This window comes from Pristis pectinata, chromosome 13 (assembly GCF_009764475.1).
Source record: "Pristis pectinata isolate sPriPec2 chromosome 13, sPriPec2.1.pri, whole genome shotgun sequence".
NCBI lineage: Eukaryota > Metazoa > Chordata > Chondrichthyes > Rhinopristiformes > Pristidae > Pristis > Pristis pectinata.
In genome coordinates, this window is record NC_067417.1 from 38755312 (window position 1) to 38899490 (window position 144179).

Here is a 144179-nt window from a genome sequence, read left to right on the forward strand (position 1 = left end):
TACATGTTTTACAGGCACTTTCCTGAGAAAAAAAATTCAGCTTCTGTTCAAAGTTATTCGTAATAATCACAGCACGACAAGAATGCAAAGAAAAAGTCAGGCAGACCATTGATTTTTATTTGAAGTTCACAATAGGATAGATATCTTGTTAGTTATTGGCAAGTGTCTGATCGATCCAGCTACGAAGTTCGGACACACGGGCATAAACGCCGGGTATGCTTGGGGAGCAACGGCTACTGCCCCAGGAGACAATTCCTGTCAGGTACCAGGCTCCTCCCTCCTGGCAGATGAGGGGTCCTCCTGAGTCACCCTGGAAACAAAGAAATCAGATTTAATTGGTGTGCCAGGTGAAGTTGAAGGAAGCTTTCCTAAAGGGGATTTTGTTGACCTACCATGCAGGAGGAAGCACCAGAAGCTCCAGCACAAATCATCACATCAGAGATCATGTTGCCCCAGTATTGCTCACATTGACGGTTGCTCAGGAGAGGGAGAGATGTCTGCTGCAGGATGCAAGGTGTTCCAAAAGCTGGGTGGTGAAAGGAGATAAAATGTACTGTTAGATTTTCCTCACCCAATAAAGTATTATTTGTGTTTATTACAGATTTATTCTTGGGAAGTATGGGGCCTTTGCTGGAAATTTGTACACAAACGTAAATGCCCTATTCTTGCCTAGATTACATGCATCTCAAATTATTGAGGTGCCTCATTACACAGAAATGACATGGCTAATGCCCCTCCACCACTGGTTTCTTCACTTGTTCCACGTTCCTATATTTAAAACAAGTTTGCAATATATTCCACATTGGAGTAAGCCATTTAACCAACTTAATTCATTTCTTTCAGGGAAAACCTGCAATGCCTCTTTACTACATTTATTCACTTTTTAGAACTCCCATAGTTGTGGCCTCCACTGGACAGTTCTCTGGGACCTATGACCATATATTTTTAATCGGCAGATTGAAATGCAGTCACATGCACTGCCTTTGTGCGCCTTTTACCTGTCTTCTACTGGTCCCTTTTGCAACTTGCACAGATGTAGGCAATCAGTTACTCTGCAGCAAGACATTAAATTGAAGCACAGAGAGAGAATTGTTGGGAGCATTGAACAATACAGCATTCTCTCAACTAGAGAAACAAAGGACTGCAGATGCTGGAATCTCGATGAAAAACACTATGTTGCTGGAGGAACTCAGCAGGCCAGACAGCACCTGAAGAAGGGTCCTGACCCGAAACGTTGACCGCCTGCTTTTTTCCACGGATGCTGCCTGGCCTGCTGAGTTCCTCCAGCATCATCGTGTTTTTCATTCTCTCAACTAGATTTGTGCCATTTGAAAGTTGCTCTTCAATTTCGGGGAGAATTATCTATGAAATTATTTTACACTATCCTCTGTAGAGTTTTTTAATCGATAGCTCAATAAGTAGTCAAGGACTTTTTTCTTTCTCTAGGTGGAGATCCAGCTCCACCTGTCCACGTCACTATTGGTCTCTCCAAAGCAGTGGAGCCACCGTACCGTTGGGGCGAGTCAGTCCCCATCCTGTAGTGACACACAGCTTGCCAGGACTGAATGATTCATATGCTGAAGCAAGACAGACAGGAGAGATGTAAGAGTTGAACGATACAGGTGATGACAGCTTGACAAGAGTGATGTCATTATTAATGGTCTTCGGGTTCCATCTGGGATGAGTAATAGCCTGTAAGACACAAGGTCACGATTAGTTCTTTCTTCACACTGCTCTAACATTTCCAAATTATCTCTTCTATTTCTGCTCCTTGCTGCTGTTTCTAATTCAAATGGTGCTTTGTATTCTGGGCCTCAGCCAATGGTCTCCTGTATTGTGAACTTTTACCTTCCCTTGTTGATGTTCTGCCTTGTGCTCCTTCTCCTGACCACGCTCCACACTACTGGCTTTGATCATTCCCTGATGATATCTTGCTGTATGGCCTCTGTAGGGACTTGTTGTTCATGACTCTATTTACCAGATGATGTCCTGTGTTTTGGGCCTCACCCTTTCCCCACGTCCCATATAATGGAAATTATATAGCCTTTCCCCAGTGATGTTCAAAGTCCTGACACATGGTCTTTGTCTTTTGATGTTCTAAGTCATGATTCATTTTCCTTTCCCTGGCAAATGTCTGCACACATAACCTTGACTGTTCTCCAATAACATTCTGCCTTATAGGTCTCGGCCCTTCATTGTCGATAATGGGCATACATTTGAGATTCTGAATGAAGTGTTGTCACACATTTAGTTCGGGGAGTGAAATCAATGGGCTGATAGCACTGATGGTTGGCTGGTGGTTCCATGGGGAAACCTGCCTGCCAACACTGCGTGTGGAGCCTGGTGCACTGAGTGTAAACCTTGTGCACTCTGCACATTGCCCGATAGCATTACATCAGCCATGGGTGGGCAGTTCAGGCAGCTCCCATCAATCTTAATTAAAATAGTAAGTAGAAGTTTCTTTTACTAAGCTTTATCTTAGTTAACAGTAATTAGAAAGTGGAAAGTGGTTTTAGATGATGTTTGACACATTATTTCCTGTTTCTAAGTGTCAGAGGCGGCAGCTGTCAGAAGATGGGTTCCAGCCGCCCCTGTCCATGCACTGAATGCAGACTCAGGTGACCACCCCAGGCAACTGCACCCAGTTATGCAGGCTGGAGCAGGAGCTTACTTTCATGGAAGGAGATGATATAACACCAGTGCAGGATCATGCAGAAAAAATGATCAAATGCTGCCGGGAGCATTTTTCTAGTGTTAGAAACCTATTGGTGATCCATTTTCTAAATTCTTCTCTCTAAACCATCAATAAAGATCAGAGGATTCTTACCTTAGCGACTGGGATAAATTGAGCTTTGGCATCCTGTGAGCATTTGTTGTATTCTCCAACAACCACAAGATGTCTTGTGCTGCAGAAGGAAAATCACATTCAGTGAGCGTTGTACCTCCCTGTGTTGTAAGCATAGTCTTTGAAGATATTAACGCTATTACCTTACCTCACACTGCAGTGGGCAGCAGTAACAACCCAGTTTTCGTTGATCAGGGAGCCACCACAGAAATGAAAGCCATTTGTTTGCTGGTGTAGAAAGTGAAACAATTATTAAGTCCAGCAGAAAGCACAATGTTCAAAACATTATTATTGATATTATAACAGAAAATTATCATAGCAACATGAGGCAGGTCAGGCAGTGTTGGTGGAAAAAGAAAAAGAGTTCATGTTTCAAGTAAAACCCCTTACTCAGACTGCGAAAGAGAGAAAATACATTATTTTAATTTGAAGAGAGGAGAGGGTTGAGATGGATAGGACAAAGGGGATATCTCTGATAGGTTGAGGCTAAAGTTACAGGAGGATAAGTTTAAACAAGACCATCTGGTTAATGGTTTGATGGAAGCTTTTAGACAGGGGGATCCTGAGCAAAGGAATGTAAAAACTGTGAAATGAGGGTGGTCAGAGAGTGGGAGTACCAGTAATGGAAAGTAAAAGCTGTGAAAAGCAGGTCAGGCTGTGCTAACACAGAGAAAGAAGAACTCAGCCAATATTACAGACGGATGGCTTACAACAGAAATGGCCAGTTCCGTTACAGAGAGAGAAAGTGAGATATCTGTAGAATTCAAGATTGAGTTTGGAAGGCTGCAACAAGCTCAGGTGGAAGGTGAGGTGCTGTTCCTCATTGGAGCAGTGTCTGACCTGCTGCGTGTTTCAGCATTTTATGTTTTTTATTTTGCTTTTCCACCATTTGCAGATTTTTGATTTTCATTACTAAGATTATATTGCATAGAAGCATTTATCACCACATACCAGCTTTGTACAGAGAGGGGAATAATTATGAGACAACAGCAGGTTGTCTCATACATGGCAATATAGGATGTAGGAACAGGTGAATGCCCTTTGAGCCCAGTTTGTCATTCAATAATGTCATGGCTGATCTTTTACCTCAACTCCATTTTCCTGCCCAAACCCTAGAACCCCTGAGTCCAGAAATTTATTGCTCAGCCTTGAATACACTCAGCTGAATGTCCTCAGTCCTCTGGGACAGAGAATTCCACAAGGGTTCACAACCCAATGAATTTCTCCTCACGAGAACATGAGAAACAAGAGCCTGCTCGTCCACTTGTCAAGATCATGGCTGCTCTTCTGCCTTGGCGTGATTTTCCTGCACTATCCCCATACCCCTTGATACCCTTAATATTGAAAGATCTATTGATACCTGTTTTAAGCAAATGCAAAGATTGACCCTCCACAGTCTTCCAGGGTAGAGAATCCCAAGGATTCCCCTTCACAGAATTTTCACCTCCTCCCAGTCCCAGATGTTCTGCCCCTTATTCCAAGACGGTGGCAGAGGAAATATCCTCCCTGAATCAGTCAGGGGACATATCCCCACTGCATCCAACTCCTGTGCTCTGTAATAATTTTGTATGTTCCAACATTCCTATAAACTCTAGAGAATACAGGCCTATTCTACTCATTCTCCTTATATGGCAAACCCACCATGCCTCGAAGCAGTGTAGTGAATCTTTGCTGCATCCACTCGATGGTATTTATATTCTTTTTTAGGTAAGGTTGCCAAAACATGCACAATGTTCCAGTTAATTCTCACCAATATAACTGCAGTAAAAGTTCTTTAATCCTGTGCTCCATTCCTCTTGTAATAAAAGTTAACATCCCGTTTTAAGACCAAAAGACCATAAGACATAGGAGCAGAATTAGGCCACTCGGCCCATCGATTCTGCTCTGCCATTCAATTCATGGCTGATTTATTTTTCCCTCTCAACCTCATTCTCCTGCCTTCTCCCCCTAACCTATGACACCCTGACTAATAAAGAACCTATCAACCTCCGCTTTAAATACACCCAAATGACTTGGCCTCCGCAGTCGTCTGTGGCAACGAATTCCACAGATTCACCACCCCCTGGCTAAAGAAATTCCTCCTCACCTCTGTTCTAAAGAGACACCCTTCTATTCTGAGGCTGTGCCTTCTGGTCCTAGACTCTCCCACGATTGGAAACATCCTCTCCATGTCCACTCTATCTAGGCCTTTCAATGTTTGGTAGGTGCCTTTGGAGACTTTTCCTTCCTAATCATGTGCTGCACCTGAATGTTATTGTTCAATGATGCCTACAAGGGGCACCTGTCCCGGCTAAACATCAAAATCACACAAACTCTCTCCATTTAAAAATACTCTTCTGTTTTTGTGCACCAAAGTGAATAATTCACATTTCCCCACATGATGTTGCATCTGCCATGTTCTTACCTTTCACTCTGTATGTGTTCTTTGAAATTTCTTCACATCCTCCTCTCTTCTCAAAATCTCATCTAATTTTGGAAGCAAGAGGCTACAGATGCTGGAGATGATGAAAATGTTGTTCTTCTTCGAGGTCCCTATTTTCACGCTCCCCTTTCTCTTGAATAGTGGCACTACCTTTGCTACCATAAATTTCCCAATGGACATGTTTAATCTTTGGTTCAGAGGTGTGATTTTTCAATGAACACCAACTTTGATCAGATCAGAGTTGATTTTTAAGTCTCTAGATTAGGTCACATTATTGTTTTTCCATCCTTGAAACAAAATTTCTCTGTCTCCTGGCTGCAAATTTCTGATCATGATCTATCTTTAGCAATATTTTGTTTTATCACACCAAATGCAAAATAATTTACTTTACCAGTATATATTCTTCAGCCTTCAGCTGCACTAAATTAGCCTAATACCCCCAGTGAAAATTGACCTAGAATGTTGGATATTTGTGGGAATGACCGTCTCTATAAACAGACTGATATATATCAGTAACACTAGGAATTACCAAGACACGGAGCCTTTGCTTCAACCTACCTGCATGGAGACCTGCCAGGGCCATGACCCAGCAACGGCATCTTCACCGTTCACAATTCTTGCGTAGCCTGTGATAACAGGGCTGATTGCCGGGATGCCACACCCTGGGATGGAAGTCAAGAAACAAAGGAGTCTCACTCAGTTAAAATATTCAAAGCTTGAAATATTTGATTCTTATTATGATTTACCCTGTCCATAGGCTGTGCCGAGGAAGGCAAGGCAGGAGAGAACCCAAAAGAAAGCCATGGCTCTTGTAGGTGAATGAGGTACTGGAGCCTTTATATAGTCAAGCTGGGACACTAGATATCTCACAGATAAAAGTCTGAAATTTTAACTAATCTACATGTGGCAGGATTTCTTTCCAAAATAAACTAATCAATTACAATGTGCTTAAACTGATCAGTGTACATAGCTTTAGATAAAACAACTGTGGGCATTTTCATGCAGTATCAAGCATGGAATATAGATGATTGGTTAAAATTCAAAGGTAGCTATCCAAATGGGTACATAATGCCATGGCCTTGGAAACTTTCCATGCTAATGACCAAAAAATAAATTCAACTGAAGAACTTGTTTATTTCAAATGAGCATTTTGAATATAAATTGAGAAGCAAATATTTCAACTCAGAGAAATTTTTAATTTGTTAAGTGAACAATTATTTTTCAGATTTTATGTGGTAGAAAAATAAGCAAGGCAAGTCTGAAAGGATATTATTTCAAGAAAAGATTTTAAAAGAATTTGACACAGATTGTTGATAGAAGTTAAAGACCTTACATTTATAAGATACTGTGGTGACTCACCGTTTAGTCGGGCGAACCGGCTCGGCAGTCGGGTCGCGCGGCGTCAGAGCGACGAGGCCCAAGATGGCGGCGGGCCTCGTCTTTCCGAGCGACGGGGAGAACCCGCGCGCGGGAAAGTCCTGATGACGTAGGATTTACGTCATTGCCGTTTTCATTGGGTGGGAACAGTCTCCCTTAAAGGAGCCCGCGCAAGGCGGGAAAATAAACCAGTTCTTGTTCGGCAATCCTCCGACTAGCGTCTTGTTTTATTCGCGTAGCAACCGCTACAATACCTTCCATTTCTTCAGGGTTTTCAACCAGATAATGAAAAAAATGTCTAAAAACATAAGAAAAAAAGGTGCCACTTGGCTCTTTGACTCTGCTTCACATTCAATTATTTTATGCTAAACAAGCAAAATAAATTGCAAACAGGAATCCATCAACGGTAATGAGAGAAATCACCAGTTCAGATCTATTTTTATTGTGGTTAAAGGGATAGATCCTCAACTCCTACAAATAACTCCAGAGTTTTTTTTTAACCTCCATCTGAACAGCCAAGAAATTGCATCTCCAGTTATGGTGAAGCCCCCGAAAATTGCATTGAAGTATGCTCAGTCATTAACACCCAACTTTTTGACTCATGGATTAGTCCCACACTGAAGCAAACTGCTGCTAAGAAGGTATTAAAAGAATGGTTTGAAGGCTGTCATTTGTTTGATTGTGTCTAAGAAGTTTACATTTTAGGAGGCCTGAGTGCGTCTTCTAAGTGTTTTCTCTGTCCTCCTTGAAATCTCTTGCTGTGACAAAGTTAAGAGTGCAGTGTTTGTTTCAAGAGTCTGGTGTCAGGCATGCAAACAATGTGGTTTGCCAACCAGAGCTGGTTGAGTGTGAACAGAACCTTGGTGCTGTGATGTTGACTTGGGAGAGGATTCTGATATTGGTACATTAGTGAATTTGGTGGTACATCTCCGATGCTTTGAGGTACCTGCTTAAGTTGTCCATACCTCCAATGCATACAGTAAGACAGGGATATCTACTGTTGACAGACAATGAGCTTAGTACCTCAAGTTTCAGGTTGTAGTCTTCAAATACTCCAAAGCCTACACTTGCCCACTGGTGACAATGATTGATTTTATCATCAATGATTGTCTTTGTCATAAAGATATGGGAAACAATCCACATCTTTCAGAGTTTCGTCATGAATCTTGATTGCCAGAGGGTGATGTTCTGCACTGGGAACAGGTTGCTGAAGGACTTCTATCTACTCTAAGTCCCTTCCTCTCATACACCACACTGAAGAAAATTAGAAACATTTATGTAGCCTGCAGAAGAGAGTGTTTGAAGGCCTAGCCTCAAAGCCAGCAACAAGCTCATGGCCACACAACAGTGATTCCATTCTACTGTATACTTTGGAGACATGAAACACTATATTAAGCACCTCAAGACACTGGAGTCATCATCTCTCAGCTTATTACATCTTCTCCCCCTCCCCCACCCACCTACCTTCCCCCTCTCACCTGGACTCACCTATCCCCTGCCTGTGTGTGCTCCTCTCCCTCCCCCCACCTTCTTATTCTGGCATCTGCCCTCTTCCTTTCTAGTCCTGACGAAGGGTCTCAGCCCGAAATGCTGACTGTTTATTCCCCTCCATAGATGCTGCCTGACCTGCTGAGTTCCTCCAGCACTTTTTAAGTACTGTAGCATGATGGTTGTATTTTGTGGCTTGACAACCAAATAGTAACTGACACATTGTAGAGTATATACTTTTCTGGTTTCTTATTTTCAATGCTACATATAACTGTAAAGCAGTCCTTCACTATGCCTTGGGAATTTATACCAAGCACTATTTCTCATGTGAACAGAAAGGAAGGACTGATATTTTAAGACCATTTGTTCCAAGTCTACCTTATTAAAGACCACATTTTACCGACTGAGAGAAAGTTCTGCTCAAGATCTTGCTGTATTTCAGGGCATATAATGAGAAGTAAACCAATGGTTCTCTGCTGATATGTATTCTTATATTATGGAACAGTAGATTATACAGATTTATGTATAGGAAACAAAACAATAAATTACTGTGATGGCCAAATGTATCAATATTATTTCAGCTGCCAATTTTCACATACTAATTGGTAAAACTTATGAGTGACATATGGGGTTTGAAGGTAAACTCCCAAAGGAATTTTGGATTGACTATTGCATCTGTATGAAGAAACTTTATTTTTAACATTTACCTTTTTAGGGGGAAGGTTTGGCGATGTTAGAACCATAGGACCATAGAACCATACAGCACAATACAGGCCCTGTGACCTTCTGAAGAAGCCTACCATGTGGAACCTTGTCAAACGCCTTACTAAAATCCATGTAGACCACATCTACTGCACTACCTTCATCAATCTTCCTGGTCACCTCCTCAAAGAACCCTATCAGGCTTGTGAGACATGATCTTCCCTTCACAAAGCCATGCTGGCTGTCCCTAATCAGTCCATAATTCTCTAAATGCTCATAGGTCCTATCTCTTAGAATCCTTTCCAACAGCTTGCCCACCACAGACATAAGGCTCACTGGTCTGTAATCCCCTGGACTATCCCTACTACCTTTTTTGAAGAAGGGGACAACATTTGCCACCCTCCAATCCTCCGGTACTATTCCCATGGACAACGAGGACTCAAAGATCCTAGCCAATGGTTCAGCAATCTCCTCCCTTGCCTCGCGGAGCACCCTGGGGAATATTCTGTCAGGCCCCGGGGACTTATCTGTCCTAATATTTTCTAACAGCTTCAACACATCCCCTCTCTTGATATCCACATGCTCTAAAACATTAACCTTACCAACACTGTCCTCGGCATCATCAAGGCCCCTCTCCTTGGTGAATACTGAAGAGAAATATTCATTGAGGACCTCACCCACTTCCACAGTTTCCAGGCACATCTTCCCACCTTTGTCTCTAATCGGACCTACTTTACTCTCGTCATCCTTCTGCTCTTCACGTATGTGAAAAAAGCCTTGGGATTCTCCTTACCCCAACTTGCCAAAGCCTTTTCATGTCCCCTTCTTGCTCTCCTCAGCCCCTTCTTGAGTTCCTTCCTTGCTACTCTATATTCCTCATGAGCCCTATCTGATCTTTGCTGCTTACACCTTATGTATGCTGCCTGTTTCTTCCTAACTAGTTGTTCCACCTCTCTCGTCACCCATGGTTCCTTCACCCTGCCATTCCTTCTCTGCCTCACCGGGACAAATTTATCCCTGACATCCTGCAAGAGATCCCTGAACAACGATCACATCTCCATAGTACATTTCCCTTCAAAAATGTCATCCCAGTTTACACTCTCAAGTTCTAGCCTTAGAGCCTCATAATGTGCCCTTCCCCAATTAAATATCTTGCTGTCCTCTCTGCTCCTATCCTTGTCCATGACAATGCTAAAGGTTAGGGAGCGGTGGTCACTGTCCCCCAAATGCTCACCCACCAAGGGATCTGTCACCTGACCCGGTTCATTACCTAATACTAGATCTAATATGGCATTCCCTCTAGTCGGCCTGTCCACATACTATGACAGGAATCCATCCTGGACACACTTAACAAACTCTGCCCCATCTAAACCTTTGGTACTAAGCAGGTGCTAATCAATATTTGGGAAGTTGAAGTCTCCCATGATAACCACCCTGTTATTCTTGCACTTTTCCAAAATCTGCCTCCCAATCTGCTCCTCAGTATCCCTGCTGCTACCAGGGGGCCTATAGAATACTCCCAGTAGAGTAACTGCTCCTTTCTTGTTCCTAACTTCCATCCATACTGACTCTAGAGAGGATCCTGCTACATTATCCACCCTTTCTGCAGCTGTAATAGTATCCCTGACCAGTAACGCCTCTCCTCCTCCTCTTCTCCTCCCCCTCCCCACCATCCCTTTTAAAACACTGAAATCCAGGAATATTCAATATCCATTCCTGCCTTGGTGACAGCCAAGTCTCTGCAAGAGCCACAATATCATAGTTCCATGTATTTGTCCAAGCTCTCAGTTCATCACCCTTACTCCTGATACTACTTGCATTTAAGTAAATGCACTTTAGCCCATCCACCTTTCTACTTTTATACCCTGTACGCTGCTTCTCCTTCCTTAAAGCCTCTCTACATGTTAGATCTGACTTTTCCACATCCACTTCTTCCTCTGACCTACCCCTGTTTCCCATCCCCCTTGCAAACTAGTTTAAACCCTCCCGAACAACCCTAGCGAACCTGCCTGCAAGGATATTGGCCCCCCCCACCCCTCAGGTTCAGGTGTAACCCGTCCTCTCCGTACAGGTCCCACCTTCCCCAGGAGAGATCCCAATGATCCAAAAATCTAAAACCTTGCCCCCTGCACCAACTCCTCAGCCACGCATTCATCTGCCATCTCCTCCTATTCCTACCTTCACTATCACGTGGCACTGGCAGCAATCCTGAGATTGCTACCCTTGAGGTCCTGTTCTTCAGCCTTCTGCCAAGCTACCTAAACTCACTTTTCAGGACCTCATCCTTCTTCCTGCCTATGTCGTTGGTACCAACATGTACCACGACTTCTGGCTGTTCTCCCTCCCTCTCAAGAATACTGTGGACCCGATCAGAGACATCCGGACCCTGGCAGCTGGGAGGCAACATACCATCCGGGATTCTCACTCACTGCCACAGAACCTCCTATCTGTTTCCCTGACTATCGAGTCCCCTATCACTACTGCCTTCCTCTTCTCCTCCCTTCCCTTCTGAGCAGCAGGACTGGTCCCAGTGCCAGAGACCTGGCTATGGCTGCTTGATCCCTGCAGGTCATCCCCCTCAACAGCTTCCAAAGCAGAAAACCTGTTATTGAGGGGAACAGCCTCCAGGACCCTCTGTACTGTCTGCCTGTTCTCTTTCTTTTTCTTTCTCTTGTTCTTTTTCTTTTTCTCTCCCCTGACAGTCACCCTTCTATCTACTTCCTGGACCCTAGAAGTACCTGCTCTAAGGGGGGGGGGGGGGAATGACTGACTCCCGATGCACAGCATCCACATAACTCTCTCCCTCCCCGATGCTTCGCAGTGTCTGAAGCTGTGACTCCAGCTCATCAATTCTGAGCTGAAGTTCCTCCAGGCTCCAGCACTTACTGCAGATGTGGCCACCGTGCACCCCAGCAGGGTCCACGAGCTCCCACATCAAGCAGCTGCAGCACATCACCATCTTCTCCATCTGAACTAATTCTTTCCCTACCTAGGTTTATCCTACTTAAAATTTATAACAATAACAGGTAACAGGTAAACCTTACCTTTACCTACCAGCTGCTCACCCGCCTCGCCCCTTTATGCCTAAGGCCGTTGACCCAAAGCCCAATCACTCTGCTCCCTCTAACTCCGCTGCCTGCTCCGAACGCTGCCGGCTGGATATGGCTGTCTTCTATTTAAACTGTTCGTGCACTACCGACTGACATCACACACCCGCGCAGTTACTCCCCGCTATCCCCGAACCATTAGGGAAAAAAAACTTATCTGTTCAGAACTCCTTGGCTAATTCCGCTCGCTCGCCTCTCGCTCCCGATGTTGAGGTAATATTGTCCACCTGAGCTCGAGCTAAGATTGTCTAGAGTACTTCAATGAGTATTACTGGGGAACATTAGAAGCTCCTCACATCTCTCCGACATTGTGTTAGTCTTTTCTGATCTGGGCACTAGTTCCATTTTTGCCCTTTCACTGTTTATCACTTGGTATCCATACCTAACAACATTCTATCTATGTCAGTTCTGAACTCTCTGATAATATTAGTACCCATAGCCTTTTGGAATGATAGAAAAAAAGGGGGTCATGTGGGAGGGAAGAGTTAGATAGATCTCAGAGCAGGATGAAATGTCGGCACAACATTGTGGGCTGAAGGGCCTGTACTGTGCAGTAGTGTTCTATGTTATATGTAATTCAAGGAATGTACCACCTTTTATGTGAAAAGGTGCAACTTCCTGAATGGCTGGGCTGTCATTATAAGATCATGCTCCTGAAGTATATATAAATGTATGTAAAGAAGTGTGGAACATTGTTGTCCCAGCCACTGCAGTTAGTTGACTGCCTTCATTGAAGGATTATTTGTTTCTTGCTCTATCTTGTTACTCATCTTAGTGAACACCAGCACCAAAGAGCTTATGGACACCCTGTTGTTGACAAGTTTGGGACGTTGCTGCTCGAGGGATTAGTGTAATCAAGTGTGAGGTTAGCAGAGAATATGGTCCTTAAGTAAAGCAGTAGTGACGGCAGGGAGTGGATGTGATGGGTATGTCTACGGAATTGAGAAATACAAGAGGTCTCAGCCATTTACACTTCACCTAGAGTGAGTTGAAGTTGAAGTGTTCCCGAGAATGAACAATATCGTTTTGGACCCAGGAGTGGATACAGAATAGAGTCAAGGAGTCATGTGAGAAAAAGGAGGTGACGTTTCTGCTGGCAGTAGCACTGGAGAAGGGTGTAATGTGGGGGAGATCATTAGGGCCCACAAAGCATGAACTAGGTATTTTGTGAGGGCAGTTTAACCCAGGACCTGGGGAGATTTTCACATTTGGCTCACGCAGCCAGGGAATGGAAGGAGATTGGCGAAAACATCATCAGAATGAGTCAGGCAAAGGGGTGCAATTTTAGACGTTTTTAGATTTGCAGAATTGTTTGGTGAGTGGGATAGTTGATGAGACAATTCAGGTGAAGCTGTCTGACACAGAGGACAATGCTTAGGGGTAATTCGAGATGGATTCTACCCTGGAGATGATGTTCATGAACCCAAGGCATCTTGGTGTGTAATTCCGGAGTGAAGTGTTGCAACAGAGAGCAGTCCTGGTGGATCCTCCTCCTTTGTTCAGAGTGTCACAGCACAGGGTCACAGAATGTAACTTCAGTGGGAAATCCTTGAGTTTAAGGACCCGAGAGACAGGGAAACGGATCTGGCGAAGGTGGAAGGCATGGGGTGTTGCTCCACAGCCTGGGCTGCTGAAAACAAGCCAGGTAGCCCCAAAAATTAATTCTTATCTGCAGCCATAAAGACAAACCTACAGTGTAGGGTCATCGTTAAAATAGATGGCTGCTTGATGAGGATGTTGATTGACATAGGGGTGCGTTTGAGCAGTTGTTCAATGCAGGTCCATTATCTATTTGTGGTTCCTTTGTGTGGGTGTACTCTGGAGAGGTCTCACAGGTTCTCAGGGAGATGTTATGTCCTGTCAAGTCCAAGTATGTTGTGAGGAAACCACAAATAATTGTAACCAATTACATGAGGTTGCTGAAGCTCCAAGGGCTGCATTTCAACTTGGTGGAAATCCACCATGTTGGCATGGCACCATGAAGTGTGAGCACCTTTTCGCAGACTCATTCAACGGTACAAGAAGAAATGGATTCTGATAATGGCCCACAATATAGGTTGGCACAGTTTGTCACATTACTCTGCCCGACATACTCTCACATCTCAATACGTCAAATGGAAAGGCTGGACTATCTGTGGACATAGAACATAGAACAGTGCAGCACAGGAACAGGCCCTTCAGCCCACAATGTCTATGCTGAGCATGATGCCAAATTAAACATACCTTCTGTCTGCACATGATCTACATCCTTCCATTCCCTGCACATACATGTGTCTATCTAAAAGCTTCTTGAACGCCACTGTTGCATCTGCTTCCACTACCACCCCTGGCAGCACGTTCCAGGCACCCACCACTCTCTGTGTAAAACAGACTTGCCCCGCACATCCCCTTTAAACTTTCCCTCTCTCACCCTAAACCTATGCCCTCTAGTATTCAACATTTCTACCCTGGGAACAAGATTCTGGCTGTCTACCCTATCTATGCCTCTCATAATTTTATAAAGTTCTGTCAGATCTCCTCTGAGCCTCCGATGCACAGGAGAAAACAATCCAAGTTTGTCCAACCTCTCCTTATAGCTAATGGCCTCTAATCCAGGTAGCATCCTGGTAAACCTCTTCTGAAAAGCCTCCACATCTTCCTTTAATGTTGTAGGTGCTCTGAGGTGTGTGACATTCCCATGAAGAGCCATGCTACAACTTCCCAAAGCAACCAGATATATAACGTATGTACTGCATGTACTCAGTGGACATTTCCAAATACACTGATGGAACAAGTTCACCTTTGATGTGAAGATATCAATGAAGTCAATGGCACTGAGGCAAATGATGAAATGTGTGAGAACCACCCTGAGACAAACAGTTGGACACAGGGTCACCTTACATTTTGTTAAGTGAAATATTAGCCAATTTATCTATAATGAGGGAAAAAGTCATTTGACTCGTGATTTATTAAATTATTAATGTGTGAAAGGAAATTATATTTCTCAGGGATTCTTTTTTTCTGTTACTACAACATGTTACTGAGAGTGTCTGCACAGGTCTGACTTTGAGTGTAGCACAATGCTACTCTAACAATCTAACTGGTCCGGGTTACTTAAGCACTGACTGGTTGTGTAGCCAATATCAATACTCCCAGCAAATAAATACAAACAAATCAAATGTTTGTTTCTTGTAAGATTATTAAGATTGTTTTAGCCAAATTATTTTTAGTTGGGTCCCCCTCAACTCATCTCACACTTAAATGCTCCCACCCAAAGGAACACACATAAAGTGCTGGAGGAACTCAGCAGGTCAGGCAGTAAACAGTCGACATTTCGGGTTGAGACCCTTCATCAGTCCAGTCCTGATGAAGGGTCTCAACCCGTAACCTCGACTGTTTATTTCCCTCCATAGATGCTGCCTGACCTGCTGAGTTCTTCCAGCGTTTTGTGTGTTGTTCCAGATTTCCAGCATCTGCAGAGTATCTTGTGTCCCCGCCCAGAGGAGATGTTTCTGCTGACACCAGGGCTGAATTCAAACTGAGATCTCAAAGAAACATAGAAGTTACATTGTTAGAGCACCTTTCATAGCCTCTGGCCACCTTAAATGAGTTTGCAGCTCATGAAGTGTGTCCACTGTGGTAATTAATGCAGGCAGCCTGAATTGTGCGCAGTGAGATAAATGGCCACTTACGTTGTTTATATGGCATTGGTTGAGGGCTGAATGTCTCTCAACACACTGGGGATTGTAGGGGGCTGTGGTAGAATGACTTCCTCAGTTAATTGCACTGTACAGGCACTGCCACAGTGGCCACTTCTGAACTAAGAGACAAAGGAACTGAATTTCAGGTGTATGGTACAACACCAGCTGCTACAATATTGGGTATTGGGCTCAATAAAGTAGCAGCTGCTTAATTCTCTGCCTATGGAGCCTATGACATATGCAATGGGATCCATTTTATTCACCATTATATCCATCTCTTCTGAAAAGCTGCTCCCCCAACAATTAAGCCTTCGCTCAGTACTTCAGTGGGCTAAGGTTCTGTATGAATCCTTGCGAGAGTCTTCAAGGTGAGCCAAGGCTGATAGATGTGAAAGATCTCTGTGTTTGCCCACTCCCCTACTGGTACAAGCATTTCCTTACCTCCCGTTGTAATAAATGCCCCAAAGATAAATCATGGGAGGCTTTAAACATCATACTTGAATTAATTATTTGGTAGAAAAATTGACAAAACTATATGTTAAAGTTTCCATTGCTCCCAATAATGTTTTTTATCCCCCTCCTTATCTCTTCCCGAGGACATCTTGTTCTGCTGAGCCAAGATCTCCGTACTGTCCTAATGTCATCCTGTGCTCTCATTCCAAGCCCCAGCCTTTCCATTCTGGCAAACTGTCCAAAATGTCATGACCCCTGAACGATTCAGTCTCCAGCCATATTTAATGCACTTACCTCTCTGTAGAGCATTCAACTCAAACCCTTTTATCTCCACATGCCACTAATTCATCTATTTTGCTATGAATTCTTCATGCATTCAAATAGAGGCTTTAATTCTAGTCTATTACTATTTTCCCTCCTTTGTCACAGTTTGCTGCTGCACTGTTATCATTATGTGTCCCTTCCTGTCATGCTCATGTCGCCATACTGTACATAACGTTTACCTTTCTCCTAGCGTTTCTAAATTACTTTTTCACTTGGATCTCCCAACCCCATCAGCCCCGAACCTGCGATCTCTACCACCCAGAAGGAGAAGGGCAACAGGGGTGTGGGAATGCCACGATCTACAGAAACTCCTCCCAGACACACCCTGTGCTGACTTGGAAATACGTCCACCTGTGCTTCATCATCGGGCTAGAATTCAGGAAAACCCAGGAAAGCCTTTATGATAGAGACCGCAGCAGATATAGAGAGTGACTCACCACTGCCTTCTCAAGATCATTAAAGATGGCCAATAAATACTGGCCTTGCCAATTCTCACTTCCTATAAAGGGTTCCATACCTGAAAGAGTAACTCATTTTCTCTTTCCACAGATGATGCTTGGCCCACTGAGTTTTTCCAGCATTTTCTTTTATTTAGAAAAACGTTCCTGTTGGATATTTTGCTGTGTGATCCAGTGAGCTATTAAATCCAATCACTGTGCTTACACCTTTTCCATCTGCAAACTCTGTATACGGGTCTCTGTCACAGAGGGCAAATTGAAAGATAGAACTTCTCTTAACTGTATTGCAAATATTATACAAGTACCCAACATATTTTGTGTTTTTCATCTCTCACTGGAGCTGGAACCCAATAGTAAACACCTTATGATAAGCAGGAAAGTGAGGAGGAAGAGGAGCCTGGTTAGTATGTTTTTGCATCACATAAATAGAGCAGATATCTATTTATTTATTAAATTATTTATGTGAACAAAGCAGTAATTCACTTGCAGCTCTTCCAATACAGTGTACACTTGGTGTTCAGTCTGGTCTCCTCTACATTGGAGAAACCAAACATGGACTGGGTGACTGCTTTGCAGAACAGTCTGCAGGGTGACCCTGCCACTTTACTTCTCCACCCCACCTCCACTCTGACCTGTCGATCTGTGGCCTCTTGCACTGTTACAATGAGGCCCAACACAAGCATGAGGAACAGGCACCATAGTGTAGCAGTTAGCGCAACGCTTTACGGCGCCAGTGACCCGTGTTCAATTCCGGTTGCTGTCTGTAAGGAGTTTGTACGTTCTCCCCCTGTCTGCATGGGTTTCCTCCGAATGGTCCGGTTTCCTCCCACATTCCAAAGACGTACGGGTTAGGAAGTTGTGGGCATGCTATGTTGGCGCCAGAAGCGTGGTGACACTTGCGGGCTGCCCCCAGAACACTCTACACAAAAGATGCATTTCACTGTGTGTTTCGATGTACATGTTACAGCCTTCTGGACTCAATATTGAATTCTACAACTTAAGGTAACTTGTTTTCTCAGTCTGTATCAGTTGTGTATCTGTGGTCAGCTTGTTTGATCTTTTTTCCTCGTTTTCTTTCTTCCCCTCTGGAAGTGGAGAACATGCCCAGCCTGACCTGCCGGGCATGTCTTCCTGCTCCGCATTTTACAGCTCCTACGTTCTGTTGCCTATGTTCTCACCCTCTAACTGCTCCCATTCATTCATTGACCAGATAACCCTGTCCCCATGATCACCCCAGTTTTACCCCATCAGAGACATCCCCTCCCCCATCCTCCCTGCAGCTTAACAAACTTCTTTTCTCTCCTTCCCAATTCTGATGAAGGGTCTCTGACCTGACGTTAACTCTGTTTCTCTTCCCACAGACTCAGGTGACCTGCTGAGTATTTCCAGCATTTTCTGTTTCTATTTTATTTTCCACTCACTAAGTCCTCCAAGACGCTTTGTTGTCTTTACCTCTCATTGTCTTGGTGTAGCAGTCAGCATAATCAAAGACCCCACCCACCTGGGACATTCTCTCGTCTCTCTTCTTCCATCGGGTAGAAGATACAGGAGCCTGAGGGCACGTACCACCAGACTTAAGGACAGCTTCTACCCCACTGTGATAAGACTATTGAACAGTTCCCTTATACAATGAGATGGACTATGACCTATGACCTCATGACCTCACGATCTACCTTGTTGTGACCTTGCACCTTATTGCACTGCACTTTCTCTGTAGCTGTGACACTTTACTCTATACTGTTATTGTTTTTACCTGTACTACATCAATGCACTCTGTACTAACTTGATGTAACTGCACTGTGCAATGAATTGACCTGTAAGATCGGTTTGTAAGACAAGTTTTTCACTGTACCTCAGTACAAGTGACAATAATAAACCAATACCAATACCTTTGCTTTAGACCACTGAGGCAAAGCCCTGTGGTTCTGCAAATTGTTTACTTTCCTGGTATATTCCAGCCAGTACATGGGAGTATTGTCATCCTCTGGTTCTCTTCCAGGCCACTTGACTTCTTGACCTGGAAACATTGCATTTCTTTCATCCTTGCTGGGTCAAATCTTGAAATCATATCCTCATCGACACTGTAGAACCTGCAATGTACAAACTGCAGCATTTCAGGAAGGCACCATGGCTCAACTGCTAGAGCCGTCGCCTCACAGTGCCAGAGACCCAGGTTTAATCCTGACTTCATGGAGTTTGTATGTTGTCCCTGTGACTGCACAGGTTTCCTCTGGGTGCTCAGGTTTTCTCCCATGTCCCAAAAATGTGTGGGTAGGAGGTTAATTGGCCGCTGTAAATTGCCCCGGTGTCACAGAGTCCTCTTGGCCCAAATTGCCCATGCCAACCAAGATGCATATCTACATTATTCCCATTTTCCTGCATTTGGCCCACATCCCTCTATTCCTTTCCCATCCATGGACCTGTCCAAATGCTTTTAAAACAGTGTGATTGTACTCACCTCCATCACCTCCCTTTGCAACTCGTTCCCTATACCCACCACCTTCCCCTCAGATCTCCTTTAAATATTTCCCCCCTCACCTTAAATCTATGTCCTCTAGTTTTAGACTCCCCTCCCCTTGGAAAGAGACTGTGACCATCTGCCCTGTCTATACCCCTCACTATTTTATAAACCTCTACAAGGTCAGCCCTCAGCCTCCTGTGCTTCAGTGAGAACAATCCCAGCCTATCCAACCTCTCCTTGTAACTAAAGCCCTCCATTCCAGGCAACATTGTCGTGAATCTTTTCTGCACTCTTTCTAGTGCTACCACATCCTTTCTATAGCGTGGTGACCAGAACCACACACAATATTCCAAGAGTGGTCCAGCCAATGTCTTGTATAGCTGTGTGTCCTCACCTAGGTGGAGGTGAATGGGGGGGAGAGTTGATGGGAATTTTGGAAAATAAAATGGATTATGATAGGATTAGTGTGGAAAAAAATGAGTGCTAGGTGGTCAGCACAGACCTGATGGGCTGAAGGGCCTGTTTCTGTGCTCAATCTCTCTATGACTTTATGGCAGTTCACCGCCTGGGCAATGAGGAGCGTAAGCAAACTGCTGGACTTATCAAAGGCCCCATATTCTGAAAGCAAGCACTTTTTCGTAAAGATCTGTAACTGATTGTACTTTATATTTCCAGACAGGGCCTTAAAGGACAACACAGGTTTAAAATGCATGTTGAATAAATTCATTTATTTTCGTTTGTATTTCAAATTTTGTTTTGCATTTAGTTGGCAGCAATGGTCTCATCAATCCAGCTTCTGAGTTCAGTCACACGGGCATAGACACCAGGTCTATTGATGGAGCAAGTGCCACTGCCCCAGGAAACGATACCAACCAGGTTCCAGACATTGTTCTTCTGACAGACAAGAGGGCCACCAGAGTCACCCTGTAAACAAATTACAGCCCCAGACTTAGTTTCACTTTTATTTTCACAACCGAGGAAAGGTTCAAGTACTTTCGAACAGCTTCATACCATGCAAGAAGAGGCACCATCTGCACCAGCACAGATCATGATGTCAGTGATCTTGTTACCCCAGAACTCCATGCAACTTGCTTTGGAAAGCAGAGGAAGTGCTGCTTGCTGCAGTTTGTCAGGTCGCTCAGCAGCTGCAGAAACATTAGATCATATCTGGATCAGTAGCCTTGCTACAATTTTTTAAGGGTCACATTCCAATGAAAATAAAAGAAGGTATTTTTTCGTCAGCCATTATCTTGCCTGAACAAGATATTATGCTTTCCCCACCCCCTCCATCTCTTAAAAAAAAACACAGGATTTGCTCATCAGAATATCTCCTCATTATAACTGATTTAATATGGTTAAAAGTCTCCCATGATGCAATAAGATTATATTAAATCAGAAAAAGAAACTGGTAAACTAACTCAAAATGTTTACCCCAAACCAGTGGAGACAATGTTTTCCAATGTCAAATTGACTTATTACAATATTTCTCGAAGTTAATTTAAGTGTGCTTGTGCTGATGTTCAAATAGAGCACCTGAAAAGTGACGACTGGTTTAATTGTGAATACCTTGCTGCTGTTGTGGAGTTACAAGATTTGAATCTTGCCTCCTGGCAAATGGATTCCGGAGCAGAGCGGACTGATTGCATCAGGCTTGCCGGTGAACTGTTCCCTCTCACTGGATTGGTTGTCGAAGCCCACAGTATCTCTGACGTATAGGATTATCCACCTCCTTGACCCGGGCAACAATTGTTACAGCCATGAAAAGATTACTCACACCATAACCTTTCAGATTGTCAATCAGCCTGGGAATCTTTCCACTACTCCCCTCCGTTCCCCATCACGAGAAGAGTATGAAGACATGAAGCTCATGACCACAACACATAAAAAAACAACTCTGTAATTTCTAAAGTTTTGAACTGACGTACGGTGAGCACGAGTCCTTCCCCATCCTGTTGTGACACACATCATCCCAGCTGGGTAGTAATCGGATGCAGCAGCCAGACAGACAGGGGACACTTTACTGTTGAAATGAGCAGGGGATGCAAGCTTGACCACAGAAACATCATAATTAACGGTGAATCTGTCCCACTTGGGATGCGTAATGACCTGTAATAAAAAGAGCACGGATGGTGGCTGTGCCTGGTACTCATGTTTTAGGGCGGGCACTTCCTTGAGATAAATAACTTCAGACTTTGCCAGATTTTATGTCAACATAGTAGCACTCGTGGATGGGGAATTGCTTGTTGAAAATACAAGTTAATGTAGCAGTGCTCCGGTTTCCTCCCACATTCCAAAGATGTATGGGTTAGGAGGTTGTGGGCATGCTATGTTGGTGCTGGAAGTGTGGTGACACTTGCGGGCTCCCCCCAGAACACTCTACGCAGAAGATGCATTTCACTGTGTGTTTCAATGTCTATGTGACTAATAAAGATATCTTATTTAAAACAAAACCTTCATTGGATAAAGAATAAGCAGTCAACAAATTAGAGGAAAATAAAAAGACTTACAAACTAAAAATGGAAACAGATTGATGCATTCCATGGTTCACCATTGCACTAGTGCTGCAATCTTGCATAAAACACCTTCAGTTTTTTTCTTTCTGAATTTGATAAGCTTTATAATGTTTTGAGATAATTAATAGGCCCATTATTATATTCTCTGTTAATTTGATCTAAAATGGCTATTGATGCCAAGTTTTAATGACTCAGTCAATTCTCACTTGATATAAGTGAGATAGGAATAAAATTGTAGTTTATTTTGTTGATTCTCAGCTGTAAGTATTTAATAGTCTTGAGATTGACCTCATTTTGTTCTGGCTGTGAGCCTCGATCCTAATGATTTATCAGCATTGACATTTCTGGAGACGTCATACATTTGAATGTGAAAGGTTCAATTCTGTTTGGTTCATGTTTATACTTATCATTGAATTTGTCTTTTCATTCACTGCAATGCAAGTGATACTTATTGCTGGAAGGCCTGTGTGCCAGGGTATGGGGCTAACAGAGAAAAATCAGTCTGGACTGAATTAAAACCAGGGCCCCAATGACTGAGGGATGTGACATGTTAATAATCTCTGCCTCTTCTTTCCTTTATCATTTCAGTCAGCACCTGAAAGAATTTTTGTTTCTGCTTATCAATATCTGTGATATTGAAAAATGATATCAACATCTAGTGATTCTGCTATTGACGTTATGATGTTTTAATGCTTATCATGGTGAAGCATATTAGTATTGGAGATTGGAACACCTTTCACTTTTGGATACCCTCTACCAGGATCCTGCGTTCTGTCTGTGTGGGACCCAACTCTGCACATTATTTTGGATCCTAACAGCACCGTAGTTTAAATTTGAGCTGAATTTTAAAGATTAAGATTAAGATTTTTATTAGTCACACCCACATCGAAACACACAGTGAAATGCTTCTTTTGCGTAGAGTGTTCTGGGGGCAGCCCGCAAGTGTCGCCACGCTTCTGGCGCCAACATAGCATGCCCACAACTTCCTAACCCGTACGTCTTTGGAATGTGGGAGGAATCCGGAGCACCCGGAGGAAACCCACGCAGACACGGGGAGAACGTACAAACTCCTTACAGACAGCAGCCGAAAGTGAACACAGGTTGCTGGCGCTGTAATAGCATTACGCTAACCGCTACACTACTGTGCCTCCCCTTGAATTTGAACAGATTCCTAGTTTTACAGGGGATACGTACCTTGGCAATGGACATGGATATCTGGCCCACTTCTGTTTTTATGCTTTTGTTATGGGCACCAACAATAACAAAGTCTTCAGTACTGTATGTGGCAAAAGAGAAACAAAAAGTGAAAGTGAGTTTGTTTGTTGCAAGATGTTGGCAACTCCAATCTTCACTTTATCAATGGGGGGCGTGAAAACTGTACTTTCTAGTCACTGTCACTTTCCAGTCAACAATTTCCCAAACTTGATTCATGCGAAGATCCTGTCTTCATTAGGTCAATGTTCTTCTCCACAAGTGCAATTTTTCTTTGCCTCAGATATCACTTTGCACAAAAATATCAGTCAAAGCTGCATCATCCCTCAGGAATGAAGCAATGATCCACCAATGCATTTCTTTCTCTTTTTGCGGGTGTTAAGACTTACCTCACACCACAATGTGCAGCAGTGACAACCCAGTTTTCATTGATCAAAGAACCTCCGCAGAAATGCCAACCAGTGCCACTCTGTTACACAAAGAAAAAAGTTGCTTAGTATTACCATAGAAACTTCTAAAGTTTTTTCCCCATACCGAAGTAGTTTTTTTGGAAGTTGATGGAAGTAGTGACTCCATATTGCAAATTGGGTAAAAGGGAACAGGACTCAATTAATGCAGCAAGGAAGTTAGCAAACAAGTCATTAGATCATCAGATAAAGGATGGAAAATGAACGTATTGCTATGAATTCAAAGGAATGCTTTGAAGCATGAAGTTCTAAAGGTGCAATGAATAATTAAAACCAAGCTGAAATCTTAAAGGAAGCATATGATAAAAATAGGGCGAATAATACCAAGGACAGTTAAGCAGGATTTATAAAATGATCTGGAAAACTATACAGAGAGACAAGAATTGCTGAAAGGGAGTTTGAAAAATGAATAACAGATCATCTAAGAAAAGATCAGCTTTTATAGAGATATAAAGATGTTTTTTGAAGAATATTTAAAGAGAGCCTTAAACCAGTTAGAGACAAGGGACGGAGTTGAATTGTGTAAGATGAAATAGTAGCAAGATATGAAGCACTGAATTATACTATGCAAATGATAATGGGAATGGACATATGGGTGTTATATAGGGGGATATGGAACAAACGTTATAAGTAATTGCAGGAAGGGATTGGTTCTAAAAATGAGAGGAAATCAATAAGCCCTAGGCAGTTGATATAAGTTGTATAAGAGATAGTATACTTTCCTTAATCTTCTTTGGTTGTTCAAATTGTGATTTAGCACGGGAGATTTACAAATGTAACTTCTTCATTCAAAGGATAAGGAAAGATAAGTCAAGTAATCATAGACCAGCTGGTGTGAGGTCATTTATGGATCAACTCTGAGAACCTACAATTTCCCACAATTAGTAAGAATTCAAAAGTATATTAATTAAGAATAACCAGATTGGATTTGTTAAAGGTAAGTAATGATTTTGAAGAGGATTGTAGAAAGTATGGTACATCAAGGTTTTAAGAAAGTGTTTGATAAGGTCTTTCACAAGAAGTTTGTTGAAAAAAGTCAGTCAAATGTAAATAAGGACAGATAGAAAACTGATTGACGGACAGACTGGAGGCTGGGGTAAGTGGATGTAGAGTTGGAGGCAGTGTACCCCAGACATCAGTGCCGAGCTCATGTTCTGACAACATGAAGATCACTTCAGGAACACCCCTGCAAATTAAGAAAATGGAATGATTTTCCAATGGAATCGTGGTGACTAAAAGCAAAACAAGATTATTTAAAGAAATGCCATTGAAATGCAAACATGTTTACTTTTTGATCTGGTTGAACTGGAATGGGCTGAGGCAGATCTTCCTCCAACTCAATCTTGTGATCAAAGAGCAGCAAATATTTCCCATTACTGCATCTATGAGATCTTAACCAACAGGATACAAGACAGATACAGAAGAACTTGGCCTTTTGTAGCAATCTCAACAGTTCGTTTACTTTTTATATTCAGCTCCATAACATTGTCTGACCTGCAAGGAAACCTGCCAGGGCCAGGATCCTGGAATAGCCTCTTCACCGTCGACAATGCGAGTATAGCCTGTGACAACAGGGGTGATTGCTGGAGACCCACAACCTGTGCCTAGGTAGAAAGAAGCAGTTGCTCTCATTAAATATTACCAACAATGTCTGGTTGTCCAACACAGCATTCTCCATTCCAATGATTAAAAGTAGAACTTTGATCTCAAGCAGTATTACCGTAAGTGACTCCGATGAAAGTGAAGCAGGAGAGAAACCAGAGGAACGCCATGGTTAAATTACAACATGTTTGAAGAGACTGGTGATTGGTTTTATATCCTTCGGTTGCCATGAACCTTACACTTGCAAAGTCATAAATAGATAAAAATGCTTTGTATATAAAAAGTTAAAAATCACCATTGAAGCAGATTAATGAGTGCATTTGCTGCTATTCCTTTCCAAAGTAAACAAATATAATACAAGGTTATGAAAAATCTGAAAAAAAATTGGCAAATATGCTGAACACTTGAATTTACCCAAGCGCAGATGACACACATTTGGTCTTTTGTGCATAATTTCTCAGCACTCAAGATTCTGGCACTTTGTCACAACAGGTGGCCCATGAACATTTGTCCAGGCTGATGCAGGTCAATGGTTGCTTCCTGAGCATCAATGTCTTCACGTTCAGTTGATCCAATGCACCCCCATTTGTTGATCCAATAAGGAAAATACAAAGTTCATTTCTGGGAGACCAAATCAGCCGTCTTCAGCCCTGGGAAGTGCCAAACTCTCAGAAGTAATGTATAGTTACTGAGTGCAAATGTAATGAGATCCATGTGTCTGTGGGAGTCAGCATCAAACATACCATTGAGGTTCAAGGGCCTAAAACGATTGGAGTCAATAATCTCACTAACGTTTCATATTAGCTTATTGATGGCACCCTCTTTTCTGTACCATCAACATTCTTTCCCAAACCTTCAATGAACCTCACTCATGGCCCTCTGGGTTCTACCTTTCTACCAGTTAAAAAATTGAGCTGGGAACTTACTCTGATCTCCACTTGCAGTGTGAAGCAGGAGAGAACAAGAGGAATGACCTGGGTTAAATTACAATACATTTTCAGAGACTGTTAATGGGTGTTATATGTTTCCAGTGACATGAATCTTGGGTTCCTTACAGTAGAAGTGTCATAAATAACAATGAAATAACAATAAAATAAATAAATAACAACTTAAAAAGAATAGCATATTTCTTGTATTCCATTGCATAAAATTCATTTTGACCCCTTGAGATATTTATCATACCTTTTCTCATCCAGGAACTATGAGAAAAGTTCCTCACAGTTTTGTTTTTCCTTTAAGTCCCATGTTAATAGGTGTTCAAACTTACCTGACGTAGTCCCAAAAAAACAGATACACATATATTAATTATGAGCACTAGTAGGCCAGTCAGCCCTTCGAGCGTGCTCTACTGTTCAATATGATCATGGCTGATCTAATTGAGCCTTAACCCCAAATTCTTGCCCATCCATAGTGACCTTTATCCCTCTTGCTTATCAACATTATATCTAACACAGCCTTAAAAATATTCAAAGACTCTGTTTCCACTGGTGTTTGAGGGAGAGAGTCCTGAAGACTCACGACCTTCTGAGAGAAAAAAATCTCACCTCATCTCTTTGTCACAAGAGCAATGCGTATTTTTAAACAGTGATCCCTAGTACAAGATTCTCTCATGGGGAAGCGTCCTCTCCACATCCACCCTCTAAAATCCCCCTCAGGATCATATATGTTTCAGTCAAGTCAAAACTTCATTCTTTCATTCTTCAAAACTCCAGTGGATACAAGCCTAATCTGTCCAACCTTTCCTCCTAAGACAACCTGGCCATTCTGGGTGTCAGTCTGGTGAAATTTCTGAACTGTTTCCAATGCATTTACCTCCTTCTTTAGGTTACCATGCACAATACTCCAGATGTTGTCTCACTAATGACCCACATAACTGAAGCATTGCTGTATTCAATTCCCCAAGAATAAATGATAACATTTTGTTAGCTTTCCTAATAACTTGGTGCACCTGCATTCTAGTCATTTGCAGAGGTGCACTAGTGCACACTCTGCAATCTCTTACCATTTAGAGACTTTTATATCCTTCCACCCAAAAAGGACAATTTCATATTTTCCCTCATTACACTCCACTTGCCAGAATGTTGACCACCAACTTAATCTGCCTTTATTCCTCCTTCTGTCCTCTTCACAATGTGTTTTCACTGTAAAAAAAGAATTAAAATTGTAAGGAAACAGTCATAGAAAGAACACTACAGCACAGTGCAGGCCCTTCGGCCCACAATGTTGTGCCCATGTTTTATCCTGCTCTAACCCTTCCCTCCCACATAGCCCCCCATTTCTCTATCATTCATATGTCTATCTAAGGGTCTCTTAAATGTCCCTAATGTATCTGCCCCCACAATCTTTGCTGGCAGTGCGTTCCACGCACCCACCACTCTCTGTGTAAAGAACTACCGTGTCATCCCAATGGCAGTCAATAGCAGAGGAAACTTGGGGAAGGTGTGCTATAGGAGGGCTAATCCAGGCTGGCCCATGTTATGTTCCCGCCTACACTCCTAGAACGTCCAGTCTTTGGAAATTCTGTCTTGCTCAGTATTTCCCCTCTTCTTACAATTTGAAAATTGCTTAGAGAAAATCTTGGAATCATCCAGACATATTTTGCCTTCTCTGACCTATTCTTTCTAGCCTTAATATTGTCCTCCTCTTTAATCAAGAATGAAAAAATAAATATGAATTAGATAATGTTTTACTGATTTTAATTGCTGGTTAGAGAATCAATCACATTTTTTATTTTTGAGAAAGGGTTTATATGTGATACTTATCACTTATTTAATTACACAGTGATAAATCTGTGTAGTAATCCGTATATATAACACTGAATAGATGATAACTGTTCTTCACCAAGCCAGCAGGTGTCACGGTGTTTTTGGGGCTTATCTTGTGATCTTTGATCTTTGTCAGATGCCGTTTAGGTTGATGTCTGTAACAGCTGTGTTTGCAGACGTGTGCACTCAGCAGGCTTGAAGAAAATAGAAGAATGAAGAACAAAATTCAGCAGCCACCCTTTTTATTTGATAAGGTAACAATATTCCACACAAATGGCACATTCTCAGGTAGCTTTACAAAGAATCACGACTGTTCCTTTGATTGGAAACTTCATAAATAGAGCATTGGGGTAAAGCTTTTATTTATTTATATTATCACTGCAATCTGCTCTGAATCTGCTAAACCATCCCAGAAAATCGGGGGGTGTTAAGTGTACGTGGTTTATACCCAACAATACTTGCAACGTGTTTCCTGCAGTGTTTTACATTGGTTCAAGATTCAGCTAGCCTGCCTCATGCCCCGCCCACAAAGGGCAATCCTCCCAGCCTGAAGATGTGAGAACCCACCAATGATATTGAATTCATGCTTCTAGGTGCTAAGGTACTGAAAGGGGGAGGGCAACGAAGGGAGGGGAGGGAAGGGTTGAGGGGGAGGGAGGGAGGGAGTGGGAGAGAGGAAACATTTCAATAGGTTTTTGCGTATTAAAATTACTTTATTTTCTAATCTGACAGGTACACACTACTGGGTGTACTGATGTCATTAAAAGGCTCATTATTTAAAATCACTTTCTGTATTGAAGGACTGGTCATACTTATTTTTTGGTTCAAACCCCATTTTTAGCTGGCATTAATAAAACTATGTCAGGTTACCACTCTTAAAACGCATCCAAGAATACATTCAACTATTTTGATCTAATTTGATTTTTTTTTACAGTGAAAACACATTGTGAAGAGGACAGAAGGAGGAATAAAGGCAGATTAAGTTGGTGGTCAACATTCTGGCATGTGGAGTATATGAGGGAAAATATGAAGTTTGTCCTTTTTGGGTGGAAGAATATAAAGTCTCTAAATGGTAAGAGATTGTGGACCTCTTATGAACCTCTGCAAATGACTAGAATGCGGATGCACCAAGTTATTAGGAAAGCTAACAGAATGTTATCATTTATTCTTGGGGAATTGAATACAGCAATGCTTCAGTTATGTGGGTCATTAGTGAGACAACATCTGGAGTACTGTGCATGTAACTTCAAGAAGGAGGTAAATGCGTTGGAAGCAGTTCAGAAATTAAAGGGAAGAAACAATTATATTCAGTTACAATGCTCAATTAGTGGGTTCACAGAGGGATTAAAGTTTATGATGATGCAAATAAGTTTAAACAGAATCATTAACAAAATCAAAATAACAAAATTTAAATGCATTTTTGAATTTCTTTTTTTGCAAACGTTTATAAACATTCTTTTTGATTAATTACCTGAAGGAAAGCAATCTTTTGGAACATTATTTTAAATGTTTATTGCATTCAGCATCTACCTCTGGAGACACCGGGGCAAATGGGGATGTATCTCTGCCAAGTACAATCCTGGGAGGAACTGGAATGACACCTTAAGACTGATTTGATAAGGTGTCACAAGGAAGGCTTGTTAATAAAACTGAAATGCATAGTACATGAGGGAGCATGAAGAATGGGTAAAAAATTAGCTAAAGGGCAGAAAACAAGGATGTTGATTTCTGGGTATAAACGGTGGCACCTTCCACCTTTGCTCTCTCTTTCTCTGAACCTAAGCATGTCCTTTACACCAGCATGCATTCTGTCAAAAATCATTAGACAGAAACTCTGGTTGCTCTCTTTATATGCGAACGGTTTACCACTGTCCCAAGTGAAATTCAGCAACTCAACAAAGCATTTATACCTTCACCAATTTTGTTGTGGACATATAACCCAGAAATTCTGTAGAACTTCCTCAGGAAACTGGCAGAACCAGTCCCCAGGAATTCTGCCAGATTCCCACAGGAAAACCCACAGAAAAACCCACAGGAGAACCTCACACACAATCTGTATCAACTATTGTAAATAGTGGAAGTGCAAGAATAATGTTTCATTATTTGTCTTTAACTAGCCAAAATATATAAGAAAATGAGCTAGATTAGCAGCAGGGTAGAATCTTGCTGCTTGGAAAGGAATGATACTCTTTGCTTCATTAACAATACGAGAGGTTTGGTGCCATAGTTTATCATCAGCTGCAGAAATAAACCTTTCAACAGCCAGTTTGAAGGCAAATTGACACACGTGGCCTTGTCTTTCTGTAAATGACATTTTTTGCACAAAATTTTAGCAAATTTTAGGAAACTCTATCTATCTACTGTAGAAGAGCCCAGCTCCAGAATTTCCTCTAATTATTAGAAGTTTTATACAGATCTGTACACAGTTAATTTACGTCATGGAGTCATCTCTGCCCCAAAGAAGGATTTGAATAAAGACAGAACATGTTGGAAACTTAGCAAGTCAAGCAGCATCTGTGGAAAGAGGAACAGTTTCTCTCTCCACGGATGCTGCCTGAGCTGCCGGGTGTTTCCAACATTTTCTGATTTTATTTCAGCTTTCCAGCATCTGCAGTTTTTGATCTTCATCAAGGATTTGAAGATGTGCCCATTTAAATTTCACTTTATGTGCTGGCCATTAAACTACCAACGAGTGGGGTTGGAAATGTTACATATTGCCATTTAATAAATTAGGATTACATGTTCTAATCCAGTAGAACACCTGCTCTGTCAACACCAGATGGGAAACTTGCGTACCACGGGTCCGGAGTTCTGCTGCCCTCCTCAGGTTCCCACACCGCAGTTCAGATGTGTCCCAGGAGCATAAGAAGTAAGGGAAAGAGCAAGGCAGAGACTTTGTGCCTATTGTGCTCTCATTTGCATCAGCCTCAGGATTTCTGATGGGGGTCCACTCATTACACTCTGCACTTAGCAGCTTTGCTGCGTTGGATCCCAGGAATTCTGAAGCTCTGTTGCTATTACTATGTACTGTAAGCGTGAGAATAAAGTACACTTTTGATCATTAAGTTGTCACTTCACTGTTCAGAATTGAAACATTGCTTCCATCCGTTGAAGATAGAAATAGGCATGGGTAGTGTGGGCATCTCCTCATGTTTTCAGAGAAGCAGTGGAGGGAGGGAGGGGTATTACAGCCAGGAGCAGAAGTGTTTGGGATTTTCCAGTGCTACTTCCAATGCCTCTCTTCTTGCTGAATTCAACAGGCCACCCGGGATGGGTTCCGGCAGGCTGTGCCTCCTTCAGTTTGTCAAAGCTTCCTTCTTCTCCAACATGCAGTGATGGATAAACAGAAATGTCCTCTAGTTCAGTCCTGGTAATAGTGAAACATTGCCTTTCATCCCCAAACCATTGACTGCAGGAGACTGCTCCAGTCTGGCAGGTCTCCCGATGTTACACCCAGGCTGACTGTTTCACGGCACCGTGTGGACGGAACAAAGCAGAGTCCATCCATTTGCAGAAACAGGAAATGAGAGTGGAGTCATGTGGGAGCTCTGACTAAACTGCAGAGGAGAACCTGCTCCTTCATCACGTATCACAGTCTCTGTGCTCCCTTCACAAAAATCATAGTGATGGTGCATTTGTGTCAATGGGAGGGCAAAAAAAAATCCAAGAGAAATGCCTTAGTGTGTCAGGTGTAGGGGTCCAATTAATAAAATACCACGAATGGAAAGAAGCATAGGAACTTACAGCACAGGCAGAGGCTAATGTGCCCACACCAGACCAAAATGGACTTTAAGTGAATCCACAGCCCTGCGGGTTTTGGCTCTTTAAGTGCTCATCCAGGTAGTTTTTTAAACATGATGGGGCTTCAGGTAATGAGTTCCAGACACCCACCTCTCATTTGGTTAGGTAACTCCCCTCTAATCTGAACTCTTGTTAAGGAAAATGAGTCCTCACAGTTTATTCTGTCTGGGCCTCTCATGATTTTATGCATGTCAGTTAAGTCTCCCCTTGAGTTAAATCATCATAACTATAATATCCCAGGCCTGGAAATATCCTTGTTAATCTCCTCCAAATACATTGAGTGCTATCACACCATTTCTGTAGCGTGGTGACCAGAACTGCTCACAGTACTCTTGCTGCAGTTTTATACGGTTCTTGCATGACCTCCCTGCTCTTGTTTTTATGTCTCAGCAAATAAAGGCAAGCATCCAATATGCCTTTTTTAACCACCTTATCTACTTGTCTGGTTACATCCAGGGATTTGTGGACATACACGGCAAGATCCCATTGTTCTACATTCTTAGCATCCAACCATTTATGGTGCACAGTCTTGTTGCCATCTCCAAATGCATTACCTCGCATCTCTCCTAACTACATTCTATTTGTGCCATTGATCATTTCCTGGAGCCCGGAACTTTCTCCCTCAATATCAACCACATTGCTAATTTTGGTATAAACAGCAAACTTAACTGTGGCCCCGACATTTAAGTCCAAATTATTTTACATACACCAAAAGCAATTGCCGGTCCCTGCAGAACCCTTCTGCATGCACCCATTTTCTTTTTGCTTTTCCATAACTATGCTATACCGTCTTGTTCACTTCCCCAGATCTGTTCCCTAAAACTGAGCCCACTACACCCCAACCAGAGATGTACTGATTAACAATGTTCTCTTGAATACATTTGAAGAATTCCTCTATACCCAGTTAATGATATTTTCCTGTTTCTCAGAAATTTACCTAAATATTTGCTCTCCCCCTCTGATAGTCAAAGGGTCTGTACATCACTGCCGTCATTGTGTTGCCTTTTTCTTGTTTTTCATATGGCCTCGTTTGCTAGTTTTCCTGCTGAGTGGCCTACTCCTGTCCCTACTTCACATGGTTTCAGTGATGGTCACCATGTGATACCCCCATGTCCATCTCTGCCCTTCATTCCCTATACTCCCTGAATTAATTATCAACAATTAAACCCTGCCAAAAAACTTGCTTTCTTTTTTCCCCAGTCTTTATTTCTTCAGCCTTCCAACTCACGCTCTGCCTCCCAGGCTTCTATATACTGTATCAAAAGGATGGCAATAAACAGTATTGATGTCTCCGAAAGTTGGCAAAGTTAAAGCTAATTATATTTTGATTGATCTGGAGTGATGGACGTGGAACAAGTTATACTAAAAGGTACAAAGGACTGCAGATGCGGGAATCTAGATGAAAATCACTATGAAACACCCCCGGAACTTTCCACTGCCCCCGCCACAGGTGCAACACCTGCCCGTACACCACCTCCATCACCTCCATCCAGGGACCCAAACAGTCCTTTCAGGCGACACAGAGATTCACCTGCACCTCCCTTAATATCACCTACTGTATTTGGCGCTCCAAGTGCGGCCTCCTCTACATTGGTGAGACCAAACGCAAGACCAGGTGACCGTTTCGCAGAACACCTGCGCTCTGTCCGTAACCGCGACCTGCGTCTCCCCGTTGCCAGTCACTTCAACTCCCCCTCCCACACTATCACAGATACGTCAGTCCTCGGCCTCCTCCACTGCCAGGAGAATTCCAAGCGTAAACTGGAGGAACAGCACCTCATTTTCCACCTTGGAACCTTGCAGCCTAATGGCATGAATATTGAATTCTCCCACTTTAGGTAATCCCCACCTCCCCTCCCCACATCACCCCCCCAACCACGCTTCTTTTCTTTCCTTTTCCAGCCCATCTCTCCTTTTTCTACCCTTTGTTTTCCTTTCCCTCCTTACCTTTGACCCACCCCCCCAGTGGATCTGCTCTCCCCTCCTCCCCCGCACCTGCCCATCACTATCTCTTACCTGCATCTACCTATCACCACCTTGTGCCCACCCCGCCTCCCCTCTTTTGTCCACCTATCACTGCTCTGCTTTTCCGTCCTATATATTGGGCTTCCCCTTTTCCTATCTTCAGTCCTGAAGAAGGGTCCTGACCCGAAACGTTGACCGCCTGCTTTTCTCCATGGATGCTGCCTGACCTGCTGAGTTCTTCCAGCATCGTAGTGTTTTCCAACAAGTTATAGTAAAAACGTTTCAATGCACCACCTGCTGGAAGTTTTAACTAACTATCACAGCCGAGAAATTCCACTGCAAAGTACAATGGTTCTTAGTGTCATGCAATTAAATTTCACCAAAACAACTTGCATTCTCCTGCAAATTTGTTTTTGGTCCTCAGTGCATTTGACACACAAACACACCGTAGCTTACAGTCAGGCATGCAATGACGAAATCAGTTGCACAAGTTCTTATGCATGATTGGGACTGGTTGTTAAGCCCCAGAGTTGGGTTTAATTGGTGGTCTAAACTGACTTTAGTCTTTGTTAAAGTTGGGCTGAGTCAGACAATACCATCGTCTTCCTTTAAGTAGCTTCCTCGGCATTCGTTCCCTCTCTCCACACGCCACCTCCAATTACTTCAGTACCTCAGATCGTTGGCTAAAATTCATTCACATAGCTGCAAAAGGTAGAGTGCTATGTTGTTGAAAATCAGCTTAATCCAGAGGCAGCAATTTTGTGCTCATTTCTAGGATCTTTAGTTCCTGTTGGAGACTTTTGATCTCCCTAACACTTTTTTTTCCTGGTGTAAATTGATGTAAACAGTTGCGCATTATAAAAATTTGTCTGCAGTGAGATTTTCATTCTCACTGGTTTGCAAAACTGCAATTGTTATTTAGTCACTGGAGAATATTCAAACTGCATTCTTTGCCCTGACTGGAATCTCTGATCATCTTCAACCCCAGGTACAGCTTCATAGATTTGCCCTGACTGCTTTGCCCATGGAGGTTACAGTCAGGGCCATCCTAACTCAGGGTCATTCCAGTCTACTGCTGCTAACCTCTGCAACATCTCACAGTGCTGCTCTCTGCTTCAGTAGAGAGGTCACCCAAATTCTATACTCAAGAAAAAGAGACTTCATCTATTTTTCCTTCAGCTCCCCCGAGCAGGAAGAGCGGACGCAGGCATTTTCTGCACTGCTAGCTTCCCCACGCTACATGCGTTCAAAGGCAGCGACCCTGTCCTTACAAACCAGCTCCACCCCCCCACCCTTCCTGGAAGCCTCCTGCCAGGAGCGTCTGCCTGTCACCCTGGGAGTACTCAATGGCCTCCTTTGCGCAAGAAGACAACCCTTGCGAGCACCGTCCTTCAGCAGCTTCTCCATCTCTCCTCACCCCCCTTTCCCACTCCCTCCCCCACTCACACATTCCTTCCCTTTTCTCTTTCCTCTCATTCTCTTACCCTGCCCCTTCACTCCATAGCCCTCCCTCCTCCATCACCTCCACAGCCCTTCCTTCCCTCTCACTCAACCTCCCTTCCTATTTTCTTTCTCTGTCACCCCTCCCTTTGGCTCCTCCAATTCCCTCCCTCCCTTTCCTTTCCCCTCTTCCTCTGTCCCCTTCCCTCCCTTTCGAACTTCCTTCCTGCTCGTCATTTCATTCCTCCCTCCTTCTCTTCTTGCTCTCCCTCCCTTTCCCTCCCTCCTTCCCCATTTTCCCTCTCTCCCTCTCCCCTTTGTTATTTCCTTTGCTTTTCTCCATTTCCCCTGACCTCCCTTCATCTCCTCCCCCCCCAATGAGTCACATCAATTTGAAGCTTCAGTGAATTTTATGCTGGTTAATGTCAGAGATGTTTGGTGTTAAAACACTTTCTAATTCTTAGCAACCGCAGTGATCTAGCATTCAGATCAAGTAGCAAACACCTCCATCTTAATTGGACAATCTGGCTTCACAACTCAGGTCCATAGTATTGACTGCCATATTGTTAATGTGCTCAGTTGGAAGTATGAGGAGGAGGTATGTCATGAAGTCGGTCAAAACGCAGTGCTGACCTGACCCCAGCACTCCCAATTATTGCTGGCACAGTTGAACATATTTTAAACAGTCTGAAGAAAGCCCTCCCCATGACAATGGAAGGAATTAAGTACTTGCAGATTGCTTGTTTTTCCTTTCGCTGCAATCTTGTAACTGGTGTTTTCTGGGGTTGCTTCAGGTGAAACAGCCTACAGAGAATAGTGTGCAAGTTCTGAAGTTGCTTGCAGACATGCGAGCATTAAAAAGCATCACCAAGAGAATGAAGAGAGGTGAGAGTGGGACGAGCTGGCTGAAGAGAGGGAAGGAAGGGGAATGGGGACAAGATGGGACACTCAGCAGGAGGACAAGGCATTCAGTGAGTGCTTCCTCTAGCTGAAACTCAAAGAACTGCAAGACATCTGCAGTTTAGTAAGGATGTGGAAACCTGCCTCTTGCAGGATTCCATGTGAGAGAGAATAGATTACAGGGAAATAATTGGGGAATTAGACTGATGGGAACGCTGTGAGTGCTGCAATAGACTTGATGGGCCAAATGGCCTCCAATACCGTAAAGAGATACGAAAACAAAGTTTCAAACTTTTGATGACTTGTGAAGGCTTCAGAAGTTAAATTACGAATGCCACCACATTCCACAACACAATTGTAACTTTAGAAGTCATGGAGGAGTTATCTTGAACATAAACAATGAGATGTTTAGTTAAGGGAAATCTGGTGATGCTGAACCCATGAGATGATCAATCACAGGTCCTAAATTTGTAACAGGCTGAGATTCAACCAGCATCTTCAGCAAAAGTGTAATTCAACAATATGAGTACTCTCTAAGCCATTGCTTTCAATTAAGGTTGAACAATATTAAAAATTTTAATTGGTAAGAAATTGCAGAGTTGAAATTACAATTCTTTCTTCTGTTAGTCTGTTTAAGAACATGTGGATTAAAGTCTATGTTCAAAGTGCAAAGAAAGACATTTTCTATGTATTATACATTTGTATTCTACAACATATCAAAGCCTAAGACATATGGTAGCAAATTTAAGGAATTTTGTAACTGCCCTTAACCATATGTTAAAAATTGAGCTTTAAACTTGCCAAATAAATGACCAAATTCTCTATTGTCATTTCAACTTTCAGGGCATCCTGTGACATCCTGGGCCATACTCCACTGAAAGTTTGTCTTTCTTATCTAAGTGATAAGTTTATTTCAACTGCAAAATTACAAGTTGCACACTGAAAGCAATACAACATGAACCTGTGTACATACTTCTTAAACAGATATACGATCAGCAGATAGTACAGAACTAGTTCTTGCCCTGGTGACAGTCACTACCAATTTTCCTGCAGTAACAAATAGCATTAAAAAACCTGCAGTAACAAATGGCACATGGATCACAACAAGGCAGAGTATGACCAAAGCAGGACTCCAAGTGTCGCACACATCTCCTGGGTGAACGCTCTGATCTGTCCAGCTTGACTGCATTGGACACTAGCTGCAAGAGAAAACATTAAAGAATGTGAAATGCCACATGCCATTTTTTAATTGCTCCAATTCTGCAATATGAATAATTAGCCACATTTAATGTTTAAGCACGTACTACAGTCTATATACACTATGATCCAAATGGCCTCCTCATCCAACAAGGAGATAGAATACTGTAAACCTGGTACTATGTAAACCAGCATGGCCTCTTCCATGTGTAGATTTGGAGGTGGCTAAACCAACCTGGGCTAGCCCGGGTAGGGAAGGTGTCCTGACATTCAGCAGGACTAAGCCTGTCAATAGGCAGATGAACCTGAAGAGGAGATGGATGCCTCCAGGTTAGTCTGCCTGAAGAAACACAAGGCAACATAACAGACCCCATAACAGATTAGTTGAGGCTGAGATTGACAACAGCGCAGGCCTTGTAGGTGACGGAGTGGACAAGGCCAGCCAAACACAATGTAACAGAGCACGGTTGTTGAAACATCTCAGGTACCTCAATGGCACAGTGACATTGGGACTGACATGACTACTAATAATTGTCTGAAAATATTGAGTCATTCATAATTTTGTTTTATTTTAACTAAGAAACAGTTTTAAGACAAAATACAATTTATATTAAAGAAATTTAAATATTAAACAGCACAAGAATGTGTTCTAATGCTGAGGCAGAATAGAGGATAACGAAATTTCATTGAATCACTGTAATGCTTTATCTTTAAATTCTGTAAAGCTATTTTGTATAAAATTTTAAAACATTTGCTATGAAAAGTCAAATTTTAGATGTAATTAAAACTTAAGCAGTTTACTGAGCAGCTTAAGCATCAGTCATCCTGTTTTTGGCATAATGATGTATGAAAATTGAATTTACCTCAGGATTGGGCATCATCTTCTCTGACATATGATCTTCCTTTACCAAGTCTATTGCTCCATCCAATCTGGGTTCAGTCAATGGACCTGAATTCAGCAAGTTAATATAATTCATAAAATCTCCTTCCTGTTGTTCATAAATCTCAAAGCATGAAACTGTGACTTGGTCGACTGCAATAATATTGACCAAAAATAAGGACTACCTCACAAACCATTCTCCTTCTTCTACCTGAACACCTTGTTCCATCTTAAAATAATGAGAGCCACTTAAAGGAATTGTGTTCTACAACATCAGCACCCTCCAGGAGAAGATTGGTGGAAAAAAAAAGAACCAAAAGAATTGAGTGAGAAGCAACAACAAACAAAACTGACAAAGTAAACTAGAACAGAAAAATAAGAGATAATAGAAAGACACTCCATCCCAGCTGCCAGCCGTACAGGAGATGCACTCAATGGTAAAGTGAAGTTTAAGGGTAACTCTGCAGTTGTTATTTCTGAAGCTGAAATAGCACAAAAGAGTACGTTCTGGATGTAATGTTAGGGATATCCAATGTAAGTTATGGACAGGTATATGTTGCTACTTAAAACAAACTCTAACAAGCTGCCTACATACATTGGATGAGAGTATTTGATTAACTATAAACACAGAGCCAACTACTCATTTGTCTTCTGTTTGAAATACATTTTTATAAGTCTTCTCTGTGGAATCCGTACCATGCTCTCCTCCCGCCCTCCCATTGGAGCCCTCAACCCATTCAATATTCGGGTTCCCGCAGTGGATAAAATGCAACGGTCAATTGAGGTTTAGCGGTAGATAATTACTCACATTGAGAACCTCAGATCAGGATTAATGCAGAGAGTGTTGAGTTAAATAGAGATGGTTAATACACACCTGCAGCAGAAAATAGGGTTTTGCCCCTGCTGAGAAATGGAAGGTCGGTGTATGTGGTCACATCCCTAACGGCGTTGGAATCCAGTTCAGTTCTGTTGGTACTAGAGCTGAAAACAACCTGTAGAGCGCAGCAGTACAGCAGCACGGCATTAAGCATGATACCTGTAGGATAAAGGCACAACATTCAGCTAGAAGCAACAACCCAGCATGAAAAAAATAACCTGTTTCTACTAAGGCACCGCACAACAACCATACTTCATCTATCATCAGCATAAAATGCATCTGCTAAAGTTGGATTTAAGAAGCCACTTTGATTAAATAATCTCCATTTACCAAAAAAAAGAACGGCTCATGAAATGGAAGCAAACTTTTTTCCCCAGTCAGTGGTTGCTGAGAGCTGCTACCTATTTTTGAGCTCCTGCGTTCACAATCCCTGGTTTATATCGACTGGATGGATTAACTTCAACGTCACACTGACGCCATCGCTGAAGTGGGATTTGGATCCACCTCTAGCAATGTTTCTTTAAAGTCAATTAATTTAGATTCTTGTTAGTCTTGACTAAGTGGATTGCATTCTCAGCCAGAAGGCTGTACATTCAGGTCCTACTCCAGAAGGCTGAGCACAAAATCCGGTATACCACTTCAGTCCGTCGCTGAAGAGTGCTCAACTATTGGAAGTGTTGTCTTTCCACAAAGCATGAATTGAAATTCCACCTGCCCTTTCGGGTCCCACGGCATTATTTGACGAGCTCTTCCTAGGGTCCCATCAATTATTTATCCCCCAGTCATCACTGCTTAAAAAAAGTCAGATAGAAATTTGTCCTCAGCTGATAGTGGAACGTAGCAGCAGATCTGAGGACAAAGTTCAGCACCAATATGATCTGGTTATTGATTTTAATAAAATTTCCATATAGATAAATTGCTTTTGGTATAAGAAGTATGCATCCTGAACCTTACTTTGACCAAAAATTCACCATTCAATTTCTTTGATTGACGCTAAACACCAACATGTCTTTTCAACTTTACCCCCTGCCACAATTCAGGGAGTACAGATTACTTCCTTCTTTCTTTTTATTGAATGTATGTAATAAACTGACTTCATTTTGTTTAATAATAGTTTGTGTTTTGTCTAATTCTTGCAGTCTCCATGTTAGTTATTTGATGGTTAATTGATGATTTAGGAATTATCAAACAATGTGATACCTTCCTGCTGGCTGGATGGGTGAATCTCCTTTTAACACTCAAGAAACTTGGTACCATCCAGGACAAAATAGTCCCCTTATCAGCTGCCCTTCCATCAAAGTAAATATGTCCCTACTACCACCTGTGCCATCCACTGTGCTTTCCTTGACAGCTCCCTATATAACTGTATTCTCCGCCAACTTGAATGATAAGAGCATTAGGTGCATGGGACTACCCCATTTCCAAATCACACACTATTCTGAATAAGACATTCTGATAAATAGGGGCATTTTTGTAGAACAGCGAGACCCAGGAGTACAAGCACTTGGCTCCCTGAAAGTGGCGTCACAGATATCAGAATCAGAACTAAAATCAGAATCAGATTTATTATCATTGACTTAAATGATGTGAAATTTGTTGTTTTGCGGCAGCAGTACAGTGCAAAGACATACAATTACTATAAATTACAAAAATAAATAAACAGTGCAAAAGAGAAATAATGAGGTAGTGTTCGTGGACTGGTGAGAAATCTGACGGCGGAGGGGAAGAAGCTGTTTCTGAATCGTTGAGTGTGGATCACTGAATGAAGCAGAGCCGCTGGCGTGCCTTTTTCGTAATTGCATCAATGTGTTGGGCCCAGGATAGATCCTCTGAGATGTTGATGCCCAGGAACTTGAAGCTGCTCACCCTTTCTACCACTGACCCCTCAATGAGAACAGGTGCGTGTTCTCCCGACTTCCCCTGCCTGAAGTCTGCAATCAATTCCTTGGTCTTGCTGACGTTGAGTGCGAGGTTGTTGTCGCGACACCACTCAACCAGCTGATCTACCTCATTCCTGTACGCCTCCTCGTCATTATCCGAGATTCTGCCAACAACAGTGGTGTCATTGCTGAATTTATAGGTGGCGTTTGAGTTGTGCCTAGCCCACACGGTCATGAGTGTAGATAGAGTACAGCAGTGGGCTAAGCACGCATCCTTGATGTGCGCCTGTGTTGATTGTCAGCAAGGAGGAGATGTTATTACCTATCCACGCTGACTGTGGTCTCCCGATGAGGAAGTTGAGGATCCAGTTGCAGAGGGAGGTACAGAGGCCCAGGTTTTGAAGCTTGGTGATTAGTACTAAGGGGATAATAGTGTTAAATGCCAAGCTGTAATCGATAAACAGCAGCCTGACCTATGTTTTGCAGTAGACAGGGTGGTGAAGAAGGCTTTTGGCAAGCTCGCCTTCTTTAGTCAGGGCATTGAACATAGAAGCTGGGATGTTATATTGCAGTTGTACAAGACATTGGTGAGGCCGCATTTGGAATATTGTGTTCACTTTTGGTCACCCTGCTATAGGAAAGATGTCATTAAGCTGGGAAGAGGTCAGAGGAGATTTATGAGGATATTGCTGGGACTCAAGGGACTGAGTTAGTGAGAGGCTGAGCAGGTTGAGACTTTATTCAATGCAGCATAGGAGAATGACGAGTGATCTTATGTATAAAATCATGAGGGGCATAGATAGGGTCAATGTGCATGGTCTTTTTCCCAGGGTTGGGGAATCAAGAACTAGAGGACATAGGTTTAGGGAGAGAGGGGAGAGACTTAATAGAAACCTGAGGGGCAACTTTTTCACCCAGAGGGTGGTCAGTATATGGAATGAGCTGCCAGAGGAAGTGGTTGAGGCAGGTACATTAACAACATTTAAAAGGTACTTGGACAGGTACATGGATAGGAAAGGTTTTGAGGCACATGGGCCAAACACAGACAAATGGGACCAGCTTAGATGGGAATCTTGGTCAGCAAGGACTAGTTGGGCCGAAGGACCTGTTTCCATGCTGTATGAATCTATGACTCTATTATAGCCAATTACGAAAAGGGCATAATGAGCCAGGAAAGATTTATTGCTTGTCCCCAGCTGCTTTTGTCAAGCTGATGGGGAGAAGGCGAATTGCATTCCATATGGTGAAGGGAATCTGTAATGTTAGGTAAGAAGTTCCAGGACTGGTAATCTAAATAGTAACAGAAAATGCTGGTGACCAGGAAACTGGTGGATGATCATAAGAACTCATCTTGGTCATTAATATGCTTTAGGCAAGCAAATCTGGTTGAAGGTGACACAAATTTTATAAAAGCCATAAAAGTAGGGGACATGATCCAGACAATTTTAAAGGTTGGAATAGTTTGAGCGGCCTGCATGAAAGCTTAAAGACGCGTAAGGCCCTTTCAAAATAAAGGTGTGAAAGCAGCACTCTCAGAACAAAAAATGGTATGGTCTGAAGTCAGCATGGATTTCTGAAAAGGAAAGTGATTTGACAAAGTAGATGACACTTTACTCTGTACCCTGTTATTATTTTTACCCTGTACTACCTCAATGCACTGTGCAATGAATTGATCTGTACGAACAGTATGCAAGACAAGTTTTTCACTGTACCTCAGTACAAGTGACAATAATAAACAAATACCAATACCAATACACCTCATTTATCCATGTTATACTGCTGGAGTAACCAATGGTATAGATAAGAAAGAATTCCTGGATGTAGTATAGTTGGATTTTCAGAAGGCCTTGATAAAGTCACACTTAAGGGCAGCACTTGGGGTGGCACCACAGTGCAGCAGATGATGCTGCCCCACAGCCCCAGTGACCTGGGTTCAACCCTGAACTTGGGTGCTGTCTGCGTGAAATTTGTACATTCTTCCTGTGACTTCATGGGTTTCTTCTGGGTACAACAGTTTAGAACATAGAACAGTACAGCACAGGAACAGGCCCTTCGGCCCACCATGTCTGTGCCAACCACGATGTCAATCTAACTAATCCTATCTCCCTGCACATGGTCTGTATCCCACCATTCTCTGCCTGTTCACATGTCTGTCTAAATGCCTCTTAAACATTGCTATCATATCTGCTTCTGTCACCTCCCCTGGCAGTATGTTCCAGGCACCTACCACTCTCTGCGTGTAAAACACTTGCCTTGCACACCTCCTTTAAACTTTCCCCCCTCACCTTAAACTTAAGCCCTGTAGTATTTGGCATTTCCACCCTGTCGGCTCACATCCCAAAGATACGCTGGTTGGTAGGTTACGTACAACATAGAACATAGAACACTACAGCACAGTACAGGCCCTTCGGCACACAATGTTGTGCTGACATTTTATCCTGCTCTAAGATCTATCTAACCCTTCCCTCCCACATAACCCCCCATTTTCCTATCATTCAAGTGTCTACCTAAGAGTCTCTTAAATGTCCCTAATGTATCTGCCCCCACAACCTCTGCCAGCAGTGCGTTCCATGCACCCACCACTCTCTGTGTAAAAAACTTACCCCTGACATCCCCCTTATACCTTCCTCCAATCACCTTAAAATTATGTCCCCTCGTGTTAGCCATTGTCGCACTGGGAAAAAGTCTCTGACTGTCCACTCGACCTACGCCTCTTATCATCTTGTACACTTCTATCAAGTCACCTCTCATCATCCTGATGCTGCTGCAAGTAAGTTTTTCATTGCACCTGTGCACACATGGACTTGTGCATCTGACAATAAACTCAACTTTGACTGAAAACAATAACACATCATTAAATGCATCAAAATGTTTAAATACATAAAAGAAAACTATATTAGTTAACTAACTACTTGCATTAAAACTTATCATCCATGATCCCCACCATCGGGGCTGTGCCATCTTCTCGCAGCTCCCATTGGGCAGGAGGTACAGAAGCCTGAAATCCCACATCACCAGGTTCAGGAACAGCTACTTCTGTTCAACCATTCGGTTCTCGGACCAACCGGCACAGCCCTAATCACTACCTCAGTACAGCAACGCTGGGACCGCTTTGCACTACAATGGACTTTGTTTTTTGTTCTAATTGTGTTCTTTCTTGTAAAAATTGTGTATAATTTATGGTTTACTTGTGAATATTGTGTCTCTGATGCTCTGTGTCTGTGATGCTGCTGCAAGTAAGATTTTCATTGCACCTGTGCATACATGGACTCGTGCAGTGTCTCCAATCCCCGTGACTCACCACTTGTGACACTTGCCAACCAGAAAGGGGCCCAGTTCCTATCCAGTGTTTGCCAACAACCTGCCAATGGTCTAACCGGTCCTTGCCAACACCACCCCCTGCCCACGGAGCCGTCCTTGTCCTCCAGGACCTGTGTGTGGGCAGCTAATGGAAGGGGGGGGGGGGGTTGTTGGTGTCCGTGAACTCACCAGACTGTGCCCGCTGATGACCAGCGTGCACTCCCCTGGCACCACTTTCACCATGGAGGTGAGGTTCGGAGAGGACAGCTTCTCTGAGGAGCTGTACCCGTTGATGGACCAAAAGGAGTCACTCATCCACTCTCAGGCTTGCCGCAGCTCCTCATGGACTTCGTGAACGGTGTGTTTATTGGCTACTGTAAATTACCTCGGTGTAGGTAGGTGGCAGGGGAGTAGAAGTGGAGTTGATGGGTGTGTGAGAGACAATAGGTTACAACGGAGAAATGGATTGATGAGATTATTGAGAGCCAGCATACACATAATGGCTGAATGGTCTCCTCATTCTATGCTGTAAGGAAATATAAAAATATGAGAAACTGTGCAGAAATAAAGCATGTGGGATTAGGAAACAGAGAGTAAGAAAAAATGGGTCTTGGGGTGGTAGGCAGTGACTGGTGAGGTATTGCAGGGATCATTGCTTGGGCCCCAGCTATTCCCAATACACATCAATCATTTGGATGAGGGAACTAGATGAAATTTTCCTGAATTTACTAACGACACAAAACTGGGTGGAATTGAAAGTTGTGAGGAGGATGCAAAGAGGCATCAAGGTGATTTTGATACGCAGAGTGAGAGGGCAAATACATGGCAGATGCAGTACAACAGGGGTAACTGTGAAGTTATCCACTTTGGTGGGAAAAACAGAAAAGCAGTATTACTTAACTAGAGATATATTGGGAAATGTCGATGTACAAATGGACCTGGGTGCCCTTTTGCACCAGGCACTGAAAGTAAACACGAAGGTGCTACAAGCAGTTAAGAAAACAAATGGGATGTTGGCATTCATTGCAAGAAGTTTTGAGTAGAGGACCAAGGATGTCTTACTACAATTATGCAGAGGCTCATTGAGACCACAGCTGGAGTATCATGTGCAGTTTTGATCTCCTTGCAGAAGAGAAGGTATATTTCCCATAAAGGGAGTGCAATGGATGTTCGTTACACCGATTCTTGGGATGCTGAGAGTGTACAGGTATACTCACACAATGCATTGTGTACCAATGCTGGTGGTGTGCAGGCCCTGTAGGACAGGCAGTAAAATAATCTTTTACAGCACCAAGGGACCAGCTTGGAACTGCAACACAGCCTGAAGCTTGGGGCACTCAGAAAGAAATGGGCTTGGGCTGAGGCAAGACGTATGTCAGATTCTGTGCCCTCTTATTTTTTGTGGACATGCGACGGGATTAACTGGATAACAACCCAGGAGATTATTCTACAGGTATCTTGAATTCTCCTTATTAACCTTCAGGGATACTCAAAGGGGATGCCCTTACTCGCTTCAAAGAGAAGTTCTACTACGACGTTTGCTTTTATTCCCTGGGGTAGCAACTTACCAGCTGTCGACTTAAAAGAGCACTCTCTGACTGCCAGAGAAGGGTCTAGGGTAATTCCCTATGGTTGCTAGACATAGGTCGGACTCGTTCTAAGTCTCCCTTCACTTATACTTATTATTCCTATTCCTTATCCCATAAGAAAGTCCGTATTACGAGAACGTCTTTTAATATATTTTTATCACGAGTTAAAAAGTATGATATTCAAGCAGATAAAACGGTACACAAGATAAGAAATAGGTTCTCCAGTATTATCTTAAGCGACTACATATGAAATAAGTAATTAATGCTTACAGAGCCAAACGAGCAAAGCTGTTTGCTGAAGGGTTGTTCAGTGTCCTTAAGTCAGGATGGTCGAACGAACCTCTCAACAACTCACACAGGGGGTTTATATACGATTTTACTCAGGAAGTATTGCTAACAGTATTGCGTCTTGCTGGTTGCTGCTTCTGTGGTTTCCATCAAGATACTGTACTCTTATCCCGTCATCTCTACTGCTGACTTTTTGACAGAACATTGAAATATTGCAAGTCAGGTTACACCCTTAGGTCTAGACGGCGAGCAATTCACCTTGACATTTACAATCTAAACGCAATGTTCCATATTTTATCCAAAGTACATGGACTATTACATACATTGAATCATCAGCACCTGTTGCATACCGTCACAGACAGGACTTTCCAAGGCAAGTTTTCATGTTGACAGTTGGATGCCAGTGTTGTGTCTGCACCTGAACAGCTTGGTTAGAGATGTAGCTAATTGTGGCCAGCACTTCAGTCTGTATGTTGTCAGAACCTAGAGCCTTTGCTCTATCCAGTACACTCACATATCTTTTGATGTCACATAGAGTGAATCAAATTGGCTGAAGATTAACCTCACTGTTGGTGGAGACCTCAGGAGGCAACCAAGAAGGATCATTCACTCAGCTCTGCACTCTGAAGGTGGTTGAAAATACTTCAGTACTGACTGTTGCACTCATTAGATTGGTCCCACTCTTACTGAGAACAGAGACTTGTGCCTCTTGTGAGTAGCTGTGTTGTCACCAGCACAATACCTGCTTATTTCCCAAATATAATTTATTTATTTGGCATGTAGATTAACCTATCAATGGAGAACTTATGTTCCAAGATTCAAAAGATCCACTTTTAACTACTTGACTACACATTTAAGTCCAAACCATCCAATTGGATGATCAGGGTTTTACATGTCGACGGAGCGGTGTGGGGGGAGCTTCGCCCTGTGTCTGGCCCCAGGGGTGTGTGGTGGGGCAATGTTGAGGGGGCTTCACCCTGTGCCTGACCCTGTGTGAGTTTCAAGGTGAAGAGTCAAAGATTGAGAGGGGATCTGAGGAGGAGCCCTGAGGGGGCTGGTGGAGGCATTTTTTCAGGTAGAGGGTGATGGGTGCATGGAACGAACTGCCAGAGCAAGTGGTTGAGGTAGGTACATTAACAACATCGGATAGGTATATGGACTAGAAACGTTTAGAGGGATATGGGCCAAACGCGGGCAAGTGGGACTGGCGTAGATGATGCATCTTGGCCGGCATGGACCAGTTGGGCCGAAGGGCCTGTTTCTGTGCTGTGTGACTCTACGACACATGTCACAGGTTTGGAAAGTGCTCTTAAAAAAACCTTCATGAGTTGCTGCAGTGCATTTTGTAGATAACACTCAATGGGGCGAACATGGAGTTTAATGAATAAAAACTGCTCTGATTCATGTTATTCTAGTCAACATGGGTCATAATTTCCTTCACCACTGCCGCATAATTTTCAGTGTAAATGGTCATTTATTATAGAGACAACGATGCCTTGAGCAGACTAATGGCAAAGTAAGTGCACTTTATTAATTCAGGCAAGTATATCTATAAAAAGTTAGTTGAATGAAAGGTGGAAGAGACCTTTGCTTTTTAAGTTTTGAATTCAACAAGGCTAAAACATTTAAATTGAAATAATCAGAAATCCATTTGGAACTAAAAAAGGAGCTTGTTTTCTCCGGCACGTGACTGAGGTAATTATTTTTCCTGCAGGATATGGATTTGTAAATGAGTGTTTAATGAGAAAGAATCTTGAAAGTACTTATAGCTACCATACCATGAATTTTGAAACCATTAAAGGAAATGTTTTGTGTCTGATTACCTTTTCAAATATCATGCCTTATTCATACGTGGGAAGCGACCACCACTAGCAAAGACAAAATGTATTGCTTATTCCTGATTGCTTTTGGGAAGATAGTGGTGAGTTGTTTTCTTGAGCCTGTAATCTGTATGGAAGGGAAGTATCCGCAGTTACCTGGTTGTCAGTTCCAGGATTTTGACCCATTACCAATAAAGGAAAAGCAATATATTTCGATGTCAGTATGGTGTGTACTTTGGAGGGGAACTTGCAGGTTATGATGCTCCTGTAAACCTGATGCCATGGTCCAACTAAGTGTCAGAGATCACAGATTTGGTGGGGGAGCTGTCAAAGAAACTTTCACAAGCTGCTGCAATGCATCTTGCAGGAAGGATTTACAGTAATTTTTAGGGTGCTGGATGGGTGAAAATAAAGCAGGCTCTTTTGCATTGGCTTCAAGCTTCTTGAGTGCTGTTGGAGCTGCACTCACTCAGGCAAGTTTATACTCCTGGTTTGTGACTTGCAGGCAATGGAAATGCTTTGCATTAGGAAGAAGTCACTCACAACAGGACACCCAGATTCTAATGTGCTCTGGTAGTCACAGTTCTTATATGGTTGGCCTCATTATGTATCTGGTTCATGGTTTCCACTGAGAATAAGGATGGCGAAGGATTTGAAGATGGCAATGCCATTGAATATCACGGCCGCACACCCCGCTTACACTCTGGACCCTTGACTCACATTCCAGATTAATGAGCAAGTCAGGTGTCAGACCATCTGAATTTCCAAATAATGGGATGCTGGATGATCAGAGTTGTATTGCACTTGGAAACAAACCCACCACGGCCATAATCTGAAGAAGTCCCCGTGTAACACTAGCCTACCCCACACACTCCATAACTTACTGCAACATCTGCCTCCCCAAACAGGAGCTCCACACACACAATTCTCCACTCCTGGTGCACACTAATGAGCCTTGTTACATTTGCCTTATGTTTATCCTCCACAAACTATATCTCTTGATTCACTATGAAGTCAATAGATCAAAAGATTGATTATAATAAAGGTCTCAGGATTGATCTGCTGATAAGGGCGTTACGGTAGCACAGCAGTTAATGCTGTTGCCTCACAGGTCCAGGGACCTGGATTTGATCCTGACCTTGGGTGCAATCTGTGCAGAGTTTGCATATTCTCACTGTTACCACGTGGGTTTCCTCTGGCTGATCCAGTCCCTACCCATATCTCAAAGCAGTGACGGTACGTTAACTGGCCATTGGAAATTGCCTCTTTGTATAGGTTAATAGCAAAAAAAAATCAAAAGGGGGTTGATGGGTGGGTGTGAGAGAATCTGAAGGGTTTAGGGGCACCCCTGGGAGCTGGCATGGACCTGATAGGCTGAATGGCCTCCTTCTGTGTCATTTCAGTGTAAATTAAGGATAATTACCATTGATTATTAATCCCAGTGTCCTACTACTGATGCAAATCTATTATCTAATTGCTGAGTTTTTCCTTTCCCACCACAGTAATCTGCAGGTCTCATACATGGGGTACTGTATTCAAGATCCACGGAACCATGAATCACGTTGACAGACTAGCTATATTTAAACAACTTCGTTGCATTTTACTGAATTCATGCAGATAATCTTATTGGTAACAGACCAAGATGTTCTTTGTGCATCTTTGCATCACAGACGGCTGGTATATCAACAATAATGCCATAATCCCAGAACATAGCTAATCATTATAGATGGTTGGCATGTCAACAGTAAATCAATAGTTCATTCAATATTTGCTGACATTTTATATAATAAAGTGCTAATGCACAGTGAACACTGAGTCCTCAGCGCAATTAATTATCTTGGACCTTTTACCAAACTGGCTGTAGATGGAAGACCTTAATTTGTAAATGTAACAGGAAAAAACCTCAAACAATGATTGGTGATTTTGTGCTTTTATTTATTGCAAAAAGCTAAAATGTTGCTAAATTAGGGTGTGTTTTAGTTTTTAACTTACACAAGAACTGAAAGTAATCCACCAGTGTGTTGATCTTAAATGTCAGCCGAGGCACAATTGGTAGCACTCGGCTGCGATGAACACAGTGGATGATCATCGAAGTCTAGTTTAGCCATATATCCATGATTTTCATAAAGCATCTGCTGAAGTTACAGAAGCTGGTCAAGATAAGGAACATCAGCCAAACTTGATACTTAACATCAGTCTTACTTGATATAGTTGACCGGGAGAGAGTTCAATGATGCAATAAATTAATCCACATGATAAAATGACAAGGTATATTTGGATTATATTTCTTTTATGTGAGGCAGCTATTGAAAAAAGATAGAAGTGTACTTTTTGACAATGCTCCTGGAGTGAATTTTCGAAAGATAAGGAATGAGTTGTTTGAGATGAGGTGGAAAAGTAAGTTGTTACACCAGATGGTAAATCAACAACGAGATTGCTTTACCAACTAGATGGCAAAGAAGTGCATACCATTAAAAATAGAAACTTCAAATCTTTAAAAACTATAAGAAATAGAATGCTGTAGAATAATTCTTCACCCTAAAAGTCTGATTTCCTCAACTATTCCAGCAAACTGGAAGATAGCATGTACAACACCACCATTTATGAATGGAGAGAGAGAAGTTATTATCTATGAGCTAGTATTATCTAGTATTAACTGTGAGCATCAAACAATGTGCTGGTGGAATTCAGCGAGTCATGCAGCATCTGTGGGAGGAAAGAAATTATAAGGATAAGATATCTTTTATTAGTCACATGGACATCGAAACACACAGTTAAATGCACCTTTTGCGTAGGGTGTTCTGGGGGCAGCCCGCAAGTGTCGCCACGCTTCTGGCGCCAACATTGCGTGCCCACAACTTCCTAACCCGTACGTCTTTGGAATGTGGAAGGAGACTGGAGCACCCGGAGGAAACCCACGCAGACACAGGGAGAACGTACAAACTCCTTACAGATAGCGGCTGGAATTGAACCCGGGTCGCTGAGGCTGTAATAGCGTTACGCTAACGAGTACAGCTGCAGTAATGCCGGTTACCGGTCTCGGGAGGTCTGCCTAATGAGGAACAAATCCTCAGGTGAGATTCCGTTGTGGGTTTTAAAGGACGATCCGGACTCCCTTGCTTCATTGTCCCTTCTTGCTCTGGCATCTCTTTATTTCCCCCCTCCAAGGCTGCAGCTGCTGCCTCACGGTGCCAGGGACTGGGGCTCAACCCCGACCTCCGCACTCCGTGTGCATGGAGCTCACGCGTTCTCCCTGCAGCCGTGTGAGTTTCCTCCCACGCCCCAACGGCGTGCGGGTGGGTTGATTTGCACACGAGTGCGATGCATAAAGTGACTGGTAGAATCTGGGGGGGGAATTCTAAAATAAAATGGGATTGATGTCGGGTCAGTGGATCAGGAATAGACTCAACCTGCTCTACCTGTGGGTAAAAGGGGTGATTGGGACCAAGGTGTTGAGGGTAGACAGAGGGGGACATTAACAGGTGGTTAATGGTCAGCACAGACCCGGCGGGCCGAAGGGCCTGTTTCTGCGCCGTATCTCTCTGTGACTGTGACTAACCGCTGCACTACCGTGCAATGTTTTGGATCGAAACCTTACATCAGGACTTGAAACGTCGACGATTCCTTTCCTCCCACAGATGCTGCTCGACCCGCTGAGTTCCTCCAGCAGATCATTTGTTGCTCCAGGTTCCAGCTTTTGCAGTCTCCTGTGTCTCCATTAACTATAAGCAAATTAATTTCATACCAATTGTCAGAAAAATGGTCGATTCAGGAACAAGGTAACAGGAAATGGAACCTCATAATGTGATTAGTCAGAATTTATGTGGCTTTATAAGAGCAAATTATGTTTGACAAATCTAATGGAGTTTATTGCAGATACACTGAAAGGGAGGGAGTTCTAGGATTTAGACCCAGCGATGACGAAGAAGTCATTCTAAATCCCTTCAGTTCCTTGATCTCACCTCAACCTTGGTTCTCTAATATGTCTGGTAGGTGTTTAGGCCCTCTTCCAAGAAGATATTCATAAAGGATTTGTTTAATGTACCTGTCAGCTTCTCCGAGACGTTCAGTGCCATCCAGGAAAGAACATCCCACTTGATTGGCACCCCATCAACCACCCTAAACATTCATTCCCTCCACCACCAGGTACAGAAGTGTGTATCAAACGGATCATTCTTTGAATTACAATGCACTTTATTTTTTTTGTCCTAATTGTGTTCTTTCTTGTATAATTTATGTTGTTAATTTATGTTTCTCTTGTGAATGTTGTGTATCTATGTGCTTTTGATGCTGCTGCAAGTAAGCTTTTCATTGCACCTGTGCAGACATGTACTTATGCACATGACAATAAATTTGACTTTGACTTTGAGCGGCAATATATTTCTAAATCAGGATGGTTTCAACTTTAAAGTGGTGGTGTTCCATGTTGAGCCTCTTTCTCGGTGGTAGAGGTCGTGAGTATGGTACGTGCTTTCAGAGTATTCTAGGTGAATACCTGCAGTGTGTTTTGTTGATAGTACACACTAAAGGTTCTGTGCCTGGTGGCGGAGGGAATGAATGTTTAGGGCGGTTGATGGGCGCCAGCTAAATGGTGCGTTCCTTCCTCGATGGCACCGAGCTTCCTGGGAGAAGCTGGCAGATATATTAAACAAATACTTTATGTCTATCTTCTTGGAAGAAAACCCAAGAACTCACCAAATATGGCATGGTAGCATAGCGGTTAGCGCGACACTATTACAGCGCCAGCGATCGGGGTTCGATTCCCGTCACCATCTGTAAGGAGTTTGTACGTTCTCCCGTGTCTGCGTGGGTTTCCTCCGGGTGCTCCGGTTTCCTCCCACATTCCAAAAACGTACGGGTAGGTTAATTTGGGTTTAAAATGGGCGGTGCGGACTCGTTGGGCTGGAAGGGCCTGTTACCACGCTGCAAAATAAAGGTTAAAAAATTAAAAAAAAAATGTTAGAGAACCAAGGTTGAAGTGAGACCGGGGAACTGAAGGAAATTAGAATGAGTAAAAACATGGAACTTAACCATCTAAGATACAAAACCAATAAATCCCAAGAACCCAATGATTTACATCCCAGGATTTTGCAAGAGTTGGCAATAGAGATAATGGATGCATTGTCATCACCTTTCAAAATTCTACAGATTCTGGAACGGAGGGTAGCGAGTGTGACCTCACTATTTAAGAAAACAGGGAGAGAGCAAACAGGGAATATAACCTGTAGCCTAACACCAGTGGGAGAGTAAATACTGGAACCTTGGATGAAGGATGCAATGACAAAATAATAATAGGACTGAGTAGAGTCAGCATGGATTTATCAAAGGAAAATCATAATTAATCTGGTGAAGCTCTTGGAGGATGTGACTTGTAGAATGGATAAAGGGGAATCAGTCGATATGGTGTATTTGGATTTTCAGAAAGTGTTCGATAAGGTCCCACAAAGGAGGTTGGACAACAATGTCAGAGCACATGGAATTGACGGTAAATGTGCTGGCATGATTGAGATATGGTTTAGAAGAAAGAAGAATGGGAAAAACAGATCATTCTGCCACTGTTGTAATTAGTGAGGGAGCACGGCTGTAATTAGTGGGGGTGCACGGCTGTAATTAGTGAGGGAGCATGGGGAACAGTGCTTAGGCCCTAGCTATTCACAATCTACATCAATGTCCTACCTTTATTAGTCCACCTACAATGTGTCACCTCACACTTATCAGGATTGGTCTAATGTTGGGAGTAGTGGGTGGCACAAGGATCTGGGGCCCTCTTCTTCACAATCAATGCCTTAGGCATAAGGAAATCCAGATACCCTGGAACATCAACATTTCACAATCTATGTCAATGATTTGGATGGGAGGATCAGGCATAACATAGTCAAGTTTGTTGACACAAAACTGTGTGGCTGTATGGGCAGTGAAGAGGATGCAGAGAGATTTCAGGGCTACATGGACAGACTGACAAAATGGTCAAGGGCATGGCAGATGGAATACAATGTGGAAAATGTGAGGCCATCTGCTATTATTATTGTATCAAAAGGATGTAACCTTTTTTTTTAAAATGGCTAGAGAATGGTATTCAGAGGGCCCTGCTTTAATTTTTTAATGTTATGAATGAAAAGGGAAGTTTAATGTTTCTTTTTCATCCAAAAAGTGGACATTACTATGTGATTTCATGCACCTGGGGTGGTGGAGGGAATGAATGTTTAGAGTGGTTGATGGGGTGCCAATCAAGTGGGGTGTTCCTTCCTCGATGGCACTGAGCTTCTAGGGGGAAGAGTGGAAAGAAAGGGTGGCAAAGGCAGAAACCCCAACAAGTTTTAAAAATGTACCTGTAAAATCCCTTAGGAAGTCCAACACTTACCAGCTGAGAGTTGCGTTGTGAGAAAAGCCCGACATTTTTGGACAGCGAATCATGGGTCAACAGTAATTGAAGCAAAATGTTGTAGTTGTTGGAAATCTGAAGTGCTGAAGATATTTAGCATGTCAGGCAGCAGCTGTGGAGAAAAAAAGAGCTATGATGAGAAGTCATTGATATGATACTGTAAATCTTTCTCTCTTTACAGATGTTGTCTAACCTGAGAAATATTTCAGTACTTTACGATTCAATACTGTGGTTCAAATTCTCCTGTGTGCTATGGTAAATGGTGTTCATATGCATTAATTCCCTGTCTTGTGGAAGAATTCCAATAGGTTGAGAGCTTCAAGTTCCTAGGAGTGAACATCACCAAAAGCCTACCCTGTTCCAACCACGTAGACGCCATGGCCAAGAAAGCGCACCAGCACCTCTACTTCCTCAGGGGGCTAAAGAAAGTCAGCATGTTCCTGTTGACCCTCACCAATTTTTATAGATGCACCACAGAAAGCATCCCATCATGGTGCATCACAGCTTGGAATAGCAATTGCTCTGCCCGAGACTGCAAGAAACTGCCAAAAGTTGTGGACACAGCTCAGCACATTACAAAAATCAACCTCCTCTCCATGGACTCTGTCTACACTTATCGCTGCCTTGGTAAAGCAGCCAACATAATCAAAGGCCCTACCTACCCCGGACAGTCTCTCTTCTCCCCCCTCCTACCGGGCAGAAGATATCAAAGCCTTAAAGTACTTACCACCAGACCCAAGGACAGCTTCTCTCACGCTGTTATAAGACTATTGAGCGGACAAACCTCTTGTACGATAAGGTGGACTCTTGACCTCAGAATCTACCTTGTTATGGCTGTGCACCTTATTGATCTGCCTGTACTGCATGGTCTCTGTAGCTGTAACACCATATTCTGCACCCTGTTCTTGCTTTTCCCGTGCACTACCTCAATGTACTAATGTGATGAAATTATCTGTACCGATGGCATGCAGAGCAAAGTTTTTCACTGTATCTGGGTACATGTGACAATAATAAAGCCAAGTTACCAATCTAAGGCAACAGTTTGCGATCATAGAACAATCATCTCCAAACACAAATTAAATGAACACTTGTTGCAAAACCAGACCAATCTCCATGGACATAAACGCAGCCGCCGCTGTCACAGAATGAGGGAACACCTCGCTCAAGACGACCTGAGCAGCCGGAGCGGAGCGGCGCGGCGCATGCTCAGTGTACACTGGTCGGACCAGGCTGTAGTACCACAGCGCATGCTCAGTGTATGCTGGCAGGACCAGGCTAGACAGCGCATGCTCAGTGTATGCCGGCCGGACCGGGCGATAGGTCCACAGCGCATGTTCGGTGCGGTGTGGATCAGCTGACTGATCAGGTGGTGTTGGGGAGATTGTGTCACTGATTCCTGGCGCGGCAGCTTGGGGCCAGCGACATGGGCTCTTTCAACGAACTCTACTTCAATGTGGATGACGGTTACCTGGAGGGCTTGGTGAGGGGTTTCAAGGCTGGCATCTTGTCGCAGGGCGATTACCTGAACCTGGTGCAGTGTGAGACCTTGGAAGGTGAGGCGGTCAGTCCTGCCTTCAGGGCCTGTCACTCTGTTGGGGAACGGGGGCTGCCTGCGCGCCGCCTCTGTGGCGCTCCGGCAAGAACGGTTGCAGCCACGTCCCTTTCCTCTGTCCCGCTCGCGTAAATCGCTGCGTATTGTTTCCCCATGTGGCATAGGTTACGTGTTGGACTGTACCTCGTTCCTGGGCCTCTCCGTGAGGCCTGGCTATCTGTCTGTCAAGCGCAGGAACGGGGAATGCTGTTTGTAGTCTGATGATAATGGACGTATCATTTCCAGTTTGACGTTTGGCTGTGTTAGAACTGAAAATGCAGTCATCTAGAGCCTATTTTGTTCTTAAAGTTTTCATTTTGATGGTATTTTCAGTGGTAGAATTGCTTTACGTTCAGTTGCTTATGGTTCCTAGTATGTGCAGTGACTCTGAAGAACAATGTTAATTTTCAAATAGTACAGCTTTGGGAAAGGATAATCTGAGGAAAATGAAGAGGTAAAGAAAGAAGTTGAATCAACAATTAGAAATGCAGGAGACGTTACTTTGGAAGTGGCAATATATTTTGCTGATATAATAAGGATTTGGTTTTAAAAAGAATTCACAATTAGAAAATCAAAATGACACGAATAGCTGCTGTCGTAGCATTTACTAGTGATGATAATGAGGTGCAAGAAGAGATCAAAAAAGAAGAGATCTGAACCTGGTGCAGATTGTGACCTTGGAAGGTGAGATGGTCAGTCCTGCCTTCAGGGCCTCTCTCCTCTGTTGGGAAACGGGTTGGGGGGGGGGGGAGTAACATTCTTTTCCTAAATCCTTCTGCCCCATAATATGCTGATTTAATGGTACTGGTTATTAAAGGTGAAGTAGCCAACCCTTTTTAGGACTGTGTAATTTGAATGTAAATTCCTGATCATTAATACGATAATGTTTTTTGTCCCACTTTATGGAAAATGAGGCTCAGAATTAAGAGAGAAGTGTCAACTTTAGCAAAGTGACTAATTCTGGAATTGACGATGGGTCAATGGAATTTTATCCATGAACAGATGTTAAAATCTTTTGTTGTCTGAAACTATAAAAGTATTTGCCTTTTGTGAAATAGTTACAGATTCAAAGTATAACTTGTATTTGAATGCTATCTACCCTTTTCCGTGTGAAACTTACTCTCGCTTCCTGTTCTGAAATTGGCAACTGATGTTGTAATTGAAAATTGTCAACTGTACAGCAATTGTAAGCTGTGTCTGATTAAGTACATATTACTATGTTTCAACATAACTAATTTTATTTAAAGGGTTTTATTAATTTGATTCATCTGGTTAGTTTTGATGAATTGGTCATTGATCTGAAATGTTGACTGATGGGGTTTCAAGGGAAATCTATGGATGCAATCATTGCTACAGTCATGTAGATTAGATTATATGGTTCCTTTGTGAATGATGGGAAAATAAACTATTTTGCCATTTCTTGCTATCCACTTTTCACTAGCTACAGCACCCTGCCACAAGATTGGGATTAGTTAGGGCATGATTCGATGCGGTTGTGGGAGGCGGTGAGATTGGTAAAGGCAGAGCATGCCTAATCTCAGTGGAACCTAGAATTGGATAGAATCTCCTGAATTACTGTGAATATGAAGTTTATAAATTGAAGGCAGATTGTACTGCAGTGGAGGTTGGGTGGCTCCATATTGGGTTTTCTACAGTGCATGCATGAACCATAGAACCATACAGCACAAAACAGGCCCTTCGGCCCACCATGTTGTGCCGTCCATCAAACCACCTTCACACTATCTAACCCTTTCCTCCCGCATATCCCTCTATCTCACATTCCTTCATATGCCTATCCAACAAACTCTTGAACCTGTCCAATGTATCTGCCTCCACCACCACCCCAGGCAGTGCATTCCATGCACCAACCACTCTCTGGGTGAAAAACCTCCCCCTGACATCTCCCCTGAACCTCCCACCCATAATCTTAAAGCCATGCCCTCTCGTCTTGAGCATTGGTGCTCTGGGAAGGAGGCGCTGGCTGTCTGCTCTATCTATTCCTGTCAATATTTTGTATATCATGTCTCCTCTCATCCTCCTCCTTTCCAGTGAATAAAGCCCCAGCACCTTAAGCCTTTCCTCGTATTCAATGTTTTCCCATGACATTAGGATTGAAAGGACTTTTTAAAAAATTTTACTGAACAGCGTAGCCTGTGGTATATCATTATCCAATATCACCTGAATATTTAACTTCAGGAGTGCAGTAAATCCTCTTTATTGCTTGAACATTTGCATTGTCTAAAGATTTCCATTTTCAGAAGTTATCAGTTTGGAAAACAATTAAAGTTTGACACTGAATTTATAAACCTTTGGAAAAAGAATGTGGTGAATTACAATTAATTTATTCTGCATTTTGTCTGGCAAGTTATTGATTTTGACTGTTCTTAGACTGTTGAGAATTTTGTCTTGAATCTGGTGTGAAGGAGTTGCTGATTAATTCAGTATTAGGAGATTGTGTTTAAAAACCATCAGCTGAAATGCAAGTGCTGCTGGTTAACTATTATTATTTAACTGATTGCTTTTCTTAAGCCATAAACCATTTGAAAATTGCTCAAATGTGAGTAAGTAACTCAGACTTGAGAGCTGACCATTAATTAAAATTGAGTAGAATAAGTAAAAATGTAAGGTTTGATAAGGAGTTAATTCTTATGTGCTTTAACTTTTGGCTTTAAGTATTTGGGAGAGCATTAAATATTTGATTTTGTTCTCTCTGGGCAACTTCTAAATGGCCTAAAAATAAAACTAACATATTATGTGCTTCAATTCGATTTTTTTTTGAAGAATGAATTAATTTTTAAATTCTTCACCCTAATGCAGAACTTTTGAGCATTTGATGAAGGTTTCAGTGCAGTATTTTTTTTTGCATAGCATAAATGATATTGGGAGTGAAGAATACAAAGCAGTTTTTTTAAATGTACAATGGGTGTACTTGTTTTAAAAAGATCATCCTTTTTGATGGAAGGAAGAGCCAGGAACGAGATGGAACTAAAAAATGGTGAATACATTGATGTCCGTAGACAATGTCTGGTAATGAAACTTGTCCTGCAATGTATTGGTATCCATTGTATTTATGAGTGGTTGGGATCCCAAAAGAGCAAATTTTACAGTGATCTGGGGAAATATTTATTTTTGTTTTGCCAGTTACATGACAGACACCAGTTAAGATACTTAACAACTGAAAATGTTAAGAACGCTATATAAATCCCATTGTAATTAGAAGCAATGAGGGTCCATTTTATAAATAATATTTCAAACATTGCAATGAAAAGTGTTTTCAATGTGCAACTGAAATTGTGCAGAGAGGGTATACTGACTTAATTAAAATGCTACAATCTCTGGTTGATTGCTAGTATTTGAATCTAGCAGAAGTTGTGAATGAAAGTATGTCCGCAACAGGCTTGATTGAATAGTTTTTTTAATGTGAGCTTCTAATATATAATGACACTGCCAAACATGCAATTAGTTGTAGATGCCATGAGATTTTTGTTAAGTAATTGACATTGTCTGTCATTGTACAACTACGTGGAACAGATTCTTGAGAAACGGCAATTGTAACTGTCATATGAACACCAATTCAGCAATCTGTTGCAGGTCATCTGAAAAGGGACTTGAGGTTTAGCTATTATTTATCAGATGACTTGTTTGTAAGTGTGATTCAGACCTACCTACAGGAATGCAAGACTGACAAGGTATGTAGCAACATGAAATTAAATAAGCAAACAAAAATACAAAAGAATGCAGATTCATCTGAATGCAAGAGGTGCAAGTAATAGCAATATTGGAAAAAGGTGAGAACTGCAGTAGCACTTGCAATTACATTAAGTTCAAGTTAAGAGCAATGAAAGCCCATTAAAGCTGATGTCAGTAATATTCTAATGACAGACATTGCATGACAAGCATCCAATGACACCAATGTTACGGACAGACACTTGGTCAATAAGTGGCCAAGTTAATGATAATGAAGATAGTTGTACTAAAGAGTGACAAATCTACAAGATAAACTAGATTTCACCTGAGTTTTAAAGAGAGTAATTGAGTACATTGCCCTAACTGTGATCACTTGATTTGGAAACTAGGAAATGGCTTGACATCATTGTCAGAAATTTTCCAGTGTCTTTAGTTAATGATGATGCAATTGAACACCATTTTCAGCTGATCAGAGGGAGCTAACATCATTTTGGAAAGGTTAGAACATGCTTAACAGTCCTGATTAAATATATTGAAGAGATGATTAAAATGGTTGCTGGGTGAATACTTGTGGATGTTTTGAAAAGCAAAGAACTGCTTTGTTGCATCCTGTAAGGACTCGTTCCATTTTCCCACTATCTTCAGCTCCATTGTATCTGTTCTGATGATGACACTTTCCACAACAGTATTTCTGAAGTGTCCTTTTTTGACTGTAGTTTTCCCCTCCACCACAGTTGATAGAGTTCTCAAGTCCATTCCATTTCTCAAATTTCTGCTCTCAACCACTTTCCTCCCATCTAGGCAAGGATAGGGTTGCCCTTGTGCCTGCCCTTCATGCTGCCAGCTTTCACAGTCAACAGATTTTCCATAATTTCCACCATTTTCAATGTCAGACTCTCACTAGATTATCTTCCATTCCCCTTCACTTTCTCTTTATCCTTATTCCTCTCCCTCTGTTTGCATCTCCTCCCCACAGATCAGCTGTGATTAATAAGCCTTTACCACTCTCTTGGCTGGCACCATTTGCATCATTTATCTTTTGGCCTGTACTATCACAGACATTCGCTTTGTACTGTTAATGACTTCCCTCTGTCAGGGTGACCCTGATAGACTGAAGATGTGTTCTGCAAAGCATCTAGTAGTCGGAATTTGGTGTCTCCAATGTAGAGGAGCTTATGCTGTGACCTCAGAATGCAGTTCAGTAAATTGGAAGTGCAGGTGAATAGTTTCTTTACCTGGAAGCAGTGTTTGGGTCCCTGGATGATGGGAAAGGAAAAGTTAATAGAATAGGTGGAGACACAAAAGACTGCAGATGCTGCTTGACCCACTGAGTTCCTCCAGCAGATTTTGTTGCTGTTAATAGAAGAGGTGATGCATCTCTGGTGGTTGCATGGGAAGGTGCTGTGAGAAGGAGAGTCAGTATTGGTGGAGATTGAAGAATAATCGAGGTAGTTGCAGAGGGAGTGTTGCTTTGGAATGCTGACAAGGAAGGTGGAGATGCCTGGAAGTGTGATCTTGTTTAAGATGGTGGAAATTGTGGAGGATGATCCATTGAGTGTGGAGGCCAGTGGGATGGAAGGTGAGGACGAGGGGAATCCCATCCTTTGGGAGATGTAACGTAGAATAGAAACGGTTGAGAGCTCTGCCAACTACGGTTGAGGGGAAACTATGATTAAGGAAACGAAATCATCAGCACAGATATGATAGCTGGCAAAACTGTGCAAACGGAATGAGGTCTTTGCAGGAAGCTGTGGGAGTCAGTGAGCACAAAATGGATATTGGTCACTAACTCCTCCCTTGATGGAGGTAGAGAAATCAAAGGGTAGGGAATGGTGACTGGCCATGTGGGAGTGAGAACAGGCTGGAAAGGTGAAGAAACTTTAAAGTTCATTAGAGAGTAGGGTGAAGTGCCAATGCAGTCATTGATGCACAGCCATTCCTAGATTTATGAAAGGGATGCTTTCCTGGAAACATTTCATTAAGTGAAATTTTGTAAATCAAAAAGGCTGCGTGAAATGATTCAGTACTTTGGTACAGTATATTCCCTATGGGTGGAGAGTGCTGCACTGTTCATTCAAATGAAAAGTTGTTCTCTGTAAATTGAAGACCTGAGCCCACAAAGAATGACATTACAATGAAAACTTGTAAACCAAATGTTCATAAATTGAAGAATGCCTGTAGAGCAAGTGGTGGTGGGGGGGGGGAGGGGGGGCAGTGGATGCTAAAAAAAAACTTTCATGTTTCTTGCAAAAATACAGGCATTGCTTGCATCGATGTGCATTCCCAGAGCTAAAACTTTCATTTGGGGAAAATAAATAAAACTATTCATTGTGAGAATGAGATCAGCCGGATGCAGGAGGAGCTGGTTGAGCCTCTGTTTGAGGAAGAATCAAAGGCCATTGGATCATCATGGTCTGGGATGAGGAGTAGAAGAATTAGATGTGTGTGATTAAAATGGGATCAGGGAATTGGAAGCTGTCAGCGTGGCGGATGGCATCAGAGGTGTGATCGAAGTATGTGGGAAGAGACTGGAGAAAAAGAATAGAATCAAAATAGGAAGAAATAAGTTCTCTGGGATTAGAACAGACTGAAAAAGTGGATTTACCAGGATGGTTCTGCTTGTGGCTGTTGCAGACTAGGTAGAACTGGGTGGTGCATAGTTAGACTAGGTCTGGAGGGAAAATCTCCAGAGGAAATGAGGTCAGTGACTGATTGGGAGGTGATGGCTTGATGTTCAGTGGTGGGATCATGAGGGAGATGATGAAGAGGTGTTCAGACGTTGGCATTCATCCTTTGTGAGATAGAGGATACTTTATTGAATAACAGCATCACTGTCAACATGTTTGAGGACAATGTTTGGAATTGGTCCTTAGTGAGTAGAGAATTGCAAATTCTGAGGGTGGGCAGCATCAGTAGGGGCAGTGGAAAATTGATACACTCAATGTCACTTCAACGGATAGCAGTGAATAGATCTGGAGAGGGTGAGAGGCCATAGGGAAGTGAATCAGAATTCTGAAGATGGAGTAAAGGGTCTGAAGAAATGGGCATGAAATTAAAGGTGGCAGAAGAGGAATTCAGTAGCATGCTGGGCTCAGATTTCATTGAGATGTGGGTGAAGGTGGGGAGTGTGAGGGTGGTCGTGAAGCTGAATCTTCTGCTAAGGGCAGATCATTTGGGATTGGTGGGGGGGGGGTGGAGAATCAGAAGGGATTGTGAGTAGGAGAGACGACTGCAGATGCTGGAATCTGGAGCAAGAAACAAAATGCTGGAGGATCTCAACAGGTCAAGCAGCATCTGTGCAGGCAAAAGGATAGTCAATATTTCTGGTCAAGACCCTGCATCAGGTCTGGGATAGTGAAGATGTGGTAAGGGCATGCAGAGGTGGCTGATGGGGAGAATTGGGGCAGCAGTTAGTAGTGCTGCCTCACAGCTCCAGTGACCCAAGTTCGATCCTAGCCATGGGTGCTGTCTATGTGAAGTTTGCATGTTCGCTCTTTGACTGTGTGGGTTTCCCCGGATGCTCTTGTTTCGTCTTACATCCCAAATGTGCTGGTAGGTTAATTGACCACAGTAAATTACCCCATAGTGTGGGTAAAAGAATTGAAGGGAAGTTGATGGGCATATGAGAGAGAATGTGAGAGTGAAATCAGAAGGGGAAGGATAGTGGGATTGTTCTGCTGAGAGCCTGCATGAACTTGATGGGTCAAATGGGGGCTCTGTTGTAAATAGCAAGAAAAATGGGGCCGGGAAAGTGAAGGGAAACTGCAAGAGTGCTTGAATTGCAGAGCTGTTGACGTTTGCCATCTTTGACAACTGAAAAGAAGGAAGCACTGAATGCAGCAAAGGATCGAGTGGAACAGCAGTCTGGGACAGCTTTGAGATGCGAGTCAGTGCTTTTAGGGAGAGAGCAAGAGAATGCATGTACTGACATATGGCATTAAGTTTTGCCTTTCAACAGATTTATTAATTCTCTACAAGTGCCGCTGTCTTATACTAAAGATTGCATCCAAAGCATGCTATTCTTTTCACTTCACACACTCTGAACATTATAAATTATAAACCAATCATGAAGTTTAGTAATCCTGTAATCTTGTCTAAAGGTATTTGAGCCTGCTTACAGGGTTAACTCTAGTTAATGCCAGAATAGACTCCAAGCACACTGATTCATTTCAGTGTTTATAAATACCTGCTCCCATCAAGTTGTGAATGCTGAATATGATTACAGCAGACTAAGATGAGATGCTCAAATTTTAAAATCTCTGTTCTAGGTCTGCCTAACATTGTAACATCAGTATTTTCAATTACATAAAAATAATTGTGAATAATTTTACTGTTGTATGAAGGCTGATATTTTAAGACTTCCTGATAAAATTTCAAGATGACATCAGGACTGTGCTTTATAGGTCAGATCTCCTATTGCATTTTCCACAGAAGGCAAAGACAAATCGAATATCCCTCTCTGAAGCTGGAAGATTTATGGAGCATAATGAAGTTCCTTGTAGTAGTGGATGGGAACCTGTGCAGAAATGCTTGTAACAGAATAGTGATGCCAAACTCTGCAGGCAATGTTAATAAAACACCATAAAGGCTGGTGGAAAAGAAATTCTTGGCTTACCATAATGCTCTGCCAAATCGATTGAGAGGGTGTTGTCGAATTCAGTCGGAGAGAAGACTCAAAAGACCACTGTTCTCGTTCAATCTCTTTATTACTTGATCTGAGGAGAGAGCACCAAGCCAGGCACCTACATCCCGGACCGGGTGGTCTCTGAGACACATTGATTTACATACATTCTTATACTTTTTCAGAGGTGCAAACAATTACCATTACAAGGAATGATCATGCATTAGTCAGGCAGCATGGCACTTATTTTCTACACCGTGATTGGTTTCAGACAAAGGAATTTACTTAAAAAAAAGTTACTAGAGCTATAGTTCCTTAATCTTTTCAGACCGTCTTGTTCCAGCGGTTAGCTTTGTATACATAAGGTTTCTCATGGTGGGCTCAGGGTCAGTTTAGTTGAGCAAGAGTCAATTGTGCATACTTGCTGAGACAGGAACTGATTGTACTTGGTATTATCCTACCTAAAGGCTGAAGAAAACTAGCTGAAGAAAGCAAAATCTCTGAAGCAAGGCACTGCAAAATCTCTGAAGCAAGGCACTGCAAAGCAAAGCACAGCTATTTCAAGCAGTCTATTACAGCCATAGTGATGTACCCTTTAATTCACATCTCAGGGCTCTCAATCTTTTATTCTCCTAACCTAGTCTTATATCTTGTACACATTCTCAGTGTAAACAAATATCAGTCTGACACCCTCAGCACGGAGGCACTCATCATGCTCAACCATTTCTGGCCCAAAAAAGCGCACTCTGAGGTTCATTGCAGCAAGAGCCTTTCCAGGAGGGCAGATAAAATGGTCTCCTTGAAGGTAATCCTCCAATCAAAATGAAGATGGAGCATCCAGAAAGGCCATGAGCATCTCATGTATTTGTGAAGGAAGCATTTGGAAGTGCACTGCTTCTCAAATTGCCCACCTGCTCTGCGTGGAACTCTTGGAATCCATAAAGTAAATAGAAATAAGGCAGCATAAAGAGGAGGAAGTGTGCAGCGCAAATACAATAGCAAAGCACGTTGGAAGTTCTGGACTGACTGCAGGCATAAATGAACTTGTATTTTTTTCCTGATCTCCCATGTTGTTATAATCTGTGTTTGGCTTGTGATTTGCCAAGTAGGAAGGAAGAAGTTTAGAAATGACTTGAAGTGGAACAGCTAAGTGTGCATTTGACAGTTACTCTCATTAATCTTTCAAAGACCTGATACGATTTTGCAAACTTAAAGGAGAAATGTGATTCATATTGTACTGGGTGTTTAGTTGCTGAAAGTAAGATGCATTGCAGTCCCTGTGCTGTTCTGAGATTTTTCTTTCTATAATTAGATAGATCAAATTTGCAAAGTTTAAAATTCATTTTGTAATATAATTTAAAATTTGGTCAGAATACCATCTGTGTAAAGTTCTGAAGCAGTGTACTGAAAATTGACTTTTATTTTATTCCCAGTGACCTTAACAGCTCCCTTTACAGTTTAAAGTTGAATGACAGGAGCCTTAGTCAGGAAGAAAAAAATGTCTGATTCAACCTTGAGTCTCAAAAAATGTAGGAAAGCTGTAATACTGGTTGTTCTCCATTGTGCCTGTTAAGGATGCATTTAGGATTTTCTAACCTTTAGTTGAAAAAGATTCTGTTCACTGTTTTAGCATGCTTTTGACCAAATGCTTTCACTGGGATTTGATTAACATTTTACATATTTGATGATTAACAACTGTTCAGCTCTGCATTTTAAACTGGTCTCGGTGTAACTGCATATTTCAAGCAAATTATGTGAGGGAAATTTTTAAAAAGTTACTTTGCTATAAATTCTGTGAAGTTCTAGGCTTGGGTTCAAATATGGTGTGTGTAACTCTTGTGCATTAATTAATGCTATCCATGTGAAAATATAGCTCAGTAAAACTCAAACAGAAGTTTTGGTTCATTATGAGCAACAGAACTTTTACATTGTGATTACTTGTGCATTCAAGTGGATGCACCAGTTCACATGACAAGTTTCAGAGACCAGAAATTTCAGTATTTCTAATTTGGTTGACATTCTTCATTTACTCAAGTCAGTTCAGGTACATATAGCTGTGTGTCTAGGAGAAGACGTGTTTTAGAAATACATTTGGATACAAAATGTAGAGCAAGAGAAATAGGGTGTTTATTTTTGGTGTATTGAAAGTTGTTAAGAACTTTGAACTGTCTTAATGAATGAAATGGCTGTGCAGTAGATCACTTTGGCATTTTCTTATTTCAAAGAAATGCATCCTGCTACTGGAAATCCAGAGATCCAGTGTAAATTGCAAATACACTATCCTTCCTCCAGAGGTCAGGAGTACTGCAGCTGAGTGCAAAAGTTGACTAGCAATGGGTTCTAAGCTATAACTGCTTTGTGCACTATAGTTGCTGGTATGTCATGCAGTAAAAGGTGATTAGTATTTCTTTATAAAAGAACTTTTTTTTTCATTAATACTAATTGAACTAGTCTCAGCTGTATGACGTTGGTAGCAGTCTTATCTCTGCATTTTGAATTTAGTCCCCATTCTGAAAACTTGAGCACAAAATGGAGACTGACACCCCCTATGCAGTATTGAGGGACTGTTGCAATGTTGAACATACTGCCTCTGGAATGAAATATTTAACCAGATTGATGTTTATAAGATCCATTAGAATTCAAAGAACGGAGGGGTTCTTTCTGGTGTCCCTACTCTTATTTATCCCCCACGTTATCAAATTTATTTGTGGGACCTTGTAAACTTCTGCTTTGCATTGTAACAGTGACTGCATTTCAAAAATGCATCGTTATTTTAGAATTAGTTTAGGATGCTATGAACAGTTCTACATAATCACGATCTTTTTGTTTCCTGCCTTTTTTTGTCTTAAATCCTAAAAAGTGGATGATTTGAACCGTATGATTTCTCCAACTCTGAAGAAAATAAGTGGCAGAGCAACAATACTGGAGCTATATAGTAGGTTGTGCAGCAACTGTGGAGAGAAAATACATTAATGTTCAGGTCAGTAACCCTTCATCAAAACTGGGAAAAGTTTAAGGGGTAAACTAATTATGAGGGGAAGGCTGGAAGGAGGAGTGAGCAAAATGGCATGTCTATGAAAGGTTAGATTATAGGCTCAGCAGGCAGATTTCCTAACCTGAGAGCTGGTAAAATTACAGAAGCTTGCAATGGCCCATAGTATTCCATGATTCTGCCTTGTTTGCCAAAAGTCAGAAGATGTCACTGCTTAAACACCTGCCAGAACTGGACAGGGACAAGTCCAATGGAAGCACAGAGACACGGGTGCAAAGTCTGCCCCATTGTTTTGTTCCATCATCACCAAATATTGTAATTTCTGTTGACATTTCATCTCTCCTATAATATACCTTTAAGTTACCTTTCCTTCTGTTGTCCTTTTCCCAATTTTACTTCCTCTTAAAACTTGTTTATCCCTAGCTCTTCCCAATTGTGACTTCAGTTGATTTTCTCTGCAGGTGCTGCTTGGCCCAGTATTTATTTATTTACTGTTTTTATTGCCAATTTCAGCATCTGTTATATTTTGCTTTTGTAAATGTGTCAGTCATTTGCCTTTATTCTGTTAGATGTGCCATGATGCAGGATTCCTCCTTTACCCCATGTTCAAGTTGACAGTTTTACATTTTATAAAATGTGACTTGCCAAATTTTAAATGACAAAGCAGTAATCCAGTCTATTGTACATGCACTAGTTGTCGTTGCATCACTCACAGTTGGACTAATGTGATAGAGCAATGAGTCATTTTTATTGTATATTGTTGGCTAGAATGCCTGATGTTTGGAACTTTGTCCTGTTGGGGCATTGTATTTTGAGGATGGCACGGTTGGATTCCTGATGGTCAATTTTTATTTTACTTGCTCTTGGTGTAGATAGTTGACAGGTGATTGTTGAACTGAAGTGTTAACTCCACTCCCTCTCTGCAGGTGCTTCCTGACCTGCCACTCCCTCTCTGCAGGTGCTTCCTGACCTGCTGAGTATTCTAACTTTTATTTTGAGCATTAGCAGCAAGAAACCTGATATAAATCAACCCTGATTAACTCTCACCACATGCCTTTCTAGATGGCATTACCATTTCTTGGTGAGTGGGTCAGTTTGAAGGCTATAAGCTGTTAATTGCTTGGTTGACAAATCTACATATGGCAGTGTTGTGACAAATAATTCAGAGCAGAATATTTAGCATATTTCTCCCTTCACCTCTCTCTCCATCTCCCTTCCCTATCCCCAGCCTTGTCCTGATCTCCCAAAAATTGATTTCTGAATGTTAATAAGCTTTCAACCAAGACATTGTTTTGAAGTTGTAGCTTACAGATGGATGTACTTTGTATTTATTGTAAATTCATTGTGGGTCATCATCCAGAACTGGTATGTATTGTTAGACATTAAGTTCAGCTAGAGGGAATTTTTCCAAATTTGCTCTGTTTAATCCCACAGAACCTTATGATATTGAATTACCTGTTTCTGTTTTGTTCCATTTTTAGTTATCTAATGTCCGGTACATCAGTAATAGATTAATTACTACATTAATTTGTTATCCATGGTCTAAGTGAAGCACAATAGCAAATTGCCACAATGGATTTCTAAATTCCAGATTTTAGTAGTATCATTCACTGCAAAAAAGAAAGTTGGAATTGGTGTGTTTGATTCATTTCTCATATTACAATTTGACAGATTGTGTTAATAGTATGTTGCTTGTAATTGTTTAAGTGAATTAAAGCCAAATTGTGTATTTGCTTACCTGATGTTATTAAATAGAGAATGTGGTTTTATTTCTGGAGTTTGAAAAAACAGAATTTTGCTGGTTATCATTTACAAGTTCTATAAACTGAATCTTTACAGAAGTGACAATCAAGTTCAAGAAGCAATGTACTGACATAGGAAGAACACTCTGTTCTCAGTATTTAATGTTCTCGTTTCCACAGAATGATGGAAATTAAGTTGCAAGTCTCTGAAGATGGATATGCATTTCCAGTAGAAATGCTATCCAGATGTTCTGAAACTTCCCTTTCCTGAAGTGTTTTTTTTAAATTCATATGCCTTGAAGCTTGTAGAATCTGAGTTAATTGTAATATAAAGTGAGAATAATGGAAAGTTCACATTTAACTTGTGTAAAAAAATTTTACACTGTTAACAGCTTGTGGGAATGTAGACTAATCTACTAGAACACTCTGCATTTTGTTAATTATTTTCCAGCACAGTGGGATTCAAGTAGTAGAAATTAAGGTTAAGGAATAGTGAGAGTTATAAGTGGCCTGGTGAGGGATTGCTGAAGTACGAGGTTTGGGACTTCAATTTTGTAAAAATCTAAAATTGTATTGATTCCAGGAAAAAAACACACTTTAAAGAAAGCTTTCGTTGGCACATTACCATGTTTTTTTATTTCTTCAATTGGGGAAGATAGTTTCCACAATTTTGCTGGTAATTAGAAGATGTATATGATAGCATGGATTTATAAACAAAAAATGAAGCAACAACTTGCATGTGTGTAATAGCCTTATAATACATCCTGAGTATTTCACTGAGGTAAAATTGGACAAAAATGGACCCGGAGCCAAATAAGCTAACAAAGTAGCAAACAGGAACTTGGTCAAAGAGAGAACTTCAGGAGTAAGGGGAGGAAACTGAAGATCATGAGGGCTTGGTAAATCTTTGAGACATTTGCCAGGGTTCTTTGAGGATAAGAAACTGTGTATTTTGTTTGGAAGAAGGCATTTGACAGGATGCCACAAAAGGTTGGTGCGCAGATAACAGCACATGGGGATGTGTATTAGCATGGATTGTAGATTGATAATCTCAAAAAAAAAACATTTGGAATAAACGGGTCTGTTTCAGGCTGTCCCAAGATCAGCTCTTATCTTGTGCGCCAACCTTTGGCACCCTGTTAAAAGCCACCTTATAAACAAAATACACAACATCTACCACTATCAATTCTGTTTATTACATCCTCAAAGAACCCTGGCAAATTTGTCAAAGATTTACCTTAGACCTCATGATTTCCTTTATTAATGATGGTAAAGGAGGTGTATGGTGTGCTCGTCTTCATCAGCCAAGGCATTGAATAGAAGAGTTGGGTGTCAGGTGACGATTGTACCAAACGTTGGTGCAGTTGTGGATAGTGAGGAAGGTTGTCAAAATGATTCCGCAGAATCTAGACCAGTTGGAAATGTGGGCAGAGAAATGGCAGATGGAATTTAATCCAGACAAGTGTGAGGTGTTGCACTTTGGGAGGTTAAATGTAAGAAGAAAGTATACAGTTAATGGCAGGACCCTTAGAAGCACTGATCTATAGAGAGATCTGGCGGCACAAATCCATTGCTCCCTAAAAGTGGCCACAGGAGTAGATAGGGTGCTGAAGAAGGCATACGGCAGGCTTGCCTTCATCAGTCAGGGTGTTGTGTATAAAAGTTGGGAAGTCGCATTGTAGCTGTATAAAACTTTGGTTAGGCCATATTTGGAGTATTGTGTGCAGTCTGGTTGCTGATTACAGGAAGGATGTGGAGGCTTTGGAGAGGGTGCAGACAAAGTTCACCAGGATGGTTGCCTGGATTAGAGAGTATTAGATATAAGGAGAGGTTGGACAAACTTGGATTGTTTTCTCTGGAGTGTCATAGGCTGAGGGGTGACCTGATGGAAAAGTATAAAATTTGAGTGGCGTAGATAGGAAAGGTAGCCAGAGTCTGTTTCCCATGGTTGGGGTGCCTAAAACGAGATGGCATAGGTTTAAGGTGAGGGGGAAGGATGTTTAAAGGGGATCTGAGGGGTACATTTTGCACGCAGTAATTAGTACTTGGAATGACTACCAGAGGAGGTGATGGGAGGCACGAACAGTAACAAGAATTGAGAGGCATCTGGACAGGTACTTGACAGTACAGGTTCTGTCAGAATTGTAATACTGTATTCAGAATTATCTGAAACAGATGCTAGTTACTCTACTAAATGTAGTGGATATAAACTGCTGCCAGGTAGCATTGTTTATCTAACTGCAATAAATATCTCCAGCTTCTTTCTCCCCTTTGTACATTGCATAAAAATTGAGCAATTTTGTTCTACATAGCTAAAGATCCTGACCCACAGAGTATCCCTAGGCACTCTGCAGTAAAGTGAAGTACACTTGAAGGCTGATCACTACTAATGTAGGAAGTGCAGGAGCTGAACTTCATGCAGCAAACTTCATAATGTAAAAATAATCTTGTCATCTGTTTGTGACATTGGTTTGAGGGAACATATTGACCAGGAGACTGGAAACACCCCTCCTCTTTTTTTAAATTAATGCTAAATGATTGTTAATGTTGATTGAGGCTACAGGGACCTCAGTTTGTCTCGTTTGATTGATCGCACCTCCAACAGTGTGTAGTACTCTGTGGAATATTGGAGTGTTGGCCTAGATTCTGTGGTCAATTTCCTGTTTAAACTTGAAGCTTTTATAATCCATGTTGGATTGATTAAATTTGTTAAATAGAATTCTGTCACTCCACTACCATTATTGATTGAAAATGACCCAGACTGACCTGTGAGAATGTTGCACAGACTTTTAAGATTCCAAACATACACATTAAATAAACTGACTTTTATGCCTGAACTTGTAAATCTGCATCTGTGGAAGTGAGACAGTATATCATCTCAACAAATAAACTAGGAAATGTATTCTGGCTAAACTCAGCCTGAACTTTTTGGTTTGACATGTTAAATCCACTAGTTAGGCCAAGTTCATGTGAATTGATCTTGTGATTTGTCTTGAGTGTTAAGCACAAATACACCTTATCTGATCTTAAGTATGCTGCTGGGGTGAGAGAGCCAGATGTGCTGGCATAAGTGCAAAGTTGTTGGCTTACAGGCCCTGCTTTCCTGGAATCTCCCTGAAAGTAATTATTACTTACTAGTAGTTTGGAGATTTTCTGATGTTCCTGTATGTTTCATAGTACAGATTGTAGTAGATATCAGCAATGAACATATAAAATAGAGGAGAGAAGCAAGAGGCTGGGGAGAGAAGGGGTTTTGAAATTTCCAGCCCCACAGCAACAGTCATGGCTGGTGTCACAAACCAGCAACAAAAGAAACACACTGAGCATGATTCAGTGTTAAAAACTATTTTATTAATCACTACTTATGATATACGTAAAATAAAAGTAAAAAAAAAATGTTAGTATGTTAGAATTCAAGAATGTTAAACCTCGAACGTTAACCCCAAAACTAAACTCTTCGTGTGTGTGTGTGTGTGACAAAGTCCAAAACTCCCAGTTCCTGAATTGTTCTTAAAGTTCAGTTCCGCAAGCCATAAGGTGAAACATGAGCAAGGGCTTCTTCAACAACCACCGTTGTCTGAAGATAAGATGTAGATGTAGAAAAACATAGAGAGAGTACATACGAAATCCAAATGTTCCACGATGGAACCCAAACGACACTTCAGTGTTTACTCGGTAGTGACTTCCTCACCCCGAAAAGCATCCGAACCGTGGTCGTCCACACACAAATACCTGTTTCCTTCTACAGGTCAGCAACAAAGTGAACTCCACCGGATTACTTCCAACTTCCATACATGGATTTCAGTGGCAAGCACAGTTATTGTTTCTCATCCATCGATAGAGAAAACAAGCAGGCTGGTGTCTCTCTCCCTTCTCTCTCTCTCTTTCTTCTTCTTCTTCTTCTCCAACAACGTCATTACGTCCTTTATCTTCTATTGACGTAAGCACGCCCCACACACACATACACACACACTCTCTATCTTAAAGGGACTTCACTGAGTCCGTAACAGCTGGATTGATCTTTGTACATGAAAACTCAGTGCAATGGTGAATGAAACTAGCACTAAATGATATTTCCCAGTCAGTGCAGCAATTTCCTCTCTTACATGATTTGCAGTAATGTACCAAAATTGCTACATCCATACAAAAATAGCTTTAGTAGTATGAATAAGGATGAGGTGATGCCAACCAGTACACACTATCAGATGGGAGCAATTTAGAATCTTGTGCAGCCACCGTGGTCAAAATTGCACAAGCGTGGTCGTGCTGTTCAGAATCTAGTTCCAGTAAGAAAGCAAAAGGACAAAAACTAAATCATTTTCTGATCCTAGAAGTTTGTGTGGGGTAGCTATCATTTTGAAACTATGTAATTGTAAATATTTAATTTCTGCAACTTTTGCCTGTAATGATACTCGTGTTGAAATTTAATGAATGTGGAACTATGGAGCGAAGAAGCAGGTAGAAAAAGGCAGGAAAAAAACCAATGGAAGCACAGGTAAGTGAACTCCATGATCAGGATCACTGGAAAATCAACAGTTTTTGAGGAATCTCCAGTATCACTGCCTTGTAAAATTCCCTCTTTGTATACTTTAACGGTGTCAGCAATTACTAGCCTGGTAATATACTCAGATATTAAGATATAAGATATTTTATTAGTCACACATACATTGAAACAGTGAAATACGTCTTTTTGCGCTATTGAGAATGTGCTGGGGGCAGCCCGCAAGTGTCACCACTCTTCCTGCACCAACATAGCATGCCCACAGCTCCTAACCTGTACGTCTTTGGAATGTGGGAGGAGACTGGAGCACCGGAGGAAACCCACGCAGACACAGGGAGAACATACAAACTCCTTACAGACAGTGGCCAGAATTGAACCTGGGTCACTGGCGCTGTGATAGTGTTACGCTAACCGCTACACTACTCATCTTCCCTGAACTACACTGAATGTGTAGTTCAACTGAAGTATTCCAAATTTCCATATTGATTCTATCCGTTACACTTATTTTTTACCTATCTATGCCAAAAAGACTTTTTAGAGAGCTAAAAAACTTGACAATTCAACCACTGCACACTTGACGCAGAGTGGTCTTGCAAATATCGGACAGTATAAATGGCAACTTGTACTTCTGGTACTTTGAGAATATTTCATATGCTAGATGGAGTTTGTTAGTAGGGTAGGAGTTTAGCCTGGAAATTAAGTATTTGGAGCATGTGCTTTACGTGTTACACAATTGAACAGTAGTGCAAAATCAACTGCTAAAAGCATTGGCATTTTCCTGTGCAAACAGTGCACAATGCGATATTCAGATGTTTTCATCTGTGTGTGTGGAGTGCCTGTGCTTGGAAGCTGGCATGCAGTACATGTTTGATATTGGTGCAACACTGGAACGTGTTGAAGCAACATTTTGGGCCTGGATACGCAAAAAGCGAGCTTTAATGAATGAAGGCCTGTTGAGGATGGGTTAAATGGACAGGTCCTTGAGATATCTGCCTGAATTTGGGGTAGCTTTGTTATTGCCAAATTCTTAATTACTATAAACTTAGATCATCACTCAGAAATATTTTCAGGACCAAACTTCTTTATTTCTCTGCAGAGATAGAGAACTCCATTGTTACCCCAACTCACTGTTGGCTACAGCTGGTCAGCTGGATGATGGGATGTCATTTCTGGTTTAAAAAGTTGCACAAAGTATGAAAGGTTGCTATGGCAAGTACAAAGTACATTGCAGGGACTTGCTGAGGGTTTTTCAACTGTACTTCGCTAACTTAACACTGGAACCAGGAGTAAGCAGGGGCACCTTGTGAAAGGTACTGTCTCTACTTAGTTTTAGGTTGTATCCCACCAGTGCTTCAGCTTAGAGTCAGAATCCTGGAACTCCCTTCCTAACAGCACTCTCTGGACCATTTACACTGCGCTGTTTGCAGTAATTCAAAACAAGTGGCTTACACGCACGCACCACCTCTAGAGCAGTAAATGCTTGCACTGCTGGATATACCAACTGAGTGAATAAATAACAGCAATTCTAACCTGAAGCCAGAGTTTGAACCAACAGGAAAATTACCCCTAAGTGGTACATATTGTAATCTTTGAGAGTTGTGGAGAACACAAGTTGGGTTTTGCGAATAGTATGTGCTGAAGTTTGATTTGAGATGGTTGCTGGAGCTGAGTAAAAATATCTTGTAATATTTATCTGGGAATACCTGCTGATGCAAACGTGCTCTGTTGAATTGCAGGTGGGTAGGGTGGTGAGAGAGCATGTTGAAGTGTGCTCTAACTTATTAAATGTATTGTTTTGTGACTCTTTTAAAGGTAGAAAAGCTTGCCTTGTACAGTTCATTATGTTTGCATCTGAAATTGTATCTTGCAGATCTGAAGCTCCATCTCCAGAGCACAGACTATGGCAATTTCCTGGCAAATGAGGCCTCCCCACTCACTGTGTCGGTGATTGATGACAAGTTGAAGGAGAAGATGGTGTTGAATTCAGGCACATGAGGAACCATGCTTACGAACCACTGGCCAGCTTTCTCGACTTTATCACGTGAGTCACTAATTGTAAGGGGGGGAAACTGGGGAACAATCTATTTGTTTTACAAAATAGTATTTATACCATATTTAGATCTGACCAGCACCTCTTTTAACCATCACCAAAAATGCATCAACTGCAGCACATTTGCTACCGAGGTCCTGCAGGGATAGCCGTTGCTACTGATAATAGTGAACTTTACACATTCAGTTACTTAGATGTTTTGGGGCCATGCTGGAGAAATGTTCGGTTGTTCTGTAAATGTCAAATCTTTTATGGTACATCAGAGTGCAAAAGATCCTTTAACAATATTTTGAGATGCAGTCCTGGCAGGAGTAGTATGAACATGCACCCATTTCTCTATGTATATATACATATGTTCTTTTCAATCCAAGTTTCCTATTTTGCTGGTATTCCAACTCTGAATTTGCAAACACATGTTGTAAATTATGGAAATACCAGTTCAGCTAAAATGTTTTTGTTGTAATACAAGTAAAAAATACAGAAAATGCTGGAAATACTCGGCCATTCAAGCAGCAGCTCCGGAGAGAAAAACAGTTAATGTTTCAGGTCAGTGATCTTTCATCAGAACTGATGAAGAGTTGTTGATGTGAATTGATGAATGCCCTTTTGTCAGTTCTGATGCATAGTCATTGGCCTGAAATGGTAAGTTTTTCTCTCTCCACAGATGCTGCCAGATCTGAGCATCTTCACTGTTTTGTCTGTTTTTTTTAATTTTAGATTTCCAATGCCTTTTGTTTGCATATAAGTAAAAATGCATTTTAAATGCAGGTAGTGTAGTGTGTCAATAAGATGGCATTTGCTACAAGAGCTCCTGCAATTGTTGAAGCTACCAATAGCTTTTTAAGTCAGAGCATTTTTAGTTGAAGGCTAGTAGTATTTCTATTACAACATTGTGTTTCTTTCAGGGTATGCTCTTTAAAAACAGCTAATGGGCAAGAAGCAACTTGGCAGTGGGGGAAACTGGACCAAACTGATAAACTGAAATGGAGGAAGCTGCTGTCAACAATTGCTACAGTCTTGAACACTGTAGACACTTGTGTTTATTAACATAGTTCTAGCAAAATAAGCTGTAGATGCTAAAAATGTGAAATATGAACAGGGAATGCTGGAAATACCCAGCAGGTCAGTGAGCATCCATGAAGATTGAAAAACAATTTGCATTTTAGTTCAATGATCCTCAGAACCTTGGAAATATTTAGAAAATGGGCATGTTTTAACTTGAAGAAAAGTGGGGGGGGGGGGGGGCGGGGAGGGGAAGGATGGACAGAGCAAAGGAAATGCCTGTGATGGAGTGGAAACAGAGAAACATAGAAAACCTACAGCACAATTCAGGCCCTTCGGCCCACAAAGCTGTGCTGAACATGTCCCTACCTTAGAAATTATTAGGCTTACCCATAGCCCTCTATTTTTCTCAGCTCCATGTACCTATCCAAAAGTCTCTTGAAAGACCCTATTGTATCTGCCTCCACCACTGTTGCTGGCAGCCCATTCCTCGCACTCACCACTCTCTGAGTAAAAAAAAAACTTACCCCTGACATCCCCTCTATACCTACTCTCCAGCACCTTAAACCTATGTCCTCTTGTGGCAACCATTTCAGCCCTGGGGGAAAGCCTCTGACTATCTACCCGATCATGCCCCTCGTCATCTTGTACACCTCTCAGGTCCCCCCTCATCCTCCGTCGCTCCAAGGAGAAAAGGCCGAGTTCCCTCAACCTGCTTTCATAAGGCATGCTCCGTGTTCCAGGCAGCATCCTTGTAAATCTCCTCTGCACCCTTTCTATGGCTTCCACATCCTTCCTGTAGTGAGGTGACCAGAACTGAGCACAGTACTCCAAGTGGGGTCTGACCGGGGTCCTATATAGCTGGAACAATACCTCCCGGCTCCTAAATTCAATTCCATGATTGATGAAGGACAATACACCATATGCCGCCTTAACCACAGAGTCAACCTGTGCAGCCGCTTTGAGCGTCCTATGGACTCGGTCCCCAAGATACCTCTGATCCTCCACACTGCCAAGAGTCCTACCATTAATACTATATTCTGCCATCATATTTGACCTACCAAAATGAACCACTTCACACTTATCTGGGTTGAACTGCATCTGCCCCTTCTCAGCCCAACTTTGCATCCTATCTATGTCCTGCTGTAACCTCTGACAGCCCTCTATACTATCCGCAACACCTCCAACCTTAGTGCCATCTGCAAACTTACTAACCCATCCTTCCACTTCTTCATCCAGGTCATTTATAAAAAAATCACAAAGAGTAAGGGTCCCAGAACAGATCCCTGAGGTACACCACTGGTCACCGACCTCCATGCAGAGTACGAACCTTCAACGACCACTCTTTGCCTTCTGTGGGCCAGCCAGTTCTGGATCCACATTGCAATGTCCCCTTGGATCCCATGCCGCCTTACTTTCTCAATAAGCCTTGCGTGGGGTACCTTATCAAATGCCTTGCTGAAATCCATATACACTACATCTACTGCTCTCCCTTCATCGATGTGTTTAGTCACATCCTCGAAAAATTCAATCAGGCTCGTAAGGCAGGACCTGCCCTTGACCAAGCCATGCTGACTATTCCTAGTCATTATGCCTCTCCAAATGTTCATAAATCCTGCTTCAGGATCTTTTGCATCAGAGTACCAACCACTGAGGTAAGACTCACTGGTCTATAATTTCCTGGGCTATCTCTACTCCCTTTCATGAATAAGGGAACAAGTGGAGGTGAAGAGAAGTTGGATGATACAGATTGGTATTGATGAGAGGGTGCTGAAGACTTGTTAGCGGTAGCTAATCTGTCAGGAGGAGGTGTGAAGAGGAGAGAAATAATACTGGTGGAACTGAGGTACAGAAATTGCTGGAAAGGTTGAAGTAAAGGAGAATGCTAGGAAAGTCCAGCAGGTCAGGCAGCATCTGTGCAGTGAGTTACACAAGAACTGATCAGGGATTGAAATCTGAAACAAAAGCTGAAAATGCTGGAAACACTCAGCAGACCAGGCAACATCCACAGAGAAAGAAACATATCTAATAACCCAAGATGCCAATCTGCTGCCTGGCCCCTGAGCAATCCCAGCACTCCCTGATCTTGCACGAGAGCTATTCACCAAATCTATTTTAGGGCCAGGATTGAACCCAGGCCTCTAGTGCTGTGAGGCAGCGACGCTGCCAGCTGCAACACTGCGCTGCCTCTCTGTTCCCTCTTCTCGCATTACACAACTCTAGGCAGAATGGCTGCCATTACTAGTATTCTGCACACTTTCCCAGTCAGTGCCAATTTGCATCATCTTTTGGTCTCCACCCTGTCACAGACCATTCCCTTTTGTTCTCTCCATTTCTCCTTCTTGTCTGCAAGTTTTCTAATAGTTTTCTGGTTCTGAAGGAAGGTCATTGACCAGAAATACTAACTTTTTTTCTCTCTCCAGATGCTGCCCAATCTGTTAGTATTTCCAGTATTTTCTGTTCTTATGCCTTGATATTTTGCTGTCAAAGGTGCTTTCTAAGTGCAAGATGCTGCATTCAGATTTTACAGCAACATAATGGTATGCTCTTGTATGTGATTGATATAAGGCTGATCACTAACTTTTAACATTTTAATATGCACTTTCATTTTGTATAGCTACAGCTACATGATTGACAACGTAATTCTCCTGATTACTGGAACGTTACACCAGCGATCCATTTCTGAACTAGTTCCAAAGTGTCATCCCTTAGGCAGCTTTGAACAAATGGAGGCTGTAAATATTGCTCAGACACCAGCAGAACTTTATAATGCCATCTTGGTTGACCACTCCTTTAGGTAAGGTACACGTCAGTGAGCATCAAAGAGTTTAATTCCTCATAAAAGATGTTTTGCATTTGTAACATGATTCATCCAAGCATCTTTTGTTGGTGAGGTTTTGCTCATGATTCAGACTTTTTCCACTAAGATAAAGATTTAAATTCTTCCTAGACTAGACCACACAACAAGATTTTGTTTGCTGCATACAATTTCTAGTCAATTTTAAGCAACTGGGGCTAGGAAAGAACTGATGATCACAGACCAGAATAGGATGATTGCTCATAATAAAAGTACTGCATTTTTTTAAGCCATCTCGAATCAGGAATAACTGGAGAGCATGTTTGTTGGGTTTTGTGTAGTCTTCTGTTTTATACAGCTTCTTTGAAAAGGAAGAGTGAGCCTTTATTTAATATTATTGTTGTATTTCCCAAATGTTTAATAAACTTTACTGGAATTAGAATCTTGATTTTTGTACAGTTGAGAAGCAATCTTCAATGTAATTTCATATGATAACAAGCTCGCCTTTCCTGTTCAAATAAACTGCATTAAATAGAAGACAACACAAAGACCGGCAACTATTCTCTCCAGTTTATTCCTCTTTAGTCTCGCAAAAAACTAGATGGCTGTGTACCTTGGGATGTTAATGGGCTGTATTTTCAAATTCTTCTAAATATAAATTTTAAAAGAATAACAATGCTGGAAATATTCAGCAGGTCAGGCAGTACTTTGGAGAGAAACATGGTTAAGTTTGGTATTGTTTTATTATTGTCACTTGTACCGAGGTAGGTGTGAAAAACTTGTCTTGCATACTGTTCGTACAGATCAATTCATTACACACTGTATTGAGGTACTGCTGGGTAAAAATAATAACAATACAGAGTGAAGTGTCACAGCTACAGGGAAGTGCATTGCAGGTAGACAATAAGGTGCAAGGTCAAACAGATTGTGAGGTCAAGAGTCCATCTCATCGTATAAGGGAACCATTCAATAGTCTTATCACCGTGGGATAGAAGCTGTCCTTGAACCTGGTGGTATGTGCAGTCAGGTTCCTGTATCTTCTGCCTGATGGGAGTGGAGAGAAGAGAGAATGACCCAGGTGGGTGGGGTCTTTGATTATGCTGGCTACTTCGCCAAGGCAGCGAGAGGTATAGACAGAAGCCATGGAGGGAAGCTGGTTTCTGTGATGGACTGGGCTGTGTCCACAACTCCCTGCAGTTTCTTGTGGTCCTGGGCAGAGCAATTGCCATACCAAGCCATGATGCATCCAGATAGGATGCTTTCTGTGGTGCATCATAAAAGTGGTGAGTGTCAAAGGGGACATGCCAAATTTCTTTAGCCTCTTGAAGTAGAGGCACTGGTGAGCTTTCTTGGCCGTGGCATCTATGTGGTTGGACCAGGACATGCTATTGGTGATGTTCACTCCTAGGAACTTGAAGCTGTCAACCCTCTCGACCTCAGCACCATTGATGTAGACAGGTGCACGTACACTGCCCCCTTTCCTGAAGTCAATGACCAGCTCTTTTGTATGCTGACATTGAGGGAAAGGTTGTTGTCATGACACCATGTCACTAAGCTCTCTATCTCCTTTTTGTATCTCAAATAATGAGTGAGTACGGCCTACTATGATGGTATCATCTGCAAACTTGTAGATGGAGTTAGAGCAGAATCTGGCCACGCAGTCATGGGTATATAGGCAGTAGAGTAGGGGGCTGAGGACACAGCCTTGTGGGCCACCAGTATTGAGAATAATTGCGGTCTGTTGGTCAAAGTCAAAGATTCAGTTGCAGAAGGTGGTGGTCAGTCCCAGGTCTTGGAGTTTGCTTGGAATTATAGTATTGAAGGTGGAGCTGTAGTCAATAAGCAATAATCTAACGTAGGTGTTTTTACTGTCCAGATGGCACAGTAGCGTAGCGGTTAGTGCGACGCTATTACAGCGCCAGCGATCGGGGTTCGATTGTACGTTCTCCCGTGTCTGCGTGGGTTTCTTCCGGGTGCTCGGGTTTCCTCCCACATTCCAAAGACGTACGGGTAGGTTAATTTGGGTATAAAATGGGCGGCGCGGACTCGTTGGACCGGAAGGGCCTGTTACCACGCTGTAAATAAAATTTATTTTAATTTTAAAAATAAGAGTGTAGGACCAGGGAAATGGCATCCACTGTAGACCTGTTTCGGCGGTAGGCAAATTGCAGTGGGTTGAGGTTGTCTGGGAAGCTGGGGTTAATGCGTGCCATGACCAGCCTCTCAAAAGCACTTCACGATGGTGGATGTCAGAGCCACTGGTCGGTAGTCGTTTAAGGCGTGTTACCTTGTTTTTCTTAGATACTGGGATGATAGTGGTCTTCTTAAAACAGGTGGGAACCTCAGATTGAAGCATTTTCTATTGCTGACACCATTAATTTTAATAACCAGGTATATAGGTGGCCAGTGCAGATTGGAAATTAGATTATTTTTGAATTAAAATTGTTTACTTTTGGCTTGCAATATGTCAGTAAGTTGACTTCACAAAAAAATGAAATTGGGGATCTAGAGTGCTGTACAAAGGAATTGTACAAGTTCTAGTGTTCTCTGAAACTGGAGTATAGCTAGTCTTTGTCCCTCAAGAATGAAACTGAGATTAAGGTTTAGGTGATCAAAATTAGATATTTAAGAACAAAAGGATAAATCCTACAAGAAAATAAAAGCTATGTTTCATTAAAATATGCTTAGAAACCATTGAACACTAACTAATGACAAAGTGAGAGTACTTAAGGATCCGACTCGTGTGAATTAGAATATATTAAAATAGTGCTGCACAAGATCTTTGCTGGGTCCTTGACCTCGATGATCCTTTTAATTAATTAAATCTTCATGTTGACATGCTGACAGTCCAGAAGATATGTAACCTTATTGAAGAAGATTTGATTTTTCCAATCTGTGCTGCTATAACATGAAGCACCTCTGTTTCGTCTTGGCAAATTGCCAGGAGCTTTGTGAGGACTGCTCAGTTATTGCTGTTGAGGGTGCATGTTACTGCAAACTTTGATTTCCATTCTAATGCCAAAGTGGCATAAATCCAGAGTAGATGATAGATTGCTCATAATACATTTTTTTTAAATAGCCTTTAGTTCCTCAATACTTAGAAACTTAATTTACCTTTAACCTGTGCATTAAGATATCTGTTAATCTCCTGTTTTGAAACAGATCTGCAGTTACCTCCATCCAGAGCTCTTTTCTAAATGAATGTTTCAGCTAGGCAAGGGACAGGAACATAAACAGGATGCATATAATATACTTTTAAATTCCATTTTCTTGCTGCAGGATTGTAAGGATGTTACCACAGAGTTAAAATGGATATGTTTCCAAATGCATAGAACCAATATAGCTGTGTGATGGTCCTTAAGAATTTTGTTTTAAAGTAAATGCATTTGGTTGAGAACTTCCAGCTTGGAATGCAAAATGATGAGTTGCAATAATGTCTTTGTCTTCGTTTCAGCTGCATTTTTCCAGGATTGTATATCTGAACAGGATCTTGATGAAATGAACATTGAAATTATTCGTAATACACTATACAAGGTAACTATAAAGTAACTTCTATTTCTTAATTTTTAAAACAAACTTCTATGCACAACAGTAAAATATGTTAGTGCTAGGAAATGGCACATGTTCTCATCCTGGACAGCCAATGTTAGCATGCCTAGGTGGCTGTAACAAAGCAGTAAAATCCCCCTCAGTGTGCATTGTTCAAGAACTCCAAAAACCACTAACAATATTCTATAAATACCAAACCAAGGTTCTGCACCAGCAATTTGGTGCCAATCATATTAAATCTTGGGTTGGTTTAGTGTATGACTGAATGCCAACTGAAAAGATTGCTGCTGGTCAGACTCATTTTGATGTGAGACTGCATTTCACTGGAATGTTATCTGATATAATGTTATTGTTAGACAGTCTTGTAGGCTGTTATAATTTAGAGAGAGTGAAATTCGTTAAGCTATTTCTTTACTAACTTTAGTTGCTTGTTGCTGTGTAATTGACTTGGTTGCTTTTCTTGCCCCTCTGCCACCAAATCCTTAAGGCATATCTTGAATCATTTTACAAGTTCTGCAAGACATTGGGAGGTACAACTGCTGATGCAATGTGTCCTATTTTGGAGGTGAGAATTCCGAATTCATTGCTCAACATTCTGAAACATTTTCTTAGCTTCAGTGTGAACTTAACGCATCCAGTTTCTAAACAAAAAAAATATTTTGGTGTCTCCTTTCCCAAAAGTGTTTTTTTTCCAGTCAATAAAACTTCAACATATTGCCTTGCTTTAGAGGTCTGTTTAAATTATGTAATATTGTAACTTTCTATTTATGTGGTTGAAATTTCTGATTAATAAGAACTTTATTTCTCCTGCCTTCATCCTACTGTTTGCTTAAACTGACTTATCACTTGCTAACTTGTGTATTTTTTTGCACCTCAGCTCGTTTTCTAACCTAGCTTTCTATCAGCGGCAAGCTTGCATATATTAGACTCCTTTTATCTCTGTCATTAATATATATTGACTAGCTGAGGACCCAATACTGATCCCTAACTGCACCCACAGTGGCAATTTTTGAGGTTGTCAGACTGAGTAAGAACCATTTATTCCTGCTTTGGATTTTCTGGCCTTAGCTGATCATTAGTCCTTGCTAATATGTTTACCCCAACCTGATGCACCCACATAATTTTTATTAAAAATATTAAAACATCCATTAAATACTTCAATAAAATTGTTTGAGTTTTGAAATGCCTGAGTAATCACATTTGCAGGACTCGATCAATTTCCCAATGCTGGGACCCTATTAATCTAACTGTATTAATGTGGGTTACATGCATTACAAAAAATGTGCAGAATTTTAAAAAGACACTTTGTAGAATGGTGGATTAATTTCTTTTCTGTAACATCTAGTTTGAAGCAGACAGGCGTGCTTTCATCATCACCATAAACTCTTTTGGGACAGAACTGTCTAAAGAAGATCGAGCTAAAACTGTTCCCTCACTGTGGAAAACTATATCCTGAAGGACTTGCTCAATTAGCTCGAGCTGATGACTATGAGCAGGTGAAGACTGTGGCAGATTATTACCCAGTGAGTATTTTGGGCAAGTTCTGCTGTGCAGAATTCTAGAATAATTCATGTGAAAATTGCCTAATTGCAAATAACTTTCTAATACATATCTTGGTACCAGTTTTAATATAATTTTGATTTATTAAATTCTTTAATACAATTAATTTCATGCTTGATATCGTCTTAAAGCATGTGTGCTTAGTTTTGAAACACCTAATACATTTGGGTTGCTCTTTAAATTTTCCTTTAACGTATTACAAACTAAGTATAAATCAAGACTTCCAATTTGTGTAGATTGGCTTGGATATAGAATAAAATGATTATTCAGCAAATACTATTGGTACACTTTTTATAAACAATTGTAGTAACAAATTCTTTTGGCTGTACTTCTGGAGACAAATATCTGATTCTTATTGCACTGTTGTTGTCTCTTCCTCAGGAATAACAAGCTACTTTTGAAGGAGCTGGCAGCAATCCTGGAGACAAAACACTTGAGGATAGATTTTTTGAACACGAGGTACTTTATTTTAATCAGTGCTAGGGTCAGAAGTGGAAGACTACATGAGGGTGCTCCCTCGTGTTCTTCCCCCAGAGTGTGGACATTGGCAAGGACACCAAAGTTTATTTTGCACGTTTGTTTTCAGAGTGTTGATATATGAATCAGTGCGTGTAGTTAGTACTCATTAAGTGAAGTATCACTGATGAAATTAGATGAAATATCTACATTTTTTATTAATAGGTAGATTGACAACCATTTGATAAATTCAATTTTGTATAAAAGCCCTAAAGAGTTTTCATTACATGAGTTTTTTTTAAAAAAAATAGCCATGGAAGATGTTACTGGGGGAATGAGTAATATTCTTGGAATTTATTCGGTTGTTCATACCTGCAAGTTGGTGCCTTTGAGAGGCTCTAAAGAAAAAAAGTTTTCATTAGCATTGAGAAAATGTTAAGTACACTTGAAGTGAATGTAGATGGTGGAATGTGCTGCTGTCTGTAACACGGCCCTCAGGCTCTGGGTTGTCTTCACTTGTATTGACGACGTGAATCTAGTTGTATTGTCTTCACTTTGGAAGATGTGCACGAAGCACTTTAAATGTTTGGCAGATACTGTGTGGTGTCACTGTCAATGAAATCTCTTAGGAAAAAATTAAGTGGTGTTTTCCACTGCTGTTCTGGTTTATACACGGCTCTTGTATCTGCTCTGGGAAAGCACATGAGTTTGAAAAGCTACATGAAGAGGGTAGTCCTGGACCCCCTCTTTCGCCCCCCCCCCCCCCCCCCCCCCCCCCCCCCCCACCAGATCCATCCATACTGTCAGGTGCTGCTGGCTGTATAAAATGTTCAACAATGGAAAATGTGGCATTCATCGTCAGGCTCCTCCTGTGATCCACAACAAGCTGCACATTGAGGAAGTGGAAACCTTAATAACCGGCAAGGATGCTGAGCCCAAAGGGCAGGTTTCTGTGCTGAATGGCTCCGACTGAAATTCAAAAAACTATGCCAGTTGCATCATCCTGCATATGCTTTGTAACCTTGCGTTTGACATCAAAATTGTATACGAGAGTGACTCCTGTAGAATCTTTGAGTTTTCAAAGAAATGTCGGGGCACTTGCAGCCTGAGTTAGTGAAGATGAGGAAAAGGGCTTCCTCTACGTTACGGGTATTCAGAATTTGGAATGTAGAAAACGATACAGATATTTCCAATTTAAATTCAAAACCTAAGCCTGTATATTAAACACCCTTTTGCTCCCTTTGGTATTGCTCTTAATGTTATCGCTGTCATTTCTGCCATTTTCAATTTCTGAAAATCTGTGCTGCTTTTCTATGTTAGAGGTGTTACTTAAATGCAGGTTGTTGTTGCCAATAACTTCAATTTAATCTTGCCAGATTAGCGAACAGCCACTGAAAATGATCTTGTAATCAGCTTCAACAAATCAGCAACCTTGCACTGGGATTTTCTACAGGCACACAAGACTGCATCAGTCACCAGTGACTTGCAGACCTACAGGTGACTGCTTGCAACTCGGTACAGTGGATGGTCTTAGAGGCAACCCGTTGTTTTCAGCAGGTTTACCTTGAAGTTATTAGTAACAACAATCACAAAATGTGTGATTTGTGATTGAGAGTTTAATAAGTGAAAATTCCTGTGCAGTTATTAAAATTTTGTGAAGTATCAAACTCGAACTACTTTATATATGAGCTTATTGAAGAGGGATGTTGGAAAAGGATAAAGCAGTTGCCTTGTGCAGTCCACCTATAGTTCGGCAAAAATTCTTGAGAAAAGGGATTGTTATCTCTGTTACCTCTTACATTTTGTAAATATTTGGAATCAACAAAACTTAAGAATTCTAACCCTTGTGCAAGACTGATGTTTAACTTTTGGCATGTGTTTCAGGTTAAACTGAACAAGTTGGCATTCCTGAACCAATTCCACTTTGGGGTCTTCTATGCATACGTGAAACTTAAAGAACAGGAATGCAGGAATATTGTATGGATTGCAGAGTGTATCGCACAGAGGCACAGGGCCAAGATTGATAATTATATTCCTATCTTCTGAAATCCTGATCTGCTGCTGATACATGATGTACTAATTACATTCATCTCCCTGCACTGTTTCTAGTTAAGAATGTTTTTCATTTGTAAAGCATAAATTGAGTTTCCTGGATGTATTCCACATATTTCAGTTTTATTTAAAAAGCATTGCTGATAATCTAACATGTAATCTCCTTCTCCTTGAAATAACATTAAGACAATGAAACTCCAAATCCTAGTTATACTCTAAAATAATTTTAATTATGGTAATCTCTGCAGGATTTGCAAGTGGATTTGTTACATCCAAGACCATTGCTATTTTCTCTGTTTAATTGTAGTGATGTTTTTTTTAAAACCTGATTTCTCAAATTGTGTGGCAAATTAGCTTTTGGCAATATTACTATTCTCTCTTGGAGTGCATTAAGATCTACATTGGAGTAATGTTTGTGTGTCTTAATTGCAGTGCAATCAAGGTGAACCGATGGATCAGAAGGTCAGCATTATCTTTTCAAATATTTCAATCCGTTGTAACAATTTCCTGTGATCGAAGGTAGAGCAATGTGCTATTTCCAGCAACTACTCCAAATAGCATTTGGGAGCTGAGAATTGGTTTTTATGTTGAAGCCAATTGTTCTTGGAGCATTTATTTCTGCATGTGGTATTATAGCATTACCCCAGCATTCATGCTAAACTGTTTACATTGAGAAAAGGATTGCTTGCTTGACTCGTGTTCACTAAAGCAATTTTCCTTGTCACGTTGAAATATAAAATGGAAATTTTGAGAATGAATGGTAGATACATGAGTATGCACCTGTAATTTTTGTGCTGTTTGGTAATTCATGTGCTAACTGTATTTTGTGTAACAATTTTGTGTAATAATTAAGATGCGTTCTGATTAACCTGAAATTAAAAGCTAATCCTGTGATTTGTTGACAGCTATATCTTGTATATGTGATCAGGTCCTTTAACAAAACAATGGCTGCATTGAGATGTATTTAGTTAAAATTAAATATTTTAATGTGAAACCAATTTGGGTCCAGATGTTCAAAAATGCATTGAACGGTTCCAGATTTAGTTTTAGTAAGATTTTTTCATTTCTTTTTGTTTATTCTAAATGTACTTCTTCGAAGACAGGCCAATAAATCTTTCCCAATTATTGTAGATGTTCTGGGTTTGCATTTATTTAAGCAGCATTTTTGAACCCTTCAGTTAAACATTTGTAGCTGGGAGTCAGGAAATGCATTTATATTTATCTGCTTGGTATTCATCCATTCCATTCATTTGGAAACTAAAGTTCTAATTTGTTCTTTTGCCTTCTGTAAACTTCAGTGCAAGAATATTGTAAAGGATTTTCATTGCATGTGTACATCAAAACAAATAGGGTTAAGCCAAACTGTCACGGCTGCTGTGTCAGTCAGTATGCTTCTGGCTGATCCTTGACCTCTGTTGTCCTGCCAATTGGCTTATCCCTTTATCCACTTGGAGTCCAAACATCCATCTGCAGAACCTCTGTTTCTATCTCCACAAATAGCTGCTGATTACTTCTAGCATTTTATATTTATTTCAGATTTTTAACATGATTTTTGTTTTGATCTTTCTCTCTCCGCTTTAATTATATCCAACCACACATACAGCCTAATAAGAGTTTCGCAATGCTGGAAACATTTCTCCAGTGTGAGGCCAGACTCTCAGCATCTTTTCTATCAACCCCTTGTTGCTTATAAGATTTCTGTGAAACTGGTACTTCTGAAAAGCACAAAGTCTTTTGTTTCTATACATTAATTAAGTGGGCTTGTAAAATGACTGATGTGGATAAAGCAATTTTTTTATTTTCACTCTAATGTGCCTTCATTCCTTCAGAGTTCAATTTCTTGCCCTCAATTCAGTTTGTCTTTTCCATTGTCTCTTGCCTTCCACACATGATGTGGCAATGAATTATATATTCCACATTGGTCTGTTTGAACCGGTAATGTGTATCTTCTGGACGATATTGCTACAAAAAATGGTGAATTTATCTGTGACTCCTGAATTCTTCAGTTTGTTTGGTTAAGGACATCTACAGTTGTTTGTCCTGTTTGCATCTCACAGATCCCTTGTGGAGGCTGTTACATTTCAGTGAATTTCTAGTTACACTTCAGTGCTAACTACCAGAAGAGGTCTTTGGCTTTGGGTGAGTGTGGTGAATGGCTGGAGCTACTCATTCACAGCTAATTGCAAAATCTGCATCATTAATATCTCCCTGTTAAGTACAAGAGGTTTGTTTGCTGGGTGTTGTGTTAAACCAACTGAATTATTAACTGAATTTGGATTTAAGCTAAAAAGTGTTGTAACATAAAGGATTAAATAAAAATATTCTATTTTTTTTTAATCTCATGCCTCCACCCCAAAAACACTTGGTCCCTCTGAGAATGTGTATAATGAAGGGTTAGGAGAGTAAAAGATTGTGAGCCCTGAAAAGAGAATTTAAGGGTACATCACTATGGCTGTAATAGACTGCTTGAAATAGCTGTGCTTCGCTTTGCAGTGCCTTGCTTCAGAGATTTCTTCAGCTAGTCTTCTTCAGCCTTGAGGTATGATAATACCAAGTACAATCAGTTCCTGTCTCAACAAGTCTACACAATTGACTCTTGCTCCCCAAAACTCTCCCTGAGCCCACCATGAGAAACCTTATGTATACAAAGATAACCAGTGGAACAAGATGGTCTGAAAAGATTAAGGAACTATAGCTTTAGTAACTTTTTTTAAGTAAATTCCTTTGTCTGTAACCAATCACGATGTAGAACATAAGTGCCATGCTGCCTGACTAATGCATGATCATTCCGTGTAATTGTTTGCACCTCTGGAAAAAGTACAAGAATGTACGTAGATCAATGTATCTCAGAGACCACCCGGTCCGGGACGTAGGTGCCTGACTTGGTGCTCTCTCCGACTGAATTCGACACCTCAAGCAGTAGTCTGATATCCTGGTTGGACAGATCACTGCTGCACCCAGCACAAAGGAATGATCCTTCTGGTCATTACCCTGCAAGTTGCATGGAAGCCTGCCAAAAAATCTGCCACTCTTGGCCATGGTATAATACTCTGTATAATTATATCTCTGGAATTTGGTTGGCATAACCTTCCCTTGCATAGGGAAACATGCATGCTTAATGGTATGTAGCAGACCTTTTTGTCCTTGGGCATCATAAGTTTCAAAGCTATTACGTTTCTTTCCTGAGCATCCTTCGTGGCTGGCATTGCCATCATACCAACTTTTTGGACAATCTAAGCTCATCACCCAATTTGAGCAAAGTCTGTACTGAACTTAACTATTCATGCCTCTTGAGTGTTTCTAAGCTGTCTTTTTTTTGCCTTGATAGTAATGCTAATGGTAAATCCTACACACTTTTCTTTTTTGGTGTACTTTCCTATGAGCAAATAATGTGCATGCTTCTTAATCCTTAAATTATGCTCAATACATGTGATTAAACTGTTCTGTTACTCTTTGTGGATAGTAGTGGGTTAACAAAAATTGTTTTAGTTGAACTTGGAGGAAGTAAGTACCAACCAAGGTATGAAGACAGGGTGCCAGGTCCCTGGAGGTAATCTCTTCTGGAATGTGTGACTCTTTTAAACAATGCAACAGTCTTGCTATCCACCTCCAGGAATGTTAAAATTTCAACAGAGCTACTGCATCCTTGGGTGCAACTTGGTATAATTTAGTTGATGACCAGGTTCTTTAAATTTCAGATATGAGGCGTATGATACTGATATCCAGCTGCCTACATTCATTAATAATGAACTACATTCCTGTGGTTTACCCAAACACTGATGTAAGTCAGCCTTTCTACAAGATTCATTCGTGTCTTAGGGATTCTATATGTTTCAGGACTGCCTCTTGGGAACTGTGGTGCTGATCATTCCCAGAAATAGTCAAGTCTACCCCTCTGCCAAAAATATTTTTGTTTTCTGTGACATAATGGTAATTAAACTTTTGTTTAGCAGAAACCCTTGAATATGTTCCCAGTTTTTTTTAAAAAGGAAAAACATTTGGTCAGATATGACTGATAAACTTTGCATTGTAGCTTGTCGTTTGTTAAACAAAATTGCAATCAAATCAGGTTCAACTTAATTTGATCTTGCTTCTCATAAACCATGTCCACCAGCACGTTTGTGGGCTAACATGCTTGTTTATGGATTGCCTACTGGAGAGTTTTTGTTTGAGCCTTTCATATCTGAGCTCCAGACCATTGATGGTTCTTACAGGTGGATTTAGGCTCTCCAACTACATATACCTTGAGCCCTCTGCACCATGCCAAAGGGGGGGGGGGGGGGCTGTGATGCTGGTTTCTTCTATTATTTGTCATTATACTTGTCTAAAACCAGCTACATTTCTCTGCTGTTCTGAAGGTGAATGAGCCTAGATAAGGCTTTCAGTGCATTAAAGTCACTGTCTTAACTGGTTTTGATGCAGATTTATAATACGGGTTGAAACACTCTTGTCTGGCACCCTTGGGACCTGATGCCTGAGCACAGAAATTGCCCTTTGATGATATTCCTCAGAGCAGGAGAACAGTTTTGAGTATAGAAACTCCCAGCTCTGATAAGGCTTCTGAGAACTGTTGGAAATGCCATCTGCTGAGATCACAAAAGTTGTGCTGGAAGATCAATTAGTACAGATCTTAGATAATTTTAGATCTTGGATAGATCTTAGTTAATTCATACAGGTCTGTGTACTACAGATTCAAAACCTGCTCGTCAGCAGCAGCCGGCAAGTCCATCCTGCCCGTCTCCCAAACTGTCATTCGCATGTACAGGCTGTACATAAGTTGGGCATTCATAAGCTGGGAAGGACCTGTAACATCAAAGCAGCCAGAGAGGAAGAAATTTTGTCTGAAAGATGTATAGTTCTTTCACTGCAACAAACAATCTGCTGGAGGAAATCTGTCCTAATGCAGGTTTTCGACCTGAAATGTCAACAATTCCTCTCCAGCAGATTGTTTGTTGCTCCAGATTCCAGCATCTGCAGTCTCTTGTGTCTCCAGTCTTTTCACTAACCTGGCCAAGGCTTGAGAATCATCTAAATGATTAGAGGTGCATGGCAGACCTCTGTCTTAGAGGAAGAAATTGTACATCAGCTGAGTTGGCCAAGCAAGAAAAGTGTGGATATTCAACATGTTGCCAGCTAGGAAACTGGCAGTGAAATTTGGCTATTTGTAATTTAACTGGTATCAAAGTTCTTTTTTTTAAAAAAAATGCATGATTGCCTGACACAGGTTTTCGGCCCAAGTGCCAATTTGAAAATCAATCTCTGTTACTGTCGAACCAGTTTTAATTCCCAATTTGCTCAAGAAGCTTTCTTTTATGTTCTTGCCCATCTTGGCCAATTTGATACAAGGAAAAGCTACTTTGAAGTTTACCCTTTTCAAAGCTCACATGCTGATTGCTAGTTTTAGAAAGTCCATGATTTCAAACTTGAAAGAGTAGATCAATGTTACTGATTGCAGTATATCTAGCTGAACAATCAAAGCCCCTTAATGAAGTTTGCAAAAGAAAAGTTCAGGAAGTGCCTGACCTTCATGTGGTTGGAATCTGTCACGTGGGCACAGCTCCAGCAGAGGTGGGACTGTTTGATCTTCAGCACAGTTTTTCTCCTCAGCCTTGAAGTCACATGAGGAAAGGAGCTGTGGAATTGCAGAAAATATATGGGCGAGTTTAGCAGTTTATGGGTCTGTGCTCTTATCTAGTTGTGGGTTCCTTTTCAACAAAAAATCTACACCAGAATAGATTGGAAGACTATTAAGAGACCAACCATTCTGAAATGCATTGTTAGTATTACAATAAAACTGACACATTTTATTGGAGAATTTGAAACAAAATTTATAAATATTCTCCAAGTGTTTCTACAGAATTGGAGAATACATGAGAAATGGTAGTGTGCAGCTATAGATCTTTTTTTGGTGATCTCTTGCAGGTATGTTAATTATGTGGTCAGAAATGCATTCAGTTAACTTGTGTGTCCCCATTGAACTTGGGATTGTGATTTTGAAAAAAAGTCATAGGTTGAATAACTTGAGCAATATCTAAATGTTCCTGCTGATAATGTTAGACTTTTCCACACAATCTGTGCTACTGATGCCATCCTTGAGACGTCTGATTTCAGGTTTGTGGTCATTGCTTATTATACTAGAATCTCACTGTAGATGCGACCTGAGGAAAGTGGAATTGTTTCCCTTAGCTCGCTAAAAGCTAGAAACAAAGATCAGCTCTTTGCTCGCATGGGATGGGGAGAAATAGTTAAATTGTAACTCAGCCATTTGTGGAGCAAAAATCAAAGCTCCATATAAGTAATTTCACTTGTCTTTTCAGAAATTACTGCAATGCTAGTGCCCCGACTCAGCACTACCAGCTATACTTTGCTCCAAGCAAAGCCTAGTCTCAGATAGCTACAGTATAATAGCCCCACAATGTACAGACAAGAAGTCTACTTTCTGCAGTGTCTCCAGCACGAAATCCTTCCCTGCCTGTGGTTACTGGGAATAAAATACAAAATCAACTCTTTTTCTTTAACAACTGTGTCTCCTAACAGGCATTATTTAAACAATCATTTAGGGCTTATCTGTAAGTGCAGAAGGAATCCAAATCTAAGCTTTTACAAATGATGCAAGGCATACAAAATCCATTCATCATTTAAATGCAGATCAGAACACATTCAAGCTTAAGTTAAAATTCAATAAAATTTCATGTTCATACAGCTCAACATACCACACAAGTTTCTACTGTAGTTTTAAAAAAAAATTGTTTGGGATCAGGGCACGATTGCAAGGTCAACAGTTATTGCACATCCCTTGCTGTCCTTGGTTAGTTTCAATTTTGAATCTCTGTGGTCCATCAGGTGAAGGTACATCCAAGGTGCTGTTGGGTAGGGAGTTCTGGGGTTTAGAATCAGTGATAGTGAAGGAGCAGCAATGTAGTTCCATGTCAGGATCATGGGCAAAGTGGAAGGGAGCCTGCAGATGATGGTGTTCCTGTGTGCCTGAAGCCCTTGTTCTTGAGGTAGAGGTCACAGGTTTGAGGTGCGTCGTTGCAGTTACTCATCTAGACTAGTGCAACGCATTTTATAAATATTACACATTGTAGCTGCTATGTCTCAGTGGTGGAGGGAATGAATGTTTAGGGTAGGGGGTCAGGCAAGTGTGGTGTGGTGTTCTTTTTCTCTAGACGGTGTCGTGCTTCTTGAGAATTATTGGAACTGCATTCATCCAGTCAGCTGGAGGATATTCCATTGACACTCCTGACTTGTAGACATTCGAAGTGTCATGCAGTGTCCGTAGATAAGTCACTCCCTGCGGCCTATTCAGCTTCTGACCTGCTCTTGAAGACACAGGATTTGTGTGGCTAGTCCATCTGAGTTTCTGATCAGTACTGATGGTGGGGGACATTGATGCCAATGCCTTTGAATGTCAAGTGTAGTTGGTTAAATTCTCTTGTTGTCTGAGGGTTGTTTTCTATGATGGGGAATCTTGGGAAGAGGCCTGGGTGGGATCATCCACTTTGTGCCTCTGGCAGAACATGGTTGCAAATGCTTCAGTTTTGTCATTGTTCAGCTTGGAGGTGTTCCTGGAGATTCTGCCAGCTGTTAGCTATTTAATTGTCTGCCACCATTCACTCCTAGATATTTGTAGCACAGCAGAACTTCTCAGGTCCATTGGTTGTGAGAATGCTTAGGTCTGGCCATTGCATGTTGGTTTTGCTGTCAGCATGTGTAGTGCTGAGTTTCCTTTCACTAAGCTGCCAACTCATTTCTGGGGGCCTCCTACTTATCCTAAGTGCACTCATTGAAGCAGAGTTGATCCCCAAACTTGATTGTAATGATAGTGAGGAATATGCTGGGAATGTTACAGCTTTCAGTGTTGTACCTCTCCACTGCTGCTGATGGTCCATGGCACCTCATGAGTGCCTAGGTTTAAGTCTACCCCATTTAGCACAATTATAGTGCCACACAAGATGATGGGGAGTTCCTCGTGGAGTCAAGGTCCCAGCTTTACATCAAGGGCTGGGATAATCGCATCTCCCAATGCTATGACAGCCAAATAGATCTGCCACAGACATGCTGGTGAAGAGGAGGTCAAATAGATTATCCTTCATGTTAAATTCAGACCCACTTCAGCAATGGGGATGACCCCAATTCAGACCCACTTCAGCAATGGGGATGTTTATCTGTTGTTCCCCCCTCCCCCCACCTTCAATACTTCTGAATATTGTTCAGTCAGTACAGGTTCATCAGCTGAGAGAGGATGGCAAGCAATAATCAGGCAGAGGTTTCCTTGCCCATGTTGCAAGCTTTGAATTGCTATCTTCAATATTCTGATGGAAAATGGAATCCTTTCTGCTTACCAACAAACCTGAGATATTTGGGTGGTGGAGACTAGATAATTTTTGGCTTCCAATGTTAAACGTTTGCCAATTAAAGAAAGTCAAATTTAACTGATTCATGAGCTACACGTGTATTAGACCGATGGGAAACAGACTCACTGGAAGTTGTAAGCTAACCACAACTCCTCCACAAATTAGTAGACTGTAAAGCAGCAAATGAAAGTTATACCTATTGTTGTAAGAGCTTTGAATATTTTCCAACTTCTTCATGTGGGACATCACTGGAAGATTTAAAAAGTATTGGTTACCTCTCAGTATTGTGATGTATTCATTAATAGCCACCAAGCACTGCCCAGAGGGAACGTTTGGCTGAGATATCCATCTTCCACATATCCCTTGTTTTTATAAGTTCATTTCAGGATCAGCAGGCTCTGGGAATCGGTACCAGGGCATTCACAAGAAAAGCATGATTAATGACATTCAAAGGAATAATTAACTAATCATCTCATGCAAAAGCCCTTCATTTCTGGGGTAACTTACAACTTTGAAAATCACACAGCTTGAGGTATTGGACAAGATCTTGTTCCATTCTGTAGCTTGTATACAATTATCTTGGTGCCACCATCAGAAATGAAATTTTACCTGGCAAATAACATTTCAAAATCTAGTCTGGAAACAAATCAGCTAGCTGGAATCCACAACACACACTTCAAATTTAATGAACTGCCAAATGGAAAATATCCAAAGATGGATTTGTTTGAATTATGGCAATAGTTCACACACAATTATCCACAAGTAATGCAACTGATTGAAAAGAATACAAGTACAGTGGTAGTGACATTTCTTGCTCTTGGCATCACAACTAAGATGACTTCCTGTATTACTTAAACATCAACTTGCTTTTTCTGAACGTCAGCTGAGGTAAACCTTGTTAGAATTTGACATTATGAAATCAAAGTTCTGATCCCCCTAAAAAGTTAGAACACTGGAAGAACAGTGGGTCAAGCAGCATCTGTGGAGGCAAAAGGTGCAAGTCAACATCAACTTGCACTTTTGTCTCCACAGATGTAACTCGATGCTTGACCCACAGTTCTTCCAGCAGTCTGCCTTTGTTCTAGATTTCAGCATCTGCAGTCTTTGTCTTCATAAAAGATGTTATTGTTGGGTGCAGAGCAGATGTTGCTTAGCTGAGGATCAGCCTTAACATTACCACAGGCATCTTGGAGCCAAGTTATTGTTGATGCCTTTAAATAAGCAATAAGCCCTTCTTTCCTTTGTCAATTGAGGGAATGCATGTGCTGTTGAGTGAGAGATATCACTACCCATTTGTATTTCTGCCAAGACATTTGAACTAAGCTTTGGCCCAAACTTACCACTGATACATTGGATGCCAACAAAATGGTAGTAATCAGATCAGTCAAACCCTCACTGAGGATTGACTGTGATTGGTCACCAAGTCTACTAAAGCCACAAGTGGTAGTCTTCTCTGATCTGGCACTGAGAACCTCTTGGGCAGTAACATCTTTAGTACAGATCACATTCTCCCTTGAGAATCTCTGCTGCAGATGTCCTGAGTCACTACACACTTAGTAATGCAAAACATCCTCTCAGGTCTGACATATTCTACTGCTGGACCCACCTGTTGAAGCACATTGGAGGAATGTGGCTTACAATTTCACATCAAGTTTAATGCAATGGGATCATTGCTCTTTTAAAATCAAAACTGGTAAAATATTGACTATTTGTTCAAGAGTTTCTTCTCCTAGTAAGCACTCCTTGAATGAGCCAAATGACTGCAGATATCACACAATAAAAATAGCAGAAAATGTGCAAGTTATGTGGCACCTTTACCACATCTATCAGAGGAAGAGATGTTAGAACTATTTCCTGACAAGTCGAGGTGATATGGAAATGATGTGATTTACTCATTGGTCAATGTGTTTTAGGGCAACCAGAAGCGGTATGTCAATGTGAAGCCCAGTTGACTTTTCCCCTACCTCTTTCTACTGCACTCCTGCTTTTATCTCCCATGCCAGACTCTGAACAATAACTTGTTATTGTGAAGGGTTGGAGATTTGCAGCTGAAAGCATACATCCCTCCACTTGTTGTGGGCTGCCTGGGATGCAAAAACAAGAAATCATTGATTACTAGGAGAAACATTATGCACTGTGGGCCATTTGCCAAGACCAGTGCATCAATGATATGTGCATGCAAAAAGAACTTAAATCAAGCATTTAGTGTGATTAAATCATAAAGGCTGACTTAATTATCATAGGGTCAATACTCTAGATATTTGACTAAAGCAGTTCATACTCTTCCCCAACTTCCCACTGGGATTTCACATAATTGGAGAATGTAGTTTTAATTTTACAACTGGGTTTGTGATATTTAATAAGTTTTGTCTTTCACTCAGATACCTGTCAGAAAGGTCATGCATTTGCTTTCTTGACATGTTATGATTGATAGCTGTCAAAAATGATGTGAATGGTACATCTACTGACCGTTTATTTTGTTGCTCCAGCAAATCATATTCCCAGTGTACTTGTAAAAAAATAGAAACAGTAGTAAATGCAAGACAGATATGGCATCTATCCATTTGAGTGACTGTAGAATTGACCTTTCAGAATAAGGCTATATAAATAAAAGAGGATGAATGTAAAAGAAAATAGATTCAATTCCTCCATGATAATAGCTATAATTGGCCAAAGAAACAAATCTCTACTCTTATCTAATGGCTACTCACTCACGTTAATCAACACAATTAATTATTTCAACAAGTTGGATAGAAATCAGTGCAGTAATCAATACGATTTACCAAGAAATTTTTAGGAAAGCTAGGTCCAAGATAGACGAGTGCCAGATTAAGTCTAATTTCCTGCTATTCTCAAAAGTCAAGATGGGATTGATGAAGTTTTAAACAGATTAAATGGTACCACACTAAATAGTCTTTGTGAGAAGACTAAACTTACAAATGCTAACATTCCCCAGAGGAAGAGAAGGTTGGGTGGTTAGAATCTGGAACACTCTCACAACACTCGATGCATCTGGTTGAGCACTTGAATTACTAAAGGCATAGAAGCCATGAACCAAGTGCTGGTAAATGGAATTAGGATAGATGGGTACTTCATAGGTCAGCATGGACATGGTGGACTGTGGTGCCTGTTTCTGTAAATCAAAGAGACTGCAAGATGCTGGAAATCTAAATAACACAACAAATGCAGGAAAACATGCAGCAGGTCAGGCTGCATCTGTGGAAAGAAAAGCAGTTAACATAAGAGTCTGGGACAGTTCATCAGAACTGGGAAAGAGAGGAAACAAGTTGGTTTTAAAAAGCAGAGAAGGTGGAGAGGGGAAGGTGGAACAAAAGGGAACATCTCCCATTTTCTGCTATATAGCTTTAGGACTATAACTCGGACCTTTATAATTTACAGAAATAGATTCTAATAGAAAAAGTTGATAAAGACAATGAATTCAAACATCACCAATTGGATGCTGCAAAATAGACATGGTTATTATCCTGTGCTGGCATGTCCTTGTCACTGCTTCTCATGAACCAAAAAATGACACTCAACTTTGTGGCACATTTTCACGTTATTTGTTTGTACTTGGAGACTCAGTCAATGGTTGCCCCACTCCTTAAGCGCTAACCAAGGATGCGGGGGAACAAAAAGAAAGACAACGGGAGCAGACCGAGCTGACATGCAGAAGGACAACACTCTGCTCCCATGTTAGGAGTGTATCGCAACAAGCCACATGGTCAGGAATACTGACTTATGGAAACTGTACGTAACTATTGTCCTATTCTCTTATGCAAGTAGTATCCTGTTACTGACAGAGACCATCATTTATGCACAATTTTAAAATCTTTGAACAGCATATTAAAACTGAACAATTCTGTAGATTTAGTTTCAGCTCTTTATCAGCACTGGCAGTCTATACAGAGTAACTAAAGAAAATATTATACATTCTAAAACTGTGAATGGTATCCAAAACTTATGGATCTAATTGAGCCAGGTCAATTCATGTGCCTGTCCACTTTTGAAGGAGTTCTCTTAGGATCAGAAAATATGGAATAGAATACTTTCCTTCTACCCACTGATAGTGCAATGAATGAACGATCCTAAGTACAGCATTGTCCCAAGAGCAATGTTCATGCTGTTACAAGATCTATGGTCTGATATATGTTTATTTAAGTAATGCAGGAATCAATTACAAAAGGGATAATGAATTATAGATCTACATGATGGTACAAGCTTCAAAAGGGTATTCTTTTTCCCCATCTTGGGAAGCAAAATCAAGCATGCTACATATAAAGTGACTTGACTTATTTTTCTTTAAGTAGAAATACTCCTTAACAAAATTTAAGCCACATTATGTGCTTTACTTTCTGCAGTTTCATGCTTTAATCCATTGGCATTTTTGGTTCCACCTCAAATCTATTATTAATCAAGAATGAAGAATCACATTTAAGCTTGGTACACTTATATTTCTGAAGTAACTTGCAGATATGAAAGTAACATTAATAATAAATTAGGTGGAACAGGTCATTCTGCTATTTGCTGAATTCATTTCTGAACATCACTCATAATGCAGTCTTTAAAAAGGTCAAAGATCAAGGCTTTCAACTTTTCCTGCAAGCTTTATCACAGCCATTAAGAAACATTAACCCCCAGGATGTCATAAAAATGCAATTTGTGAAATCAATAGTTCTCAGAAATGTTAATGACTGTGATAACCATCACAAGGGCCCAAACTGTGACTCATGATCAATTCATAACTTTGGCATACAAAAAGGTATTAAAGTTACAGTTCAATATACACACAACAAATAAATGTATAGCCAGTATACATAATAAAAGACCACAGTCACAGCCCATACATTATTTAGGCCATAGCTTTTTGTTGTATATTCCATGTCTGGTTTAATTTTATACCAGTTAGATTCAAAGCAGGCAGTTTGAGTTTCATCAGCCTCAGCAAAAGAGATTTGGCAATAAGGTGACATTAAGCAACAATGGTACCCAAATTTAGACTTTTTTTGATGTAATTTATGTTCAACACCAGATGCATTTTTTTTGTAAGATGCAGTCTTGTACATTGATTGGGGAGTATAAAAGGAATGTGCCCTCTTTGGGCTTACACTGATCAGCATTTCCTGCAAAAAAAAAATTGCTGATCATTTCTAACAAGAGGAACATCCCAGTCTTTTTGGTGATCTAAGATATTTGTTTAATGTAGACACAATTATTAGGCTATTATACAAAATACTCAGAAAAATACATTTGTAGACTGAATTTCAGAACTTTTTGTTCATAGGTCAATACTCCATATCAGGATTTCAATAGGTTGATGATTTAAACAACTTGCCAAAATATTACGGATTTTCCTAGTAATTTAGATTGCAACAATAGAATGTCGTACAAAAATGTTTTTAGAATTTATGTTGGACTTCATAATTATAAATGCTGTTTAGCAATTGCTTTCAGCCAAAATGCATTGGAGTTACCCTTTTCCAGCCCTCACCCTGTCAATGCAGTAATTCATGGGGTGCAGTACAACTAAACAACAATATTCAACACTAAACAACAACTGAAATTTGGGTCATTGGATATTTTTGTGTAATCATTGACTGGGGATGGAGTTACGCAAAACCAACTACATTGCTGCACCTGGCACTTTATGTACAAAATACCCAAGCATCATATCCTTAGTAATTTTCATCTGTACCATCTATTGGAATGAAATATAAACACCAATGGACAGGATAAGGTTCTACTGTGGTTTGGCAATCTGCTCCATCACCCAGAAATGAAGGTGAAAATTATCCTATTTGCCCACATCCTCATTATTTCCAGTCAATTATGTCCATACACTTAACTTTCCAATCAAATGAACAATTAATATAGTGAAAATGATCAAAACTGATTACTTGACAAGAACATGTTCATTTTTGGGCTTTTCCCCACATCAGCCTATTTTTGTAAAGCTTTTGGTAAGACTTTCCTAAACAGGAAACACCTGTTGAAAATTAAATCGCTTAATGAAGTTGGTAAAATACAAAGGATGACATACATAATGATAACCTCCTTTCCAGCATAATACCTCAGTTTTGGATTTGATGAGAGGATGGCATCTGTGATGCTTTCAATCACTGGGCTAAAGTCCTCTTTGGCAGTGGCGATGTATTTCAGGAACAGGTCCTTTGTTTCTAGTATATAGTCTTCTCCATAGTCCTGCAGCAGTTCCGTAGAAGTGTTTTTTATGAGGTGGTGGGCTTGATTTTCCCAATATTCGGCATCAAACGATGGACCTGAAAGATAGACATAATGAGAGCTGAACAGTATAACAGAAAAAAATATAACTTTATTATTACACAAAGCAGATTCTGCCTTTTGCCAGCACAAATAACTGAAGGTGGATCCTAGCCTTTATCGTTATTAATAAATCAGAACACACAATTGTCACACACCATAGAAACAAGCCATTTGGCCCAAGCCAATCAGCACACATCCACTTACACTAACCCAATTATTGTCTCCACAATTTCCCATCAGTTCTCCACAGATTCTACTCACGAGGGGAAAGTTCCAGCAATCAATTAACCTACCAACCCGCACGTTTTTGGGGCGTGGGAGGAAACCAGAGCACCTGGAGAAAATCCACATGTTGGCAGGGAGAAGGTGCAAACTCCAAACAGACAGTACCAGAGGTCAGGAGTGAACCATGTTGCTGGATCTGAGGCAGCAGCTCGACCTGCTGCTCTGCTGCCCAAGTAGTGATAGTACTGAGAGAATGATCTCACTTTAACCCAGAATTCCTTCAGATTTTCAGTTGCTGCGTTCCATTGACTTGATTGGAAGTGCAGTAGAAATTTGGTTAATGCATGGTTTTGCAGAACTTCTGATAAACGTTGAAGACTAGTACAAATATTGCAACCTCAGCAATAGACATGGATACGTCCTGTGAAGCACTTATGTAAACTTCACCTGTCTGATTGGTACCATTGCTTTCAATATCCACCCCTTCTGCTGCTAATACGTTTTATTTCCAGTACATCACATTTTCAAGATTACTGCATCAGCTCACCAAACCTTCACTGAGATCATTTGCCTCCCCTAAACCTCTAGTACCAAGAACACAAGTAGAAGTGTTACAGGGATATTATAACCAGGAAATTCCAATGATGATAGATTGGACCCAAATGAAATTCAGGAGGTGGAAACAAGCTCAGTTGAAGGTCCTTGGAACATAAAACAGTACAGCACTTGAACAGGACCTTCAGCCCACGGTGTCTGTGCCATCCATGATGCCAATCTGCCTGCCCATGGTCTATATTCCACCATTCCCTGCCTGTCTGAATGCCTCTTAAACGTTGCTGTGGTATCTGATATCTGCTTCTGCCACCTCGCCCGGCCGAGCGTCCCAGGCACTTATTACTGTGTAAAAACAAACTTGCCTCGGAAATTTCCTTTTCAGCTTTCCCCGTCACCTTAAAGCTACGCCCGCTAGCATGTGACATTACCACCCTGGGAAAATGACTATCTACCCTATCTATAGCTCTCAAATTTTATTTTTGATTATTGTCACATGTACCAAGAGAGTGAAGAGATTTTGTCACAAACCAGCAACAAAAGAAACACACTGAGCATGATTCAGTGTTAAAAACTATTTTATTAATCACTAAATATGATAATACGTAAAATAAAAGTAAAAATGTTAGTATGTTAGAATTCAAAAATGTTAAACCTCGAATGTTAACCCCAAAACTAAACTCTTCGTGTGTGTGTGTGACAAAGTCCAAAACTCCCAGTTCCGGAATGGTTCTTAAAGTTCAGTTCTGCAAGCCATAAGGTGAAACATGAGCAAGGGCTTCTTCAACAACCACCGTTGTCTGAAGATAAGATGTAGATGTAGAAAAACATAGAGAGAGTACATACGAAATCCAAATGTTCCACGATGGAACCCAAACGACACTTCAGTGTTTACTCGGTAGTGACTTCCTCACCCCGAAAAGCATCCGAACCGTGGTCGTCCACACACAAATACCTGTTTCCTTCTACAGGTCAGCAACAAAGTGAACTCCACCGGATTACTTCCAACTTTTCCATACATGGATTTCAGTGGTAAACACAGTTATTGTTTCTCATCCATCGATAGAGAAAACAAGCAGGCTGGTGTCTCTCTCCCTTCTCTCTCTCTCTTCTTCTTCTTCTTCTTACTTCTTCAACAACGTCATTACGTCCTTTATCTTCTATTGACGTAAGCACGCCCCACACACACACTCTCTATCTTAAAGGGACTTTCACTGAGTCCGTAACACCTCCCACCTAAAAAAAAATTTTCCCAAGAAAATTTTAACCGCGCATACAGTTAGTAATGTTAATAATTATCATGCTACACAACTACAGACTATCAGATTAATACAGATACATGTTTCCCATTTAACATCGGGAAAGACAATCAGCAATCACATTATCTTTGCCTTTAATGTGAGTTATCATGAGATCAAACTCTTGCAAAATTAAACTCCAGTTTAACAGCCTTCTGTTCTTGTTTTTGACTCGGTTCAGAAACACCAATGGGTTATGATCTGTATACACAGTCAATGGTTTCTGAGCGGTGCAAACATATACACTGAAATGTTGCAAGGCTAAAACAAGCGACAGTAATTCTTTCTCTACGGTGGAATAATTCTTTTGATGCTCATTAAATTTCTTTGAAAAGTAAGCTACAGGATGGTCAATATCATCAAGGTCACCCTTCTGCAACAACACAGCTCCTGCAGCTTCATCACTGGCATCTACTGCTAATGAAAATGGCTTTTCAAAGTCAGGTGTTCTGAGCACAGGATGGTAGCATAAAATGGCTTTCAGCTTCTCAAATGCTTCTTGACAAGAATCTGTCCAAACAAACTTTACTCCCTTCTTCTGAAGATTAGTTAGGGGAAGAGCAATATCAGCAAAATTTTTACAAAATTTTCGATAATATCCAACCATTCCCAAAAATCTTCTAACAGTCCTCGTACCTGTGGGAATAGGGAACTCAGATATTGCTTGAACTTTTGCCTGAACAGGAGCTTGCTTGCCTTGACCTACAACATAACCAAGATACGTCACAGTGGCATGGCCAAATTCACTTTTAGCCAAGTTAACTGTAAGGTTAGCCTTGGAAAGTCTTTCAAACAACCTTTCTAACGCAGAGATGTGATCTTCCCAAGTATCATTCTCCAGTCACTAAGTCGTCAATGTAGGCATCTGTATGTTTTAACCCATGAATCACTGAATTAATCATTCTTTGAAATGTGCCGGAGCATTTTTCATTCCAAATGGCAAAACATTGTATTCATACAATCCAGAAGGGGTTACAAAGGCTGAAATTTCCCTTCCTCTATCTGTTAATGGAACACACCAGTACCCTTTTAATAGGTCAATCTTTGTAAGAAATTTTGCCTTTCCCACTCTGTCTAGTGCAATCATCCACCCTAGGAATAGGGTAAGCATCTGACTTTGTTACAGCATTCACTTTCCTGTAATCTGTGCAAAATCTAACAGTTCCATCAGGTTTAGGTACAATAACAGAGGGCGAACTCCAATTGGAGTAGAATGTCTAATAATATCATTTTCCAACATGTATTTTATTTCCTGATCAACAAGTTTACTTTTTTCCACATTCATTCGATATGGGTGTTGTTTGATTGGTTTTGCATCCCCAACATCAACATCATGGGTAATTATCGATGTTCTGTTTGGAACATCTGGGAACAGATTTTTAAATTTAAAATTAATTCTCTCATCTGTTTGTTTTTGTGAAACTTGTAAATGGTCCAACTTCGTTTCAAGGTTCTCCAGGATATTTTGGTTTTTCAGTTTCGATGGAACAATATTTGGTCTAAATTGGCCTTCCTCAACATCAACATCAGGCATTCTAGAAACAACCTTTACACCATCCACCAAGGCCACAACTGAATCCCTCTCATAATAAGGTTTTAGCATGTTTACGTGACAGAGTTGTGTTTTCTTGCGTCTATCTGGTGTTTTGATTATATATGTTAGATCAGTCACTCGAGATTCAATAACATAGGGTCCAGAAAAGCGAGCTTGCAAGGGATTATTTTGGCTAGGGAAAAATACCAACACCTTTTGCCCCACTGCGAATGTCCTAGGCCGAGCACGTCTATCAAAATATGTCTTCATTCTTATCTGGCTTGTTTCAGATTCTCTCTCGCTAGCTGGCAGACTCTCTCCAACCGAGTTTTAAATTTTTGGACATAGTCCAACAGACTCAAGTGAACTTCCTCATTAACCCATTGCTCTCTCAACAACTCCAAAGGTCCTCTCACCCGATGTCCAAACACAAGCTCAAACGGACTAAATCCTATTGACTCCTGGATCGATTCTCTAACGGCAAACAAAAGTAAATGGATACCTTCGTCCCAATCCTTGGTGTTTTCAAAGCAATAAGTCTTCAGCATATTTTTGAGAGTAGAATGAAATCTCTCCAGAGCTCCTTGAGATTCTGGGTGATATGCAGATGATACAATCTGCTTTGCTCCCAGCTCATAGACTATTTGTTGAAAAATTTTTGACATAAAATTACTACCTTGATCAGATTGGATTTCTTTTGGCAAACCAAACAAGGTAAAAAATTTTACAAGAGCCTTTGACACCGTCTTGGCCTTAATATTTCTAAGGGGTATTGCCTCTGGAAATCTAGAAGTGGCACACATGATGGTTAACAAATACTGATTTCCAGTCTTAGACTTTGGTAAGGGGCCAACACAGTCCACAATCACCTTCGAAAAGGGTTCACCAAAAGCAGGAATTGGTTTCAAAGGAGCCACAGGGGGTTTTTTGATTTGGTTTACCTACCATCTGACATGTGTGGCAGGTTCGACAAAACATCACCACATCTTTTCTCAAACCAGGCCAATAGAATTGTTTCAAGATCTTCCCTACAGTTTTATTCACACCAAAATGACCACCCAAAGGCATACTATGGGCCAGGTTTAAAATCTCATCCCTATAAACTTTTGGAACAACAACCTGATGAATAACTTCCCATTCCTCAGTAACAGGAACATGAGGAGGTCTCCATTTCCTCATTAACACTCCATTTTGACATAGTATCCAGTTGGCACCTTTTCAATCTCCTCACATGAGAGTGCTTTTTCTTTCAATTCTGTCAACTCAGGGTCCTTTGTCTGTTCCACCATAAAATCCTTCCTCGACAAAGACAAATCTTTAAATTCAGGCTCACTATAAGGATGTTGATCTCCAGTGAAGACAGAAAAGTCTCAGATAAGGCATCAAATTTTCTTCCTGTTTAGGACTGTCACAAGGAACTACATCAGACTGCACCGGACTGTCTGTCTTGGCTAATTCTTTAGCTCTAGCTCGAGTCACCGCACATGATGGGTAAACATCTGAATCATCCTCAGACTCATCAATCCTTGGTTTGGTTGTTAACCGTACCACAGGATCACTTTCTCCATTTGCAAGGTCATTTCCCAATAACAAAGAAACTCCTTCCACTGGCAAACTAGGTCTTATCCCTATCTCGACTGGTCCTTCTACGAACTTTGACTTTAAAATCACCCTGTGAAAAGGGACAGACATGGTCTCACCTGTAACGCCTCGTACTAGATTTACTTCACCAGTGTCACTTTCTTCACCAAAATTTAAAACACTGTCCAGCAAGAGAGATTGACTAGCCCCAGTATCTCTAAGAATTTTCACTGGCACCTGGGGTGACTCATCATTCAGTGAAACAAAACCCTCTGATACATATGAACGGAATTCTTTTCTCACCTCCTCCAACTTTTCCGCTTTTCCCTCTTGCAAGGACTGATCTTTAACAGCATCTCCTAAACCTTTTTGATTTTTAATTGCCTGAAAGCAAGCATTGGGCCCAGCTTCCTTCTTTTTCTTCAAAAGGGCACAATTAGATATCACGTGGCCAGGTTTCCTACAGTAATAACAAGTACGCTCAACAGGTTTCTCCAGCCCTGGCTTCTTTTCATCTTTTCCTTTTTGATTACCTCCCAATTTAATCTCTGGTTTACCTGGATTGTCTTTGTAACTCTTTTGAAAGGTTTTAGGTTGTCCCCATTTGGATTTATGGGTTAAGGCATAATCATCTGCCAACCTAGCAGTTTCTTGTAAAGTTTCCACTGCCTTTTCATTTAAATATGTTGTTAATTCAGCTGGAACACATCTTTTAAAAGTCTTCCACCAGTATCAATTCTGTCAATTTATCATAATCCCCATCTACATTTTTAGCCATGTACCATCGTTCAAAACATATTCTCTTTCCATTGGCAAATTCCATATAAGTCTGATCTGCAGATTTCCTCAAGTCTCTGAATTTTTGTCTATAAGCCTCAGGGACCAATTCATAGGCCTTCAATATAGCTTGTTTTACCTTGGTATAATCAGCTGCATCCTCAACAGACAAAGCAGAATAAGCTTTTTGAGCTTTACCTTTAATCACACTCTGTACCATAAGAGCCCATCCTTTCCTTGGCCACTTTGAACTCACAGCAACCTTTTCAAAATGTTGGAAATACTGATCAACCTGATCTTCTTCAAACGGAGGGACTAATCGAACCTCCCTGCTGGCTGAAAAACCATCATCAGAATCAGATTCCGAACTCCTACGCTTCATTTGTAACTCATGCTGCCTCTTTTTCTCCTCGTTATCCAGCTCCATCTGCTTCATTGCTAGATCAGCTTCTATCTTCATCTGAGTTATCTTTTGTTCAGCCTCTAATTTCTTTTGTTCTCGTTCAGCCTCTATCTTTAACTGGGTTTGTTCTCGTTCAGCCTCTATCTTTGCCAGCTGCACCTGTGCCTCAGAAATTGCTATTTCACTTCCAGGAAACTGTTTTAACACTTCCTCCTCAAACACCTTCTTTTCCACATAATGGCCAGCTATCAGTCTCTGAATATCTGACTTCCTCATAGACTGCTTTACTTCTGTAAGGTTTAGCCTTGTAGCAATCTTTATCAATCATCCTTTTTCGCCACCTCCAATCCCTTTTGGTTGGTGACTCCAAAAATGCCTTAATATCCATTGCTGCTGGTTTCCACACACACAAGCCAATTAAAAAGAATTTATCAGACCTCCCTCAAAATCTTTGGATTGAATCTCGAACAAATCTCGTCAATCTGGGGAACGATCCCAGATGACACTCGTTAACCTTGGGAACTATCCCAGACGAGCCCCCAATTTTGTCACAAACCAGCAACAAAAGAAACACACTGAGCATGATTCAGTGTTAAAAACTATTTTATTAATCACTACTTATGGTAATACGTAAAATAAAAGTTAAAAAAAATGTTAGTATGTTAGAATTCAAGAATGTTAAACCTCGAACGTTAACCCCAAAACTAAACTCTTCGTGTGTGTGTGTGACAAAGTCCAAAACTCCCAGTTCCGGAATGGTTCTTAAAGTTCAGTTCCGCAAGCCATAAGGTGAAATATGAGCAAGGGCTTCTTCAACAACCACCGTTGTCTGAAGATAAGATGTAGATGTAGAAAAACATAGAGAGAGTACATACGAAATCCAAATGTTCCACGATGGAACCCAAACGACACTTCAGTGTTTACTCGGTAGTGACTTCCTCACCCCGAAAAGCATCCGAACCGTGGTCGTCCACACACAAATACCTGTTTCCTTCTACAGGTCAGCAACAAAGTGAACTCCACCGGATTACTTCCAACTTTTCCATACATGGATTTCAGTGGTAAACACAGTTATTGTTTCTCATCCATCGATAGAGAAAACAAGCAGGCTGGTGTCTCTCTCCCTTCTCTCTCTCTCTTCTTCTTCTTACTTCTTCAACAACGTCATTACGTCCTTTATCTTCTATTGACGTAAGCACGCCCCACACACACAAACACACACACTCTCTATCTTAAAGGGACTTTCACTGAGTCCGTAACACTTTTGTTTGCGTGCCATCCAGACACATCGTTCCATCCAGACAGTATACTTCAATCAGGTCGCCCCACAGCCTCTGACACTCCAGAGAAAACAATCCAAGTTTGTCCAACCTCTCCTTAAATCTAATACTCCCTAATCCAGGCAATAATTTCTTCTGCACCCTCTCCAAAGCCTCCACATCCTTCCTGTAATGCAGCAATCAGAATGCACACAATACTCCAATTGTGGCCTGACCAAAGCTTTATACAGCTGCAACATGACTTCCCAACTTTCATACTCAACACCATGATGATGAAGACAAGTATGGCGTACACCCTCTTTACAACCCAATCCAACTCTGTTGCCACTTTCAGGGAGCTATGGATTTGCATCCCAAGATCCCTCTGTACATCATTGCTCCCAAGAATCCTGCCATTTACTGTATACTTTCCTCTTACATTTGACCTCCCAAAGTGCTACACCTCACACTTGTCTGGATTAAATTCCAGCTGCTATTTCTCTGCCCACATTTCTGACTGGTCTAAATCCTGCTGAATCCTTTGACAACCTTCCTCCCATCATATTTTTTTTGTGTCATCCACAAACTTGCTAATCAACCCACCTACATTATTGTCCAAATCATTTGTATACATCACAAACACAAAAGTCTCAGCACTGATCCTTGCAGAACACCACTGGTCACAGACCTCAGGTCAGGATAGAATAGAGAACAGAGGGAAAGCCTGTTCAGGGAACAAAGGAATGACATATCAAATAAATATTTTGCATCAGCCACACAAAGATAGAAGTGAAAATTTAAATTGACAAGAGGAAACTGCAGAGAATTAATTAGGACATAACAGCAGAAAGGGAATTGGATTGAATAAATTGGCTGAATTTTCAGATAAAACATCACAGGGATATAATGGATCTCCTGCAGCTGAACAATGTCACAAGGGAAACAGCACAGCCTCTCAATTCTCCTCAAATATGTATTAACTACGCTTCTCGTTGTCTTGGTGTAGCAGCCAGCATAATCAAAGACCCCACCCACCTGGGACATTCTCTCTTCTTCCATCAGGTAGAAGATACAGGAGCCTGAGGGCACATACCACCAGACTTAAGGACAGCTTCTACCCCAGTGATAAGACTATTGAACAGTTCCCTTACACAATGAGATGGACTATGACCTATGATCTCATGATCTACCTTGTTGTGACCTTGCACCTTATTGCACTGCCCGTTCTCTGTAGCTGTGATACTTTGTACTGTTTTTTTAAAATCTGCACTACATTAATGCACTCTGTACTAACTTAATGTAACTGCACTGTGTAATGAATTGACCTGTAAGATAGGTTTGTAAGACAAGTTTTTCAATGTACCTCGGTACAAGTGACAATAATAAACCAATACTAGTCATCTTGATATAACCAGTAATCAATGACTTGGGTAAGAATTATGAAAAAAAGCCAAGTATATATACTTCTCAAAAATCCAATAATTACAAGTGAAATGATAGAAATGCCACGAATGAATCAAAAATTAAAACCATTATTTTATTAAAATCAGTACTCTGGGTTTTTTTTCGAACAAGTGATTAAGAATAAACATAAAGGACCCATGCAATACACATGGATTTGTAAAGGGTGAAAATCAAAATACAGCAGATGTGGTAAATCTGAAATAAAAACTGAAAATGCTAGAAGAAACACCCAGGTCAGGCAGCATCGGTGGGAAGAGATGTTACTGGGAATGGAGGGCTTAAGTTATAAGGAGAGACTGGGGCTTCCGCCCCCTCCCCCAGGAAAGTAGGAGGCTGAGGGATGACATCATAGAATGAGGGGCGTAGACAGAGTGAATGGTCAGTCTTTTTCCTCAAGGTAGGGGAGCCTAAAACTAAAGGGCATGGGTTTAAGGTGAGAGGGTAAAGGTCTAAAGAGAATCCAAGGGGCAACTTTTTCTACATAGTGGTAGGTGTATGGAATGAGCTGTCAGATGAGGTGGTAGATGTAGGTTAAATTACATTGTTTGAAATGCATTTAGAGGTATATGGATGGGAAAGGTTTAGAGGGATAAGGGACTAGCTCAGGCAGGCACTTTGGTGGGCATGGACAAGTTGGGCCGAAGGGCCCGTTTCCATGCTGTATAACTCTATGACTATGAAAGCAAACAGGCAAATTATACATTTTATATTCCATCAATAGAAGTGCTTGAAATAAAACTTAGCATTGTTATTACACGACAGAGTTACCATAGATCACATGGTGAACTGATGTGTAAAACAAAAGTGCCAACAATAATTTGCAGAGACTTTAGCACAGGAGTTCTAAAAGTGATTGCAAGACCGGTAAGTTTCTGTTCAACCAAGTTCCACTCAGTCTTTGACCAATGCAATAGGCTGCCAATTGGTTACTATAAATGATTAACTACAAGTCATTCTGTTTGTAGAGCATGGAATTCAGAAGCCCTGACTAACACACACACTGGACCTTTGCCAAAAGGCCCAAGCAGAACCTGGGGATTTTCTATTCACCGTAAATCAAATGAAATTTTCTGACAAGTCACCAGCTCTATTGGTGCATCAAGATCCTTGAACCCACTGGGTGCATCTGTAATGCAACCTCTATAGAGAAGACTCCTGCTGATAGTGTGCAGTTAATAAACTACCTCTTAAGTTGTTTTCATATTCTACAAAAAGTTAAATAGCACATTGAGGTTCACTTTGTAGACTTAATTCATCTAAAGCAAAGCAGTGTTCTGTGCCTCAACAGTTCCTTCTCATCAGACAAGGGGCAGACCTGAATTACTCTGAAGAGAGCTCTCAGTCAGCACCTCCTGCTGCTAACATGACTGCATTATGAAAACAGCCATGTGAAAATAAGTGGTCAGATGCCAAACAACAATCCCAAAGTTGTGATAAAAATCCCAAATTCCATGCAGTTTAAAAAAGCTTACACTTAATGATTTACAGTGACTGGTCTTCTGCCTTGGTGAAAGACTGACTGGAACTCACCAGAGCAGTAACTTATTGACTTTGCAATCAGTCAGAATCTTCAGCGTGACTTAAAATTGATTTAATAGCTGAACATACTTAGCTATTTTATGCATGGACAGGATTTTGTAGTATATTGTACATAATTCATTTACTAAGCTTAGTAAGAAGCACATTTTAAAATGGGATCAGACATTAAAGATCCAAATGAATACAGCAAACAAGTAGAATTTGCCCATAGGCATCATATGTTTGGACAGATCCAATAAGTTTGCTTACAATAGGTGTTCTTTAAGCTCAACAGTACAATGCAGTCAAATTACTCAAATGAATAATTGTACATTTGTCCAGAAATTCCCATGTCCCTGCTGTGTGGTGAGGCAAGACAGTACCTGGTCCTCTAAACATTCATCAGTCCATAAAAGGGGATTAAAAGGCCATTCTGCTTAAAGCCCCGAGGCTAACCTCCTTGGGGTGGCAGAGGAAAAGTCAGTGATATCAGGATCCCAGAGCAGTATTGATGGATTTTATGATGTGGAAAGGTTTTGGCTTAACTCACTTCTGAAATGTTTTACTGCTGTATCAATTGGACTGGTGAGCCTGTGTAGACTATTTATAGTGGATGTTTCTCCAGCCCAGTTTAAAGAAAATTCTTTTCCCAAGACAGGTCTGAATACCTTGGCTTTGCACAATAATAAATTAGTGCATTTCATAAATCCACCACATTGTAAATGATGTTACATTTATGAGCAGAAGTATTGAAGGATTGCAAGAGAATGGCACACCCAGGTTTCTGGATATGACACTAGCAAATTATTCAGGATTGTAAGAAATAAGATTAATGTAGGAGTAGCATAAATGGGTGGTTGATGGTTGGCTGAACACCCGTTTCCATGCTGTATCTCCAAGTGTGGTCTGACCAGAACTGAACACAATACTCCAAGTTCTGGTCACTTCATTATAGAAAGGAGGTGGAAGCTTTAGAGAAGGTGCAGAGGAGATTTACCAGGATGCTGCCTGGATTGGAGAACATGTCTTATGAAGATAGGTTGAGCGAGCGAGGGATTTTCTCTTTGGAGAGAAGGAGGATGAGAGGTGACTTAATAACCTGATAGAGGTGCACAAGATGATAGGAGGCATAGATCAAGTGGACAGTCAGAGACATTTTCCCCAGTGTGACCCAGAGGGGACATAATTTTAAGATGACTGGAGGAAGGTATAGGGGGGGGGGGTATCAGGGGTAAGTCCCCCCCACAAGAGAGTGGTGGGTGCATGGAATGCACAGCCGACAGAGGTTGTGGGGGCAGATACATTAGGGAAGTTTAAGAGACTCTTAGCTAGACACATGAATGATAGCCCCCTATTTTTTTTTGTGGGAGGGAAGGGTTAGATAGATCCGAGAGCAGGAATAAAATGTCGGCACAACATTGTGGGCCGAAGGGCCTGTACTGTGCTGTAATGCTCTCTCTCTCTCTCTCCATGACTCTACCTTGTCTCTCTCCCCTGCAATAACTGCTAACTGATGTGCTGATCAGCTGTTCTGTCTTGTGCAAACGTTGAGTGCTTTAAGAGGAAAGTCTATGGTCAGCAGCATCACAATCAAACCCAGTGCCATCCACACTCAAGGTCCATACAGCGACATTACAACAGAGGTTACTGAGACTGTGGCAGCATCAAACTTTTGAGGACACTGATGCCAGCTGTGGTACTCAGTTTTGTTCCCAAACGGAGATTAACTTCTGGACTGCAGATTAGGGATCAGATCTTGGACCCAGGGACACATGCTGCCTCAGCCCAACTCCTTTTACCGGATTCAGTCCCTCATTCCTTGCACTGATTTCAGTCATGAAAGCTCCAGTTGTTCACCCAGAAAGCTCTCACTCACTGAGCCGACTGCCCAACTTCCTGTTAACTTGAAGGAAAAAGGTTAGGGATCATAAAGGAGAAACAATTGCAAAGAGCAAATAAAAATTAAGTTGGTAAATTAGGATGTACTGGGGAAGCTAAAGGAGTTTCACAGTTTTGACATCCTTGTGAAGATGAATTGTGGCTAGAGACTTTGTATACTAAAAATTTATAGCATTCTACTATAGCAGTTCTTAAACAAAATACATGAAACTCAGAAGAGGTAAGAAACCGGCAGAAGAGGTGGAGTAAATGTATTGTTACTACACAGAAGTGCATTGTGTTATCAAAGCCAAATTGTAAACAGAAGTTGTCCAATCAATTCACCGGGTTTGTTGAGAGGACAACTGGAAATGTTCTTACCTGCACAATGCTTACTGTTTGGGTCTTAATGGTCCTGGAATTCAATTAATGCTGCATAGTACACCCAGCAGGCAAGTAATAGAAGCACATCTGTGTCTTACCTACTGTTTACTGGTTTGATCATTGCCACAGGACAAATTACTCTCGCAGGCTTTAATTTCAGTGCAGGTACTTACGATCGAGGTTTGGAAGGGTTGCTGAATGCAAATCTTGGACTACGGCGATATGCAAAACATTAACTGCCCATTCTTGCCAAAAAGCCCCCCCTTTGCATTGCACTTTAGCCATGCCCTGTCAAACTAACTAGTCGGACTTAACAACATTTCAAAAATTAGTCATCGTCTCAGAACAAACTGAAATAGAGTCACTACGATTCTAGGAAAGGAGACTTGACCAGTGCCTGAGGAAACAGAAGACTCCGGTTATAGTGGGTGGGCGGTCTGTGGGTAGGGGTCACTGGTGCTGTTAGGGAGTTGATTACAATGAATCAAATGACAGCTGTAATGTTTTAGAACTCACTGGACTGCTGAGGAAAATCGGAGGATTTTCTTCAGAGCTTACCCCTGGCCAAACTGACCATGAGCTGCTCTGGGTTTTGTTTTACTTCCTCAGATGAAGTTAGTTGGCAGGATCGTTCATTAAATCCTAGAAGCACCAAGGAGTCCTCTCACCCTTTTGTACTCCTTGAGCAGGCATTGCCATGCCCCTCCTCCACATCCACAGCTCTGCAAATTTTGCTTTGAGGAATTAACCAAATCCCATTTAAAAGTTACAGCTGCATATTCCAGACCACAACTTGCTGATTTAAAATACGTCTCCTCACTCTCTTCCTGCTGCATTTCACATTCTTTTATTTTGCCTCTGGTCATCGATCCTCCTGCCCATCAATATAAGGGCTGGGTGGCAGCTGCCAGGGATCTTGGTGCAGAGGACATTAATTCTACAGTGCCGAGGGCGGGAAAATGTTCCTCAAATACTCCTTCCATAATCTCCACATCAAACTTCAACCAACTAAATAAGACCCCGAGCTTCTGTTTCTTTGCAACCTTGTGGTAACTTTAGCAATAACACTTTCTCATTTATCCCTATTTAACAATGCCCTCAATATTCCTTTGGACATGTTCTTTCTACTTATAAAAAAAAACACAGCTTGGTCTTTTAGATCATTAATGGACCTAGAGCAGCATTTGATAGGTGCGCAGTCAAAGAATGCAAAGAACAAAAGTATGATCTATACTACCTTACGCCATTTGACACCATTTGTACCAAGTAATACCTACCCGTGTTATATAATCCAGGAAATATGGTGCAGACTTTCACTCCCCAACTGCTCAACTCCAGACGCAAGATATTTGTGAATAAGGTGAGTGCAGCTTTTGAAGCCGCATAAGCCGACAAACACGATAACGGTAACTCTCCTGGAGGTACGAGCACAGCATAAAGATTAAATCTTTATTAATAATTGCAAAGAATGGATTGCAACACACTGCATATTTTTGGTTGAAACCGTATCGATGGATTGTGGTATCGAAAACTTAGGACAATTTTAGTATCTCACTTTCATCTAGTCTAGGACAGCATAGACTTCTTTATTTTTATAAAAGTAGCTGCCTGGGTTGTATCATGAAATACCGCACGGGAAGCTGTATCGTGGCCATGACTGGTTGAAAGCCAACATTTTAGGGATGTACAAAACAACATCGTTAGATTGGCACACTGGCCCATGGATTACCAGTTACAGGGTCAGCAAGCTTCCTCAGAATCTTTCCAGCAGCATTGCTGTAACTTAGCAGAGACTCCACTTTGAAAAAGTTCAAGTGATACAGCAAAGCAGCTCAAATGATTCACCTCCCCATTTCTGCCCAGAGACACCACACGTGGGAGAGTTTGAGAGATTCCCAGGAAGTGCCACCTGGTTCTCTTTTCTGGAATGCAGCCAGGACCCAGGGGACAATCAGACACTACTTGTAGGCAGAAGTAGGGGATAAACAGAAAACACAGCCCATTTTGCCCAACAAGTATTCTACATACATGCCTCATTGACCATCTCCCAGAATCAATTATTTTGCTTACAGGTTTTGTTCTTGTTCTCCTTCCAACTTACCCGCTGGACTGGAAACATTCACAATTCTTCCTCTTGTTTTGCGTAGCAATGGAAGGAAGCCCTTTGTGATTGCTACTGCACCAAAGAAGTTGATTTCCATACAGCCTCTGTAACTGGACATAGCTGAGAGTTCAGCATCACTGACATTGAAGCACTTTCCAGCATTGTTGACCAAACCCCATAAACCTGATGGGAAAAAAAACCAGTACACATCCCTTTAGTGAGGCCTCTGTAGGAGTTTATTTGCCGAGTCAGAAACTATAACAACCACTTGAACATCCTCTTTGAAACTGGTTTGGAGATAACATCAAAAATCACAGGCTGTGCAAAGACAATTTCCTGAGATTGTCATTAGCATTGCAAAAAACTGCACCAAAGAAATGAATCTGCTGTGATAAACTCAGCAAATTTCCGACTGTTAAAATGCATCACTAATAATGTACCAAAGGTAGGCACACACCACTGAGTAGTTGCACATAATACTTGCATCACATTTCCCATTATTACTGTGCCATCTCTGGTGTCCTTCTGCTGATCCTAAACACAGCGTAGAGTTTCTGCACACATAAGCTATTTGGGGCATTGTAGGGATGCAAATCTGAAAGTAGCAGATTCTATAAATTGAACTGTTAGCTTTCTGTGCCAGAGAGGTTGTTTGTTATCAAGACTTAACACACCATTTAAAAACATAGCTACACCAGAACATACAAATCTCAATTTTCTCTGGCGAGCAGCAAACACAGTACTGTCATGTCACAGTATTTGAAAGATGCTTCACATAGTGAGATGTCACTATTGTGCTCTTTTGAGGTATCTAGGACATCACATTCCTGATTAGTGCATTTAACTGCATAACTGTGTTTGATGGTTGTTGGCGTCTGATATACATTTATTCCAATGCAAAAATTTGGCCTGCTTTATTCTCTCAAATCAAACCTTGATTGAACACAACTGTTATGAAAAAATGAGAGCAAATAGCAGAATATTTGGACTAATTAATGAACTCTCACCTTTTTCACCAAGCTTGTCCTTTGTGATTTGCAAGGCTTTGTCAATATCTTCGGGTTTAGTGATATCCATCTGAATTAGGGTAAGTTGTTCTGAACAACCCTGTAGCAGTTCCTTTGCTCCTGGCCCATCCTTATTCAGCACTGTAGCAAAAACTTGAAGGCCCAGTGAGTCAAAGTGTTGAGCCATGGTCTTTCCAAAGCCTGAATCACATCCTAAAGAGTTATATTAAGAGTAGTCAGCAAGCTGTTTGCATTGTAACAATGAGCAACTGAGACTTCTAGCATTTGTCCTCTGGCTTATCGGTCATTTTTGCCCGATTATACCCGAGCTTTTTAGTTCGGGGGACATATTTCCAAGTTGCTGTTTAATGAAAATATTCAAAGTCCCTTCTCTAATTTTGTATATTTGTTATGTCTAAGAATAGTGATGTTACAAATTGTAATGATTTTAACACTGATCATTTTAAAATGCTTTTCCTATGAAGCAAAGTGAGACAATACAGGAGCCTAGCAGAATTAACAGCAGTTGTCATAACTACTGTGCTACCAGAGTGAAAGGCGGTGTATTTAAACTGATCAAACATTCAGCTCTGTTATAGTGAGTTGTAGCTACACAAACAGTTAAACATATTTTACTCTGCCAATCAAGATGCTTAATACATTTGCACAGTAGGTGCCTTGGACTCACCACAGTACCTAGAAATCGCAGTACATAAGGGTGAACTGGAATGGCACGGAAGTGGAACAACTCCAGCTTGCTGTCACAACGCATCACGTCTACACATTTTACTGAATGTTTGCCTTTGGTTGGAAGGCGGGGTATAAATGGAAAGAAGCGGCAAGTAACATTGGAATACAACGCGTGGGTGGCCAAGCAGAGAATTTATTGACCAGGAGGTTAAAGGGCCAAGGAAAGACGACACCACTACTGAGCACGAGTGAGTGGAATGAGAAAATATCAAGGGAGGTGGAGGTCACTGATCAGTGAGGATGGGAGACAGGCGATCATTTAGTCAGATTTTTTTTTGATGGTCTTCCCAGGTTAACTCCCAAAGATTAATACTGTGCTCCTGGGCACCTCCAGGACAACATGGTCCAAAAGGAGCGCTGCACAAATAATGTCATTGCATCATCCTGGATGTGGAAATACCACTGGGGTCATGGGGATGACTCACACCAGCTGCGTCCAATCAAATGTCCTGACTGGTGTGATATACAACAAGTCAAATTTGTAAGCGCAAATTAAATTGGTTTTCAACTACAGAGCACTGGAAAAAAAAATAACAATGGGCTCCATTGAACCTTTAGCCCAAGCAATAGTAAGATAATTTTGAATGTAATTAAAATGCACACGTTCCACCTCCCTGCTTGAAGGAGATTAGGGAAGCAGAAGTTACTGCACCCAGTGGAATCACATACAGAACCAGCTAGCTTTTGCCCTCTAAACTTTGTCCTGTTAACTTCCCATCTGCTCCAAAAATGCCCTACGACCCAATTTCCACAGGGTTACACATTTCACTAATGATGTTTGCACATGGTAGTTGCCAAATCTGTTCTGAGCCTTTCCCGTGCAATATATATGTGGTGCCATATAACAGGGGTGGTGTAGTCAGAGTGCAGACAGGATTTATTCTGTGCAGTGCTGACTTCTACCAATGCTGAATTCTCTGCTGTTTTGCATCTCAGCTCAGTTCTTGTTAAAAATACTGGGAAGCCTGCAAACTGCTTGTTAACAAGCTACCATTCAAGGCCAAGCTGCTGTGTCTGTACATCTTGCATCCTGACTTACCAAAATGAACCTGGTGGGAGTAGGAATCAATAAGTCAATACAGAGAAATGCACTTTGAGATTATTTCTCTAACATGTACTGCCATCTCATAACCAACATGGTAAAGGGCTCAAAACAAAAGGAGGCATATCCTATTTTCCATGTTGTTACTATAATAACAGGATCAATGAGAAGTTCACGAACATTGATAGGAATGTATATAGGGATCATATTCCAAACAACATGTTGTCAAATACCCACTTTTAATTTTCTAATCCAAATACAGCCTGGACTCCCAGTTAGATACCAGTTATGTTTTGGACAACACCATTTTGTTTTACCAGACAGCTTTGCAAGGGCCAGTTAATAGGGATGGGATTAAATCCTCATCCATTTTCCTCCTGTCATCCCTGGCAGATCTTCATCGACATACGAGATGAAGCTTACCAGTGAAGTCCACTCCAGATGATTCCTTCCTCCAGGTCTGAGGATTGACAAAGGGAGGGGACTACATAAACACCATTCACTATGTAATCAGCAGGGATCAATATACAGCCACTTTCTCACTCCTGGCAAACAGATGCCTTCTGCAGTGATGGTTCTTTGATGGTATTGTGTGTTTTACTGGATGTTCCATCCTAATACCCCATCTGATTGCCCCGATGTAGATATTTATGAATTGGTGCTTGCAGAATCTGGAGTGTTTATTAGCAGTTGAGATGATAGAAACAGTTTTCCCTTCCTCCCTGGTGCCTGTATACTTCTCTTGGCAAAGCTTTAACCAAAATAAAAGGGATGTATTAGCTGTGGTTATGTGGCCATTGGCCAAGGCCACAGTATAAAGTCCTAGACCATTTCCCTGCAATGAAGGAAGAGTTTTTGGAGTCTCATTACTGAAGGTCTGCAAGAAGTTAAGTGAAAGTTGATGAACTGAAGCCTTACTTTGTTGGGGTGGGAAATGATCACAATTCTCACACATCCTATTCTCTTGGCTCCACTCCCAAGTTTTGCAGGTCTGCTCCTGACAACTGCTGCAGAACCACAGCCCACATCTGGAATCCTCTTGCAAAGGGGCATTGAGCATTAGGAGGTGGAATGAGGCATCCCAAAGAGCAACTTTTATTCTACCCTGCATACAACAGATGTGCAAGTTGCTGCTTTGGTGAGGAAACAGGGAGCTGTGCAAATAAGTGGAATTTGGGGAAAGCGTCTCAACTCTAAATGCTGAGACTGTGGAATTGGAGTAAAGCCAAGATACATTCAAAAAGTTAGCAAGATAAACACAAGGGAATAAGCCGAAAGGAGTAAATGAACTAATGTGGAAGGAAACTCGTCTGAGCACTAACACTGGTATGGAGCTGTTGCGGAAAGTTGTTCCTTTCTAAAAAAAAATCCAAGTCTGTCCGACAAAACTGATGTAATCACTTTGTCAACCATCGTCCATTTCCTGCCATTTACAAGGTTTAAGGTACTAGGGAGAGGCTGGCAGTCTGCTGTAAATATTAGACAAGAAATTCTGCAGATGCTGGAACCTGCAGCAATATACAAACAGTGGTGGAGGAGCTCAGCAGGTCAGCCAGCATCCATGGAGGGAAATAAACAGTCGACGTTTCAGGCTGAGACCCTTCATCAGAACTGGAAGAGGGCAGAAGCCAGAATAAGGTGGTGGAGGGAGGAGCACACGCAGGCAGGGGATAGGTGAGTCCAGGTGAGAGGGGGAAGGTAGGTGGGTGGGGAAGGTAAGAAAATGTAATAAGCTGAGAGGTGATAGGTAGAAGAGGCAAAGGGCTGAAGGAGGAGGAATCCAGTAGGGAGATAGGCAGGTCATCAAGGAGGGGGAAGGGAACCATGGGAATAAGGGAAGACGTGGTGGGGGGGGGGGGGGGGGGGGGGGGGGGGGGGGGGGGGGGGGGGGGGGGGGGAGGGAAGAGAAGAAAAAGGGGTGGGGCTACTGGAAGTTAGAGAAATCGATGTTGGAAGCCATCAGGTTGGAGACTCCCAGGGTGGAATATAAGGTGTTGATCTCCACCTTCTTATTCTGGCTTCTGCCCTCTTCCTTTCCAGTCCTGATGAAGGGTCTCAGCCCAAAACATCGACTGTATTTCCCTCCGTGGATGCTGCCCGACCTGCTGAGTTCCTCCAGCACTTCCTGTGTATTGCTGTAAATATTAGCATGCTTCACATAGCCACCTTTTTACATTAGGTTGGCGCCCATTCACTTGGATAAAATTTAGAGCTTTTAAAAAAAAGCAGATTGAAAAATTGCATTAAAATCTTAGAATTACACAAACACTAAAAGTTCTACAAGTTTCAAGGTAGTTATGGAAATGGATTAGATTGGTTTTCAAGATCCATAACTAGCAGGAGGCTGATTTCAATAGCGTAAGAGAGGACCTGGTTAAAGTAGATTGGGAACAGATACTTGGAGGTAAAACAACATCTGACAAGAGGGAGTCTTTTGAAGTGAGATAGAAAGAGCTCAGAGACAACATGTTTCTGTAAGGGTGAAAGGCAAAGATGGCAAGATTAGAGAACTTTGTTTGACAAAGGATATTGAAGGTTTGATCAAGAGGGAAAAGGAAGCATATGACAGGTATAAGCAAAAGTCCCTTGAGATATAGAAGGTGTAGGAGAGAACTTAAGAAAATTAGTAGGACAAATTAGAAACAAAATTAGCCTGACGGTAGGAGGTAGACTGTGATGGCATCGTGATGCTTTTCTGATTGGAAGTTTGTGACTAGTGGGGTACCATGGGTGCCGTGACCTTTTGTGTTATGTACTAGTGACTTGGGAGTGTAGGAGGTATGATTAGTACATTTATGGATGACATGAAAATTGGTGGTGTCATGGATCACAAACAAGATCGACTAAGGATATGAATGAGATGGAAAGTTAGGAGAGTGGTTGAGATTTGGAAGGCAATGCCAGTAGTGGTGGCGGAGGAACTGCAACGTTGAAGAGGCATCTAGACAGGCACTTGCATAAACAAGGCCTAGAAGAATACAGACTTAGTGCAGGCAAGTGGGATTAGTATAGATAGCAACATTGGTCAGCATGAACACTGCAGACCAAAAGGCCCACTTCTACGTTGTGCAACTCTATGACAGAGACAGGCCCTTTGGCCCAACATGACAAGCATCCACATACGATATTCCTTTACTAATGCCATTTTGCTTTCCCCACAATCCCATCAGCTCTCCCCATATTCTACCACTCACCTACATACTTGGAGCAATTTTCAGTGGCCAGTTAACCCAGACACCTTTGGGATGTGGGAGGAAACCAGTGCACCAGGAGGATGCCCATGTGGTCACAGGGAGAACGTGTAAACTCCACACAGGCAGCATCTGAGGTCAGAATTGAACCCAAGATGACAGAGCTGCGAGCAGTGATTACATCACCCTCTTATATTTCATTTTTAATGGACGGCTTGTATCGAGAAAATCTCAGAGACAGATGGATTTGTGCAGACAGCGGCTGGGAGCAGCCAGAAACAGTGTGAAATGATTGGGAACTGCCAATGTTAAAGGTCAGTAGCTGCACTGCAACAGAATGTGTGACCTGCATACAGACTGCTAGGAAAAAGCTCCGGAAAGGGAGAGCAGAATCCAAAATCTATCCAGGAATAAAGTGAGGTTAAGAGAAACAAGGGAAAAGGTTGGTAATTTGCAACAAAAAAATGGGTTGATGAACAAGTTGCATGCAGAGTTAAGCACATGAAGTGCATAAATCAAATTCTGTTTTGCAAGCTCACCACAACAGCAAGACTTCCACAAATAGATGATATATGCTGCAGAGATCAAATGGTGTTCCTCAAAACAATATCACAATTCTAGGAACATGAAGGTACACATTGGAACCACAGAAATAACTTATTTACCATACAAGTTTCAGCCAACAAATTTTCATGGTGAATTGATTCAGATGTACAGCCAAATGCATTGTACCACTCGCCTTAAGTGCAGCCATATACATAAAGTCCCTCAAACTCGAGTTGCTACGACAACACTCTGCAAAATTTTGAAGGCAAGAATGCACATCAAGTAGTGTGATAAGAACCACAGTAGCATGGAAGCCATTTAATGAACCTCAGTGGCAAAATCCTACCTCAAGAGCAGGAAGATGCGTTGGCCCATTTTATACCATTTCAAAATCCCCATTATAGAAATATTTCTTCCAGAATTCCAATTGCACAGTGCAATATTTTGATTAGCTACACATTTGAATTTGACTTGGTGTGCACAGAGTACACTTCTTGGACTTCAGTCCAGGTCCTTCCTGCACATGGCGTCCCTCTGCATAGAGGCCATGCATTGGTTGTGAGGACATCAGTGCTTTCTACTGGAAGGACATCATGCACCTACACCATGCATCTGCACTATAGGGTCTGGCCTTACCTGGAGTGTGAAGATTCTTTCCTGCATTACAAAGAACTTGAACCTATAAAAGAACAATACAACACAGAAAATGGCCCTTCAGCCCACAGTGCCTGTGCCAATCAAAACTAATCCCATCCTCCAATCCCCACCTGTTCATGTATCTGCCTAAATGCCTCTTAAATGTTGCCATCATATCTGCTCCCAACACCTCCCCTGGCAGCACATTCAGGCTATGTATGCATGAAGACGTTGCCTCAAATCTCCTTTAAATTTCCCCCCTCTCATTTTAAAGATATGCCCTCTCTTATTTGAGATTTCCACCCTGGGATAAAGACTCCAACTATCTACGCTATCTATACTTCTCAATTTTAGATACTTCTATCAGGTCGCCTCTCAGCCTCCAACGCTCCAGACAAAATAATCCAAGTTTGCCCAACCTCTAGAGCTGCTGCCAGAAAAATCCAGTAGCGAAGATCCCTCCTAGATGGATGACTCTTTCTACAGGCAAGTTCTTCAAAAGCTTCCACCATGATGGGAGATCAGATGAGAAGTCACACTGTGTGCAGGAGTCTTGGTCTGTTCAATGACTTCTGCACATGGCCCCAAGGATGCCAAACATGCATGACCATGATTTGCACACTTACTTGCACAGGGATATTGCCTGTCTGTGCACAATGCAGTATTGCACGAGGGAAAACTTTTACATTTTGTAAAAGAGCCACAAGGCTCAGAATACTGCACCACATGAAATGGCAAGGCATACAATCCGAAATACAACAGTTGCCAACTCCAGGATGTCAGCTACGCAGTCCAACTTGTCCAGATAAATTAGCAACTAGTGTATCATAATATCACCATTCAAGTGACCCAAGCACAAATAGAAACCACACGACTTTCAGTTTTATCATCAGGTGGTCCAACATGCTGATGGGCATTTTATTGTAGTCCTCTGCACCACAGCTGGTACTATTCCAGTGACTGATGCAGTGTTAGTTCAACAGTATACACAGGCTCTGGGCGCCATAAGGTGATCACATCTCATTGTCAATGATGCAAGGTTATCAGTGTTGCTTTAGCTCTGGTGCTGCCCAAATAACAGCAGTTCACCAAAGCCAAGTGTGAAGTACAAGGGTAAAATGGGACATTCTTGAAAAAGTAGAAATAAAATCATGATGTTTGGAACCAGATGAAAATTCACACAGGTACAGAACCAGAATACAAATGCATAATCTGCACTTGTGCACGTTATTAATACCGACATCCGCAAATTAACTTGGAGAGACCAGGCAGTGCACCTGCAAATGGTATAAAATTATCAATGAAGTGTTGGCTATGTTCTCACAACAGCAGTACTACTCCCTATAAACCAGGTGGAGAAAAATCAAATGACACATTGGTATGGATTGCATGACATTTTAAATAGAATAAGGATTCCACCGTTGTAGGGAAACAATGGCAAATGCACTGTTCATTACTCTTAGGAGTTCCTCGAGTTTACAGATTATTCAAATAGGATATGCAAGCTGTTTCATTTATAAGTATCTGTTTTCTTCAGCTACCGTGCATTCCTAGTGTCCTGAGGTGACCTCTTCTCCTGCTTATCTATTAAACAGTCAAGGATCACTCGAAGCTTTGGAATGAGCCAAGTTCACTATTTCAACCAAAACCAAAGAGATTTCAGCAGTCCAGCTCTGATTTAAATGCTTATCTCACTTCCTTAATTTTACATCCAGTTATCTATTCCATACTCTATGACCACCACTTTGTCCATGACAAAAGCACATTTTGTTTATGAATAAAAATGACTAATTGAGTTTATAAGTACTAGATCTTAAATTTAATTTTGACAATATCCTAGACACCTGTTTTTATTTTGAAGTGAGGATTTGACAATGGGCTCAAAACAGGGGTTAACTCTTTCATTAACGGAAGGGACCCAATACCCTTTCAACCATGGGCACAACATGCCAGGTTTTTTTTTTGCTTTTGCCAACAGTGGGCAGTACGTTTCCAGCATGTTTGGATTTTAGCACCTGGAACATGGACATAGTCAAGTTTCCCGTCTTAGATCAGCTTTAACTCATCCGCAGCACCTGCTCCCAACCCTGGCACACTCCACCCCAATATCCAACAGTCTGCAACACTCATTCCAAGCTTAGAATCAAATCAGAGTCACTATAGCATAGAAGAGTGCCACTCAGCCCATCAAGTTTGCAGTTGAGCAACCATCAGTCCCCCACCCCCATGCCTGTGCAATTCCCCCCTTCAAAGCCCCAACTATTTCCACCATCCTTATAGGTAACAGGTTCCAAGTCATAACCACTCTGCACAACCCACTGGGTAGTTTCACCCCAAGCTTCAAATCCACAAACAGAATCTGCTAACTACAATAGTTTCTAATTGCCTCATCCAAGCCATCTTCCACAACTCTGTCAAATCTCCTCTCACCTTCTTTGATCCAAATAGAGCAGGACCATTTTTCCCAGTATAACCTTGTAGATGAAACCCCCTCCGCCCTGGAATCATTCCAGTAAATCCTTACAGTACCCTCTCTGGGGCTATCACATCCTTCCTATAAAGTGAGAATGACGGAAATTGGTTGCAACATTCCCCTCATTTGTGCCAGGATGTGGTGCTTGGGGGATTATTTTCTGTAATAATCAGCTGGTCCTGGCTTCTCACCAGCAGGAACTAGTTTAAGATTCAACCCAGTGAAGAATCACCTTCTGGGAGCTCCTACTTGCTAAGAATTTGGGCAGATACTTAATTTGAATATTCATGCAGACTCTTCATGCTAGAATTAAAAAACGTCAATCTTGTCTGGTGGTGGTGGGTGGGTATGGAGCAATTGGATGGACAACTGACCCAGGAACAATCACTTCTGCTCAGCTGGAGACCAAACCCCTGGTTCCTTTCAACATAGGCAGGTAGAGTCAGGCCTGGGGAATGGGCTCACTACTATTGTAAGCTTATGCTAGTTGTGATGGTACAGCAACAGTAGAACAATCGTGACCGAAAACATTAAGACAATTTTTTCCATTTATATACTCAATTCATATTCTGAAAATTAGACTAAACGGCAATTTATGCTCATCTGGAAAATTAATACAAGTTAAAAAATAGCTTTCTGCTAATTATGACTCATGATGATCTTTATTTGAGGATTCTCTTGCTTTCTGTGCAACGTGCTGTAATGTTATATGTTCTATGAAGAAAATAGCTCAAAGACTTCAGCAGGAACAAAGCTGAAAAGCAGCTGCAGCAGATGATAGACGCAAGTTCCTGATGTTTTTTGACAAGCCCCACTAAAGGGGCCATCATTCCGAAGTTCCAACAGCGACTACATTTCAAAACTATTGCAGGGGCTATAAAGCAACCCAGGCTTGGAAAAGGTGATATAATTGCACTGATTTATTCAAAGAAAAATTGCAAATAATCACTCAATGCTAAACAAATATGATCGTATATCCTCCAAATAACCCTGTTTTTTCACTTTGAAGAATTTTACTAAAACTGATGCAAGAAACTAAAAATGAGTCTTCGACAAAGTCTGTTGAGAAGTTTGATATTTGGACCTACATTGCCCCCAGCTCAAGCTCCTCTACATGTGAAATCTATCAGTTCCACTCAGAAAAGCCACAAGCTGCAAAAACTGCAATGATTTAAGGGGAAAAGAAACTAGAACAATTTAGGAGGATATTTCAGCCACTGAAAAGTTGCTGGATGAATTTTTCCCAACAGCATTTGACACATGATTACAATCACTACTCAAGTACTCTGGACAAACCCTCAATATTAAATTGGTAAATGCACATTCCTAAATGAATCGTCTCTGTTAGTTGATCACAGAAAGAACCTCTAAAAGCCCATTTTCAGTGCTTCCTTGCTTTTCCAACCAGGAGGCTGTCTATGGGCACTCAGCTGTCTCTCTGGTGATAGTTACAGGAAGCAGCATGGCAGGTAACACTGTTGTCTAACAGCTCCAAGCCCCTAGAGTTGACCCAGACTTTGGCCTCTGTCTGCGTGGAGTTTGCATATTCTTCTCACGTCTGCGTGAATTTCTCCTAGTCCCAAAGAGGAGCTGGTAGGTTAATTGACTACTGCAAGTTACCTCTTAGCGTAGGCAAGTGGCAGAAGAATCAAAAGGGGAGTTGACGGATACGAGAGTGAGGATAAATTGCAGGACTACAAGGGAAATAAAGAGAGGGAGCAGGACCAGTGAGACTGACTCTGCTGGGAGCTGCATGGACCCAAAGGGCTGAATAACCTCCTTCTGCATTGTAAAGTAAGAAGCACTCACTTTCTCTGCTCAGCATCTCAGGAGGTAACACACAACTATGTAGAAATCCAAGTGCAAATACTTTGTGTATTAAATTACAACATGACGTTTCTGGGTAGGTCTTCATTTTGTTGCTTGGTAGCAAAAGTGCATTGAAAATTCACATTTAACGCAGGTGCCCTACCCTCAGCATCTTTGTCCCCACTCATGGGCATATTGGAAAATTTACCTTGTGATTGATCTTTCTTTAATATGTTCTCTAGAAGGAGAAAATTCGTTGCACAGCACAAACCCTGCTGCCTACCACAGAAGTAGCCTTACCCTACATTCAACACGAGACAGTGAATGTTGGCACTGGGGACATGCACAGGCATTTAACATTGGCTATTTTTAAGGGGGCAAATTAAGGACAGACATGCATTCACTGTGCTCATTTCCAAGCCCAAACCTCTCACTACCCAAGGTGTGGAGAGGTGCACTCTCAACTAAAGCTCATTAGAATGGTAACCCAAGCAAAGGCTTTCAATTACATTTTTCTTCCTCATCTCCCTTCCTCGCTCAGGGGCTTAGGTTGAGTTTTACTGCTGACATTGACACAGTGGAGACAGAGAGCCAAGTATTCTTCAGTGCATTGTTGAACTAAATGGTTAAGCAAGACGGCCATGACTCAATTACAGAAAGACCAAAACTGGAGTAATGACTGGTAACAGCTGAGTTGTACTCCAGATTGCCCAGTGGGACTACACAGCAAACAGCTGTGCCATGCAGCCCAGAAAGTGTGGGATTAAGTCTTTGTATATGTTGTTAGCTGACCTTGTTAAAGCATCTGTTCTTCATGGATAAGCTTGAAAAGTGAATGCTAGCAATGATATCAGCTCCAAGGAGAGTCACAGCCAAGTCTAATCTTGGCCCAGCATGTACACACAGCCACAAGACAGGAATTCTGCATGATATTCCTCTCCCAGTTGTAGGAGTGACCAACTGGAATGGTCAATTATCATAGTTGAGGCCAGCTCAAGCAGCAAAGGCCAGGAATCTATTCTTGGATCTCCAGTCTATACTAATTACAGTCCTAGAAGTTCAGTTGCTTGCCACCCCCACTTCATACTTATAAGCGCAGAAACGCCAGTCAGTTAAGACAACAACCAACATAATACAATCCCTTTAAAATCGCAAAATTTTCTTTGTTAACACACTTCAGTGCTTTGTGATGTTTTACACCAAGCTACATTGACTGTAGTAGAGATAAGCTTAGTCAAAGAGCGAGGTTAACCGAATGAGGATCTTAAATAGGAAGAGAGAGGTAGGGTGATAGAGCTTTGGAGAAAGAACTCAGAGGGCAGGGTTTTGTCAGCTGACAGCATAATCACTTCTCACGAAACAATGAAGTTCAGGGATACTCAAGAGACCAGAACTGCGGGAGTACATAATAAAAGATGAGTTAGAGTGGTGCATTTGTCAAGCAGATGCAAGTTAATGAACTGACGAGAGTCCCAATTACAATTTGCCTTCTGCATCAGGGTACAGATCAAACCCTTGTTTTGATGGTACATTGGAGCAGTGTAAGGAAATCAACCACTCTTGACCAACATTGTTGGCAAACATCTACCAAAATGTCACTATTTTCAGTTGATTCTTAAAAGATTAGGTTAGCATCATTTCTGGTGAGTTACTCTTGAAAGGAGTGGAAAGCTGTAGCCTGATGAGAGATTTTATAGATGATGGTATTGTTCTACACATTGGACAGCTCTGGAATGGTATTCCAAGTCACAGTGCCCACTTAGAACTCATTTAGTTTTATTTCACAGAACAAAAAAGTGTGCTGGATTATAAACACACAATGATAAATTGTTTTGGTGTTGCTCTTGGCTCAGTCCTAGAGTTGGAAAATGCTGAATTTGATACTTGGTTCATTTGAAAACAGTGAAGAGACCCAAAGCTCAGCAAATTTTCATGACTGTAAACTCAAATGTGCAGGATAATTGTTTCAAGTTTTGCAAGAACAAATTATCAGTCTGCAGATTATACAAAATAAAACTGGATCAACAAAACTTGCTATCGCTTTTACCAGAACAAGGCAGACACTGAACAAATCACTACCATCTCTGATAAGAGGTTATCAGCCCAAAGATCTCTCAACAAATACTGCCTGCCTTTCTAATTGTATTCTTGCATTTTCTGGTTTTGTTCCATTTTCACCTTTCTCCATAGAGAACAACTTGTCTAAATACTTCATAGGACAGATGGAACAAAATGGTGAAGACAAAGTAGGAAAGAAAAGCAGAAAAATGGAAGTGCAGTTGAAAGGAAGAGTTGGAGAAAGGGACAGAATGGTGGCTAAAAGTTAAGCAGCTGACAATGGGGGGGGGAGGGGAAGACACACACTTCTAGAGACAAAGACACACTGACTGACTGAGACAAGAGTCTGGGCAGATTTGAATACAAGAGTGAGAGGCTTGTCAGAATTGGAGAAGGAAGGAATAAATATTATTAGGACACTGCAAAAACAAAAAGAAATGATCAAAATAAAGTTACAAAATATTTTATGTTCATTTAAGAGGGCAGAAAGATCCTTAATTTAAATGCCAATTCCAAAGAATAGCACTTCGTACAGTGCTCTCTGCACTACAGTAAGGGGTCAGTTTAGATTAGTGTTCAAGTCACTGGAGAATGACTTGAGCATACAACTTTCTTAATGAGGTGAGACAGCTATCACTGGCCCATGGAAAAGAAACCTTGCCCAAGATGTCATTGGCTCTGTAGGGCAGTGATGGCTAAGAAGAGTTTTGGAGAAGTCAGGAGCATTTGCTTTTTTCTATTAGGTCTGAAATAGAATTCATAGCCTTTTCTCATGAAAATCCTCTGTAGAATTTAGTTCCCATTGAGCTGCGGGGTTGTAGGCTGGGGAATGCAGCATTTCTTACAACTACAGGTAATCTCCACTTCCAGCATCCAAAGAAAGTGCCTGAACAATACAGCACTGCTAATACAAGAACAATATTTTCATTTCTTGCTTGAGACATCATTGAGGCCTTCTCGTGAAACTGCCAATTAGTGCAAAATTATGGGGCAGTTTTGTAATGTGGACACCTGCCACTTGGAACTAGATTGAGATTACACAACCTTATTTCACTTAAGGACCTAGGCAGCTGTTGAGAAGGACCATCGTCACTACATAGGACTGGGCTAACTACAAATATCTCAGGAATGAAAGAAGATTGCTCTAACCATAGTCTCAGGCATTGCTGTTGTGCAGAAATTCTGCCAACTTGTGTTTTAGTGTAAAGTACATTTCCAAATGCTCGTCACATTATGTAGAAACTAATTGGTTGTTCAGTTTCACAAAGACAGTTGAGTCTATATTTTGTTTTACTTGCCTCAATTAATCTTGATTCACCCCCTCAAAATAATCTTTTAAAAAAGCAACACTTTAAAGTACTTAATCTATTCGAAAAACTCAGTCTATCAGAATTTTTTTAAAAAATTGCAACGCTAGTTTGCCAAAATTCTAATCCTGAAATTAAGTTCAATTTACATCATATTAAAAAGAAAAATAGTTGTTATAATAATAATGTTTATCTCTACAAAATGTGGTTTTAATTTTTGTTTTAAATATAAAAAGAATAAAATGTTGTTGTTGCAAGGTTCCTGGAAAAAAAAACTTTCATAACCAGAGTTTTTAATAACAGAAATGAAAGCTGCACTAAATTTAGCATGGACTTGAAGCTAGGACTCGAAGCATTAACTCTTTCTCTTTCTACAGATGCTGCCTGATCCAAGTGTTTTCATTTTGTTTTTTTTAAATTTTGAGCAAATTTAGAAAGTTTTCCATGCCACTAGGAACACATTCCCACTACGAAGAGCTACAATGTACAAAATAAGTCATCTGTAGTTTATAAAGATGGGAAGCAGGGAGGCTTGGAAACCTTCCAAATATTTGCATTTGGTTTTCTCATTGCTATATTGCCTTTTCCACTAGTTCTACCAAAACTGCACAAGAAAATTCATAATTACCTCACTGTATAAAAAAAGTTAACCAAGACAATGACATCTCCTTTCAAAATGGCAAGTGGTTATTCAGAAAGGTATATGTTTAAAGTGACAAATACAAGGAGCAAGGGCTTGCATTCTGTGTCAGCACTTAACCTGCACACTGCAGAAGTGAACAACTAACTTTTTTTTTAAAAAAGTAGCTTTGGTTAAGAGAAAATTCCAGACATTGATTTTGTGGGAATTACCAGCTGCATTTTTGTTCACCTATTGACAAATGCATTTGCAGACATCATCTCTCTTCCTACTACTGGTGTGCCAGGTTCTAGTGTGGGCTTAAGCCAGCTCAGGCAACACGAGCAGCAGCGCGCAGAAGAGATATTTCGCCCACCACCACATCAGCAACTTTGGGTGAGGAAGAGAAAAAAAATTTAGAAAATATCTGTTGACTTGATCCCAGATGATGGCACACCTTTGAACTTCCCAGAAAGGTATGCTGTTGAGATAGTTTTTGAAATACCCCAACAAAATTTGCCAGACCTCTAATAACATGGTTACAGCCAAACACAATGATGCAATCAGAAACAAGCCATTTAATAAATATCACTGGTGCTTGTTGTGCTGCAGAATAACAGAAGTGCAATGCAATGGATCATTTGCAGAAAGCCCAAGTTATTAAAGTAAACAATTTTCTTTGAAGTGGCAACCTAATCACCACCTTAACTCTTTCACTGTCGAGTTCTACAGGAGAAACTTTCTTTTGGCTGTAACAACAGTCTGTAAATACATCAGCTGCAAGAGTGCAGACTCATTCCAAAAGATCTCAGAACAAAGTCTCATTGTTATATCTGAGAGACAGGTCTAATCTTTGGAATTGATTTTCTCATTGCCTTATTTTCAACTAGTATTTACTTCTGCCAGCCTTCATCCAGACTCAAATTCTTCCCACATTATTTTCTGACATTAGTCTCATCACAAGAATCCTACTCATTAGGCAATGCTCCAAAGAGGCTGAAGTCATCCTGTTTTGTGAGGGTTGATATCACAAGTTAAAAGAAACACATATACACACAAAGAGACAGTGTATTAAAGAATTGACAAAGTAGAGCAAACCAGTTAGGTAACAAATCTTCCCAGCAGTCACCTTCTGCTATCAGTTAATAATAATTATGATTACAGTTCAATTTTATATCTTCTTTTTGCAGAATCACTGCTATTGAAAACAGAATTGTATAATATTAAGGCTTCTAATAGGTTAAATGTCCCTTGCTTACACTTCAGTGTAGTATTAGACCACTAACATTAAGAAAAAAATTGCATCAATAGCCCATGATAGAAGCCCTAAGAGTTCAATACACCCATCACTTTTCATGGTAGCCCAAAGTCTTTAGTTTATGTAGAAAAGGAGGGTTTCAATAATATCGTGGCTAGTTAACCTTTCATATTATATACAAGGAATAAAGCTTTATGTCAAATCTATTTCTATCCTCCTAACCTTATATTAAATACCTCCACCAAATATTCATCCTCATGCAACTTGACAGCTGGCATTCAATAAATCCAATAGTTAACACATTCAACTAAATCAGAATGGACCTTTAAAATGCCAGTTGAAAATAGATAATGTCAACTCTTTCCACATCATAGATTCAGGCAGAATCAGATGGTTCTCAAAGTTTGACCTTTTTTTGATTCCAAGAAAGAAAAAGTCATAGAGCAATACAGCATAGATATCGGCCCTTTGGCCCAACCAGTCCATACTGACCACAGTGTGAAAAAAGTGTTTGGCAAAATTTAAAGGTTTTTTTTAAATATACAAAAGTAAAGTAGTAACCAGCAGACTGGACAATAGGGAGCAAGTGTGGTTGGATTTACAAAATGTATTCAATAAAATGGTGCATAGAAGGTTAATATTCTGGGGCTTATTTGCAATTCTGGTGAACAGGAAGCCACTCGGCCCATCAAGTCCATGTTGGCTGTCAGCACATCCCATTCCCTTACTGGGAAATAAATGGGAGAATGGGATGTGGGATGTGCTGACAGCCATCAACTCCCCAATCTGATTCTAATACCATCCAACTACACCAGGGGTAATTTATAGCAGCTAATTAACCCACCAACCAGCACGACTTTGGTACGTGGGAGGAAAAGCAGCACTCAGAGGAAACCCACACAGTCACAGGAAAACGCACAAATCCACACAGGCAGCAGTGAAAGTCAGGATCAGCCTGGATTGTTGGAGCGGTGAGGCAACAGCACTAACGTCTGCACAACCCTGGCTGCCCTATGTAATGTTATTGAGGGTAATGTATAAGCATGGATAAAGCACTGATTAACTGACAAGAAGCAGAGAGGTTGGCAAAGTGCAACTAGTGGGGCGTCACAGGAATCAGTGGTGAGGTTTCATTCGCTTACAATCTGCATTAATGATTTGAACAACAAGGCTGGATGCATTGAGATCTAAAGAGAGGTCATCAAATTGCACATATAGGAGTATTTCCAGCATTTTCTGTGCACGGTCTCCATTGTGACTGCAAGAAGGTGGAAGCTGTATTACGTTAGGTTGAAGCTCTGGTGCCAGACGTGGGGTACAGTCCTGTGCACCTACTCTCCAATGCAGTAATGCCACAGCAGAAATATAGAGGCTATAGAGGTTTCATTACAAGGATGAGTTTCATGGTCAAAGGTTGCACTTCTTTGAGTAAAAGGAAATTAAGGAGTGATCTAAATGAGGTGTCTACAACAATTAAAACTTTGGACAGAGGGAAACTATTTCCTGGGGTGGAGAAATGAAATTAGAGGCAGGCCGATCAAAGGTAATTTCAGGAAGTATTTCTCACCTGCACACGATGGGCATTAGAAATCTGGAACTCTCCCCACCGGATACACAAAGGAGGTCATTGAACTGGAAAGGGTGCAAAAAAGATTTACGAGGATATTACCAGGATGGGAGGCCTTGGGTTATAAGGAGAGGCGGCCAGGACTTTTTTTTCCCCCCTCCCCTGGAGTGCAAGAGGCAGAGGGGTGACCTTATAGAGGTGTATACAATCATGAGGGGCATGGATAAGGTGAAAAGCCAAAATTTCTTCCCCCAGGGTAGGGGAGTCCAAAACTAGTCAGTATAGATTGAAAGTGAGAGGGGAAAGATTTAAAAGGGATCCCGGGGCAAACTTTTTCCACACAGAGGGTGATGCGTAAATGGAAAGAGCAGCCAGAGGACACGATAGAGGCAGATACAATGATGACATTTGGACAGTTATGTGGATAGGAAAGGTTCAGAGATATGGGCCAAACACAGGCAAATGGGGCTGGCTCAGTTTGGCATCTTGGTCAGCACAGACGAGTTGGGCTGAAGGGCCTGTTTCCCTGCTGTATAGCTCTGTGACTCCAAGTGAACCCTTCACAACCTAACAATAGATGTTTGTAAAGATAACGATTAGCGTTGATTTGAAATGGACTCAAAGGCCAGAAGAACCTTCTCACACCTCATATGAGCACTCCATTTTGTGTGACAAAGCTTATAACGAATGTTGGTTCTGAATGCAGAAATTTTGCAGAACTATTATTATTTATTTAAATAACAGTGACAAATGCAGAGTTGGGGGGTGAGGAGGAATGGCTGAAGTACCCCTTTTCTATACAAAAACTGCCACTCATTAAGTTCAGCCCTCACTGAGTGGATGGTGTTGATTTGTGGAACGTCCAATGAACCAGAGCTAGAATATTAGAAAACACTTAATGTAAACACAATTGCAGTGGGGAAGTACACAATTCAGTGTTGTTGGTCCCTGCCAAGTTGGTAGATTGGTGCCAATTTCCCCTGCTGGCATTGATGGGAATAAATGGAAGAGGAAGAGGAGGTGGTGAAAGTGGACAGTCATGTCTGGGACTGAAAGATGAGTGGGAGCTAATATTTATTTACCCACAGATCGGGGAAACACAACCCTTTCATTCATTTCAACATGAAGCATTCAAATTTCAAAGCCAGACAACACAAACTGAGCAATATTCATTCTATTAAAGTCCCTTTGAAATGGCAACCACAACGTTTCCATTGCAGACTGGAACCAGACTGATTTCATTTGGTGCCGCTCTGATCGATTTGCAAAGTGACTTTCTACAAATTTCCATCACCTTCCACTGGCAATTTTACCTTCCGCTGTCCAAGCCCCAGGCTTTGACATTTTCTCCCTACACGCGTCTCCCATCTCGTTTAAGGAAATCCACACGCCACCTCCTTAACCAAGCTTTCTAAACACCAGTTTGATCTTTCTTCTTTCAACTTAAGTGTCAGTTTTTACTTGATTCCTCCCTTGTGAGGAAACTTGGAATATCTCACTTCATTAAAAGGTGCCTCATACACATAGGTTATTATTGCTTCTTCAAACATAATTCCCAAATATCTCATCTCCTTATATTTTTTTCCCCCCCAGTGTATTCCTGTAGAATACCGAAGTAGGAAAGGCAAATTATTGGATGGTTTGTAGCCATTTCCAGCAACTCCATCATCAGGTCTTTCACGATTCCTCTTAGGGATCCTCCCCATCCACCAACAGCTTTCACAAGGACATTCACGAAGAGCCAAAAGTTGTTGAGTGAAAAGTGATAGCAACTGATTAAGGAAAAGAAATTCAATACAAAATAATAGAGCCAAACGTACACTCACGAAGTGCAGAGGACACCAAAAGAACGGGTTCATAGGAAATGGTGTCTAATCCAGGCAACCAAAAGTCTGCTTGAAGTATTTCACTTCCCACCAGCCCCTACAACCCTACTCCAAATCCTACCATCTTTGGACCTTACCAAAAGGAATCATCATCATTGAGTGGTTTAGTCACTCCATCCTCCGCTTGGTGACGGGAAGTGTATGGCTCATCTGTACGGGAGAGTGTGTGGACCCAGCTATTTATGGATCCAGGGGAGAACAATAACAAGTCATCAAATTTAGAGAAGGAAGATTCACAGACAGGGCTAAAATTTATAACAGGAAGGGGATTGGAAGGAAATATATTCCTATTTACCCAGCCTTGCAACTGCAGAAGGATATAACATAATAGTGGTATTAACCTCTGTTTGGACATCTAGAGTAGTGTTCTGGACGCTCCAAGGCGTGCATCTCCACCTTGAAATGCAACACTGCTTGAGAATAATTCTGCTGCAACAAAAAGGATAAATTGAGGGTGGATTGCCCAGGGAAACGCGGCATATCCTCGGATAAAAGGAATTTAAGTGATCCAGTAGAGATGTTTATGATGATTAAAGTTTGGCACAGAGGGAAATTAGAAGCTGGCCAATCAGAGGTGATGTCAGGAAACATTTCTCAACCCCACACAATGGGCATTAGAAGTCTGGATCTCTCCCCACTGGATTCCCAACAACAAAAGCCAAGTTAAATGAACCCATCACAACCAAATGATAGTTTTGTGACTGTACAGATGAGCCTTAATTGGAATGAGCTGAAGGATGTGAATAGCCTTCACACACCAGAAAGCTCCCTTTTGTTGGTTCTGAACACAAAGTTCGCTCAACTTTCATTAATATTTGTTCATTAAAACAAAAGTGGCAAACGCATGGTTGGGGGTGGGAAGGAGTAAGTGAAGGAACACTTTTCTCTGCAGAAACTGCCTCTCATTAAGTTCAGCCTTCACTAAGTGAATGGTGTTGATCTGGGGAACATCCAATGAACTAGAGCCAGAGTATGAAAAAACACTTAAAATACAAACACAAAAATTACAGTAAAGAACACAATTCGTTGCTGTTGGCGCCTGTTGATTTAGTAGATCAATGCCAATTTCCCCTGCAGGGAATGAATGGAAGAGGAGATGGTGAGAGTGGGCAGTCCTGTCTAGTGCTGAAAAGATGAGTGGGTGCTAAGATTTGTTTTACCACTGATCAGGGTACACTCATCAGCCCTTTCATTCATTTTATTGCGAAGCCCTCAAATTTTAAAAGGCACACAAGCACAAACTAAAACTACATTCACTCGAAAGAAACTAATGAAATAGAATCAGCAAACACAATCTCTCCACTGCAGATTGGAACCAGACTAGTTTCATTTCAATGCAGTTGAGATCAACTATGCAAAGTGATGTTTTGCAGTTTTGTTTTATAAACAAAAAATAAACACTTCAACAATTTTTGTTTAGAAGAAGGAAGTTTGAGATAGTCTTAAACATAACACGAAGCAGTGCCTTGACAAGATTACTCTGCCAGAGTTCCAGCACATCGCTTGCAAAATATTCCTGCTCTCTGCAACTTAGTACGTTGCAATCGCAATCAGTTCCAATCCGTGGAGTTTATTTTTGCCACTGTAGGTCAAAGGCACAAAACACAATATTGTACACAACACAGCATATATTTTATTATTTCAGAGACCCAGATGTTCGACACTGAAACTCAAAACTTCGAAGATATCCATTCACAAGTCGAATTGATGTTCTTTTGCTTGTTGCCCATTACTCCTGCTTTTTAAAGTGATAACACTTTCAGAAATTATATTTTAGACTACATTTATCTTTCAAATATTCTATTAAAGATAAAGAAGTCCAAATACACTGGCATTCGTTCGGCTTTCAGTAACAGTTCGGAGTGCCTCTTACCTGTAATGAACACAGCTTTTCCTTGCACAGGTAACTTGGGAGAGGAAAGTGATTGAAAAACAAGGAAACATGCAGCAGTGAAGATCAGAACTCCTGAAAAGCCTGCCAGAAAAATGTAACAGATCCGCTCCAGGGCGATAAGGAGTATCGCGTAAATGACCAGGCGATGAGTCAATTGTATTTCAGCCATGACCAATCTCAGAAAAATAGCAGTGCCTACCACGCTGATAACACACACATAAGCTAAGAAGGATGTGAGATAACCTTCCATTGGTTCTGGCAGAGCAACACTTGCAACTGGTCCAAGAGTCAACTGATTCGGAGTCGGTATTTATATACTGTTCGAAAAGCACAAGTAGCCACTAAAGGGGGAGGGATTATGAAAATGTGCACTAGATTAAATAGTTATAGTTTCTATTAATTCGCCAGTCTGGTAATGAAGTTCGCTGCAAGCAGCAACCTGATTTCCACTCTTCAGCCAAGAACCCGAGGTGTTGCTAACACTACTAATCAGTTAATGCAGAAGCGCTTCTGGTGCACTGCTTTCACGTTCCGTAAAGCACAACTTCGGTCGGAAAGAATAGGCTGCCATTTCATGTTGGAAGGCGCCAAGAGTCTGCACTTTAACCTGGAGAGGTACACCAAAACCTCAGCCCAGGAAAGCCAGGAGCTTTTGTTTAAATCTGAAAACTGCGAGCTGTGCACACAACGTGCCGCGTTCATGCAATGTTTCAGGCTAAAAGTGTTGCATTTCACCGCAAATCATGGGAGGTCCCTCAGTTGCTACTCGCAATCGAAGAGTGGTTGTAAATCGGGTCGCTGTCGATGTGCAAACCTGCAATGTGATATTAGGAGGAATGCGTTCTAGGGACACAGCAAAAACATGGTTAATTTAACTTCCTATACTAAACCATCTGTTGTGTATCACTCGCAGTGGGCGAGATGAAGTCCAGCTGCTTCTTTCTATGTTTAAACTTCGTTTTGCGTTTCTTGGATTTCTTGAATCGCAATCATGGATTAAAACATAAAAGACTGCTTCTGACATACACATGCCGATTAGCAAGAAGCCTTTTTACAATTAAAAACCCACATCCCGAATCGCCTGAATTCCATTGCATTCACATCTAATTGCTTTTCTTTGCGTTAGACTCTGCACTGGACATGCTTAAAGCATCATTTGAGCGCTTGATTGGAGGAATCTCCAACACTTTAATCAAACTGATTGAGAGCATCTGCTCTGCTGCCTGCGGGTACATTCTCCCGGTTCTCTCCCGTTTCTCCTTATGTCGCCACTAAGCTCAGCTGGAGTGAAGTTCAATTTCGGTGAGATGGCTGATACAGAAACGGCCCCTGCTAAAACTCCCGTCCAGTTTCCCTTCTCATTGAAGTCAATCAGATTTTTTAAATTCCAAAATAAACTTCATTCATCATAAAAGGCAAACTATATACAACAATAAAACAGTGCAAACTTTACATTCGTGTAGGGATCAATCATTAGTGTTACCTTTTTATATAAAAACCACAGCACCTATGCCACTCATGTGGCTCCCTGGGGGGCTACCCCAATCCCGTATTTACAATATTTATGGGGCTTTCTCACCCGACCCTGCCCCTCTCTCTCCAGTGGCAGAAGGACCCTCAACTCTAGTCCTTCCCCACCAAGCCTTTGCGTTGGCTGCACCCAGCTTCAGCGCGTCCCTCAGCACGTACTCCTGCAGCCTGGAATGTGGCAGTCGGCAGCATTCCCCTACAGACATCTCACAGTACTGGGAGACCAACAAGTTTCGGGCCGACCAAAGGGCGTCTTTCACCGCGTTGATGACCTTCCAGCAGCAGTTGATGTCTGTCTGTGTGTGTGTCCCCGGGAACAGCCCATAGATCAGAGAATCCTGTTACACAGCTGCTGGGGATGAACCGTGACAAGGACCCTTGCGTCTTTCGCCATACCCTCCTTGCAAACCCACAGCCCGCAAAGAGGTGGGTGACCGTCTCGTCCCCAGTGCAGTCCTTCCGGGGGCAGTGCGTGCTGGGATTGATGTTTCGACTATGCTGGAAGGATCTGACTGGGGAGGGCCCCTCTCACCGCCAGTGAAGCGAAGTCTTGGTGCTTGTTGGTGAGCTCTGGCGATGAGGCATTCTGCCAGATGGTCTGGACAGTCTGCTCAGGGAACGACCCCACAGTATCCATTGAGTCCTTGCCTGCAGTGTCTGCAGGATGTTCCGTGCTGACCACTGCCTGATGGACTTGTGGTCAAAGGTGTTGGTCTGGAAGAACTTTTTCACGAAGGACAGGTAGCGCGGCAACATCCAGCTGACTGGGACGTTGCATGGCAACGGGGCCAGGCGTATCCTTCACAGCACCAGGGACAGGTAGAACCCGGTCCATAGTGACACTTGGTGCTCACGTACTTTGGTTCCACACACAGCCTGATGCAGCCACAGACAAAGGTGGTCATCAGGAGGAGGGTGACACTGGGGACACTTTTGCCCCCATTGTCCAGGGACGTGCATGGCGACCCGTCGGACCCGCTCCATCTTGGATCCCCTGTTGAACTAGAAGACATCCCAGGTGATTCCTAAGCCAGAGGAGCGAGGAACAGGCTGCACCTGCACCAAGTACAGCAGCCCTGAGAGTGCCCCACACCTGATGACCAAGTTCTTCCCGGTTATCGATAGGGACCACTGTTCCCACAGTCCCAGTTTCTGCTTCACCGCCCCAATCCACTCCCGCCAATTTTTGTTGCACGCCCCGGCCCCTCCGAGCCAGATCCCCAGCACCTTTAGGTAGTCAGGCCTGATGGCGAAGGGGACGTTGGATCGGTCGGGCCAGTTGCCGAAGAGCATGGCCTCGCTCTTCGCGCAGTTAACTCTGGCCCCTGATGCCAACTCAAACTGGTCGCAGATGCTGGTCAATCTGCGAACTGACCTTGGGTCCGAGCAGAAGACGGCGACGTTGTCCACGCACAGGGAGGTTTTCACCTGGGTGACCTCACTGCCTGGCAACGTCACCCCTCTGATGCTGTCGTCCTTCCTGATGGATTCGGCAAAGGGTTCTATACAGCACACAAACAAGACAGGGGAGAGAGGGCAGCCCTGCCTGACTCCAGACTTAATGGGGAAGCTGTCTGTTTCTGACCCATTGATTTGGACTGTGCTACTGATGTCTGTGTAGAGCAATTGGATCCAATTCCTGATTCCCTCCCCAAAGCCCATTTTGGAGAGCACATCCAATACGTACGTGTGTGATATCCTGTCGAAGGCCTTCTGGTCCAAGCTGACCAGGCAGGTGTCCACCCCTCTGTCCTGCACATAGGCGATGGTATCCCTGAGCAGCGCGAGGCTGTCAAAGATGTTCCTGCCAGGTACAGCACAGGTTTGGTCCGGGTGGATCACCTGTCCCAGGGCAGACTTGACCCTGTTGGCGATGGTCTTGGACAGGATCTTATAATCCACATTCAACAGTGAGATGGGTCTCCTATTTCTGATGTCCGCCATCTCCCCCTTCTGCTTGTAGATGAGGGTAATGGTGCCCTTCCTCATGGATTCTGACATGCTGCCAGACAGAAGCATAGCGTTGTACACTTCCAGCAGGTCCGGGCCCATCCAGTCCCACAGAGCCGAGTACAACTCCACCGGTAAGCCATCGCTTCTGGGAGTTTTATTCGAATCAAGGGAACAGATGGAGCCTGTCAGCTCCTCCAGGGTCAGTGGTTGGTCCAGACTCTCCTGCTTGCTGTCATCTAAGACCTCCGTGATAGAGGACAGGATGTTCTGGGAGGCTGTGCTGTCTGTGGCCTTTTTGTCATACAGACTGGCATAGAAAGTTCTGCAGATCCTTAATATATCCGTCTGCGAGGATGTTACTGAGCCGTCCTCTTCCTTAAGGTTGCAGATCACAGAGCTCCCCCTGTGCACCTTTTGGAAAAAGAAATGTGGGCACGTCTCATCTTGCTCCACGGAGTGGACCCTGGGTTGGAAGATAATCTTGGAGGATTTGGAAGTGTGGAGCTGGGCTTGCCGGCTCTTTGCCTCTCAGAGTTCCTCCCTCACATCCACCCCACTTGACAGCAGAAGGAGATGTTGCTGCAGGTCTGTCTGGAATTGGCACAATTCCCTCTGACTCTGTCTTGCTTTCTGGACCCCCCTGCAGATGAAGAATGGTCAATCTGCCGCCACTGAGGTTGAAATTTAGTCTCTTCTTGTCCAAGTGACCCACCTCCTGTTCCCTCCGTCCCATCCCCCAGTAAAGTGATGCCTACACAAGTTCCTGGTATCAAAAGTTCACAGAGTAGATGAGCTGGAGTGGAACAGAGAGGGGGGTCAGATTCAGTCATTGAAAATAGTGTGCCTGGTACCAAAGTTAATTTTCCAGAAGGGATTCTCACTGAAAGTATGTGCAGCAAGCTGTTTCAACTTGACTCAGGAGCAAGTGTACTATCTTCCAGAAGCAAACTACTAATCTCAAGGTAGTATAGCTTAAACCAGCAAAATGAACTCTCAAGTACAATGAGACTGTACTGAAAGACGCTGAGCAGCTTGCAATAGGCCAGAGAAATGTCACACCTGTACCTGGAAAAGGTGCATTTAAGCATAGTCATAGAATTGTACCGCACAGAAATGGGCCCTTCAACACACCGTGTCCATGCTGACCATTCTGCCCGTCTACAATTATCTATTTGCATGCATTAGGACCATATACCTCGCCTATTCAAGTGCCTGTCTGAATGTCTCTTAAATGTAGATGAGAGTGATACAGGTTATGACAAGATCATGAAGGTTGCTTTGATACAAGGAATCATCCCTCAATCTCAAAATGAATTTGTACATGCCTTTTCATGGAACAGAAAAAGTGGAAGGGAAATACCACCTAGTGTTAGATGCATTGGAACAGCAAGCAGTGCCTTTTCTGAGGCATATTCCATTGGCTCTCAAGGAGAAACATCAAGCCAAGTTGGGGAAACTGACGCAGGCTGTGATGGTATCCCCAGTAGACATTCCCACTCCTGGGTCTGCAGCTTGGTATGTGTTGAGAACCTCAGCAGTGTGCTGAGAATATGCCCTCAATCCAGAGGCCTCAATGAACTCTGAAGACGTCACTGGAGCTTTGAGTATGATAGAAAAGTGTTTTGCTGGACTTGAGGTGAGTAGAAGTTTTCTGTGTGCTGAGTGCAGCTTTGTGTTCTGGACATTTAAACTGGTTCAACATAGCGTTGGAGAAGAATGCCATTTGAAATCAACACAGCACCAGAAGAATTTCTGCAAAGACTGGCTGCTGCACTTGAAGATCTCATTGTGGCAAAGACCATATGGACACCAGCCTCCCCTCCTTGGACTCTGTCTTTACTTCTCGTGTCTTGGCGAAGCAGCCAGCATAATCAAAGACCCCACCCACCCGGAACATTCTCTCTTCTCTCCTCTTCCATCAAGTAGAAAATACAGGAGCCTGAGGGCACGTACCACCAGACTTAAGGACAGCTTCTACCCCACTGTGATAAGACTATTGAAGGGTTCCCTTATATGATGAGATGGACTATGACCCCACGATCTACCTTGTTGTGACCTTGCACCTTATTGCGCTGCACTTTCTCTGTAGCTGTGACACTTCACTCTGTACTGTTATTGTTTTTACCTGTACTACATCAATGCACTCTGTACTGACTCAATGTAACTGCACTGTGTAATGAATTGACCTGTACGATCGGATTATAAGACAAGCTTTTCACTGTACCTCGGTACAAGTGACAAT

General features: G+C 41.6%; 5 protein-coding genes and 1 long non-coding RNA gene across 10 annotated transcripts; 1 reads left to right on the forward strand and 5 right to left on the reverse strand.

Moving 5' to 3' along the window:
* Positions 1-148: 148 nt before the first annotated feature.
* Positions 149-6071, reverse strand: LOC127577109 (chymotrypsin B-like). The gene is made up of 7 exons (XM_052028007.1): positions 6014-6071; positions 5826-5929; positions 2994-3073; positions 2828-2906; positions 1512-1692; positions 393-526; positions 149-310 (listed from the first exon to the last, which is right to left on the reverse strand). Exons 1-7 carry the CDS (start codon positions 6069-6071, stop codon positions 149-151), a joined length of 798 nt encoding a protein of 265 aa, XP_051883967.1.
* Positions 6072-20072: 14001 nt separating this feature from the next.
* LOC127577108 (chymotrypsinogen B-like) lies at positions 20073-25281 on the reverse strand. Of its 2 annotated transcripts, none has more exons than XM_052028006.1 (7): positions 25230-25281; positions 25004-25107; positions 23432-23511; positions 23055-23106; positions 21235-21450; positions 20329-20454; positions 20073-20241 (listed from the first exon to the last, which is right to left on the reverse strand). In XM_052028006.1, exons 1-7 carry the CDS (start codon positions 25279-25281, stop codon positions 20080-20082), a joined length of 792 nt encoding a protein of 263 aa, XP_051883966.1. In that variant the 3' UTR covers positions 20073-20079. The 2 variants fall into 2 exon arrangements, with proteins under 2 accessions (XP_051883966.1, XP_051883965.1); XM_052028005.1 differs by having other exon boundaries at positions 21235-21423; positions 23025-23106.
* A 1861-nt stretch (positions 25282-27142) lies between these two features.
* Positions 27143-35967, reverse strand: LOC127577115 (uncharacterized). The gene is made up of 3 exons (XR_007957326.1): positions 35812-35967; positions 27953-28070; positions 27143-27252 (listed from the first exon to the last, which is right to left on the reverse strand). It is a non-coding gene; the product is annotated as an uncharacterized LOC127577115 (long non-coding RNA).
* A 365-nt stretch (positions 35968-36332) lies between these two features.
* LOC127577112 (agouti-related protein-like) lies at positions 36333-55366 on the reverse strand. Of its 2 annotated transcripts, XM_052028010.1 has the most exons (5): positions 55221-55366; positions 54175-54307; positions 38934-39095; positions 38043-38128; positions 36333-37181 (listed from the first exon to the last, which is right to left on the reverse strand). In XM_052028010.1, exons 3-5 carry the CDS (start codon positions 39088-39090, stop codon positions 36993-36995), a joined length of 432 nt encoding a protein of 143 aa, XP_051883970.1. In that variant the 5' UTR covers positions 39091-39095; positions 54175-54307; positions 55221-55366; the 3' UTR covers positions 36333-36992. The 2 variants fall into 2 exon arrangements, with proteins under 2 accessions (XP_051883970.1, XP_051883972.1); XM_052028012.1 differs by lacking the exons at positions 54175-54307; positions 55221-55366 and adding an exon at positions 39267-39348.
* Positions 55367-55514: 148 nt separating this feature from the next.
* LOC127577114 (V-type proton ATPase subunit d 1-like) lies at positions 55515-87925 on the forward strand. The gene is given in 11 exon segments (XM_052028016.1): positions 55515-55748; positions 75200-75301; positions 75304-75370; positions 78999-79167; positions 79169-79178; positions 82633-82712; positions 83215-83292; positions 84073-84147; positions 84149-84250; positions 84669-84746; positions 86628-87925. Coding segments are annotated over 11 exon segments (1053 nt in total). The 5' UTR covers positions 55515-55618; the 3' UTR covers positions 86790-87925.
* Positions 87926-99289: 11364 nt separating this feature from the next.
* hsd11b2 (hydroxysteroid (11-beta) dehydrogenase 2) lies at positions 99290-138704 on the reverse strand. Of its 3 annotated transcripts, none has more exons than XM_052028001.1 (5): positions 138434-138704; positions 117419-117631; positions 116409-116594; positions 115585-115722; positions 99290-101430 (listed from the first exon to the last, which is right to left on the reverse strand). In XM_052028001.1, exons 1-5 carry the CDS (start codon positions 138702-138704, stop codon positions 101093-101095), a joined length of 1146 nt encoding a protein of 381 aa, XP_051883961.1. In that variant the 3' UTR covers positions 99290-101092. The 3 variants fall into 3 exon arrangements, with proteins under 3 accessions (XP_051883961.1, XP_051883964.1, XP_051883962.1); XM_052028004.1 differs by lacking the exon at positions 138434-138704 and adding an exon at positions 122405-122415 and having other exon boundaries at positions 99308-101430; XM_052028002.1 differs by lacking the exon at positions 138434-138704 and adding an exon at positions 118107-118220 and having other exon boundaries at positions 99308-101430.
* Between the last annotated feature and the right edge of the window lie 5475 nt (positions 138705-144179).

Excerpts from the sequence above, each read along its gene's own strand:
- hsd11b2 (XM_052028001.1), bottom strand. The coding sequence starts at position 138,704 with ATGGAAGGTTATCTCACATCCTTCTTAGCTTATGTGTGTGTTATCAGC. Across the intron at positions 117,632-138,433 it reads AAAAGCTGTGTTCATTACAG|GATGTGATTCAGGCTTTGGA; the intron begins GTAAGAGGCACT and ends ATAACTCTTTAG. Across the intron at positions 101,431-115,584 it reads TCCTGGATTATATAACACGG|GTCCATCGTTTGATGCCGAA; the intron begins GTAGGTATTACT and ends TCTATCTTTCAG.
- LOC127577108 (XM_052028005.1), bottom strand. The coding sequence starts at position 25,281 with ATGGCGTTCCTCTGGTTTCTCTCCTGCTTCACTTTCATCGGAGTCACT. Across the intron at positions 23,512-25,003 it reads CCTGGCAGGTTTCCTTGCAG|AGTGGCACTGGTTGGCATTT; the intron begins GTCAGACAATGT and ends TTTGTGTAACAG. Across the intron at positions 20,242-20,328 it reads ATGGTGCCTCTTCTTGCATG|GGTGACTCTGGTGGCCCTCT; the intron begins GTATGAAGCTGT and ends ATTTGTTTACAG.
- LOC127577109 (XM_052028007.1), bottom strand. The coding sequence starts at position 6,071 with ATGGCTTTCTTTTGGGTTCTCTCCTGCCTTGCCTTCCTCGGCACAGCC. Across the intron at positions 3,074-5,825 it reads CCTGGCAGGTCTCCATGCAG|CAAACAAATGGCTTTCATTT; the intron begins GTAGGTTGAAGC and ends TTTCTACACCAG. Across the intron at positions 1,693-2,827 it reads AATTTATCCCAGTCGCTAAG|GCTATTACTCATCCCAGATG; the intron begins GTAAGAATCCTC and ends TGTGTCTTACAG.
- LOC127577112 (XM_052028010.1), bottom strand. The coding sequence starts at position 39,090 with ATGCTTAATGCCGTGCTGCTGTACTGCTGCGCTCTACAGGTTGTTTTC. Across the intron at positions 38,129-38,933 it reads AACCCTATTTTCTGCTGCAG|GTCCATTGACTGAACCCAGA; the intron begins GTGTGTATTAAC and ends TGCTGAATTCAG. Across the intron at positions 37,182-38,042 it reads AGATGATGCCCAATCCTGAG|CTAGTGTCCAATGCAGTCAA; the intron begins GTAAATTCAATT and ends TTTCTCTTGCAG.